We start from the raw sequence: 144,179 nt of genomic DNA, 5'->3' as shown, positions 1-144,179 counted from the left end.
AAAAAGACAGCCAAGAGGAATGGGAGACTATGTGGTCTGGTAAACCAGAAGCAATAGTTGTATTTATTTCAACTTTTTTTCACTTCCTCCTCCCTCAGCTGTTTGATTTCCTCCATGCTAAAGGTGTGGCCACCCTAAGCCTTTTCCAAAGACCCCAAAAGGAACCTAGTTTGTGTAAGCAGAACAGAAAATAATTAACATCCCACTCCCTACAGCATGACTTACAACAGGAGATATTTTCCTTTTCAGAAGCCTCACTACTGCTCATACCAAACAGACTAATACACCTTAAGAAGAAATTAGGTAAATTCTCTCATGTCATGCTACAGCATGAAGCGTTAATAAGGGCAAGGGAAGGGTAAGTCTGCCAACAGCTTCCTAGCAGTCTTCTACTGCAGGCATTCGCAGACTCACCTGGCTGGGCACCACCATTGCAGACAGATAGCTGTGCTGCAGACCTGTTAGAAACAGTAGTCACAGGTGCCACCAGTGGTGAGTTGTCATTTCTTTCCTTTTTTTTGTGACATCTAGCTTTGAAATAGTTAGTGGCTTACTAGTGTGACGCTCAGTGGTAGCAGGCTTAAGAAATCCTTGTTCTCTACAGATCCCCTGCCTTAACACTGTGGCTAGGGGAGATGTCGTGGTTTAAACCCTGTCAGCAAGTCAGCCACGCAGTTTCTACTCACACACACCCCCCCGCCCCTGGAGGGATGGGGAGGAGAATCAAAAGAATGTGACTCCCAGGGGTTGAGATAAGAACAGTTCAATAACTAAGGTATAACACAAATCACTACTGCTACCACCAATAATAATAATGATAAAGGAAATAACAAGGGAAGAGAATACAATACCACCTGCCGAAACGAGCCCAACCGAGCAGAGAGTGCCCTTCCGGGTAACTCTCAGTTACATCCTGGGCATGACGTGCTGTGGTATGGAATACCTCTTTGGCTAGATTGGGTCAGGTGTCCTGTCTCTGCTTCCTCCCGGCTTCCCCTCCTCCCTGGCAGAGCATGAGGCTCAGAAAGTCCTTGGTCAGACTAAACATTCTGACCAGCAACTAAAAACATTGGTTTTATCAGCGCTGTTCCGATGCCGAAAGTCAAAAACACAGCGCTGCATCAGCTACTAAGAAGGAGAAAAAATGACTGCTACTGCTGAACCCAGGACAGGGAGATTTGGTCACTCGTTTTCTCCAGGCGAGGGAGGATAGTTTCTTATCCTAAAGAGCATCTTGTGGTATGTCTGAAGTACTGCCATCTCCAAGAAAAATCACATAAGGAACCAGATTCCAGTCCTGGCAAGCAGGAACACAATTCTCCAAAGCCACTGTGCATGAAATCCACAAACTCTTCTTCTGTGTGTAACTTTGAGGAGGAATTAGGAAGTGCTGACCTGGGGAGACAGTTCTGCCCCCACTGCTACCAGGACAATGAGCTGATATTTATCAGCTCCACAGGGAACAGCATGTCCTCCACTGCCTGCACATGTGCAGCTGCCAAACCAAGAGAGACTGCCAGCTGGAGAAGGGCAGTCTCCTCCACGAGTCCACAAAAAGTACAGAGCATCAAGAAGATCAGAAGGGTTGGTAGCCAAAAATCCTCAGTGACTGCACAATTTCCATTACTTTAAAAATCAATTAGTTCTGTGGAGTATACAGCAATGCATCCAAATTGTTCTGAAATGCACAAGGCAAAGTAATATTTAAGTATTAGCATTTTGGTCATATGCCTAGAATTAGTAAATACTTTTTAATTTGTTTTGAGCAATCTTCTCTATTTGAGTTATCCAGATATTTTTTTGATTTTTTTTTTTTTTTTTTTCTGGAAAGGAGACTATTTTGTCTCTTTTCCTTCCTGTTCCAAAACAATTAATTAATAAATTAAATAATGGGTATACTGTAGACCTTCGAGGTACTTGTTTACAGTGTTAATCCTTTGCACTGAAAGAAATGACTGTTTAGTTCTATTCTCAATCTATTCTCAATTAGATCCTGATTGTTATTATATTTAACTTCTAATTCTGAATTATGCTATGTTTTTCTTAAATATTATTAAAGTGAGCCACATTAAAGTTTTACTTTGTGAAAGTCTAAATCCATTGTGTAGCAGTTTTTCTTTCATCCACTTTTGATACACTGGAAGAAACACTGTAGATTAGAAGAGTGTGATTTTTCTTTAATTAAATGCTCATGTGAGCATTTTATCAGTGTATTATTTTTAACCTGATAAAAGAGTTGCTTCTCTCCAGTCTGTTTCTTAGGTTTGACATGATGTTCAATTTTTTCTTAGTGGGGATCAGATAGTCTGAATCTTAACCCTTGTCATTCAAATCAGCACAATTTCTCCAATGATCAGGCTAAAATGGTGTCTAAAGTTGCAACCTGTTTTCTGTTTCAAAGTTGTTCTTCCCTTTCTGTACTCACACAGACATTTTTGCTTCTTTCTGAGTGTACTCCACTATGCAGCCTGTTGTACTGTGCTGTTTTGTGTGGGGAGTGCTGAGACTGAGGATTCATTCCCTCCCAGATACACCCCATCCTTGTTAAGGAAGCCTTTTAAGTAGCCCTGCTGGAAGCATCTCCTTTCCTGTTCAAAATCCTTCACCCAAGAATGGGGTGGGATGGGAAGTCCTGTTACAATCTCTGTCCCACATCAGTTCATAGGTAAAGCAAGCAAAACTAGATTCTTAACGCCTAGTAATCATGGCTGCAAGTGTATGCATAACAAAGTAGAAGATTAACGTATGTCACATTTTATTTTTTATTTTTTTTTTTAATAATAACTCATTTTAGTCTACTTTTAGGTATTTGTTTTCCTTTAGAAAATAAATATATACAGCAAGATGATTGCATAGCCTGCCAAAAGTAATAGCCTCATTTTTTCTAGTGTATATTGTATATAGTAAACTCAGGGACCTGCTATATTTGTCCAGATTTTTCCTCTTTTTTGTTAGCTTTGTCTTCGAATGAGGTCAAGAGGAAAAAAAAATCATTAATATCTGTCAACTTCCTTTATAACCTTAAGGAAAAATCTTTCTATGATATCACACAGACAGATTTTCAATTTCCTTGTGTAATAAACAGATGCTTTAGGATTTGGATGTAATTTAAAGGTTTAAAATATCACATTGAGATTGATGAATAAATCAGTTGTGAAGACAAAAACATTGATGCCTGTTGAAAATACCTCTCCAGACAGGCAGGAAATGAAATTAGTTCCCAGTAAAGTGTGGAGATGAGGATCACTGTTTAGTTCTGCTGCAGGCTTTTTAGGACTTGCTACAGTGGCACAACGAAACTGCTAGGGCTACAGAAATCTAATTAAAAAGCAAATGTCCCTCCTGACATCGAATTAATCTTTATCAAGTTCCCTATTTTTATTTCAATCTGGAACAAGAAAATGAAGTTTAAAATTCTAGGCATGTTGCAAAACAGTTGGTGATTTTCTCTTGGGCATTACGATGCAAAAACATTCAGCATTGTTTAATTAGACCTCGAAGCACTCATTTTCTGAGCACTTTTTATTTCATCATTGTTTGTTAAGGGCTTACATAAATAATACACAAATATTTACTACAAGCCTGGTACAAGGCTGTCTCCCTCTGTTGTAGCTATCTCTACTTCCAGAGCTCTTCTGTTGGTGAAAATGCTGAAGTAATTATTGCTTACATCTCAAACATCACCATGCTTTATCAGTCCTTCATATTGAGTTTGGGTTTCATAAATTACTTTGCCTTAGAAGTACACTTCCCAGCACCCACACTGCTTGGTTGAGGTAGCCCTCAACCCCAGAGGGACCGCTGAACTCAGCTGCTTCAGAGCTGCAGCCTGGCTCAGATACCTCTGCACCACATTAAAATCTAGTGTATGAGCATGTCCTAAGAAACAGGCTCCAATCCCAGACAGTTGTAAACTAAACAGACTTGCCAGGTGCAAGATGAAAGTGTTGTTACCCCTTAATTTGCAGATAGGAGAATTAAGTTTGGATCTGTGGTCCCAACTTTAATATGAGAGGCATCAATTCAGTCCAAGCGTATGTGCATGCATGCTTCGCTGGAGGACAGCCAAAGCAATTTGTCTGTGGTCATACAGAAAATCTGAAAAAATATAAGTCCCCACCCAGTTCGAAGCTGGCATTTAAACTACAGGACCATCCTCCAGCATCTAAGCTATTCATTTATTTAATTTAAGACAAGAGGGAATGGCTTTAAACTGAAAGAAGGTAGATTTAGATTAGACATGAGGAAGAAATTCTTTACTGTGAGGGTGGTGAGACACTGGAACAGGTTGCCCAGAGAATTTGTGGATGATCCATCCCTGGAAGTGTTCAAGGACAGACTAAATGGAATTTTGAGCAACCTGGTCTAGTGCAAGGTGTCCCTGCCCATGGCAGGGGACGTGGAACTAGATGATCTTTAAGGTCCTTTCCAACCCAAACCATTCTGTGTTTCTATGATTCTATTATTTGCTGTAAGTCCAGAAGAAATTAAATGGATATTGCATTGATGGTCTCTTCCTCTAATTTGAGGGAACTGTCTCTTCTTGCTGCATGCTCACTTGCATGCTTTGCTACAGCACTGCTGGAGCTGCTGGTCCCATATAGTGCTTTTCTCATATATAATTGTTTCATGAAGACTGATAAGAGATAGCTCAAGGGCATTTCTACCAAAGGTAGACCTGATTGCCTGAGGGTAGGATGTGCTTCTGCGGTTAGTTTACTCTTACAGCAAAATTAGGAAGTCCTTATGGATGATGTTTTGTATAAAAATGATGATGGTGATCTACAAAACCAATTTTTCTGCCTTCTAATTACATGAACCTCCAATTAAAGTCATTGGGAAATTTGCTCAATTACAGTTTCCTTTGGATCCGTTGCAGGCATGGGGGTTGTTTAGCAGCCTGATGTGCAGCTTTGGAGCCTGGTGAAAAAGCAGTGTACAGTCACCACGGGTGGGTTTTATTGTACTTTATTAGCTGGGCAGTGTATAATTTACATGACAACTAGATGCAGAATTCAGCTGTGGACTTGCCTGCTACTGTTTCTTGGAGTAATCAAAGACAAAGTGAGGCTTCAAAGAGCTGAAATGCGTACTGAAGTGTGACTTGGAATATACTCCATATGGGAGATAATATGGAAGAAAATGGCACTCATTTATGGCCACAATCCAAGATCAGGATGAGTGGAGTGGGTTGACGGTATACACTAGAGACGTGGCAGGGCAGAACACCCTCAGGACCTCTGGGAAAGAGCCGGAGTATAATGCACCAAGAAAGAGAGATTTGAAGAAGGAACTGATATGCTATACTTGAAGGAAGTTCATTTCTGTGGATGGAGGGGCCAGGCAAAAACTGAGAATACTCATTTATATTGATTAAAGATAGTGTGGCTGACTTGTTAAACCTGGAGAAAAAAAAACACAGCTCTCCACAAAATTCCTGTCCCAGTGAAAGCTGTGTGCAAGAAGTGATCACAGATATGATGACATAATCACATAATAAGCTACAATTTAAAACTAAAAGCTGTGAGCTTCAATTCAGTCTATTCTTTACATGGACTTTGGCCAGACAGAAGGGGTTTTCAAACTAGGTATCTCGATTCAGGTTCAGTTTCTGATTTAGCAGCTACATATCCGCATAACTTGAGTGGGAATTGTATGCCCTTCCCCAGGAAGAAGTTTGGTCTGGGTTTTTTTCAGCAGTCGTTGATTGCTTTCATACAGCACTCCCATACTTTTACCCAGCGTAGTTCTTCTAACTCTACAGGAATATGATATACATTTACACAGGGTGAACCAGATACATCAGCCTTGAAATTTCAGTAGTTCTCCTGGTTTTGAAACACAATATTTAAACATCCTCATATATCAAAAGAGCTAAAAATTATTATAACTTCACATGACAGAGGTTTCAGGGAGCAGGTTAGATGTCTCTTTGTAACTTCCACTTTTTTTCTCAGCTTCTTAGTTTCAAAAAGCAAATTATTCTGTGCTACTTTCGCTACATTAGTCCAACAACTGTTAAAAGGCTTTGGTTGAATTTCTGTTTAGTTGAGAGAGAAGTACAAATAAAAGAAGCAGCAGATGGTCCCTTTGTGACTGAATGAAGAAAAAGGGTTTTGAGAACAATATGTGAATAGGTGTAGTCTAATAAAACAGTCAGCCACCTGCTGCCTCCATCCTTCAAAAAGATTCTGTTGCATATTCTGGGAATTAACAACTAGTGTGTATCCTTACATTTAATCTAAATGGATCTAAGGAGCAAACAGGGTTTTTTGCCCCGGTGCTGATTGAGTTGTTCTCTTGGTTTTGAATTGTTTCTGCACTGTCCCTTTTAGTTTCTTCCTGTGACCCTAGTAGATAACAATTTGGCAGTGTTTCATTTCTCAAATCAAACAACAATTTAAAAACTTAGAAAGCACCAACATGTTTTTTCCTATTTGAATTTTGATGACCTAAAGTACACCTGGAAAAGGAAGTATTCTACAATTTCACAGTATGCATATTTTGGGGTTTTTTTATTGTATCCGAACTCTTGCTTGGTTTCCATACATCATAATGTACTTGCTTTCTCCTCTAGGGATTTACTCTTCAGCCTGATTATCAGAATATCATCAATCCAACATCAACAGCTGCACAAGTTGTTACCCAAGCAATGGAGTATGTTCGTTCAGGGTGCAGAAATCCTCCAGCACAGACTGTGGACTGGAATAATGACTACTGCAGTAATGGGTAAGCAGCCAGTGAATGCCACCTTGTGTTGACCAATATTCATGACACAAGTGTCTGATAAAACTTGGAAACTTTGTTGCCTGTTTCCCTATAGGATTTCAGAAGTGCATCTGTGAATGTACTGTATTTATTCAGGAGTTAGACTGTTGTGGGACAAGAAGTTTTCAATACATGCATTTATTAGGTATTGTTGTCACTTTATCACAGCACATACACTTTGATCTTAGAGAACTTCTGTTTGTTAGAAAATCAGGACTGAAATCTTGAGGGAGAAGGTACAGGAAAGAAGTTTTAAGATGACTATGTCCTATCTGAGAGGCAAATGGCATGAACTATTTTCTCCAAATACTCCATTGCTGAGAAGAGCTTGCTGCCAGTGAAAACAACTAGTTTGGGTCATGAAAACCAAACAGTGAGATGCAGGGGTGATGTATGTGATACAAGATACAGGGAAGGGAATTGGCATGAGGATCACATGACTGTAACCAGAAACAAAACACCATGCCTGTAAGAGCTCTACCATAAGGTCAGTAGCCCCTTCAAACCCCCAGCTCTTCTGCAACATGGGTTTTCTGGAGCCATATTGCTGTCCACAGAACTGCATGGAAACATTTAAGACTCTGAACAGAAGGTATCTTTTGAGTTTTAAATGATAGATGTTGTGCCTTGTGAACATGCTGACCAGCCTGACCTCTCCTTGACCTTGGCATGAATCACCAAGGCAAAGGCAGATAAAAGCTCTTAGTTGCTACCAAATCATCAAATTAGCGCAGAGAAATGAACACAAACACATGCCTACCCAAAGCGTTTTGGCTGTCTGTATGAGGGAATAAAATAGGCCAGAGATATCAGCATCTGGCACCTATGTGCATGTAACTAAGGTTTCCTGACCTCTAAGGAAAGTGGCCACATCATATTAGGGTGCTTATGGAATATTGTTCCAAGACCTGTGCTGAACCCTCAGCTGTACCTGTCTATGCAGTACATGAAAGAGGGACCATCAGTGCTACCAATCTGCTAAAGTAGGTGATGTCAAACCAGAGCTTAAACCCATGTCCCAGGCCTGTGTAGTTTAGAGCCAGATGTGGTCTTCAGGTTGCTACATGCCACTATGGCACTAGGATTTTTCTTACTATTACCATGGTCATGAAGCCATACTTCAGTGATATGCTTGGAATTAATGACCTGTGGTAGAGATATGGGGTTTTTTTTGAAGAACAGGACTAAAATATCGGAAAAAGAAATGTAAAATCGCATTTGTTCTTTTTTCTTTTTGAACAGGGGCATGCAGAGGGACAAAGCACTCTACCTTACCTGAAAATCTGAAACACCTTTCCTTTCCACTGAGGAATGCAGGGAAGTCTTTTCATCATGGATTGCTTTATGCAGTCAAGGCAGTTCTGCATTTTATTAGGAAATACAAGTTGCTAAGCACTTAGGACTATTTGAGCTTGTGGGTCACCCACTCCGGAAAAAATAGTCTTGCTTCTTCCTTTTTCTTTTTTTTTCTCTTTTTTTTTTTTACCCATTTTTTTCTCTTTCTTTCTCCTTTCCATCCCTACCCTGAGATCCTTTAACGGACATTGCTTTTCTTCTTCCCTGAAGGAAACTTGGACCATTCAGATTTTATGTTGGTTTTTGCTGTGAAGTGCTGCGATAGTAACTGCCTTAGCAACTGTAGATGTCTCAGATAAAAGTCCTGGATTTTCCATTGGTTTTTCATAATGGGTGTTTATATGAAACTACTAAAGACTTTTTAAATGGCTTGATGTAGCAGTCATAGCAAGTTTGTAAATAGCATCTATGTTACACTCTCCTAGAGTATAAAATGTGAATGTTTTTGTAGCTAATTGTAATTGAAACTGGCTCATTCCAGTTTATTGATTTCACAATAAGGGTTAAATTGGCAAACATTCATATTTTTACTTCATTTTTAAACAACTGACTAATAGTTCTATATTTTCAAAGTGTCTGGAGAAAAAAAAAAAAAAGTAAAATATTCCCAAATTATATTAATTTAAAATATTGGCTTTGTCTGATGAAATAAACACAAAAAAAAAAAAAAAAAAATAAAGGACAGAAACTAATGTTGATAAAGAGCAAACACATTTATTTTGTACTGCCTAAAAAAAGCTTCTTTTTTTTAAAAAAAGAAAATCACTTTATGTGTCCTTTCGTGTATAAAACTGCCAAATGCTTACCTGATATTTTATTAGATGCGGAAACAGATTGGAGACAGCTAAATTATAACCTTTACATATGGCTATGTATTATTGTTTCTTCATACTGTGTCTGTATTTAATCTTTTTTATGGAACCTGTTGCGCCTATTTATGAAATAATAAATATAGGTGTTTGTAAGTAAATTTGTTAGCATTTTAAAGAGGTTTCTTTGACGCTTTAACGTTTGCTGGCACAAATTGTTCACAACTGATGTGAATACTTTATTTAGTTTTTACAGTGACATATACAACACCAAACCTGCTTTACTGGCAGAAAATGAAGGTAACCAATACTTATTTCTCTATTTCTTTCATTGTTAAGGAAAAAGTAAAAAGATTTTAAGTAATTCCCTTTTTAAAGCATTGTAACAGGAAGTTGCCCAAAACTAAGGCTTGAACCAACAAAACTAACTGAATAAAGCTGCATAATGCTGCTTCTTGGAACTTCATCAGTTTTGGTTAATTAGTCAAGAGGAATAAAAGTATTGCCAACAGAAATATTACCAAATATGCTTCAGCCATTTTATTATACATGCAAAAGGTCCTACAGAGTTGTAGGGACTGTAGCACAAATAAAGTGAAAGGTAAGTTCAGCAGCCACAGGGAAAGGGTTAAAAAAATCCAAAAGAAGGTATTTTTGTCGAAGTTTTGGATCAGGGATAGCTCTGAAAATATATTTCAGAAGGATTTCATCCCAGATGCCTGTCCAGTTAATGGGGAGTACCATGGATTTGTATTTTCTGTGTGAAATAAAGAAAGCAACTTGGATAAAATACACATTATGCAATGCCATTGAGTTTTCTTTAAAAACAAAACAGAAACAAAGGCATGCTTGTTTTTGAATGATTTCAGGCAATGTACAATTGGAATCACTTGGCATGTAATAACTAATAAATAATGCAGATCAGATGTGATTACTGAAATGACTGTAGCTGAGAGCTCTAATTTTCCTGTCTTGAAACTGTATGAGAACTCATGATTAAATTCACAGTTTATTGTTTGTCTGTTTAGTACTTTAGAAATATATCAGCACTACTAATTACCCAATGTCTTCTATTTATTATATTATAGTAAACTACATTTTCCACTCATATTAATTTTAAAGCAAGAAGATAATTACTGAGGATGAGAAAAATCAGCTTTGATTTTGAAAGGCAGTTTTCCTTTTTCTGTTATGGAAAAGAACTGTGTTATCTTCATTTCTTTTAGAGCAGGTGCACAGTCACATAAAGTTGTTAATTTCAGTATCCAATCAGAGTTCAAAATACAAGAAAACTTTAATGTAAATAAAAAAATACATCATGAATAAAATACTTATTCTGTATGAACATCTGGCTAGTTGGTGTCCCTCAGTCTGTAAGAAGGGAAACCTTTGGTGTGTTTACCATGCAGCACCATACCCATCCACTGCTTTGAGTGTGGTTCTGTATCTGGGCTCTGTTGGGACAGGACAGCTATGCTGAAAGAACAGCTTTTTTGGCCAGGGTTATACTGAAGCCACTTTGTTCCAAAGGAAAGATCCAACTTCAGTGCATAAACATCAGTTCTTCTTATCTGACCTTGGGAAAAAGCAATGGTTGCCCGCTACTTCGGTTTCAGCTGTGCATTGACATACACAGGTTGTCAATAGATGTAGCCTAGAAAGCTGAGATCTTTTTGTAAGCAGGTGAAACTCCACTGGAGTTCATGAGGATATTCCGCATCCTTCGCTAAAGCTCTGTGGCTTAGGCCACCCTAACACGTACACCAAAGTCACTGATTGTAAGTCGCCATCTGTCATAATGATGATAGAAAGCACACAGGAACAAAACAACCTACACTTTGAAGCAACACAGTACAGCAAGTAAATAAGATAAAGACATCTGTCAAAGTGATAGAAACAAAGGGAAATAATGTCTTCCATCAACTGAATTTTTAATTGTTTTTTTTTTTTTTAAAGTGGTAGGCAAAATGCAAGGTTAGCAACACACGCACTCTGCAAGATGTAAACCCCATTTGCTTTCACCAAGGTAAGCAGAGGTTTTGAAAAGGAAAGGGTGTTCAAATTTAATGCTGCTCTCAGTGTGCCACATTCTGGCAACGTGAGTCCATGTCTATCACCAAATTCACAGAGGTTAGCGCAGAAATCCCACCCTGCTGCTGCCTCTGGCCCAAAGCAGTTCTGTAAAGGGACCCACTATAGGATTCCCTCACACACACCATTCATCCACAGGCAATAAGTGATGTATTCATGGAAGGTCCCAGCCATTCACAATGAAATGTAATGTATTCATGCCCACTTCTCTCTCTTTTACCAAGTACCAGTTCCTGATTCCAATGGTGTCTCTGCCAAATATTCCCTGCGAGGCTCCTCTGTAAACAGGAAACCTGACAATAAAAGAGCTTATTACTGGAAGGTAAAACATGCTCTTACCACTTTCCTCAACCTTCTGAGACTTTATCTCAACATGAACTAACATCTCCAAGACTATATCTGCTTATTTCTTAGCCGATCCTGTAAACATGGCAGACCGACAGAGATCTCTTTCTGTGCTCTGGGGACATGGAGGAGGTAAAAATCCTTCTTTTGCGCACTATGTGAGAAGCAGCTGAAGAGCTGTATGTAACCCATACAGAAGTTACTCCATAGAGCTCTCATTAAGAGGGAGGCATATACAGATTAGAAGTAGAGGCAGAGGCAGAGGTAGAGGTAGAGGTAGAGGTAGAGGTAGAGGTAGAGGTAGAGGTAGAGGTAGAGGCAGAGGTAGAGGTAGGGCTAGAGACAGAGGCAGAGACAAACAGACAGATACATAACCATTGCCCTGTTTGTTATTTGTCTGGTGTCTTCAAGTTGTTTTTCATTTGAATGAAATACTCTAGTGAGTACCGCAGTGTGCTGGCAGTGCTGCAGGAGGTGCTCAGCACCTCAGAGAACATGAGGTGCTTTGTGTCAGGTCTCGCAGACGGCATTTGGTTTCCTTTGCAAAGTCATGTATTTTAGTATTACCCAGCAGCACATTAAATCACAACTCAAATGTAGTCCTTATTCCACCGACAAGAGGACAAGTGAGAACAATGACTTGTAACATTTCAGAGCCTGTCACAGTTACTGCCTAATTAGAGAAACCAACTAGCAAATGTGCATCTGCATGGATCCTGCCACTGTCATAATTTCACATTCTATTAAGGGCTTGCTGCAATAGACACTTTACAAAGAAATTTTGTTCAGGCTAATACCAAGCTGGCAAACACATAATTGGCTAGAAAATAAAACAGGAGAGGGAAAAAAGAAAGAAAGAGAGGAAGGGGGAAAAGAAACATTCCTATTTGGAAAACAAGCTGTGTGCAAAAATCCACAGAATACTGCCGAGAAGATCCTTACCCTCTGACAATTGTGTGTTTACAACGAGTCTGAGCATAATTGCTCTGATGGGCTGTCAAGGAAAAGATTAATTTGGCAAAGATTAGTATTGACTTGCTGTTTATTAAGGCTTTTAAACAGCTGTATCTGGCAACATTCCTGTAAGTGCCTGTCATGTCTGAAAATCAGGCTCACACCCGGGTGCTTGCCAGCTGTTGCTAAACAATCTTACCACTTTGAGTATCTTTCTCCAGGCCAAACAGCAAGAGCAAAGTATTGCCAAATGAGTCTCTCTCGTCCTGTCACTTTTCAGATCTGAGAGCTCAAATATCAGTTGATGGCTTGATGGCTGAGCTGATAGCAGCTGCTGGGAGCCCGCACGGTGGTTAGAGAGGTGCTCCACCAGCCTGTCCCCCCGTGCCAAGGGGAGGACACTGCTGTTGGTCACCTCACCGACACCGAAAACCACAGCTTTCAACTGCTGCAATGCAAAAGGAGGTTTAAACCCTTTAGTGCTGCCAATCAAAGTTTCTTAGGAGGCACTCCAGAGTGAGAGGTTCAGCTCCGCCGGGCTCTGATGGATGAAGACAACAGGCTAGGAGGGTGTGTGAAAGTACAGTAGACACCATTAATCTCTAGAAAATGAGCCAACGTTTTCTTCTATGATTCTTTCCCCCAGACTGCTGATAAACACAAGTCATAAAAGTCATGCATGCAAAATACCCTGGTTCAATGGAAACCTGTAAAAGCAAAGATGTCAGCTGTTGTATTTGTTACATTACTTAAAACATTTCAGCTTGCATTGTAGGCTTCAGTAGTGAGCTCAGAAACAAATAATACCAATGGAAAGAAGGATATACGGCTGCAGCTAAATGCCAATACAAATAGCCATGTGTTACAATTAAAGTTGATTTGGCCTTTCAAATAGAAGTCTGATTTTCTGGGATTAATCTCGACCTTTTCAAGTTGCATCAGGCTGAAGTAAGTTGTCAGAACAGATGTGAATTTTGTTTGCAGAGAACAATTGCAATCCGGTAACCCTTACAACATCAGCATTTTCCAGACCGCCAGCCAGTTGACCGGTAAGGATGCGGACAGTGGATACAGAGAGCACGCAGCAGGCAGAACCAGAGGACTCATAGCCATGTCCAGAGGCTGGAAGTTTAGGTCAGAAAATCTCAAACTGGAACTGAAGTAGTTTTAACTCTGAATTTACCAAGCATTACCGTGGACGCACAACCACTTGGGAAAAAAAAAAGAAGTTAGATAAGGATGGATACCTTTGTAAAGCACATGTTCTTTAGCTAAATCAAACATTTAAGTAGGTGATGCTCCATGTGTTTCACAGAAGGCTGGGAACACATTTTGTAACACAGAAGTCTCTGAAGGCTCCAAGGATCACACATTTCAGATGCTGCTCTAAACTGGCTTTCTAAGAAGTTTTGGCTTACAATCTGCATAGCTCCAGTACTTAAGAAAAAAAAAGGGGGGGGGAGAATGAAAAAGGGGAAAAATAAAACCTCTAGTGAATATTCAGACTTCTCATATTTTGATACATAGAGTCAGTAACTTCCCAGCTCTATGCACAGCATGTATGCTGTCCTCGAGGGTCCCAAAGAGCCAAGTTCCAGTGGAAGTAAAAGACTCAAAGGCCTTTCCAACACAGGCTGAGGGTGGGGAGCAGAGGAGCTAGTTCCCTTACTGTGCTAGCACAGCAACTGTGGTTATGCAAGCCCTCTGCAGGGACAAAGCCTCCAGGTGGCTTTTGTGATACCGCCTTTCTTCACAATGGAACACTTGAATCTGTGTTTATGCCATCAGTGCAGTCACATTGTTAAATATTGAAGATGCAAGAAAGATTCTTCCTGCTGTCTATATAGCACGGCTTAGATAGCAACTAGAAGTTCCAAAGTTCATTCAAAAGCATGTCATTGCTTGAATAAAAAAGGCTGATGCCCTGTTTAGTAGAGAAAGCCTTCATGTTTTGATATCTACTTCTGCTCAGAGTTCTTAAATAATGAGCTGAGCATCTCCTTTTCTCTGCCATAGAAGCATGTGTTACGTAGTTTTGTAAGAGATAAATATAAAAGGAGGTAAGTGATGTGCCTGGGAACACAGAGCAATTTAGACTGGCTGAGATCTGAGAGTTTTGAAAAACAGACTTCTGCTTTACTCAGAACTAAAGTTCAAAAACTGTGAAGCAGCACTCAGATCCATGAGGACAGCTTTAACTTAGGTGAGAGATTTTACAAATCATATGTAACAGGAGGTGCCCAAGTTTTATTTGTTTTCAGCAGTTTTCCATTTTTAAGCCATATATGTACAGATGAGTGCAATTTTCAAACATAAACGTACACTTTAAGACGATTGAAATGAGAGATGTCTGAGTAATCTCTTGTCTCGTGTTGCTGTAATTTTTATCAAAATTTCAGGTTATGAGACTGGAATTTTTACCATACACAAACTTCTTTATTTGTCTTTCTCTTTTTGCAGAGTATCTGCTCCACTGCGCACCTCCATGGGCTGCAGTGGGACAGCCTGCCTCATCACAGGCTGCAAGAAAATCTCTGCTCTGATGCCTGGAGCTTCTCCTGCCCTGCTTCTGCACTGGCCTTGGTGTCTGCGGGGCTGTTTCACATATTCTCACCCCTCTCTCCAACTGCAGTTTCTCCTTCACGGTAACTTTACCGCCTTCTTAACTATGTTATCTCAGAGGCACTACCACCGTCACTGATGGGCTTGCCCATCACAAGAGGCAGGTCCATCTTTGAGCCATCTGGCATTGGCTCTGTTGGACACAGGGGAAGCTTCTAGTAGCTTATCACAGAAGACACCACTGTAGCTCCCCCCGCTACCAAAACCTTGCCATACAAACACAATACACTGAGTATTTCTAAACTCTTAAAAGACAATTTTTTGAGAACAGTTTGATCAAAAGCCAGAAATAGGATGTCCTGCCTTCTTGTGCTGTTGTCACCTTTGGACTAGGAAGGAACTAGAGCCCAGAGGTGGGAGCTTTTCCAAAAGTGACCCCAGTACAAGGAAAATATTGTCCTGCTGGAGAGAATCCAGTGGAGGTCACCACAATGGACAGGGGCTGGAGCACAGGGCATAGGTGGAGAGGCTGAGAGTGCTGGGTCTGGTTAGTCCCAAGGAGAGGGCTCCATGGTAAGCCCCCATAGCAGTCTGCAACTGCCTGGTGGGTCTTTATAAGCAAAGACAGAGCCCAAATCTTTCTGGAGGCAAACATGAAGGACAAGAGACAAGACACAAGATGTAATAAAGAAAGTTCTGATTATATATTAGGAAAAAGAATCACAAGGGGGAAGTTGAAAACACTGAGACAGGAGCCCAGAGAAGCTGTGGGCTCTCCCTCCTTGGAGAGTGCCATCTAAGTTGCACCAGATTTGGCTATGGGGGTAGGGGAGACCAGAAAACCTCTAAAGATCCCTTCCAATCTAGGCTAGTCTGTGACTGTTTCACACAAAATTCCCTGCACGTGGGATAGAAAGAAAGCCCAGCAGATCAAGGTTGTGTGGCCTCAAATTGCAAAAGGGAGCGAGAAAGTCTTTGTTGGTTACTTCCTGTTACACACCTCTTGTGCTACAGTAAATGGTGCTATTTTAAACTGAGGTTTCACAGTCTGGTTCTACATGTACAGAAAAAGCAAAAGTGAATGTCATTTGTATCTGAGTTTCCTGTAGAGGTTTATTTAAGGGAAAAAAAATCCCTCCCAGGCAAATCATAAACCCTAACCTACTGATCACTTTCTCGAAATGAATTTAGTTTGCATTATTGGGGGCACAACTTTTATGCAAAGACAAGCAGGAGGGTATTGGTTGCCAAAGCAAAGCTGACTGGTTAAAGCCTGGACTCTGGGGAGTGAGGCCTCAGATAAATGAAGGAAATATACAGAGTTTTTATGTATATATATATATTTTTTTTTTTTTCTATAGCACTCCCAAGAAGTCTCTGGGGCCTTCTGTACGTGACTTTACATTTTAATGCTTTTCCTCCACCAGATGGTTTAGATAAAAACTTATTAGTTTCATTCGTGCAAATGGTTTCATGCAAAAAAGTCTATTTTTAACATTTTTTTCCTCAAGGCTTGGATTTAACTTATTTTTTTCTTGCAGAAGTGGAGAAGTTTTCACTAGTGTCTAATATTTTAATCATCATCATTCTTACCATCAAATGAGATTCATACCAGACTGTGGTTGATGAACCCTCTAAAAGAATTTATGTCCAGAAAGTGCATTAAAATTACTTCATAAATTTGATTTATGCATCTTTTCATGCAACCTTTATGTGTTTGCAATTTTCCATGAGCTTAGTTATGATTATTTCAATCTCTGCAAAAGTAGTGTATATGTTCTGTCAAACATAATGATGCAGACCCTTTATCTTCCCTTTTTGTCTTGATGTCATTACTTTGGAGAATACATTCAGTGTGTGAAAACTGGAGAGGGTTCACTCCTGGAAACCCTAATTGCTATTACAGTCAAATCCACTCCCATTTCTGGAAGTAAGAAATTCCCCCTAGCAGTGAAATTACTGTGGTCCTGCTATACACATTCTGACGGGATGTTAGGAGGGCATCCCATATGAGTAATTTCAATTCCATGAGTTCCTTTATGATTCAAAGAGCTCATTTGGAACCAAGTGGAGCAGGACATGGGAAACACCAGAATCTCCTCATTAAGAGAGTCATAAAGGTTGATCCAGAGTAGACTCTACCTGTGTTTTTCTCTCATTTCAGCAGAGCTCTCCAGGTGCCGTGGGGTGCCCAGCACCCAGCACATTGTCATGCACAGCAATAACACCTAACTCTGTCACTTGATGGAGGTACCCTGTGAGGAACCTGATTGCACTGGCCTCCCTCTGCAGTCAGAGGCCCCTCTGCAGTCAGAGAAGAAGGATCAGCACCTTCAAAGTCCATATTATGTAGGAAAAACTCTTCTCTCCTTTACTGACTTCTCTATAGCACTTGGAGAGCCTAAAAACCTATGTCTGCACTACAGTAGGAAGTAATTCCACCTATTAGGAGTTGATCAGTTGGTTGAAGAAGTGCAGGGGACCAAAGATCTTACAGTTGCACTGCATGAAGTTCAGGGGTTTCACTTAGGACAGAATTTGCTTTCTGCACTGCACCTCATCACCAGTAAATCAGAAATTCACACACCAGAAGTTAGGTGGCTGAATTCGTACACAAACTTGAGCAAGTATCTAGCAAGTTAGATGCATTAACTGTTAACACAGAGACTTAAAATGAACAAATAAACCTTCTATGTGTTTTCCTAGATTAGGTACTTAGCTACTGTGCCAGAAAAAAACACTGGCAAATAGCTGTGGGAAGAAAGAAGGTAAGGGAGTCAAAAGCAAGAAAAGAAGGGGGAAGAGAAAGTAAATAACATCCCCATGTGTCTTCAGGCTGTGGGTTTGTGCAGTATTGCATTCTGTTGGACATTCCGGGAACCTGAGCATATGTAAATAGAAACCACTCCAAAGGACAAAACTCGCCGTGCAATAAAGGGATTTCCAATCATGAGTATATTGCTTGGAGGGCTTACACCACAGGGGCAATACATTGACAGACCGTGACTTCATATATATATCACTGTATTATTATAGCTGTTAGGATGTTCTGAAGGTTGTAATTAGTGAGCATCAGGGTGTGTAAGCCCCCCGCATGGTGCTGCCAAGGCTAATCCATGTCATTGCCTACAGGCAATGGTGGAAAATAAAACATTTCAGTGAACAGCACCAGGAAAATCTAAGCCAGGCCAAGACAGACACAAGGACCTGTGATATGAAATAAAAGCAAACATAATCTATGGGTTAGAAATAACTGCTGATCCAAGCCTTATTTTCTGGCATACCTCCTGCATCAAGAGCAAAATCTGGATAGGAAAATGACAGATATGAGTGTTGTGTTGTACGAGGTTTTTGTCCCAAAATAATCCAAACATATATCAGCACATCACTTACAGCCATGGGTGGTAGCTGGACACAGGCGTTCATATCTGTGGTGCTGAGGGCTGGATGAGAGATCTCACCCCCCAGAGTGGGTGTTACAGCAGAAGTGATAACTGTCCCATCTGATGCTTCTCAATGGACTTAAGATGTAGATCCATTTGCCCAGGTCCAAAGTTAGGCATCTCATTTTGTCAGTGATGACACACTTGGCTTTGACAGCATCTAAGTTACACTTTATTTCCTTTTAGGTCAAAGCCTGTCCCTTCCTTGGCAGCCCTGCTCCACTATAATGCCTTGGTCCCATTGCCTGCCCTCCCCGAGACCAGCCTCAGGAGCACAGCAGACATCTACACTCTGGGGGATACTTCTCACAGGCTGGTAAGGAGTCTAATAATTGCCTTTGGGGGTTTTCCACACCCAAAAAGCTGCATCAGCACACCAACACAGCAGCAGGAAGATGGCCAAAGCTACTGAGCTACCTCTTCATTTATCATTCTCCCCAGCATTTTTCTGGTCTTACCTCCACTCCCCTTTCTGTGCTCTGAAATCAGCTGGGGTCATCAGCCTTTGAAGCTGGGTCATCAGCTATTGCCAATTATTTCAATCACATCTGGAAAACTGACCATTGCATGAAATGTAAATCACCTGAGATGGAGTAAGAACCCTCTCCATGGCTTAGATTGCATGGAATTTTATTCCAATTGCATGGAAGTTTTTCAGCACATTGCTTTGGGTGAGCAGACATTCTCTTCCCCCATCCTCTAAGGAAAGGAACTATCATCTTGGCAGCAAATAATCATTACCATGATTTTGTCATAATGAACATTTGTACCACAGAAACATATTCTAAAAGAACACTGTGCTTCCAGTCCGGGAAAATGGACCCAAACCATGACCTGCATGGCCTGAAAGGAGCTATGACTTGAATTACAGTGAACCATTCATGAGTAAGCTGCCTATCAAGAAACAGCTAGTTTCTCTAAACATCAGAGTTATGATGCATATTAGCAAACAGAAATGTAATTCATCATATGAATAATCCGTTGCAATTGATTTGCCTGCATTGGTTACTTTCCAAATGGTTCCTTTTATCTTGTTTGGGAAAAGAAATTTATCTCAAGATTATCATGCCTTTTTCGAAAGATCAGAAAATTTCCCTTGGTAGACACATGCAAGTCAGGAAGCTTAAGAAAGTGTTCCTCCAGTAAGACCCTATTCTCTATCATTAACACTAACAGGACTTTTGCCATTGTTTTGAATAAAATTGAATTTAAAAAAATAGAAAAACAATACAGACTGCAGAACGAGTGAAGCCAAGCACAGAACGGTGTTGAATGAATGCCTTGATTCCATGCTATGCTTTTTTTCAAAACAGAAAACAGATAAACTAGGTAAAGGCACAAAAGCAAACACTTAAAATGAATTAAGCTGTGTTTCAAGAGAGGGCTGAAATTCCCCTTTGTCCTCAAAACAGAGTCTTCTTTCCTTGTCCTCAGACAAGCCAGAGATTTAATTTGCCTCACACAAAGGAAGTGTTCCCAAAGGAATAAGCATCCAATTTGCAATATGACATGTGAATGCTCCACCTGCTTTGGGCCATGCAGAGAACCCGCCTTTCTACTGAGGACACTGCTGCAGCACAGTCTCCATGGGGAATTAAAAAATTACAGCCTGTGATGACTTCTGGATATGAGCAAATTTGGCCTGATCAGTGGTAAAAAAACCCTACAACACAGGAATATAAACTGTACTCCCCTTCAGCACATCTTTGGGATTTAAAGAGTGCATCAGTACTGTCAAATAACTTAGTTCACCAGTTCACTCTTGGGCCTCAATATCTTTCCTGTTTAAGTGGCAGCTCATTCCTGTGTTCTCTCTTGGAGTGAAAGTCCTCTTCATTTCAGGCCTGTGTGTGGTTTTAAGCCCATTTCCCTATGGAAACCCCTGAGTTTTCTCCTTGAGAATTGACAAGATGGCACCCACCACTATCCCTGCATGGCCATCACCCTTAAGGTGCCCACTCCCATGCTCACACACAGCCTCTATTTCCTTCTGTGTGCTCCAAGGGGCCACAAAATCATCATGGATTTGAGGAAAAAAACCCAAAATCTTTACACAAACTTATCTGTGCATTGCAGCTCCAGGGTACCATGGGATCTCTGGGGTCCCTGGGCTGAGGGTTGTGCAACAGGGATGCTACCTTGCCCAAGGGGTGGTTGGCCCTTGGGTGGGGAGGGTGGATCACACTAAACTGCTTGGTCTAGGGGCCCAGCATGGCTCCTTGTGGTGTGTGCCTTCAGCCACAGTATAGCTAAAGAGATCCATCCACACTTGGACCTTTTCCGTGCCTCACACAAGGGATCACTGGAATGAAATGGCCCTGCGAACACACTGGACAGCCCTGTGAGCAAGGCGTCAGCCATACAGCAGTGCTGGTCTCTGCATACTACACAAGAAAGGCTACTGAAATTGTTCCTGCTCATCCATTTATGCTCAGGTCCCTGTCTATTCTGAAGTTGTAGGTACATGTGAGAGGAAAGGAGTTTTGTAAGCTATCTCCCTGAGAGAGTAAAAAGCATTTTGCAAATGCAATAGCATTTGTTTAATGTAGCTTATGCCAAACATATTGTACAAGCTAAAGCAAACTCTAGATGGAATAAAATAAAACAGCTAATGGAAGACTATAATAGACAGTGAGGCTAAACATCTGGCAATTTCCCACTGCTGAGTATGATTATCAGTATCACTATACTCAGCCATGTGTATTATCATCACGAGTCACGTTTCATCTTATAATATGAAATGGCCACATTTGAAAACTCTGATCAACACAAATGGTGCAGCTTATAAATAATTTCTAATTTATGTTTTGCTTCATTTTGTGACACATGTCTATAGTGATATCTCGATCCAAATCTCTGAAGAGTCTGTTCCATGCCAACCAGGAATGCAGAAATTCTTGTAAACACCAAATGGAGTTAGGCAGGCAGGGAGCACACTCCAGCACCCTGCTGTGCTGTCTCATGTCACAGGACATGGAGCTGGAGCTGACTGAGGTGAAGAGGCTTGTACAAAGTCATAATCTTGTCATTATTAATAGATGTTTGAATACAAGCAGAAGAGTTCATACTCTGGATATGGAGCATGTTATCTGGACACTAGACAGGCATAGATGGAGTTATCTAAGATGACCCCTTGGGAGCAGTGACCATTGTTCACTTTGGGGTGAAACCAGTGGTTTAGGACTTGCTCTCAGCTGAGCATCACAGCATACATGCCTGAGTGATAGTCTCCTGATGGTGGGTTTCTTTCAGCCTCTGTACTTAAGACAAATGGCACTACCACAGGACTTTTCTACCTTCAAGCAATGGAGACTTAGGCCAAAGCTGAAAAGTAGTCTTTTCCAACACAGAATGAGCCAGAGAAGCAGCTGCAGAGTGACCTACTGTCACAGAACAAGCCACTACCATAATAGCAACCAGATGGTCAAGCTTTGCCTTTATTATTGGAATTCTTATTCATATCACAGGAGTGCTGAGATTCTCCAGCCAAAATTGGCACTAGATAGAAACATCCTTTGCCTACAAAGGTTCCCGTTTAAATGTCACAACAAGTAAAAAGGAAAGAAAAAACAGGTACGCAGACAAGTCAGTTGTTGACCAGTGTCTGTACAGTCTGTCTCTGCAGTAGAGCAGTGTCAGAGCAAGAGAGCAGGCGAGTGTTAGCCTCGTGCCATGCTGCTCTCCCAGCCACACCAACCACCCTGCAGCTGCAAGGGCTCACAGCTATCCAGCCAGCTTGAGACCTGCACAGGTCCCAGCAGAAAAGGTCCCAGTTTCTGTGCAGGCAGTTCTGCTGTGCAATAGTAAATACTAGTGTAGTAATACCAGGGGGAAAATTGAAGCTTCAACGTGTTAAAACAGATAGCGGCTGGAAACCATCCTATCCCAGCCACCCCTGGATCAAATATGATGACAAACAACTTCACCAGCATCTCCTTGACATATTACTGATACAAACTTGTTGATTTTATCTTTGCCCACTCCCTTTAAGGAAAAAATATCTCAGTAGTTAGTAAGAGTGTAGAGAAAGATCCACCACCAGATAGCATGTGTGCACTGGCTTTGTTTATTGTAAACCCACAAGGAGTAACATGCCATTTTGGTTTTAATTTTGCCAAGATTTGAAAAATCAGTTTAACAGAAACAACAAGAACTTATCCACAAGGGTAAAAGCCCTAGGGCAAGAGATAAACATATGGGATATTTTCAAGGTAGGTCACATTTTTCTCTAAATTTGAGTAAACTCCTAGAATTGATAAAATCTTGCAGCCAGACTTCATTTGATATGAGAAAGCATTTGTGGGAGGGAAGCATCTGTTCATTATCGCTCATGGGCTTAATTGTATGTTTCTTATCACCCAGTGGTGTTTTCATACTTACCACATGCACTACCGTATGTCCAACTTCAAAGAGAGAAAATAATATTGCAGTGCTGAGTGATTTGTTTCAATAAGGAAGATAGTTTCAAATAACCTGTGTTTCTTCTGAGAAAAGAGGCAAAATCCGGGGAGTGGTGTCTCCTAGAGGAGTTAAACTGACACCTTGGAGACTAGCAGGCTGTTTTGAAAGACCATGTGGCTCCAGTGAGTTAGGTATCACCCTGCCTAGTGCTCACAGGAGCTAGTGTGATTCATTTTTTCCTGGAGAGGAAGACTTACCCTCTTGCCTCACTTAAAAATAAAATAAGTAAGCAAAACAAACCAAAATACTTTATATTTCTCTTGTAAAAGCATATCAGAGCTCAGAAACAAGCATGAATTAAGGGTGAGAGGCAAAAAAGCAGTAAGAATACAGAAAAGAAAAAAGAAAGGAGAACAAATTGATATGAGGGGTGATGATACTTAAGAGTGCCCATTCTTTCTTGCAGTACTGCCCTCCCCTCCATGCCTGTCACCTCTCACCTCATGCTCTGCTCCCAGTCTCAGGTCTGTGGTTTGAGTTCTGGTTTCTACTCAAAACCTTCAACATCAGAAAATGAAAAGAAAGTTCACCAAATTCTTTTCAAATTGCTTTTCCTAATTTTCCATAGAAAAAAAAAAGAAGCAAAAGAGAAATAATCATTGCAGGGCTGAAGTAGTCCTCTCGGTGTGAGTTTAATTAATTGAAGCAAGAGAGTCCCCAGGAACCCTGTCATCTTTCCCATCAAAAACACTGTAGTAAGTAACCCGATAGCTATAGAAGAGAGATTTTTTTCATTACTGTTTCAATCTCAACCCTTCAGAAATCCTTTTTGTATTTCAGCCGTGACTCAGCTGATTTAGTTACTTTAATTCCTTTTTTCTTCCTTCCTGCTTTCCATATTGTTTTGTATTTCCTAACAATACAGACATGAAATTCATGCTGTGAAAGATGAGAAGTAATCTCTGATAGCTACTTGAAAGCTCAAGTTAAAAATAATCTTCTGGCACAAAAGGCTGCTTTTTCTTGTTGTCTAGATTCATACTCTATACTGGTCACACGCCAAGGAGTTTACTAAGGTGTTTATTTCCCCGCATTTTACAGTCCCAGTGTGCTAGTCTCCTGAAGTACACTCAGAACTAGCCATTCACTGCACCTCCAGGACATATTGCTCTAAAAACCATAAGAGGACACATGGCAGTGGCAGCTGAGGATTTCGTCTCCCTACTGCTTTAAGAAGCTTAAGTTCCAAAACCTGTTTGTTTATCCAAAACCTCATTATCACAGACACTGAGAATTAGGTGGTTCGGTCTCTCTCCTTTTTTCTTTTTATTTATTTTTAGTTGGAAACCCCTAGATTTGGCTGACTGTTGTCAAGGCAGTAAGATGGAGAGTTTTCAACGTTCATCCAATTTTGGCTTGCCCATCTCCGGCACCTTTCCTGTGCTCACATTCCCACGGCTCTCGTCTGCTCCCAGAAGTACTTTGTTTTGCTCTCCTGCAGGAAGGCAATATCTCTGGCTCCCCTTCTCCCTTTCAGCCCCTGACACAGGCAGCGAGCTGGGCAGAGTACACACAAGTTGGTCTGGAAAGCTTCTTTCTCCTCTTTCCTTTCCCGGACTAGTCTACCCCCAAGCTCACCTTGTTGATCAACTTCTAGCTGCCCTGACTGATGTTATTGCAAATCCATTAGATTTTGGATCCAAGAAAGAGAATTTTTAAAGTCTACTGGAGTATCCACCATACTCAACACCTTCTTGTTGAGATAGTACCTTCATTTTCTTCTTTCCTCTGTCCTCTGAGTACAACAGGGCAGTGTTCTGCATATACTAACACTGGTCCAGCATAAAGCCCTGTGAGCCCAGCTATGCCCCCTCATCTTCCGCACCCTACTCCCACCAACCATCATTTCTTGCTGCTGGAACTATCACAGTTGAGTATCCTTTAGGGCAGAGCAAACCCTTCATTCACATGGTGGCCCAGGCTCCAGTGATACTTTTAAACTCACAATTAAGCTAAGCTCCACAAACAAGGATTTCATGATCCCATGCTCCCCCACTTATTCATGTTTCTTTTGTCTGTAAACTAGACCAGCATCACCTTCAGAGCTTTTCTGACACACACTTGATTCTGCATCATTTCAGATCTTTATTAAATCCAAGCAGCTGTAGTAATATTATGGTATGTTTCTACAATTCAAATTACAAAATAAAATAATCAGGAAATATAAAAATGAAGCTTCAATAGTAGCTTTTAGTTGGCTGCTATTTAGTTGAAGTATGTTTTCCCATAGCTGTTGACCACACAAAACCAATACACAATATCAAAACACTCATTTAACCAGAAAAAGAGACACAGAAAAGTTTGCAAATATCCCATGCAGCAAATGAACTGTTCCTGTTGGACTTTTAATTTTTGTTTCTTTTGAATCTTTAATTTTTTCCCCTATGCAGATTTTGTGAGTGTGAATTTCATTTCCTGATTCAGGTTCTAATTTCTTTTTTTTTTTAATAATAATAATAAATAAATAAATGTGGTGTTATTTGATTTGAGAAAGTTATTGATTCTTTGGACATGAACTCCTAAGTTAAGGGGCATTTTTATGAAGCCCATTTTCCTTACCTCATCTAAACATTGCCCTTAGCTACTATCAGCAAAATAGAAAATATTTTCTTCAAAGCTTTTCATGTGTGGTCTGCCACTTTCTTTCATAACCTTGGAATTTAAACTTAGAAAATGCTTTTCAGAGTGCTTTTTCTACCTTCAACAGTTCGTTGAAGAGTATTTATGTGGTCTCCTGCTAACAGTTCTTAGTTCCCAAGGAAAAAGGGCAAAAGTTTTGCTCAGGAAACTTTCCCTCTATTTCCCATCAAAGTGCAAAATCCAATTGTCACCAACTGATCGTCATCCAAATGATGGATCTCATTTATTTTAGGGACGATCCACTCCATCTGAAAACATTCCTCCTGGCAGAATAAAGAAGCCTTTTACTCCTCATTGTTCCTGCTTCAACAGGGGATAAATCCCCACATCTACCACACAAATCTCTTTTTTTATGCTTTTCTAAAATGTAATACAAGTGAGCAGTCCCAATGACAGCTACTTATAAGTACAAACTGGAAGCACAGAGCATCAGTTCTCCTACTGACATTTAAAGCCACTTTCAGCATTGCGAAAGCACAGTAGGGGGGGTAGCAGTTGACACCACTCATGCAGTCAAGGTACCAATGCCCCCACCAAGGGTATTAATAATTGTATTCTTCTGTATTAAAATAACAGTTAAAACTACCAAATCAAACAATTAAGGTAAACACAGAGCTAATCAGGAAGGAGATTTAGGAGTTACAGTATAATTCCCCCAAACCCCCTGCCTAATTAGTGAAGAAGATAAACTGGTTGACAGATTGCACAGCTAGAAAAACATAAAGCAAAGAAGGTTATAATATTTATTATTACCGTATAAGACAGTGATTAGACCCCCAACCTATGTACAGATCTAATCACCATCCCCTGGAAAGCATAATAGCCAGCCCTGTAAGCCTAGTTTGACAAATTAATCCAAGCCTGATCCAAATAAAGAGATTTGTAGTTTTCAATGGGAAATTAACTCCCTGGCCATGCAGTGGGGAGATCATCACAGGCACTAATGGCACTGTTATCAAGAAACAGTGTTGCACCATGTCTGTGTTCAAGGATCTCTCAATCATGCTTTGATGCTGCAGCAAGGGCAAAAATTTAAGGTAGCAATTGGTGTATTTGTGGAGCATAAAACCTAATCCCAGCCTGGAGACGGCAGTCTACAAAGGGTGGGTTGATGAAGCATCTAATCCTGGCCTTCTTGAAGTATATCCATATATCTCAGAAAGGTTAAGGTGAGGAAATTGTTCTCTCTGAGTATCCCACAGCTTAGAAAAAATCACACAAACTGGATTTTAGTACATATTTGTACTATGGTATGGCATTCTGATAGCAACAGGAGAAAGAAGCAATGTGATTAGTAGGTGGGACATCCATATTTGTCCTTATTTTTAAGGAGTGTGTGGAGCTTAGGGAACTTGGGAAGCCTCAGGAAACTCCTGGAGCAAAAAGAAAAATTAAAGCAAAGGAAGTACCCAGCAAAACAGTGCAGAAAGGACAGGCCTGATTTTTTTTCCATGTAATGAATTAAGTTTGCTGGTCTGTGTTCTACAAGAGTTCTAAGGATTTTAAGCCCTTCCATATACTGGAGGAAATGTCATGGCCATTCACGCCAGGCCCATGGTCAGCACCACATTGCCTTACAGAATATTAGCAAATGTTGTCTATATTATAAGCTTTACTTTATTCACTTAAACAGTACAGAATCTACATCTTCATATATCAAGTAAGCCATATTTCTGCCACAGTGTTTTTAATGAGGTATAGAGGAAGAGTGAGGCTACAAAGCTCAGCAGTTTGTCAAAATAGGTTCCTACTTTCCATGTGTCTAGGCTCCTGAAGTGAAAACCTTCATGTGGGGTTAGGCAGGTAAGCACTCAGTGCAATTGCAGGGCAGGTTAGGTGTCTCAGAACAGCTTTCACAGCAATTAGCAACCTAAGAGAATTCGAGTAGGTACCAGGAGAAAGATCTGAAGTCCTGCCCATTTCCTGCCCTGCAGCATTTGGATCTGTGTTGTCAGGAGGCACTCACCAACTACCCTGCGCTTTCTCCAAACCACTTTCTAAAAGGAATCGTGAGGGAACAATTCCTCTTCTCAGATGACAGCAGCAGCAGCAATCTTCTGGCCAGAAAGTGTAAAACCTGCATTCATTTTCTGCCATTTCCAAAGAGGACACCAACCCATTGTCCCACCCCACAGCACAATGTCCCAACCACAGAACTAGAAGATTTCCCTCAATAGAAGTAGTAGAGACGATGCCCCTGATGAGAAGCTCTAGCTCTTAAGTAGTTTGTGTAAAATGTGCAAGTGTCCTTGGGATTAGACAGTATTATCACAATATTTGACTGCTGTGTTTATCTTGGAAATTAGGCTACACTGGGAATCTAATCCAAATTTCTACCTACATCTAATTTTCCCTTCCTAAATTGTGCAGAATTCAGTGTAGTCTTCCTTTTCAATATTCAGTCTGAACACTTTTATCAGTTTTGGCCAAAAAGCAGAACTTTTCAAGTGATCCTTTCCAACACTTCTAAGAATAAAACATTTACTAAAGCAATGTGGTATGCACCTGAGTGATTTAGAGAAGAAAGACTGTTATTGTCCAACTGTGCTTTGAACAGCTGGGCTTTATAATAGTAGAGATAAATAGCTGAAGAGAATACAGGCTTTTATAATACTATGAACACAATATTCAGAAAACAGAAATTACAAAAGAATCTTCTTTTATTCCAACAACTCGTGTTTAGCTGAAATTCATATTTGATGGGACTAGATAACTAGCATCAAGCCCTTAATGTAACTGCTGAAAACACTATTATGCTTTTGCTATCCAAAGATTGTATGTTGTGATAACCAGATACAGACACTGAGAAAGGAAAACAAATTCTTATAAAACACTTTCCTAAACTAGTAACTAAAGAAAAATACAACAGAAGTATAAAGATAAAAGTGAAGGAGATTTAAAGGTAGTTTTTTTCTCAGAAAGGGTCTGTGCACTGAATCTAAATCATCTCCCAAGCTATGGTTAACGAAAAGTTATTAGGAAAAATGTTGTCAGGGCACTAAGTCTGGTAAGGGCATCCAAGGCCCATTGGTGCATCCAGAGCACATGCTGATAAATATGAAGTAAGTGTTTGGTTGTGTGTAAAGTTTTTCTGCTCTTAGGCTGTCTGAATAAGGCTGCCTCTGGTGCTACTAACTGAATAGACCTTAGCGTGCCATCTACAGTCCTGCTGAAGAACAATACTAAGTAAAGTCACACAGTCTTGTTTAACTGGACTCAAAGATTCTGTAAAGAGAAGATACCACTGTGAACACTTAACTTGTTTTCCTGCCTGTATTGTACAAACCTACCTGATTTACACTCCAATGCAGGTGCAGGCACAGTCCTAAGTGATGAGCCATGAGCAGATGGCATAGGAGAGTTGACTCCAGAACTAATTGCTTATCCCAAGCAAATCTAACAGCTCCTGGCTCTGAGAGGCTGTCTGTGTGCAGAAGGTATCAAAATGGTGGCTTTTCATCTCCTGCCAGACAATGAAATAAATATGCTGGACTGGAAGGAAAAATGTTAAGGGGAGGATCTGACTCAGAGATCAGCATCTAGATATTGGCCATAAGGACTTCACTGTGTTGGTTCCTGCCTGTAACGAAAAAAACTTTAAAGAACATGTGATCTTAACTGAGATATTTCCAGATGACTTCACCACAGATTTCAGTAAACAATTCAAGTGTTTAACTACTATGGAATGTATGTATCCTTAATGCTGGATCTTTTTACATATTCACATCCAGGCTAAAGAACCCTCTATTCTGGCTGATCTTCCCCCTGCAGTCAGCTGTAGACTACGAGCAAAAGCATTCTCCTACCTGCTTCTTGTTGAGCTAAACAGACAGGGCCCCTGCATTCCCCCCCAAGGTATGTTTACTTGTCCTGTTGTATCCGTCATGACTGTTTCCTGAATCCTTTCCAAACTGCAAACATTTTCCTCAGGCTGCAGAGAAAACAGTAACACAGGATTGTGGTAACGGTCAGATTTGTGTCAAATGAAGAGAGAATACAAAATTTCAGCTCTTAAGATCACTCTGTTTACAGTCCAAGGATCACATCAGTACCACAGCCCACTGCCACACTATAAGCACTTGTACTTACCTGAGATACTTCTTCACAACTTGGTGACTCCCTTTGCACAAAGGGGGATAACTTGAATGAAATTATATGTGACTGTCTGAAAAAAATTGCTTACGCTGAGCAGCTCACCCATTCCTCTTCATCACTCACCTCTCCCACAGTCTCCATCACCTGAAAACCCAGTTGGCAATGATAGAGGTATGAAGCGACATTCAAGGCCAGGCTGGATGTGGTTCTGAGCAACCTGATCTAGTTCAAGATGTCCCTGCTCATTGCAGGGGGGTGGATTAGATGACCTTTGAAGGTCCCTTCCAACCCAGACTACTCTATGATTCTATAAAATGGTTCCAGATCTGCTTCCAGTGGGAAGAAATAACTGCCCAACGCATTCTCCACTTTTGTAAGGACTTAATAGTAAGTTTTCTATTAGTTATATGTGCCACACTTCTTTTTATCATTCTAGTTTTCACCCTGAAGGTTGTGCTGAACCCCGTCAAAAACTTCCAAAAGTCAAGCATCATTATGTTTATCACCCAGCTTCACTAAAAAAGAAACCTATCAGGTTGGTCAGATAGGACCTATTTTCCACCTGTGCATTGCCATTAACTAGATTAGTACTATATTAGCACTTAAAAGGAAGGAACTGTAGCACAGAACTATATTAGCACTTTGGTTTGCTTATTCTGTGTCAGCTGTTTATTATTTGAACAGGAAACCCCTGTTTTAGGTTGATAGGCCTGTAATTGCCTTGACTATTCCTCTTACCTATTATAATACAATGGTAACTTTTTTAAATGTCTAATGGAATTTTTTTGGTGCTCTGAGACTGACTAAATTTCAGTATTAATGTTCATGGAGTTCCTTTGCCAGCTCTTTCAAAACTCGTGGGTACAGGATGACCAGGTTGCTGATTTGAAAATATCTTCTTCCACAGCTGTTCTGTAACATATTCTTTAGTTACAACTGGAGAGTACATATTTGACATTGACATATTCTACCCTATAAGCTGTACATACATACATGCAAATAGAAACATTGCCCTTTGCTACACTACCACAGGACAATTTAACACTTTTTTCATTAATAAACTCCAGAAAGAATTTTATTATTCTTTAATTTGTGTTTGTTTAAAAAATTCACAGTTGTGATTAATATTTGTTACCAGCGATTTCTCTTTTCTCCCAATGAACAGAGGGACAATTTTAATCCTTTCTTTAAGCAAGTTTGAATGACTTAGGCTTTTCTATTTCACTTGGGAAGTGTAGTTTCTGGGCTATTTCACACAATATTCACAAGCATTTGGGATTAATAATTCATATCAATTATTTTTTACCACTTTTTTTTACAAATCTTTGTGATTACTTAGTTCCTTATTTCTGTCTTCCTCAAGCTTGTACATTTACACAGTTGTGCAATATAACAAAGAGTGTAATATGACAAATTATTGGGATTGGATAGGTTTATTGATGACCTTAAAATGACAAGGATTTGGAGGGAGTCATGAAGGCAAATAGAAGTATTTTATGTTCAAAGTAATAAAAAAAAGCAGAACTAGTGCAGCTATGCAAGAGGTGTGTATTTGAAATGCACAAGAAAGCAGTTTTATCACTCTGACTAGGTATTAGTTGATCAGATACAGCTTCAGCAAAAGGACTGAATGAAGCTGACTGCCTTTCAGAACTGAAAATGATCCTCAGTAAAACTCCACAAAATAACTCCCAACTCAGTACTGAGACTGCCTCTGGGAAGACATCATCTGGTCATTATGTGGTCCCACTTTTAGTGCAGAACATTTGCTCACTGTAAAGAAGGCATTATGGTTATCTCATCATCATTTGTCATGATCAACCCATGGGATACACGAATTTTAAAGGGATTGCAGTTTCTTTGTGCTGTAAAACTTGCTGGGCTGCTGACACCTGTTCCTAGATGCCATATGTTGGCCAAGAAAAGAAACCTCAGAAATTCTGTATTTTTCTGAGTCCTCAAAATGCCAATTTTTGATCACTGATTTTGTTCAGATTTACAGTTATACTTTAATTTTCAGTTATACTTTACCATTGTCCCCTGCTTTACTCAATCATCTTCATCAGCAATGATAGTTTCCAAGTTCTATTAGTAAATACATCAGAAAGTGTAGAAGAAGTAGGGGAATGAACAACCAGCAGTTTATATGCAACTGAAGTAGGTCTATTGATTTCAATTGAATGCATACTCCCACTTAGCTGGGGATCTGACCCATTGCTACAGCAAATGGTAGTACTTATACTACTATAACGATATTGTTCATCAATTATATGTTTTACAGTTCTTCTATAGCAAATTTGCTGACAACATCAAGCTGTGTGGTTGACAGACTGAAGGCAAAGGATGCCACCCAGAGGGACCTTGACAGGATTGAAAGGTGGGCCAACATGAACCTCATGAGGTTCAACAAGGCCAAGTGCAAGATCCTGCACCTGGGTTGGGACAAACTCAAGTATAAATACAGTCTGGGCAGGGAATGGATTGAGATCAGCCTTGAGGAGAAAGACTTGGGGGTGCTGGTTGACAAAAAGCTTAACATGAGTCAGCAATGTGTGCCTGCAGCCCAGAAAGGCAAACTTATACTGGGCTCCATCAAAAGGAGCTACTATGAGGGTGGTGAGACAGGTTGCCCAGAGAAAGTTGTGGATGTCCCATCCCTGGAAACGTTCAAGGCCAGTCTGGATGGGGCTTTGAGGAGCCCAGTCTAGCTTGGATTTATATTAATGGATGCTCCCATTAACTTTAGTAGTGCAGGGTTAGATGCTAGCGTGAGACAAGAAAATGAAGAGTACTGGAGTGCCTGTGAAACTAAATATATGCTTCGGTCTCTGCCTAACCAGCAAAGCCTTGCAGTACATGTGAGCATTGCTGACTTCATTCAAAGAGTGGTGGAATAAGAGTACGAACACTCCAAGTATGCCAAGGATCACATTTTGGCAAAGAGATCTGGTTCACACTGTGAAAGAGCTAAGAATGGAGTATGCCGAAGAATGAGGAGACAAGGAGCCTGTTTGCTGAACATACAAATGCTGGAAAGAGGAGGTGACAGCTAAGGTAGTCATTAAGAGTGTAGATCAGGAGCAGCACTCACTGGAAAAACATAGATCGCAGGACAGCAAGTAGTACTCCCTGCTCTGCTTGATGTAGGTGTGTTACCCTCTATATGGCTAATTAAATAAAACAGATCCCATAGAGGGCTTTGTTGTAAGAAAGAGTCAGATTTCTGAAATGAAAAATGGAATGATTTTAATGACCTGTGGGGATGGACTGGAATTAAGTGGTGACAGCAGCAGTGAGCCATGCTGGGGGAGGAAAGGCTGGTGTAAGTCCTGCACTCACCAGCATCAGCAGCAGCACCCTGCTACCTACAGTGATGCAAGAGGAGGACTATCTAGAATTGAGACATTAGAATTAAAGGATGAGTAAAAAAGCACTGATTATCCACCTGTGATTATGAAGCCTTTTAACTGGTCTGGAGTCTTGGAGTCTGTGAGGCTTGTCTGACAATCTCAGGCTATGCAGGACTTCTTTATAGTGCCTTTTGCAGAATGGGATTATCATACAATCCCAAAGTCTAGATTCATCTCATACATACTTTGACTTTGGATTCATCGCAGATCTGACATTTTTTGACTAGGACTGCTTGCATGAGGATTTAAGATAGTGGTTGTAATAGTGTTCATAAAGCTTGTTATTTTCTATGATTGTCATCAACTTATTAGGTTTTTATGTATTCTTTTATAGCTTTATCTTATAAAATGAGCACTGAAATGTAGTGATATTAATATAAACCTATGACAAGCACACAGTTTTTCATTATTCCAAAATATAAGAAGAGGTTATATGTGTAATTAATGGCAGTTAAATGAAGAACAAATTCAAGGAAATATTATTTCATGCAAAATATGGGATTTACAGCCCCAAGAGACCTTTTGAGTGAAATAGTGAGTTGAGCGATTGGATTTTAAAAAGAGCTTGATAATTATGTGACCATTAGCATTTATAATTACACTAAGATAATTAAGTATAATGAAACCTCATGCTTCTTGGTATAAACCGATTACTTACAGAAGTCAGGAAGGAATATGTTTTAGGAAATCAGCATTTCACAACTGGCCAGGTGTATTTTGGTTTTGTTATGCAGACTCTTCTTTTTTAAAACTTTTCCAATCAGACAACAAACACATCTGTATGCAGCATGAAAGGTTGAATGGGGTAGCCATCTATTTTACTCTAGAATACCCTATCTCCTTACCAGTTTAAGATAATAGTTTCACTGTCTATCTGTAAAACCCTTTATAAGTTTTTAAAATTGACTATTCAAAATAGCCACAGAGGAAATCCTATTTGGAGATATGTCAGTAACCTTATCTGCTACATCACCTTCTTGTTGCTCTTTCACAACCAGGAATTTCATTGATGGACACTGTAGTCTCAGAAGCCAGATGTGTTTTTCAAAGGAAATGCCACTGATCTAATAGAGGGCAAGCTTTTGACAGAAGACGAAAAGTTGCATGATGAATACTTTTAATCTAGACAAGATTTAAAAGGTTCTTCTTAATAAAAATAACTGTGAATCAGAGATATGTCACTGTTGTTTACAAAGTCAAAAATCTGTGTTAATGTATTGCACGGTCTGGTTCTTATTTATGCATTCATTTTAAATAAGACAGTTACAACATTTTGCTGGTGAATATTTTTGCCTACAAGTGGCGTGCCTGATTTATATAACCCTGTATGTTGCATAGATATTTAGAGTACTACAAAGTGAATACAGCTTGGCTGAAATGCCATTCTGTTTTGGCTGTGTTTGGCATTTGCTTTCACATCATGTGGTAACAAAGAACAAACCTGATATAGCCCAGGTATTTCTTGCCCATTTGGTCCGTTAGGTGATAAGCAGCACTATTTTCCACAGATTGAGATAGAAATATATAGCCATCTGTTGTTCTGCAAGAGACCGCATTTAACTACTGAAGTTTAAAAATTAACTGGAAGTTAACAGACATGGCATATATTCCTGGTTCAAAGAAAGACTTTCTTCGCTGGCAAGTTATGCAATACTTTAGTATGCTGCTTTCCGTGGCTGTAAAAAAATGATAGCAGCATTTATTTCAACCAATCTGGAACTGCAAAGATTTATAAAGATCCTTGAGAGTCATCTGCCAAATGTTTAAAGGATAATGTTTAGGCATTATACTATACACATAGTATGAACACCTGCAGATCCACACCTATTCATCTGCACGTTTACTAATGCAGGCATAGCCAAAGAGTTTTTCAGGTCAAAGGACAATCTGAGTTATTTCAAAAACTAATTATATGCAAGAACCTTTTGCATAAGCAAGGTACACAAAAGAAACACCTCATTATATCACTCACTAGCTGAAGTTTTTGGTTTGACTTTTTTCCAAGCTGAGGCTGACACAGGGCACAATGCTATATACGGCATACAAATGTATATATGTACATACATATGTATGGGCATACTGATCTGTTCTAAGAGCTGAAAGGAAAAGTTACATTCCCATAACAATGGACCACCACAGTAGTTTATTCCTGTAACTAGAGCTAAAGTATTGGTAACTGGACAGATTTCCTACTTCATTTGCAATGGCTATAGAAAACCACAGCTCAGATTTCACTTCCCTTGTGCCCTTCTGGAATTGCTTTTACCCAGTGAACATCCTGCAGCTCTGTTGGTTGAGCCTTATCCAAGCAATCACTTACCTAGTCCGCAGCCTGAGGAGAGGTTCATCTACACCAAATTGATGTCATATGCATACTGGCGGCATCAGCTTTTGAGGGTCTTGTTTAGGTCCTGAGAACATTCCTATATTTACCTGCCTGTATAACTATCTATCAGACTTCTACAATTCATATCACTGGAATACCTCTAACTTCATAACACCTGAGCAAACATCCAACTCTAATTTCTATGTACTCTTGAAGAAAAGGGGATCTGCAACCATTTTCATAGGTCCAATCATCAATGGTGTCAGAGCAGCTGATGGGCTAGCATCAGCTGAGATGGACTTCCCTTGTTCCTAAGGAAAAAATCTGTTACTCTGCAGCCATGAAATAGTATTTTCTATTTCTCATAAAGTTCCTTGGAAGTTTCAGAAAAGTAACATACGACTGAAGTATCAACGCACAGGATCTTTAAGGACTTATTTCTTGTTAAGCTGTCTCAGCTTCAGCCTACCAACCAAGCCAGCCCAGCTTGGGTTATATTTCACTCACTTTTCCAAAATCCACTACTGCTGAGTCCTGGATTATCCCTGTCTAAAAATTCAGTCCCACTGCATCTGAAGGTGAAATTTGGTTTAGCAGCAGGAAGGTGTTAACACAACTGCATTGTGGAGATTAACGTTACAGTAAATCCTCAAAAGAAGCAGAAATATCCAACACACTCAAGATATCTATTTTTGATGAAAGCTTCAAGAAAGTAATAAAAGAATAAGGTTTTATAGTAGGTCAGTTATTAATTTTTCTTGGAACACCAACAAGAGCTTGGCAAGAAGCAACATGTCTGCAATATAATTTTTTACTTTTTATTTCATAAGAAGCTCCTATACCATTTACTCTCTCTTACTCAAGCTCAGTATTTATTATTTCACCTGCTTTGAACTAGGAACTGTGATCTCATTAATAAAAGGTTAGAAATAGTGTTTAGTTTCATTGTAGTTCCCGTAAGTATCCCTGTATTAGCACTGAAAAAGGAGCATGTGATCCACAGCAGCAGCATTTGTGGTGATTCACAACTTATGCCTCTCCCACATCGAAAGATTTATAACTACTCATGAGTGAGAAAAGGTGGAGGGGCTCTCCTTTTCCTGACACAGCTGCTATCCTGGCACCTTTGAGCAGTTAAGATGTTCCTGGTTGTACTTGCTAACCTGAAAAGAGAGTAAGAGCACAGAAGGTGGTAGCATCTAAAATGCATCAGCTCTTCCAGCGTGACAGGATGGCAACATGACAGTATGATTAAATGACTAGCTTTACTCATATTAGCTTTAATGTAATGAAAGCTAAGGTAAAAAGAGCAGTGATACCTTATGAGGGTTTGCAATATGAGCAACTCGGCAAAGGAAGAGCTTATTTCAGACCAGAGTCTATGTCATATCTTATGAAGTGTGGTCTCCCTTTTCCTGCTAACACGTCCTGTGCTGCTACTCCACTACAGTGCTGTTTGCTCAGCTTCTTGGCAATATCTAGTTCTCATAAAGCATGCTTACTCCTTCACTATGCTAACAACAACATAAGCGGTTTTACTATATACTATTGTCTCTGGTGAGTTGGTGTGTGTAATGTCGCACTACACTAATGGTGAGTCTGGAAGCGTTTCAAGAGAGTCTGAAAATCTTTTAAAGAACCTGTGGCTCCATCATCTTTCCAGTCATTTGAAATAATCCCTTTTAAAATTCAGTTGCTTAAAACAAAACCACCAGAAAGAATATACTAGATGTAAATGGATTTATTGCTGGGAAAAATAGTGAGCAACTGATAGAAAATACATGATTTAATAAGAGATATGTTGTCTGTTGTATTAATCTTTGATCCATACGGTTAAAACGAAGCAAAACATTTGTATCTGTCAGCTACAGACTGTTTACCGCACACTGGCCACACTTAGAGAAGAGGTTCATGCTGTAGAATTATTACCTTTCCTGTTTAATCTGTCAGAGCTACACAAGGTAGATTGGAGAGGAAAAGATTGTGCATCAACTGCTAGACAGCAGCCCAAACAAATGGCTGTGCAAAGTGAAGCGGACTTGCTCACCTAAGGTTTCAGACACATATTTCACTGGTATCTAAACTTCATCAGTCTATGAATACATAGTCATCCAGTTTGAAAATTTTCCAATCTGAGCTTAAAGGTTTCACATTAATACTTCTGTTACTGCAAGAAATCAAAGCAGCAAAGAAATAAACCCCTGTTCCCTAAAGCCTCTCACAGAGCTATCTTTGCTGCTTCACACACAGCAACAAACCAAACTAAGATGTGTTTGGAACCACTGACTTAAAATCTGAAGTATGTGCACTCAAGTATGGGTGCTAGTCATGTATGTGCATAATCATGTTAAAACTGTGAACCCATGAGCCTAAGCTCAGACTCAAATCACAGTTCTCTGAAATAACTCGGACAACATAGGGAAGAGCTTTTCCTGATAGCTTCTAGCTCTTCTACATCTTATCCTCATATACTGTGTTGGGGGATGAAGAAGAGAAATATGATTAAGGTATTTCAAGCCTGACATGAATATTTTTCCAGTGGAGAGGGTTTTGATAATGTAGGCTTGTGGACTGAATTTGGAATTTGCTTTGCTTCTGTAATCGGGCTTCTAATGCCAGCGAAAGAATCAAGGCCTGAGACTCAAACTAAAAATACATTTCAAGGGAATGCACACATCTGTGGTACGGTAAAACTATTAGGTTACTGAATGCCTGTTTTGAATTACATCAAATCACCTGAAGACCATATGGCTAATAGAGATTTTTTAATCTAACTTTTAATGCCTTGTATAGTATCAGGAAAGTTTGTTTCATTATTTTAGCTAAACCTATATATGTAAACTCAAACGCTTTCAACTTTTTGTAATCAATAGCTGAAGGCCAAATGCAACCTGCTACAAATGTATAATCTGCAGAACAGCGAGCCGTCTTCTGCTGAAGAAGCATGTCTGCATTTTTAGAAGTGGGGTGAATAAAGAACCAGTCACCTAATCCTTAGACAGTATCACTGATTCTTCTCAGATTCACCAGGGGAACCAGGACTAAGAATCTTAGAAGTAGATGCTGAACTGAGGACTCAAGAACCTAACTTTAGGAGCCAATATTTGAAAACACTGACCTATATGTCTGTCCCTATGAGGAGAAAGCTCTAGCAAGCTTAATTTCCCTATGCACTTTCCCATGTACATACCACACAGTTTGAGGGTTGCAGATGGAGAGAGCAGATAGCAGTCCTAAAAACAGTTTTCTTGCAAAGTGGCGTAAGATCTTTGATAAAATGTCAAACAGAATTTTGTCATTTTCTAAGCACATTCCCACATATACATGCAGCAATTAGTGAAATTATTGCCCAAACCAGTTGTTTAACACAGCTAGTGAGTCTTTGCCTTTGCCCTTACCCTGGCAGAATATGACTTTTGCTTTGTATCAATGTCAACATCATCTAGTCAGACTAGCATTGTGGGGAGCAGTCCCATAGTCTCAGGTTGTTTCCTGATTCCTAAGAAAATCTGACCCTTTTAGACTAGGATGTCCATCATGATATAAACTAATTTAAAGTTTGCATTGTATCTTAGGCCATTCTGAATATATATTTCTCATTGCTAGGATGTTTTGTGTCTCTCCTGGCCCAGGATTTGTAATGTTTGTTCACCTATGCTTGAAGTGGGTTTTTCTGTAGTGAGTCTTGAGTAGTCTGTCTCAAGAATGTTTACTCTCAGTAACTGATCATGAATATATAAGTGTTGTAGTGCGCATCTCAACACTAAATACACATTTAAGGCAATAGGAATTGATGGAGATAGGTAAGTAATGGCTACCTGGACATACAATTGTACCTAATGTTTTCAAAAATAGCCATTTCTTACTTCCAAGATGCTTCTCCTCTTTCCTAACTTCTTTCTAACTTCCACAAAAGAGAAACAGCACTGGTCTCTCGGAGCTACCACTTAGTTTCTTATTCATATTCTTGTTTCATCCCAGTGAGAAAAGAGGAACCTCTCTACACGGAAAAGGTTGCATTATGCATTCTGTCTAATAAAACATGGGTGTTTATTACTATGTTCTGGTTTGTTAGGAGTAATACAGCATATCAATGAGTTGCACTTGTCTAAAATTGAGGACACTTTTTAAAGAGTTATTATTTAAAAGAATTACTGTAATGAAAAACACATGCCAGACAGATTTATACTTTGATATTTTAGTTTATTTCTATATCTTTACATTAATTTCCGTACCTAAAACATGCATGCATAGGATAAAGGCCTTTCCTATGCTTGCACCTGCTCTGTTTTCTGAAGTGGCCTTTCAGTTCACAGCAGTATGTTGCTTTCCAGCACAAACATTCATTATTTGAACCTGATGCTGCAGTTGCTGTGGCTATGGCTGTGGCTGTAGTGCTAAATAACACCTGTTCAGGGACCATCCTCTGGCCCTGAAGCAAAGATCTAGCCTGATGCTGTCTGCACTAGGTACCACCTGTCCTTCAGGTGTCCTTCAGGCCCAGCGTGGTATCCCTGAGATTCTAACGTATAATTATCATTATATGTATGTGCTCAGAATGTCCACAGCAATACATAAGTGCATCACAGCTTATCAAAACAGTGATTTTGTAGCATGGAAATAAAATTAGGGTTGCATGTTTTGGGTTTGAGGTACAAAATCTGCAAGTACAGTTTTGGAGAACTGAAAAGGGTAGAGGGAGCCAAGTCTTGTCATTCTTGTTCATACTGCCCTTTTGGGAATGGTCCTTAATGCTCCCAAACCCAAAATCTGAATCTGATCATTATGGCAGAGCATGCTAGTTGGCACAGAAGAAATCACGCCAGCAGGCTGAGTAATCTAGCAACGCAGATGATCAGAGTGTAAGTTTCCTCCACGATGCTTGTTACATATCCACGTTAAACTCTTCCATGACTTCCAATGGTTGAAGAGTGCAGGATTCAGGTGTGTATGTTTATCTGGGTACGTACATCTGCTGTTCAGTTTTCCACCTGAGACCATTAACTTTGATTTAATTATTCCTAATTTCCACTGCTGACTGAAAAGTCAAAACTCCCATTTTGTAATACTTAACCCATGATAATAGGAAAATCACCCTTTTCCAGCTCTGAGTTACGGGGCTGTGCATGGCCTCATAGACATGCCCAAACCTGCGATCCATAGCCTGGCAGGTCAATTCCTCTTACCTGTATTACATTTCCAGGGATATATTCTTTAGAGAGCCTTTGTGCCCGTCTACCCTCAGGCATGGTCTCTGCTGGGGCCCCACAGCCTCCAATAAGGCTGGTAGGTGGGGCTGCAGAGGAGGGGGTCCCTCAGTAGGCAGAGCAACTGCAAAGGTGGAGAGGATGGTTATCATCAAGGTTCTCTACCATCAACACACAAAACTGTAACTGCTCTTTGTTAAAGACTAGGTCTTTCCAAAATTACACACATTATTCAGGGCTGGAATTAAGAGATTAAAAGGAAAATGAACAGTTAGCAAAGACGGGAAGGGAAATCTTAGCTTCTGTTACCACACTTAGCTGCTGAGAGAAGACAGCTAAATTAAGTCTGACTTCCTGAGCAGATGATCATGCACACAGCTGTTAATCTGGGATGAAGGAATGCACTTTGCATGAACTCCAAAGCTGTCTTTATTTTAATTACTTTTTAGAAACTTTTTGATTAATTTTTTTTTAGAATTCACAACGTTTCTGTTTCTTTCAGAGAACAATATAGCACTTTTCAGTAGCCAAAACCAATATGTCTAAATTCCACTGGATTTTAACCAAAGACTGCACAGACCAATGGATAAAGTGTCTGCCTCGCATTTCAAACTACAGAGTTCAAATTTAGTAGGTACTTGTATTTTTAAATTTTAACTGGCCAGATTCTCAGTTTGGGTAAATCAGCAAAGCTCTACTGATGTTGAGGGAACTATGCCAAGCTGCATTAGCTTAGTATCTGGCTTCACAACTTTTTTACTCTTTGTATTGAATTCCATCTTCAGTAGTCATGCACTAATAATTCATTTGAAGCCTGTAACTAAGTGAGGTTTTTTTTCTTTTATTATAAGTAAAAATATAGTCTGTGAATTTGTGAAAATGAGTAGGATCTGTGAAGGGAAGGTTGTAGGCATAAAAAGATATTAAAGCTGGACTTCCCCAATTTAGACTTTTACTGAAGTCGGTGGGAACATTGATAGAGTAGAGAATGAGCAAAATCATATGGACAGAGTGTCTTTTGTCTCTGCAATGCAGAAGGGGATGCAATGATTTCCTTCCCTCGTTTACACTCAAACACAAGGCTGTTCAAAATTAGAAGGTGACAGCAACATGATTTTTGCCATCAATCTCAATGTCTACATCTTCCAAGACCACCCTGAGGCTACACCAGACTCCCTGATCTGCCTATTCCCTAACTGTTAACACCCACAAACTGCTTTCACTGCCAGTTCCTTTGCCATCCACTTCCTTAAATTTAATGTTAACTAAATTTTTGTGTTTAATTGTATGTAATGTTTGCATCTAATAAGCTGTGCAAAATCCTGTGTATTCTGTGGGAGCCACTGCTGGGGCCAGGTTTGCTGGATGGACGAGCTGCAAACTTGAGGCTGTCCCTCAAGAGCCAATATGAACCTATCCAGTGAGACCAAGATTTTATCTTTTTCTTCTATTACGAAACTTTGATGAGCACATCCTACAACTAGGAAGGCCTGTAACTAAAACTGTTTGCAATGAAGAGTTAGTTATGCATCTGTCAGATGTATAAAACTTATCATATATGAGTGTACATAATTCTAAGAGAGATGACAGAACTGAATACAGCAGAGCTGTGGGTCTGCCCTATTAGGTAGCTAATGGCTGTTCAGTGATAAAAGAGATAAGTAGTGGAGTGAGTGGACATGAGAGGTCTCCTTAGGAGTCTTCAGGAGTGTTTCTGGTGTCACAGCCATCCCTGCACCTTATTCCATTTTATTCAGGTGGAAATGCAGTGCAAATCTGTCTGAATATGGATCATGAGGTTCCATGAAGACACAGAGGGGCAAGGCAGGGTGCCCTTGGGCAAAAAGGCAGCCCTTAGCCAGGCAGACCCATTGAGTCTCCCTGTGTCCATCTTCCTGAAAGTCCCTCTCGTAGTCCTTTCAGCAAATGCTAGATTTTTTATTCAAATCTTTACAGAATGATTAATTTTGCAATGTTTTTAAAACCCTTTAGAAATTGATAAAAAAGAAATAACTCCATTTACACTGTGTAACCAAAAGACAATTTGGAAAATTATCACAGTCCAACAACATAAGGGTATTTTCTGAGCTAGATACAGACAACAATAATCAAACCTTCACATGTAATTGAAATTGTGACATTTTTTGCCAGGCTTATAAAAAATTAGGCCTTGTGTTACGTGATTACAGCACATGCATGGGAAGCATAAAAACCCTATCATATAATAACTGAAAACTTATATGACAGTGTGTGAGATTGAAAGGATGACCTCTTGAGCCTTTCCCCATTTCTTGTCTTTGTTTCTCTGGCAGTGAGTTTGCATGTCTGAATTTAGTCTTGAGATCCTACGCTTCTACTCATAATGTAAAAACTAGATCTGCATCTAAACCATAGACCTTCATCTATTATTTTTGAGATCTTCATACTCATTTCTATATTTCCATATAGTTTTCAAATACCATTTGACTGGTACTGCATAGATGAGTGTGATTTTTTCATATGGTTTAAATTAGCTTAGCTCACATTTATCCAACTTCATGAGCAGATTCAGTTTGTTGTAGTTGGATTAAATTTAGTATGTACATAATCAGATAGGCATGAAAACAAGGTATTTTTAAGCCAAGAAAGACAAATTTGTCCTCACTTACCTCCTGTGGAAAGCCATTAGTAGAAAGGAGGGCAGAAATCGGCTTTGTGTACTGTGGAAGTCACTGCAGTGCTTTGGCTAATCACTTTTCTCCAGCTTAGCATGGTTAAGGATACACAAGATGACAAGTCCATCCAAAATTTTGACAATGGATTCACTGGCTGGCAAGTTGCAAATCTTCCATTTAACTGAAGCCATTGCAAAGTCCACAAAACTCCCAGAAAGCACCATACTTCTCAGAAGTTGCAGAATCATCAAAGATAGGAAATTATGAGAATATAGGAAAGTGAAGTCCATCATGACCCTTTCTCTGCAGCAGTTAGAAAACGACAACATGTCAGGCTCACGGGAGACCTTATCGCACTTTACAACTACCTGAAAGGAGGTTGTAGCGAGGTAGATGTTGGTCTCTTCTGCCGAGTAACAGGTCATAGAACAAGAGGAAACGGCTTCAAGTTGCACCAGAGGAGGTTTAGATTGGATATTAGGAAAAATCTCTTCACCAAAAGGGTTGTCAATCATTGACAGGCTGCCAGGGAATGTGGTGGAGTCCCCATCCCAGGAGGTATTTAAAAGATGTGTAAATGTGGTAGTTGGGGACGTGGTTTAGTGGTGGCCATGGCAGTGTTAGGTTAGTTGGACTCGATCTTAAAGGTCTTTTCCAAACTAAATAATTCTGTGATTAAAAAAAAAAAAAAAAAAAGGCTTAAATTGTAAAAATTAACAGAAGTGCCTTAACATACAATGACCATGTTTCCTTCCCCATACGATGGGACAGGCGCATGTGATGTCATGGGGTTTCCCATACTCACCTCTATGAAAGTAAGTCCCTCTGTGCAAGCACTACTCCATCAGTCACCACAGCTCTTTCAGGAGCGCTGTGAGGAAAGGGGAGAGCAGCTGCAATCTGCAGCATCATTTCTAGAGCTGCCTGGGAATTTTGTGCCGCCAATTGTTGTGTTGACTGATTCAGTGAAATCTATTTATGGGAAAGGCTTGAATGTTATCCCTGTTTCAAAAAGAAAATCCCCTCCCAGCCTTTTCAACTTGATGAAATATCCTTTGTGGTTTGCCTTTGGAAGGTGTGAAAAATCTTTCAAAACTTTTGGGGGTTTTGAAGTCTAAGTAACTTCCTGTTGAAAAAGGAGCTAAAAACATCCAGAGAAAAGGCATTATTGGAATAAAAGACATTCTTTGAGCCAAAAAAAGCGTTTTGATTGCTGATTGATGAAAATTTTCAAAAAATCTTGGGTTTCCTCCTTTTGCAGGAGGGGAAAATATTTTGAAAGCTTGAAACTTCTGACAAATAAAAAAAATCTCCTTTAGTACTTGAATCACATCCTGAAAAGTTGTGGAAAAGGCTCCATTTAGCTGAGCATTTCTCAGTTCTCAGATTTCTAACTGCAAATAAATATAATATAGACATTTGATGGACAGCTCATGAGAAGGTGTCTCTATGGGGAGACACAGTGGACTGCAATCCCTTCTTCAGCCATCTATCACACCAGGAGCTTCCTATTACATGACTAGGACTATCCAAGCAAAACTCTCCCTGCCTCACCTCTGCATTCACACAATGAACCCAACATTTAGCCTTGAAATACTGGCAATTTCTCTGTAAATAAAGAGACACAGAAAAAGCCAAGCTGTCCACTTGCTCTGCCTCATGTAGGTGGCCACCTGACGGCCACACATTTTGGTGGAAATGCCACTTTCCAAAGTTTGCAGATATTTATCTGAGATTTGATACTGAAAGGCTTGGTTTGGTCTTTGGTGTGTTTTGTTTTGCTCAGAAATGCTATGTATTCCATTATACTGTGGTATTGTAGTATGTCATGAACTTTAACAAGACAGACAGAACACAGTCAGCCAGATTTCACAACTGCTTCTTGGCTTCATGTTTGTTTATTTTTAAATCTCTTTTATGTCTGAAATCTGCCCTTAACAAAACAAAGCACTTTCATCAGGCCAAGCCTTAAAAAAAAAAAACACTGGCACAGATATATTCTTATGCTATTTGTGATTAATATGTATATAGTGTTAGTTTAGTGCCATCAAGTGACCAAAAATATGAAAACGCACTTCTATTTGGGGTTTTTGGTTTCAGATATTTTTCAATCAAATGAAAGCTGACCTGTTATCCTTTTGATATAAGTACAGGGTGATAGCTTCACAGGCTTCTGATGGTCTAATTCTAGGGCATTTTTAGTAGGAATCTCAAGGTTATCTTCAAAATTTCTTGCATACATCGGTAAATCAAGGCCTCCTCTGTTTTGAAGAACTTCACTCACCTCTCTGGCTGAAATCCTTGCTGTATAGAATTCAAAATGAGGTCTCACTTGGGTGAAAACTCGTAACAATTTTTATTGTACGCTGATATCCCAAGGATCTGACAGAAGGGTTTGTAATGAGGGATATCATGAGCTGGGTGTATAAATCATTATTTTGTTTTCTGAAATGCAGAACCTAGCTCTGTCAGGAACAGACATCCTAAATGGATTGGAATGATATATCAAGGAAAAAGTTTAGGATTTCGTATGTCCACTTGTATGACAAAACACCATATGAACAAGAATAGGTAATGTAAATTTCTAAGACAACATTTCTACAAATTATTTTTCCAGATTTTACCTATCAAACCCATACTTAAATTAATTTTAAATACTCATTAGTGTAGTAGATAAACACATATTAAGTTTCTGATTTGTTAGGGTAGGACCAGTCTCAGAAGCGTTCTCTGAGGTGGAGGAAACGCGTTTTCTCTCGAGTCTGTTGTACTGATTTTCCACCAGCAGTCGGAGCTGTGTATCAGCCGCCAGGACAATGTAAACCGTACAACTGGCAGAAAAGCAATGCAAACACTTCATAAAACGCACTTGAAACCAAAGGGAGAACTCGGGAGAGCCGAGCATCAGCCTACAGGACACTAAATGCAAGCATTTTAAACATTGTAGGTCATGTCTTCAAGAATACTGGTCTGCCACGGCTTGCTATGGTAGCGAAGACAATATTACTACAAATAATATTTGTTACCTGGCAGTCCCAAAAAGCAGAAATAATACCATAGCTGCTTTTGTAAAAGACTTCTTGTGATACTTCACTTCATCTCCCCCTTTACAAAGTAATTCCTGTATTGTGTGTAGACAGTTAGCACTTGTGGTTATAGCTTCTGCTGAAATATAAGGAAGAACAAACCTTTGTGGTGTTGCTAATTCACAAGAGCGTATGGTTTACAGTTACATCTATTTTGTGAAAAGCCTGCAAGAAGTGAAAGCTCTGCACATACCCTTTAGCCTTTAAAGTGGTTTCATGTGCTGCCTGGGAGCATCCTAAGTGCACTGGGAGCTGTGTAATCAGTATTCATATATTTAGACACTATCTACAGTTCAAATGCATATTTAAATGTGTGATAACTTCCTGTATTTTCAGTGTATTTCCTCCCACTTCGTTTCTCACTTTCCTGTGAAGCTATAAAACTTTAGAATTAAAAAAAATATTTCCTTCTTAATAAAGTTTCTACATCTCTCTAGAAAAAGGTTGTGGAGAAAAAAAAGCTGTTATATATCTGGAGACATGTGACAGTGACAAGAGCACAGCTGACAGCAGAAACCAGCCAGAGAAACATCTGTACCAGTTGGCAAGAGATATGCATCTGATGGAAAAAACTGAAAAGCATGTTTGAAAAGACAAACTCACTTAAATAACACTCCTAAATGACAAGGTTTCAGATTCTTGAAGGATTTGGATACTGGTCTACTGAGTAGTAGTGGTCAGAGTAGAGGAAAACGTGAATGTCAACCAGTTTACAAGGCAGAATTTTACCTTTTCCATCATGACATTTCCTTTTGCTAACAGCATCTGCTTATAGTCTCATAACTTAATTTAGGCTTTTGGGGTCTTGCTGGTTTCCTTGACTTTCTTATGGTCCAGCTGCCATCATCATCAACAACTAATGTACCTCTACTGTTGTAATTGATTTAGTGTCATGGACCACAATATCCCATGGTGGATATTATATACATATTAATATAGGCGTATCTAAAAGATGCTCTTTCCCAAAAAATTACTGCTTACTTAGATAAAGAGGTAACAAATCCTTACAGTCAGAGGAAGAAAAACAACCAGAGTCAAAACCATCCAACTCACAGATACAACTGGCTAGAAAAACAGATCCCACTTGTTGGGCACAGAAGTTGTGATCCGTGTAGCAATGATAAACTGTACTGGGCTTTTTTGTTTTTGTCTTCTGCTCCCTTCTTCCCAAACCACCACAGCTCATTGCTTCAGTTGTCAGCCAAAGTGGTGCATCCTTTAATGCCTGACCATTAGACCAAAATCTTAGAAGCACAGGTGCCTTTTGCTTTTGACTGTTAAAAATTCTTAGTTACTTTAAGTATGCCATTGCAGCATAGGAGCTTTTTAAGCTTAACCACCCAAGAACGACAAGCCAAATACTGCTTCAGTGTCTAAACCATCTTTCCAACATCCTTTTGAAAGAAGTGATCAGGTACATTCAAGTTGAACAGCTTCTTCCATTAATGGTCTTTCCCTTTAGGAATTCCTTTTTACATGTTTAAATATTGGAAGGCATATAGCATGAGGAGCTTTCAATTTATTTTCTGCATATTGCTGACTGATGTATTCCTAAGTAGTTTCTCACACTCTATTCTGTTCCAGTTCTTTGAACAGAGGGCTATTGAAGTCCGGCTATTATAATGAGGCAGCAATATCAAATACTGAATTCTTTTCTTTCATATCATGTCAAGTAGGAACTCTGAATGTGATACTGTAAAAATTATCATATGCTTATGAGTACTGAGCAGAAGTGCTACCTTGGTTTAGGAAATTTTTCAGAGCACACAAGAACACAGAATTTTACTTCTGTTTCTCTTGAAATGCAAGACTGCTTCTCCTCACTCCTTCTACCAGTCAGGTGACAGTGGCTATGTTTTCACCACAATTAAAAGCACAATTTACACAGTGTGCTTTATGTCTGGTAAACCTTCCCTCCGCTATGTTGCCTGGTGGACAGCTTTCCCAAACATGCCTGATCACTTTGTCTCCCAAGATCAGCATAGCCACAGAGGTTTTGATACACTTAAAACATGCTGCAAGTTACTCCTGCATTTGCATTATATGGTAATTGGTGAGTTTAGGGCATTTTTGGGGTTGCTCTTAAAGAATAATGTAATACAAACAGCGACTTTTCTTTGAAATGCACCTCCTGCAGCATATGGCCCATTTTACCCAGCTGTAGTTACATTAAAATTGAATATCTAATTTAGGCAAACGTCTAGACTCTTTCCGCAGTGAACAGAGATCCTATAGGAAGCAATTCATTCTCCTTAGGTGTGATGTCTAAAGCAAGAACCACATCTCTCCATGATGTACAGTAGAAACATAGAAGACTACCTCAGTCTAGAAGCTTAACTTACATGTTTGGTTAAATTTAGCTGAGAAGAATCCACCCTTAGTGCCTTAGTGTCCTGAAGAAATTAAATTCTAAATAATTGCTCTGAAGAGCTATTTGCGTTCATTTGTCACTTCTCCATCTGCTCTGAAACAAAATATAACCATTGACTGGTTACAGAGGAGGCAGCATTTTCCAGTTCAGAAAAAATCTGTTCTTGCTTTCAGAAATATATTCACAGGACATCTGTATTACACATCATACAAAACACGCCAAGTTTTCTAGATGGGAATGAAGAAGGAAGGGCTTTAACACATTTGTTGTGTGTTCTTCAATATAGAGAAAGCAGTCTAATTTGTTTATTCAGGCTTTGGCTGAGCTGATCTTGTATCTCCCCAGTTCACCACACAATATTAGCTTTTACAGAACTTATCATAGGTTTGCTCTTTCTCTTTGCCAAACTGGATTATGATTTATGGAAAGCAAGATGCAGTCAACTAATAGTTTAGAATACATATCAAAGAAATATTACATGCTGGCATGTATGTCTGAAAATTAATTTAAATTACGCATTTGCTCTACTGAACTAAAATGGATGCATGGATATTATTCTGTCACAGCTCTTCTTTGTAGACAAATGCTATTGGATACAGAGTAGAAGTAGTTAATAAATAAATGGCCTAACATACCTGGGCCAATTACCTATGGAAAAAATATAGGCATTTAAAAATATTCTTAGCTGAAACATTTTAAAAGTTTTAAAAGCAATCTACCTAAGCAAATGAAACAGTTTAGTCTTGCATCTCAGTTCATCATTCAAGCAAACCACTGCCTGCCAGGGAAGGTACTTCCTAGCAGAAGTTGAGCAAAAAAAGAGATAGTTGTGATTTTAGCATTTATAGAATGGGATTTAAACTTCCTTTTGACACAGAGATGTACACACATATGATCTTAAACGTGCAGTCATGTGCACTTGCTCTCAAGGAAAGAAACAGAACAGTATTAATCTGCAAATTAATGTTCTGCAACACATTTGCAGTACATACTTATTAGTTATACAGCAGAGCAGAGTGACTTTTATGCATCTCAAGACATGAAGTAAGTATGGGTGTTGGAGGGGAACCAAGCTTCACAGAGTAGCTGGGACACTGAAGGTGTGAGAAGAGATCTTACTTGATGAACATACTCAGCTGTTTTTTCCAGTATAGTTTGTATGTGTTCTAAGCCTGTTTTAATAAAGATATTCTTTTCTGTTAAAAATTTTGTCTCTGATCTTTAAATCTTACATGCCTTTAAAGAGACTAAGTTAATAGCATTGCATTTCTCAGCACTGCGGACATATAGAAGTGTACCAGATTATTTTTGGATTACCATATACTCTGCACTATTTCACATGTCTTCTTCAGGACACTTCCAAATGGAGTGCAGGGATCTGGCTGAGGAGGGTATACCAAACCAGAAGCTGAGAATCCAGCCCTCAAATTCTATATGACTTAAGCTATGAAAAAAGCTATTAATATGTCAGTGAAGGAATAGAGAGACATAAAGTTGTACTAGCTACCTAATCCTCCAATGAGTACTAAAATCAAAACAATTTATAGAATCATAGAATAGTTAGGGTAGGAAAAGACCTTAAGGTCATCTAGTTCCAACCCCCCTGCAGGTGACACCTCACACTACAACCCTCCAGCAGGGACACCTCACACTACACCATATCGCCCAAGGCTCTGTCCAACCTGGCCTTGAACACTGTCAGGGATGGAGCATTTACCATTTTTTTGGCAACCTGTTCCAGCGCCTCAGCACCCTCACAGTAAAGACCTTCTTCCTTATATCCAACCTGTACTTCCCGTTTTAGTTTGAACCCATTACTCCCTTGTCCTATCACGACATTCCCTGATAAAGAGTCCTTCTCTAGCATCCTTATAGACCCCCTTCAGATTTTGGAACACAGCCTTTTCTGTGAGGTCACCACACAGCTTCTCTTCTCCAGGCTAAACAGTCCCAACTTTCTCAGACTGTATTCATACAGGAGGTGCTCCAGCCTGCTGATCATTCTCGTGGCCCTCCTCTGGACTTGCTTCAACAGCTTCATGTCCTTCTTATGTTGAGGGCACCAGAACTGCACAAAGTACTCCAACTGGGGTCTCATGAGAGCAGAGTAGAGCGGCAGGATCACCTCCTTCGACCTGTCAAGTAATCCACTTAATCATGAGTATAGTTCATGGGTGTAGGGATTTCACTAGAAACATTAATTTTACATAAAACTGTCAATTTAAATTGCTGTGTAAAATAATGGCATAAAATTCTCTCTTCCTTGCCTTCATGGTTTTACCTACAGAACAGCTTTAAACGCTACCACTGCAAATCTGCCTCTAAGATTGTTTTGCTCCAGGTGAAATGGTAAATTACTCATTTGTTTATTGACAAAAATTGGTTTAATTAAAATTGATTTAAAATTAAACACTTACAAATTTCTTTGTGTACACATATAAATTGATTTACAACTAGCTCAAAAAAAACTTAGCAGAATTTAGTACATAAAAGCTGATTGCAAAGTAGTTTAAATGCTTTCACACCGCAGTTTGCAATGGTACGACTGGGGTAAATTTTTTACAACTCTTTTTAAATTAGTGGAATTTCTGCGTGCACATCCAAGTCATCATCCAGATCACAACAGGTAAGCCATGCCACATCTAATTGAAGGCACAACATTAAAAGGGACTTTGTTGTTGCTGATGTTGTTCCATTGTTGTTACTGAGGTAGAAGCAGTGAAGGATCTCTTTTTCTAGCCTTTGAGTGCACACACAATGAAAAGATAGCATATGCCACACAGAACTCAGAGCTAGCATCTGCTTTGCAAAATTTAACTTGCCCTAATTTTTTTCTGAAGGAAAAACTTTTCATTTGTATCTTTAAAAAATGCTAACTTAAAACTGCAAACTTGAATAGTTAAAATTTCACTGAAAAACAGTGAGAAGTGACTACGCTATTTTCCATGATTAAAATGTGCTTCCATTTTCTGACTACCTCTAATAACAATAAGCTAAAGTATTTTTCACCAGCTTTGCTTTTAGTTAATGTGTCATGGGCTGGCCATTGACATACCTTGAAGAGCAAATATATTATTGGATGATTCCTTGAAATAGACCCAGGAGTCTTTTATGCTCCCAACAATTCTGTGGGAACTTCACCACCAACTTCAACAGTCGAGGTTAAGCCTATTCTGAACAAGCTTAAAATTCCCAGTACAATAAAATGGATTGACATGGAACATTTGAGCACTGTACTTCACAAGGCTTTTTAGGTATCTGGTATCTTTACCAGATAAATACCCTGAAGAATATCTGCCAGAAACCCACTATGGTAAAAACATTCCCTAATAAAACTTTGGCACAGTAAGTATAGTACTACACCTAAGACATATATCTTGTATTCACAATGATATTAATGTATATATTCATATACATTCATATGTACTCCCACATTCCTGAAAGAAAAATCTATGTGCATTTTTAAGCTTGTGCTGATATGTGGGTGTTGTCTGAATTGAACCCTTTATTTATTTAAGGTGGCACTACCAGTGTGAAAATATAATGGTTCTAGGTCTTGTCATTCTGATTCTTTCAATTATTTTGCTTTCCAACAGTTTCTTCAGGAAAGGGAACATGAAAAGGGGTACTTACCTGGAAAATACAAGCAAAGACAAGGACATCATTAGCACAACACTGGCACAAATGTAGAATGGAGGAAACTAGGCAGATTGACATTCTTTACAACGGCACTTTGACAGAAGAAAGACTAACAACTCTATGGGAAGGATTGGGTTCTGACTGCTCCATGACAAGCACTGGGGTTTATGTTCCAGTTTTGGGAACGGTTTGGCAGGGAGTCTGAACTACTTGACCAGAGGATGTTGTTCCATAATATTATTGGAGAGAAATTATGTCTGTTCAGCAAGGACAGGAAAAAGCATTTGAGGACATGGGGAGGTGACCTTTTAACAACATTAGAAAGGGACCTTGAAAGAGGCCAGCTACAAAGAGCTAGAAATAAGGAATCTTAAGAGAGGGAGAGAGAATAAAGAACTAGACATTCAGAGAGAAAAGAAAATAATAAAAACCATTTTAGGATACTTGAAGTCAAATGACAGGGATCTAGTTGTATCTACAGGGGGAAAAATGTGGGATTTGTATCATCCCAGAGATATCGTGACACACACCAGTGACAGCAGAATATAAGAATGCTAATGAAAATGGGCAGAGAAAATCAGGGGAGGATGATTCATACTGTATCGAATCCAGGAAGAGACAAGAGATACTGTTCTTGGTGAAAACTAACAGGAGGAAGCAAAAGTATGCCATGATTGGGGTCTATTTTATGTAACAGACTATAGCTGTACTCAAAAGGAAGAAGTCAATTTTTCTGACTTATTCTGAGCATAAAGGTATTCATATTCAAAAATCTTGCCCATAAGACAATAGTGAATTTCAATTACTTAAGTACCAGTTAGAAAAATGATATGGCAGGACGTAAAAGGTCCATCAAATACTTGTAGTATTTTAAGGATGATCTTTTGCTTCACAGAACAGAGGAAGTTACCAGAGGCATTACCAAGTTGAATTGTATGATGAGTAGGGAGGAGCTCATTTTGATTTTTAAAGGCAGAAGGTAAACTGGGTGAAAGTGATCATGACACGTTTTACCAAAATAGGCTTCTCTACTCTAAGAAAAAGAGGAAGAAAAAGCATGCCTGCACTGCCAACTATGGAATGCATTGTCATGTAGAAATAGTTAAGCTAGCTTTAATGAAGCTAGTCTAGGTACTAAAAGCAGGCTTATCGTAACAGCACGCCATTCTGTACGAGTTAATTAACCTCCTTTCTGGTTTAGGCCTGAGCTCATTTAAAGCTAACCTAGGTTTTCTGCAGAGAACAACAGACTCATTTTTAATTAAATGTACAATACCAAGCTATATAGATGTGAACAAAAGGAAGTATGGGAAGCGTAAGTAGACTGTGCTAACATCACGTTAAGAGCTCTTCAAGGATTTGCAAAAAAGAGTCACAATAAGGGGACATAACTGAAAAGTAACAAAAGAATATGCATAAAAGAATAAAATCATAAAGCCTACAGTACAAAATCAGTGATAGGTAAAAAAGGGCATAAAGGTCAACATGAAAATGTTCTGGAAATAGATTAGAAGTGCCTAAATACTTAGTTAAATTTATCTTACCACAGAATTTACAGAAGGAATGAGTTAAAAGCTATTTAAATTGTATGTATTCAGATTAATAGGCCCTGAAGAAATTTACTTAATAATATGGTAAAAATTATCTCTGAGTTGCTAAAGGACTCATATGGGTTCAAGGAGACTAGGAAAGGACAAATTGTGTCTAAGGAAAGCAGATCCAAAGCTACAGATTAATTTTTATCTCGATGGATATTCTAGAAGAAATTCCATGATGAAGAAGATAGTGTAAGTTTGCCCAGAACAGATGCTCTCACACTAGGCTAATTCCCTTTTTTACAATCAATTTTAGTGATTCAGCAGAAAAAGAGAAACGATAAGTATCATAGATCTTGAGTTTAGTATAACTTACACACTGTCTCATGACAATTCCGTTAAAACAAAAAGCATGGAAACGTAGTTTTCATTAAACTACTAACAATAGCATGTTGCTTGCAGAAATCAAACCTGGAGTTCATTTGCAGTGAGAACCCATAAGCTTCTGTTAGTCATTTCAGTTCTATTCACTATTTCAATTAATCATCTGTAAGAGGCAACAGAATATTGATATATGTATATATAAAAAAAAATATCTGGTTTTCACCAACCTGGGAGCTAGAAGACATAATCAGATTTCAAAACCAGTTTCATAACTTGGATAAATGTCTAAACTTGGGATGAAATCATCAAGGCTAAGGCAAAAATATTATACCTGAGAACTTACACATACGACATAAATTGTGGAGAACTAGGTGGCAGTATGTTAAAAAAAGTTCTGAGAAGGAGTTTCTGTCATAGGAAGAAAAGCAAGTTATTTCTGGGATGTATTTATAGATGTTCCTCTCATGTGCAATACATGGGACATAACTACTGCACTCTAGTTGGTGCAGTAATTATGGACTACTATAAGGGGCCTTGAGATAAAACAAAAGTCATACTGAAAAGAAGCCAGAGTAAAGCTGTTAGAATAAATCATTTATTACGGTGCAGTCTATGAGGAAAGTGAACAGAATTGCTTAGTTTAGAAGACGATGTGCACATCTGCGCATATAAATAATTGTCTAAATAAATATATATATATTTACACACACATTTATTAAAACATATGTGAACAACTTAACAAATAGGGTCAATTTCCACTGAGAGTATGACAACAAGGAACACAGCAAACAAAATTTAGGTTGGATACTGGACACGTACATATTCATAAATGCTGTTAGACATTTGTACAAGCTGCATGCAAGTGTTGCAGATTTCTTTCAAATCAGTGCTTTTACAAATCAACTAGACAAATAGCTCTTGAGGATGATATCACTGTTTTCCAAACTGATCTCTCGCCTCCTTAGATTCTGTGAACTACTTCTAAGAGGTCCCTGGAAGACAATCAGCAAAAGCAAAACTCTTGTCAGTACATACAACACTTCTCAAATTCACGTTTATGGATCCACAAATTCAAGTGTTCAGAGTTACACCGATCAACACACAGTCAACTCAGCCTTAGCACAGAGATTAGATTAGGCAATCACTTGAGGCCTACAAGCCCATATTTCTTTTTATTCCTATGTGAAAAATCACACCTTCTCTGTGAATATTTTTTTTTTACTTCTAAAAATGCAAACAGCAGTATTTTTCTACCTCACAAGAAAATACAACCAGTAAACGCATTATAAATTGTTCAAATACAAAGGCAGCGATACAAAACTAATGGATTTTACTTCAGCCTCCCACAGAGGTTTTAATCACCTGGCAGAACTTCACCTCTGTCACACACATTATGGGCTGAGGGAATCTCACTGCAATGGCATTATATATTTACAAGTTTTATTCAAACGCAATAAAAGCAATAAATTGAGTCTTCCGCGATGCAGCGAAGAGTGCGCTTCCACCCGTGAGCACACGAGACCGACTCTCGGCCCGGGCATTACTCTCCGAGCCCCCAGGAGGGCCGCATTTCCATACTCAGCCCCCATGAGCCGCGGACACGGCTGGCATCTCCGTGCCAGCCACAGTAAAAATAAACCGGCAGAAGCCTTAAGGAAAGGGACGGATGGAGGGAGGGTGGCTGGGCAGCTGCGTTCCCGTGGGAGGTGGGTCCCCCCGCCAAGACTCGCTGAGGCACCTCGGCAGCCCCGGCCCGGCCCTGGCCTCTCCCGAAGGCCCCGACCTCTCCCGAAGGCCCCGAAGGGCCGCAGAGACGCCACAGCCCGGGCGAGGGCGCAGAGCCCTCGGTGCCGACTGGTTTCCCTTCCTCAGCAGCTTCTGCCACCTTCCCCCGCCTCGTATAAACGGGGCGGGCGTCCCCGGCAGGGCCCGCCAGACCGGCTGTCTGCCTGCGGTCGCGGGCCGCCCGATCTCCCCGCCTCCCTGAGGCGAGGCGAGGCCCGGCCCGGCCTGGCTCGGCCTGGCCTGGCCTACTGTGGCGGCGGTACCTCGGCCGGGCGGCTCCATGGCTTTCATCCGCAAGCGGCGGCTGGAGCGGGAGCTCTACTCCAAGGAGAGGTGAGCTGCCTTGTCCCCCACTCGCCCTTGGCCGCGCGACAGGGTCAAGGGGTGGGGACGCCACCGTCTACCTCACCGGCGAGGGAGACCTGGGGGGCGGGGGCCCAGCGGAGCGCTGCGGGCGGCGAGGCGACCACCAGAGGGTCTGCTGGCCCCGGCGCAGCGGCTGCACGGGGTGTTGCTCACGGTGGTACTGTTTGAACCGGCTGGCTGATGATTCCCGGGAGTTAAGGCTCGGAAAGCCGTAGAATAGACCTGGGGAAATACGAATGCTGATCGCCTTTTATAAATCGCGTGAAAATAGCGTTTGTAGGTTTCTGTTTATTTGTTTTTTGTCAGTTGTGTTCGTGGCATGGAGTTAGAGCTCTGCTTTACTATGGATGCAGTTTATTTTTTTTGTTTGGTTGGTTTTTTTGTTTGTTTTGGTTTCTTTTTTTTTTTTTTGGTTTTGGTTTTTTCTGTTTGTTTGTTTGTTTGGTTTTTTTTGGTTTTTTTTGCCCGGAACATTATAATCAGCATATCGTTAGCCCTTAAATTACAGACTCTGTGCTGGCTCTTTAAAGTGTTAAATTCAATAGTCCATTCCTGCTTTCTGACTCTAATCTGTATTTTACGTTCCTGTGGCTAGCTGAACATACAAGAAAGGCTTCTCACACGTGCCCTAGTATACCCTGAATCGACTCTCTTATTTTTAGGTAGTGTCCAGCTTTCTTTGGTGTGGCTTATCTATATCTGGCTTGTCATGAAGTTTCAAACCCCTTTGCTATGATAGTATTGCCATGTTGTGAAATCTTTGAGGTGAGAGTGATAGGTCAGCCTGGGTCAGGCAGTGGAGGTACACGGGTGTCCTTTCTGGAGGGACCAAGACTTCCCAGCTGGCTCCCATTGCAGGTACCAGAAAGCCAACAGGCACAGGACAAGAGAGACTTGTTCCTGTACAAGCCCTGTGCAAATTCCTGCTGCAGGTTCGCTGGTCACACACAGTGCTGTTCATTGTTGTTGAGCAAAGCACATGACAAAGAGCTTGGCTCACTTTGTCAATATAATTTCTGATTCATAGCTATTCAGCCTGTGAAACTACTGTAACTCTTGAAGTATTTTTGGAGTACAGACATTGAGGGGCTGCTGTGATTTCAGTTGTGTATGAGGGGCTGCATGGAGAATAGTCAAACTTCCTGTGCGGAAAGAAAAGAGAACAGTTTTAATTTTGAAATACAACATATTAAGTATATAAAAAGTGAGAATGACTATATTAGCTGTGTTAAGGATTTAATGTAAATAGTCTCCTTTTTTATTGAGAAGCTGAGAAAAAGCCAAAACTCATCAGACTTGTCACAAAGAACTCAAGTGGGAACTAAGTCTCTTCTAAAAAGCCCTGAAAACAATCCCAACATATCAATGTGTGTCAGCATTACAGATATGCAGTTGTTGAAAGTCTCTAATGAGAAATGTTTTTCTTTGCTCATAGTTGGATCATTTTAGGATAAACTTATTTGAGTTTGTAATATGAATACTTCCTGAAAGTCTTGTTCTCATTTGCACTGGTAGATTTTCTATCTAAATATCTGCAATGTCATTTCTATTTCTTCCACTTGCCAAACAATATCTGTGTATCAAAAAAAAAATATCTGTAATATCAAAGTAATTTTCTATATATTTTGTACCTTATATTAGGTATTTCACTGTCCTTCTCTTCCTATGTTTTTCTGAATTGGGTTATCTTGAAACAATTAAGTGATTTAAAAGATTTTGGGCTCTGAAGTAGCAAATGCAAAGTATCAAATTTTGTCTGCTGTTTTCCTTATAGTTCTGCTTAAAACAACAGCAAAAAAAAAAAAAAAAAAAAAAAAACCCAAACCAAAAAAAAACCAAAACAAACCAACCAGCTCTTTATCACTTAATTGGAGGGGTAGCTTCAGAGAGCTTTTCTTTTTGCTTACTGGGTAACTGTTACAGAGACCAAATCCTGCTTCATAGCTTCTCATGATTTATGTAACCTTGGTGTAGGTGCTTCCCAGTGAGATGACAAGGACTTTTTGAAACTTTGTGGCAACTGCATTTCAGGTGTGGTTGGTTGGTTGGTTTGTTGCTGCTACTACAAAAAATATAAGCTATAAAAGTTCTGGTTAAGAGTACCATGAAAATTAGTAGGCAAAAGGTTAATCATCTTATGCAGTTCCTTTAGGGGGGAAGCAAGATCAGATTGGTTTTAAGTGATCTGAAAAAATTACTTCCTCTTAACTAATTAGTTGAATTGCATTAATACCTGGTTACATAAACCTGCTTTTCTGACTGTGTGCAGTTTTCTAGAAGAAAACAAGAAACTACTGAAATGTCCTGTGTGTGCACACTGAGAACAAGGAGCAGGTTTTACTTTACATTTGATTAAATAAATCCATGTTTCTACTGTGCAGGGTTTATTCTGGCAGGAATTTTCCCTTCAAATTCATCCATATTGTGTATCTATTTCATCTGTGTTTATTGCTGTTTTTACTTTGCTTAGGTGTTCGGAGTAAAGAAAGCTAAGATATTATGTGCCTTTTTGTAAGTGTTGTGTACACACTTACCCTATTTATTTAACACCTAAAATATTTAGCATTCATTAACATGAATCCTTTTTTACAAACAATTGTAGTTACAAAACTTCAAATCGAATGGTGTGGTGTTTGGCTCAGGAGATTGTTGCTCTCTTTATAACTGAGTTCTCAGTTCTGTTGGTGGTTTGCCCAAACAAGGCATTGATACAGAGACTCTGTATAACAGTTCTGCTGTTTTGTCTTGCATGTTGCATGGCTTCCTGTTTGAGGGGTTTATCTCTTCTGCTGGGAACATCACTCACACGAAGCAACTGGCAGCACATGTAGACACTTGGATGGATCTTTTACATGATCGGCATTTGGGTATTTTTCAGGAAATCTGTGGCCTTATCTTAATCTTGGGACAAAATATGCATAATGAAGGCTTTTATTCAAATGTCAGCAAATGAGGCCTACAGCTCGTCTGTAGATACTTTGCTTTCATTAGGAAGATGTTTAATTTTTATATGGCTGTGGGCTACTGCTGAATTGAGGTAGCATGCTTTTCATCCTTGGCAATGTCCTTCCATTATCAGGATTGTACTTCCCATATCATGTCAAGTGATTGTGCAAGGTGTGTTGGATCAGTCACTTGACATCTTGTGTCCAAATACATTTCCAGCATGCACTTTCCTGAAGTGATGGAAATGGTAAGAATTCAAAGCAGGATCTGTGGGGTACCTTCTCTGGGTGGTATAAACAGGATTTTATCAAGACACCAGTTCATGCACATTCATTCCTGTATCCAATTTGAACAAGTCCAGTGATTCAGTTGCTGAGTGACGTTGGTATATAAAATGTGGGTTTCTTGGGGTTTTTAGTTTGTTGTTTTATGTGTCGTCATCCTCCCCCATGTTGTTGGATCTTAGATGAGATCTTTTCAAACTGGAGTATAGAGGGACAGGCACATCAAGCAAAGTAACAGTAAAATTCTCAAGTAGACTAAACCTGATGCAACACACTCTTTATTTGGAGGATATTTTTATGGCATCTTGGCAGGACTTGTAAACGCCAGGGTGCAGTTTGTAAAGTGTGATTCTCTTTGTTGCATACTCTGAACGATGCTAGGAATGTTTGAGTACCATCTGGATTCGCAGACCTTGTGTGTAGGGGATGACATCATAAGAGGTGAAGTTTTGAGATGTTTTTCTGCTACTTAGTGTTGTGCCTAGTTTTCCTGAGTGTCTTGGGTGTGTTCTTGACTCATATTCATCAGCTCTTTTCTAAGTGGCAATTATATGGGAGCTTTTTGAAAAAGGCAAAAAACAAACAATATTCAATTTTGTATTTAGAAGAGAGCAACCAGAGTTCTTCAGTGCTTTGTTCATTTACCAGCCTTTCCCCCTGTCACTCTTATCTTTCTGCTGCTGTATATTAAGTTCTCTTTTTTTCTTGGCAAGGTACGTCACTTCTTTTTTTTTGTCTTCCCCTGAAACTGCTTCTCAAACCAATACCAATTCACTTCACAAGAAAATACCTTCCATACCACTTCCATATAAATTTTTCAGATCTCCTTAGTATAATTTTTCTGGGACAATACATACAGGAATCTGAAATTAGTCTTTAAGCAAAAATATATTAGCATGCTTTAATTTAGCTCTCCCCTTAAGTGTAGGTGCTTGCTTACCTGTTGAGCTCAAACAGCTCTGTCATACACTATTATAGGATTAATTAACTGTACTCTGCCAGGTTCTGTATACTTCTAACACTGGGTGGGAATTGAAGATGTTTCAACATGAAATCTGTTAAAGCCTTCATTAAAATTATCTGGAGGAGGACGTGGAGGTCTGTGTGACAATATTATACTGATTATCCACTGCCTTCCCTCCTGCCCCCCCCCCCCCCCAGCATACATCCCTAGACAGACAGACACAACAGTGACTGAACAGTCTTCCTTACTTTTCAGGCTTGGGAAGCTCCTATGTTCTTTAAAGTTATTTGCTGTGTGAATTGTTATAATAGAAAATGTTCCCTTACCTAGCATGTTGAATTGTATTGGTGGGAGCAAGGAAGGATTTACTGTGAAGGTGGCGAGGCACTGGAACAGGTTGCCCAAGGAAGTTGTGAATGCTCCATTCCTGGCAGTGTCCAAGGCCTGGACACTCTGGATGGAGTCTTGGGTGACGTGGTGTAGTGTGTGGTGACCCTGCCTGTGGCAGGGGCGTTGGAACGAGATGATTTTAAGGTCTTTTCCAACCCTAACTATTCTGTGATTCTGTGTTGTTCTTCCCCCCCACCCTGAAGCTGCTGCTGCTGCTGTTGGTTTTGAATACAGGGTTTGAATAACACCTGAGATGTAACATCCTAAGTTCCCTTCCACCCACTGTAAAGCTCAAGGTTTTGCCCTGGTGGCAGTGGTTGCTACCGATTCATTTCATCCTGGAAAGTGAAACTGCCTCTTTCTCAGTGTCTCTGACAGTAGAGCTGCTGTGCAGGCTTTCTGCCTTCCAAAGGGTAAGGTCTCATTCCTGGCCACCTTATTCTTGTCCCTGACCCCTTCATGTTATACTGTCTCTGGTACTTCATGTACCCTTCCATGGCCTGATTGAGGTTACTAAATCTGTGCAGAACTGTCCTGGGGGGAACTCCAAAGCTCTGAAAAGAAGCTTGTGTTCTGATCTGTTTGCTAATGGGGTAGGTTTTCCAGTCAGAAGTGAATGGGCTCCTCAAGTGTAAGTAGTTTTTTGAGGTATTACTACGATTTGGTGAGCTAGGTTGGGCCAATGAGGCTACCCTTTCCACCCCACACTCCCCCCCCCAGCAGTCCCTTAAATTCCAATTTTCAAATTCACATGTCTAAGAAGATTGTATTTTCTTAATACATTTTCTGAAAGCTTGTTTGCTATTGGAGAGACTTTGAGGATAAGGACCAGACTGTTAAGAAGCTATATTATAAGGCATTAAGCATCTTTCAGACTCTTGCCTTTTATAGGTACTTTCATGCAGTTTGAGCTTTCTTTGAAAATCTTGTCTAATTTGTCTTTTATTTTCATTATCAAAACAGTATTTTTTAAAATAGTCTAAAATTTCAAGCTCAATATACAAGAAAAAATGGTAAATGATCCCTGAAGACATGATGTGGCTTACTAACTTCAGTCTGTTATGAGCCATTAAGACCACAAAGTTTGTGAACATAAACCTGTGAAATATGTCTTTATTAGGAGACCAGCATAAATATATCCTGTAATACACATTAAAGTGTGAGCTTTATTGCTTATTTTAAGGATTTTGTGTCAACAGATACTTGAATTGCTTTCCAAAAGAAGATATAGCATGATCCTTTTCTAAGTAGATTTTTAATAAACACTGATTAAATTATTTATACTTGGGAATTTTCAAGTATGTTGGGTTATACATTTTGAAAATAAATTAAAACAAATCACTTGCTGATGATAAGAAAAATATCTCAAACTCAATCTTTTATATTTGCCTGAAACAATAGTTTCTGATATTTGGTATCAGAATTGACAAAATTATATTTGTGTTGTAGGAATACGAAGTTTCAGAACAACAGGCAAATGTAGAAGACCCTTTGATTTTTCTTAAACCCACAACTGTTTGTGTTAATATCTGAAAAAAAAAAAACCAAAAAAACCAAATCAAACAACAAAACAACCAGTTCTGTTTCTAGTTCTTGCTTATAATTTAAAAGGACAAAAAACCAAAGCAAAACAAAACTTTTTCATTTTAGATATGATAGTATTTTTTTATATTTCCCAGTTAATACTTATGGTTTGCTTTTATATATAGATAGATATAGATATATAGATATAGATAGGGTTTATTTGGGGAAGGGAGAGAAGGGGCCAGTTGCATTATTATTGAAGTTGTCCAGTCATTCTCACTGGAAGACCAGTTTATCTGACTAATTGCTGAGGTTAAGAGAGGGTTGGGGGCTATGTCCTGGGGTCAGACTTAAAGGCAAGAGAGGGTAGTCTGGGAACAGACTTGCTTGGTCTTACTTGATTTGACATTGGCTTTCTGATCTAGGCTGTTTTTCCAGGGCAGTGTGCAAGTCACAGGTTGACAATATGTGCTGTTAGTTACTCAGCACAGAGAACACTGCAGCTCTTCAGTGGCTGAAAAACAAAATACAGTTCTCAACTGTTACAGATTTAATCAGTTTCTTGTAGAGGGTATCATGCATTCTCCTCCTACTGTTAATATGTTGATTTTTCTGGTTTGTTTTGATTTTGTGGGTTTTTTCTCTTCTGTCATCTGCGTAAGAATTCAATTACTCTTTTAGATCCACACTAAGTGTGCATACAGATTCCTGTTGTAGAACTACATAGCAGTTGATAGTATATAATTTTTTTATGTCAGTCATCTTGATATCACAAGTGTCTTTGGAATACCTTGTCTAAGCTTTTTGGAACAATCAGCCTGAAGTCCAACTGCTTAGTTGCATGTTGAAGATCCCCACTGCTTTAATTGTATAGTTATTGTGATTGATTTCCTAGTTTTTCAGACCTTCACAACAGTGTTTGCCTGCTCATGCAACATACTGGAGACTGATCTGTTCTCTTGCTATCTGTAAACACTTGTTAAACCTCCTGGCAAGCCTGAAGTATCATCCTGTGTAGTGATGGTTCTCAAGAGGGACCCTGTTGATACAATAGCTATCAGTGGCTGTATTTATTTACATGGAAGAAGTCTGTTCTGTGAAGATAAGAAGCTCTGTCTGTATTCTAGTAACATCTGATGAAACTCTACTTTTCCTTTTTTTAACAACTCTGTGGATCATTAACACAGACAAATGAAATTTAAATACTTAAGCAGTAAGTACTGAGATGAATTGAGAGATTCTAGAAGGTTATTCCATAGATCATGCTTCATAATCTCCAAAGTTCATAATTAGCAGTGACTTGAACTTGTCTTATGTTTGCTAGCCAGTAGTTGAGATGCAAGTCTGAAAATTATTGTTCCACTTCTGGTATCATAACTCGAACTTGAAAACATATTTGTAGAAGTGAAGGTAAGAGGGACTATTCTCATGAGCTCCCAAAGAGAACAGCAAGAGAAAAGGAGATGTGAAAAGCTCCAGGGAACTGGAACAGACTGGCAGTATCATGAAAAAGAGTTAAAGGTAGACTTGGTATGTGTATGTCAACAGTTGGACTCCAGGAAAAAGTACAGCAACAGTTCTCCTAAACTAATGATATTTTTGATCAGACATTCTTTTGTCCTGGTGAAGAAGCAGACATTTCAAATCATGTGGTTTGAGGGGTGCAATACTTAATGGCCAAGAAAGGTGGATTTTTGAAAAGTGAAGTTTTTGTGACAGGATCTTTGGACAGGCTGTAATTTCATCCCAGTTGCAATGGGTGATTGAGAAGAGTAGAGATAGGTGATTGTACTTGTGAAGATTTGATATCTGGCTCTGCCTGCAGAAGTGGCTCATCAGCCTGAAAATATAGGAAAATCTGGTTAGAGTAAACGGACTTGCAAGTAGGAGAGTAGCAATAAGCACAGAAATGCTTGTAAGAGGCTGCAGGACCACCTGGAACGCTCTGCGGAGAACGTGGCGGGGTGAAGATAAAACGTGGAAAATGTACTTGACCTATATGACATACAGTGTTTGGAGAAAGTGCTTTAACAGCTGCCAGCAATACAACCCTTTCTCAAGATGGCAAAGCAGAGAGCAGAAGGTGATCGTGAGATTAGGGCACAGGAGGTCGCTGGTCTCCAGCAAGGAGCTTTAACTGGATACTGTAGTAGTCATATGGGAGAGACACAGTCTAGTAGCAAAAGGGTTAACTGGATGCTGCTGCTAAATACTGTATTTAAAAGGGAAGAAACCTGTAATTTCCCACAATATCTAGTTAGCCTATGTGAAGAGCTTATCTTGAGTTTTTGTGTGTAAGCTTGTGTTGTCTTTTTCATGAAAGCATCTGATTCAGCAGGAGTGAGGAGTATGCCAGGTAAAGTGTACCTCAAATCCTTCCCAGTAGCCCACAGCTTCTGCTTTTGGGAAGGTGAATTGGTGGATAATGTGTTGAATATAAAGATACGGTAGTTTCTGGGGGTTGGTTATCCTGCAAAGTTTGAAAAAGAGCTCTAGCTTTAGGTATTTTGGCTTGTGTAAGCATGTTGTAGTTACTGTGAATAACAGAGACAATGGTTTGATCTAAACACTTGACTTATCTTGAATAGATGGATTCTGACATTTACCAAACGCTTAAAAGGGAAGTCTATTAACTACCAGTGCTACCAACTTGTGGATTTGGAAAGAATATAAAAATGTAGGGAGTTTGTCAAAAGAATGGGTGGAGACAAAGGAAAGAGATCAAGAATGAAGAACTTCTGAAATTAGTTCTGTTGACCAGGCATTACCTTGGAAGTTACCAGTTTCCTTGTGTCGTGGTTTAAGCCCAGGCTGTAAATCAGAACCACGCAGTCCACTTCCCGCCCCCCCTTTCTTCCCTCCGCTTCTGGAAGGACGGGGAGGAGAATCAAAAGAATGCAACTCCCATGGGTTGAGATAAGAACAGTTTAATAACTAAGGTATAACACAAATCACTACTGCTACCACCAATAGTAATAATGATAAAGGAAATAACAAGGAAAAGAATACAACCGCTCACCGACCCACCTCACCCCCACCCCACAGCGTTCCAGCCCTTCCGGGCCACTCTCAGTTCTACATCCTGGGCATGACGTGCTGTGGTATGGAATATCTCTTTGGCTAGTTTGGGTCAGGTGTCCTGTCCCTGCTTCCTCCCAGCTTCTCCTCCTCCCTGGCAGAGCATGAGACTCACAAAGTCCTTGGTCAGTCTAAACATCGGTGTTATCAGCTTTGTTCCCAGGCTGAAAGTCAAAAACACAGTGCTGCAACAGCTACTAAGAAGGAGAAAAACTGACTGCTACTGCTGAACCCAGGACACGTTGGAAGAAAAATTGTGTGCCCATGAAAGTCATTGCTGTGAAGCTGATTGTTCCCTGTGTCAATAGTGTCTGTTCCCTAATAAAAGAGAGTAGAAGAATACATATATTTTTATATATATTTCATATATATTTATATATGTGTAAATATACCATAGTGTATAGTATTTACACTCTACACTACATATATAAAAATATACATACATTTCAAATAAATTTAGATATTACCTTTGTTCCTAACCTTTTTTTATTTAAATATTTTGGCTTGTGGCTAATAAGCTGATTGTATATACTTATACTAGAAAGAAGAACATTCTGATGGTGTTTTGCTCTTTATATATCCTAACATAGCTTTATTAAATAGCTTTAAATCAAAATGTGATAGTATTTGCTGGGTCCGAGTTTGCAAAATCCCAAAAATTTTAAGTTTATCCCAGATGATTTCAACTGTGTGATGTGTTGAAAAATGGGATTTTATGGTGACTGTGTGGAACATGCTATGGTTTCACACTCCTCTTCCCCCTTAGTTTGTAGACTGTTTCTACCTCCTGTTTTAGCTTCCTGAAGGTGAGTGAGCAAAATAAATATGAAAAGAACAATTTGGCCCCTTCAAAAGCTCCAAGGCCTCAGAAACTTAGAAATTAGTTTACACCTGTTTATAAGACATGCTTTCATAGGTGGCAGGAATTTCGAAGAGCAGACTCTGGTGAGAAATAGAAGGCAACTGAAGTTAAGTCCTTTGAGAAAGGATATGTGAAGGCATAGTCCCTATAACCCCACTGGAAACTGGATATACTCAGGAACCTTACAGTAACAGCAACTGAGGTAGAGGCTGAAGAGACTGAGATTCGTGGTGAATTTTCTGAAGGAGTTTTGTATGGCATATGTTGTTCTAACTCATATGTTTTGTAACATTATAACATCATTTGTTTCTTAATGGCATTGTAAAATGCCTGTTTTCAAGAAAGAAGAGGTAAAGACAATTTTGAAAAAGCAGCAGAGCTTTAGTACAGAGTGTCTTGGACACACAATCAGTTTTGAGTATATTGATCCACTGTTACTTGTATTTGCAGTAAACCTTTATTGTTGTGTTCTGTTTAATATAACAGTCACAGCACAAATCTTGGTTGAACAAGATGAATTTTCCAATAACTCTGGTTTTTTTTCTATTATGAAATATGCTTTTTTAACGAGCAGGCTATTAAGTGCATTCAGTTCATTTTGTGAACTCTTGACATCTTTACTGCTGTTTGACTACAGCTCTGGGGACATTTGATGTTTATTAGCATTGTCACAGGCATTTCTTGTGGAGCACATCATGAACTCATGTTGTATGTATAAAAAAACTCATATAGTATAAAAAAATATAAATATATATAAAAAATAAAAAGTATAAAAAACTCAAAGAGTGGATGTGAGTAAATGCTAAGAACTTCTGCTGATAGTGCCACCGCTGCACACAAACAAGCTGGTGCGCTTCCAACTGAAGTGATAGATGTTTCTGGTCCTCCTTCTGTGCCGATACACACTGCACTCCCCACAGCTGAAAACATAGGTGACCCTGTGTTCACCCTGTTAGTATTGTTGGTGTGTTTTAATCACTTGCAGCAGTTTTTTAAGTCAAGTCTTTAGAGAACACAGTTTCATGTTGTATCTAATCTAGTCTATTTGCATTTACCTCCTACCATGCATTTACCTCCTCCTTACTATGATCCTGCAGTTAAATACATTAGAAGATTTCAGGGGTTTCATTGTTATTATTTGTTGTTGTTGAAGTTTCTTATCTATTGGATTAGTCCATAAACTTAATCTTCCTGTGGGGTTGAAGAGGCACTGGTACACAGGAAGTGCAGAAATGTGGTTACAGAGAAAGGTAATGTTTCCTCGGAGGGTATCCATTGAGTGGCTCAGCCAATGTAATTTGGCTTTGCTTCAGAAAGATCTGATCTCCCCCATTCCAAGCAGTTAGTTCCTGCCTCTGCTTTTGTGTTATTGTGTATTTTGACAAGCATATGCTGACTGGGGCTAAACTAATGTTTAACGGGTGGAAAGCCTGGCCGTGTTAGGGCAGTTCCCACCTAAGACATATGAACAGAATTAAATACCTGACTTTATATTTGTTGGAAGAGCATCAGTCAATCTTCTGCATGCATATACAAATTTTCCATATGGGTTTGTTCTTTCAAAAAGTTAATTTAATTCATTTTTGGGGGGATGTGGCACAGCACAGAAATTGGTGAAAACTTCCCTAACACTTTATAGAATTTCTTAAGAACTGTAACTGTTACAGTGTTTTCTTTTTGAGTAAATATTTTTTATTTATTTGTAGGTTTTCACTGCTGCTTCTTAACCTGGAAGAATATTACTTTGAACAGCACACAGCTAATCATATTAAAAATAAAGGTTGCAGAGATGAAAGGTACAAAACTCTTAATACATTCATTTACTAGAGTTGTTTTAGTCTCGTGGATCTCTAACACATACATGACTACTTCCTTTTTTATTATTCCTTTTAGAAAATTCAGAGGGTCCCTAAAAATCTGTTCAAAGTCAATAATTTTTGAACCTGATGACAATATCCAACCTATTATAAAGGTAAGCAGCATGAACTTATAATTTCTTGGTAATTTAAGATTCTCTTTATAAAGCTTTTAAGAGGTATGTATTTTTATAACTTGCTGCAGATACCCCTGAGAGACTGCATTAGTATAAAAGCCCCAGAAGATAATGAAGCAAAGAACCCTTTCACACAGTACGTGAATTTGAGTTACATATTTAACTCCTTTTAAAGCTGAAATGGCCATCACTTCAATTATCTTATTTACATTTTAGGGATACATCTGGAGGGATTTCCGTTGTATGTAATCAGGTAAGACCTGCATATAACAGATTCTTGATGTATAAATGAGCAAGGTTATGTTCTTTAATGGTGTCTTTCTCAAAGCTGGTGTCTTTCTCAAAGCTGGAGTCTTAAGGTGGGGGGTTAACTGGAAACAAAACTAATTAGTGTCAAAAACTTAGCATTAATGTGAAGCTGTTGATGCTGGAAATATTAAACTGTTAATGACTTCATTAAGTCATTAATTTGATAAATTACAAACACTGTGCATTTTATAATGGAGCTTAGGGCAATTTTAGAATTGAATGAAAATAGAGAATAGACTGAAATAAAACTGGTTATTAGTCATCTTTGGTATTGCTATATTGCTTTCTTCTACTTCATGCAGCATGTAGTGGTAATGGCAAGGCCATCTTGATCCTTGCATTTCAGTATCTAAAATTGATAGCTTTGCTTAGTTAAGTAGTGCTGCAGTCAAAAATGAACTCAAGCATTATCTATGCTGGAGAAGTTTGTGGACCATGTTAAAGTATTCAGTATATTTAATTTCATCTTGAAACTGCTTCTGTGAAGGGTATTATGTAGTCAAGGTTTCTTGTGTTGACATTTTTTTGTGTATTGAGTATATTTAGAAAAGGTATTTCCCGTATGAAGACACGCTAAGAAACTTAGGGCTGTTCAGCCTGGAGAATAGAAGGCTGCGTGAAGACCTCATAGCAGCCTTCCAGTATCTGAAAGGGGCCTACAAGGATACTGGAGAGGGGCTCTTCATCAGGAACTGTAGTGACAGGACAAGGAGTAATGTGTTTAAAGTATTACAGGGGCAGTTCAGGTTAGATGCAAGGAAGCAGTTCTTCACTGTGAGGGTGGTGAGGCACTGGAACAGGTTGGCCAGAGAAGTGGTAAATGCTCAGTCCCTGGCAGCTTTCAAGGCTAGGCTGAACAGAGCCTTGGGTGTAACATTGTCTAGTGTGAGGTGTCCCTGCTCATAGCAGAGGGATTGGAACTAGATGATCTTAATGTGCTTTCCAACCCTAAGCATTCTATGATTCTATGTAAGTAAGCCTCAACTAAATTGGACACTTGCCCCCTTTGCAGTTAACTGCCATAAACTAGATGATAATAACTAGATGATCATAAAACTAGATGGTCATAGCTAGATGATCTTAAGGTCCTTTCCAACCCTAATTATTCTATGATTCTATAAAAGGTCATTGTTTTTCTGCAGTTTCTTTGGGGTAGCTAAAGCAAGATATTGAAACCCAGTGTTTGCTTGCTTAAGCAGCATTCCTAGCTTTGCATTTGTCAGTACTTCTGAATTTATTATTTTTTAAGGACTGAAACTGTAACCTTTCTTACTCTTCCAGGTTTTTCTCATTAAAGAAAGAAACATCATTGCACCCTATAAAACAGTAAGAGTGAGTATATATTTTTTTTCCTATTCTTATCAAACTAATGTTTTGCAAGAATTTATGTTCTCATTTCTAAAAGAGTAAGATAATTATAATTTGAGGAATATAACAATAAAGCTTTTAAAAAAGGTAATTGTGCATATTGATAAAACAAGTGTCTGAGTTCTTTAATGGGTTTGTGATATTTCTTGGAGGACATACTGCAGACTTTACACTTGCTATTTGCCTTGATGTGCAGCTCTGGGCTCAACAGTCAGAGCTGGCTGGTAGTATTCAGTGGACACTGCATCCTGGATAAATGGCGGCTTCTCAGTTTTGCTTACACCTGAGATGAGAGATTTCCCAGCTGGGTGCTTCACAGTTGAAAGAAATGGCAGATGAGGCTGCTCACAGCAGAAATCAGAGCTTGCATTCTGCTGATGGGGTGGCTCTGCTCTGATTCTGAGCCTGGATGCTGTAAGGCATAGAAGTAAGGGTTTTTCAGCTGGCATGTATGATGTCTTAACACACAAACACAAAATGAAAATGCAGGGTCATTAAACACCATATTTATCCAAGAATTGAAACACACAGAATTGTTTCTCTCTTACTTGTTCAAGTAAAAAATATCAAGGGTGATGGAATATATAAATTTGCACTACTGTAATGAACAACAAAGAGGCAATGAATGATCTCTCTTCTTTCAGCAACTGCTTTAGTTTGGTTTTGTGACTAGATCTGTCTCTAAATTAGGATTTTTAAATGTTTTTGTTTCTTTGCTTGCTTTATGCCATTAATTCTTCATGTTTTGAACATATTTTCTCTTCTAGTCCTTCTATTTTCTGTTTTGCCTCCATGTGCAAGATTTATTAAGTATACAAATATCATGGTGCCAACACAGTGAAAAAGAAAAGAGTCAAGAGGGCTGTTTTGAAGACTTTTCACATTATTTTTCTCTAAGTCAGATTCAGGCATACCTAAAACATTCCTGACAGTAAACCATTACAATTTACTTCACAAAAGTTCACGAAAGCTTGCCTTCAGTAATTTCAGATTTATTTTTTTTTCTGTTACTGATAAATAATTTCTGTTTGAATTGTTGCCAGTTCCAGATACGTCACTGAGTGCTGAGATTTGGTAGTACATTTTATCTTCCATGTCTTGCAGTTGTTTAGGGTCAATTACAAAATACTGAGCTATTGTCTTTGCATATGACTGGAGAGCTACAGAGAACCACTCACAAAAGCTTTTACATTGTTGGCTGTAAGCAATCCTTGTAGACCATCCACTGGGCTTTCTGAGAGTCATGCTTTCCATGATGACAGAAAATGATGCTCTGAGTGAAATGTTAAAAGGCTTTTATCTAGGTTGCTACTGAATTTCATGTCTCCCGTTACTCCATCTCTATTTGCTTCCTGAAGCATGCTTTCCTCTTGGATTTCTGTCAGTTCAGCTAGATCATACATTATATTGAAGATCATCTAGATTTTCATGTCTTCTTTCCTTCAATTTTAAATTAATCCCATCATATCCACTGATCAATGTCTTGATGTAGTCTTACTTATACATTTTATTTATATATATAATTTTTTAATTTTTTTTAGTTTAGCCTGAGAAATTACAAAACCCTCCAGAAATGTGTTGATGCAGTCTTATACTACATTCAGAGGTCACCAAGGGATCTCACCACCTTTGCTAAATATGAGTTATGTGTAAGAAATCAATTGATCCATTGATCAATGCACATACTTTTAATATATTACAGTCAAAACCAGAAGTATGAGTTATGAAACGACATTTAAGAAAGCTGGAAAAACTTTGTAGGGGAAAAATGAGTATGCCACATATACTGGGTGATGTGTTAGTGAGGTTTTTATTAGTGACTAGTCACAACAGGTTGTAATTGGGTTTGGGATCTTTCCAGCTCAAAACTATTTATGTAGAGGAGAATGATAACTTTTATAGCCTAGTCTTTAAAGATTTGATGGCCTAGTATCTTTTGTCTAAAAGATACACAGTAGCTGGCTTAATGTAACATGTTTACTAGTTCTATATTTACATGTGTTTACCTGATATTAAAATAGAGCAGATACTAGTTCTACATTTACTGATGTTTATGGTACATTTATTTGTTCACTTCAAAGCTATTATGTTGTATTGTACTAAATAACAGACTAAATACCGCACAAAGAGCTTATCACAGGGGAGATATATTTGTAAAGAAAAAAATCAGGTTTAACATCTGTCTTTGGAATGTTTCAGGTATAGTGCAACCTTAGATAGCATACTTTGGCCAGGTTTTAGAGTCGCTTGATTTTAGTTTTAATTTTTTTTTTTTTATTCCTGAGCTTTATTTTAAACTTGTTTGTGGTAAATGTACTTTTGGTTTTAGGGTAGAACAGAACACTTATTCCAACTGGATGTTGCTGGGAAGCTAGGAGATGTTGTGCAAACTCTGCATCAGGTATGTGGTTATTTGATATCACTACACACTTTATTACAGTTTTTTTTTTTTGTCTTTTAATGGAGAGCTTTCTTTATTCTCAAGGTGAGAACCTTGGTGAATCTATTTTCAAAATGTAGCAGTTGCACATAGCTTCTAGTTTTGACAGCTGTTGTAAGCTACTTGTATTAGCTTTTACTATGCAGGATGGTAGTATACAGACAAAGTAATAACATGACAGTAGCAATGAACAAGCATGTCCTACTTTAAAAAGAAATAATAATAGCTCTTTTAGTACTCTGACACCAAGAATGCTTAAAGCCCCCCTGGTTTCTATTGGCTTCTGAGCTGTGTAGGACCTCTCTGTGCTGTTTCACTTACAGCTCATTTTTCTTCAGCTTTACAGGGCTTCTTGTCTAGATAAAATGGGAGATCAAGCTGCCATGGTAAGTATCTGATTATTCCTGATATCACTGTTTAATAATGAAATTCTGAGTGCATTTGAATCTTAGACCTTTTTTTTTTTTTTTTCCCTCCACGTTAGATAACTGCTATATTGCAATCGCGCTTGGCTAGAACTTCATTTGATAAAAACAGGTATCTTTCTAATTACTTTGTACTGGGAAATTATTCCTCTTGTTGGTTGATTAGTCTGCTGCATCAGTACTTAGTATCTTCTTGTTTGGGGCAGCATAAGCTCTCTAATTCAGAGAGTTACGTTCTCTTGTATTCTGAACTCTCTGGAACAGAGAATGGGAAATTCTGCGTTGCAAAGATGAATGTATTACTTTGTCTCCATACCATTCTGTTTATGAATTTGTTGCAAATCAGGCATCAGTAAACGCCAAATAAAGCTCTGTATAAAACAATCAACTGGTTTGCTACTCTGAGGCTGGTGGAGAACGTAGCAACTTTCTGGAGTACCTCTTAAAGTAGAGGTCTCGATAAAGAACTTTCTTTGTGTCTAAAATAGGCTTAGCGAAGTCCCTTTTCTGATGTCCTAAGGTTATAAGCTAACCTAAAATCTTTCTAAAGAATTTAAGGGTAGCTATACCTAAGTAAGAACTGGAGGTAAACTTACTCCTTTTCTTCACTTGTAGATTTCAAAGCATTTCTGAAACGCTGCATATGGAATGTAAAGCAGAAATGGTGACACCACTGGTGACTAATCCAGGGCATGTGTGTGTTACTGATGCTAACTTGTACTTCCAGCCTCTTAATGGATATCCTGTAAGTGCCTCATAGATGGTCTTGCATATGATATGAGCACACTGCCCCTCTAGTGGACAGTTTTTGTTTTCTGTATTATTCCTTTTAAATGCACATGGAACACATCTCCAAGACTCAGCTTTCATTTATAATCAAGCTCCTTGATCTCTACTGCTGTGTTGCATTCAAGCATATTTCTGATTCTGAGGCTTTATTCTGTGTCAACTTTAGTTGACCTCCTCCTGACAAAGCACAAAATGTGCTTTGCTCGTTCCCTATTGATATGTTTAAAGATCACTTTTTGTAACACTTCATTTAAGATAAATTTCTTAGTTTCACTCTGTGATGTAATTCCCACCTAGTAAGAGCTTTATATAAATTTATTTTATATTGGAAGATCTTAGCTAGGTTTTTTATTAAACTAATATTTTTTTTTTATTAAACTAATATTTTTTTTTCTCTAGAGGAGAACTGAGTGCATGTTGCAGACATTAGTGCTTTGGAACCTTCTCACAGAAAAAGCAGCTTTAGTCTTAGCAGGCCACTGATATTTGTGCCCACACAAAGAAAAATGTATTTCACAGCTGATGACAAAATGCCATTCAATTTCTGTCCACCAGGTGACACCATTGGCAAACAGTTTGCCCAGCAGCTCAGTGGCTTCTTTATTCTTAACAGGGTTTATTGTGTTCTGCTCCTTTCTCTTGCATGATTATTATAACTGGTGACAGACTCGGCTGATAATACATTGCTCGTTCTCTGTTCTTAAACTGCTTTGCTACTCATACAAGAATCAACAGCAAAGACAAGCTTTCTCTTTTTAATATAACTGCTTAGCACCGCTGTTCCACTGCTAAAATGACATGGCTGGATATTGTTTTCGTATTTCTAGTATCTCTGTTCAAGAGAAACTTCATATTGACTGGAGAGGCTAACGTAGAAGAACATAAACCTTCTAGAATATCTCCATCTTTTCTTCCCCCTCCCTTGTTCCCCACAGAAACCAGTAGTACAAATAACACTGCAAAATGTGCGTCGCATCTATAAAAGAAGGCATGGGCTAATGCCAGTGGTAAGCTCAAATATTATTTTCATTTTAATATCTTGCTGTATATATTGTTTCTGAAAATGACCAGCTGAAACTATGTGCATCATTAGTTAAAAGCTGTGCATTTTTAAAAACTCTGGATTAAATAGTGAACAGCACTCAGAAGATCCTTTCTGGCTTTTAAGTGTTTTAGTTCCCTGTGTTGTTAAAAAGTTGAAAGCAGAAAAAGTGAACACTGTCAAGGATGAAAAATGTTTTTCATAAGCAGGCAGTGTAGGGGAAGGTAGAAGGGAGTATCTCCAGGGAGTGATTCATTCCATTTATCTCAAACACCTACCTTCAAATAGAATGAGTTGCTCTCATGGTGTATTTTCTCTCCGGGTTGATTCGTGGAGGGAGTTTGATCGCCGGTTTAGATGAGACTAATGTGGAGTGATGAGTCTCCCTGTACATGACTGAGGAATAATGAGAGTGCTGCAGTGCAACCTCAGTTGTATGCTTTCAGTGTTTGTACTTTCAGTCTTAAACAAAATTTTTGTCTCAAAACACAGTTAAGCTAAATAGACATTTTACTCTGTCTCACTCCATTCACTTACGATATTACCTGTGCTTAATCAATCCAGACAGAGCCAATCTATGGACAGCTATAAAGCTATTTGCTCAACTGGCTGTAAACTGACTGCTTTTATGATTGGAAATAGGAAAGATCAAAATGTGATCAAAAGATCAAAACTTTGTGAGCAAAATTGTTATGCAATTTAGAGACTTAAGCTTTAGATGCTAGCTACTGGAATATTCTGTTGAAAAAAAAAAAAAAAAAGAAAGAATATTACAGCTTGTCAGTAATTGCTCTCATTTACTTTTTCCCTCCCTTTAACTTCTAAGGGACTTGAAGTATTTTGCACAGAAAATGATCTGTGTTCTGACATCTACTTGAAATTCTACAACTATCAAGATCGAGATGAGCTCTATTTCCTTATTGCAACATATATAGGTTTGCAGTATTTATTTATTAATGTAGTTTGTAGTACCTTGTGTGGGGAAATTTGTCTCAGCTTTGCTCTGTTATGTGGGAAGAATGAGAAGAACAAACAGATGTATTAGCCCTGAGCATTTTTTAGAAGAAGCAGCAAAGTTCAGAATACATATTGTCAAGTTGCATATATCCTGTTTGTGTTTGAAGAGCCGAGTATGAAAGGTAAGACAGCATTCTTAAAGTAAAACTAATTCTTTTGATTTGTAAATTGATATGCACTGTCATTGAACACCTCCCCCTAACTCCACTCCACCATCACCACCAGCTTCCGTATCGCCCTCACCCCCCAAAAAAAACCAGCACAAAACACTTTATCTTCAAAGCAAGGGGTAAATAAGATCCACTCAGCTAAATTGTGTTTTGCTGAAAGAGTGTAGACTGCCTTTTGGATGGATACCCAGCACCTGCTTAAGTCCAAGTAAAAATCCTGTTAAGTTCTTGTAATGGCTGGATTCCCAGTGCACGCATTAATATCTGAACTTTCCTCAGTCTTAGAAGTGGTTGATGAAAATTACCATTCTGAACCAGTTAATTTCTCATTTTTATTAAATCTTGTATATGTTAATTCCAAGAAAGTGATGTATATGTTTTGCAGATCATGAACAGAAGCTAACAGGCTTGCATGGTTCCTAGAAAAACAGGAGAAAATGCAATCTGACTAGAACTAAACATTGCAACGCACATTTACTGCCAATATTGAAAGTGTTTAAATTTTGTACTATTTTGTTGTTGTATCAGAACTCCAGTTCTGTTTTATTGAATTTGCGTAAATATCCGTTGACATTTTCCCCACTTCACAAAGCAAAGTGGAAAGTCCACAAAGAAATGATTGCTTCCTCTGAGAATCATTTTAATCTTTTAAATTTTTCTTTCAAAAGGAAATAGATTCTGACATGATTTTTGTTTGTTTGTTTGTTATTGAATTAACTGCATGCTGTTACCCTGCTTCATTTTCTGGATAACTTTCAGAGGTGAAATTTCAAGCTGCAGGTGAAGATGGTGATGATGATGATGTAGCTTAGTTCTGTTCAAATAGATCTTAAAAAAATGTATTAAGTATGGTAGTTTTTGAAACGTGAAGTTACCATTTAATTCTGACTTGTTCTTTTAAGCACCTCTGACCTTAATTATTTCATATTGCATAATACTAATCATGGTATAATTTGGGGATGGAACTCCAAACCTCAAAACTCTTAATGTTTTCTTTTGTTTTAGAAAATCACATTACAGAGCATACAGCTGAAAGTTATATGTTGCAATGGCAACGAGGACATATATCAAATTACCAGTATCTTCTTCATCTCAACAACCTGGCTGATAGAAGCTGCAATGATCTCTCTCAGTATCCTGTATTTCCCTGGATAATAGCAGACTACTCTAGTTCAGTATTAGGTATGTGTATACAAAAAGGCATGTTAGCGTATCCTGTCCAGCCTGAAATGTTTCAGGGAGGAGGGTGTTTACACTGCATAAAGTTCATGTTACATCAGAATGAACTTGGCATTAGTGATCTTGGATGTTGTGCAGTAAAATGGCTTTTTGTGGAACAACTTGGATGCATTGAAATGTATAGAATCTAGGTGTTCTTTTACAATTCTTAGCATTATATGTTGAAAGGAAGAGGCTAACAAGGCTTGTGCCTAAATTAGGCTCCTTGATTAAGGGTCTTAGTGCAATTTGTGTTGGAAGCTTGTCCTTTTGAGAATTGCATCCATATACATGGAGTAGAGTAGGCGAATCTCATGCTGTTCATCAGCACCCGCTCAAACGCTTCAATCTCATAATTTGGTGAGACTTAACTGTATCCTGACAGAATAGTGAGCAAGTGCGAAGAAGACAATGCCAGCTGGTTTTGTGTCTCAGCTAGTGGGACCTGTATTGACTAGGTGATGCTAGTTGCAATAGCTGTCACGTACATGTAGCTACTTGTTCTTAAGCAAGAGGTATGAGATTATATTTACCTGTAAGAAGAAATGGAATAGCCATTTACAGTAAGACGATTCTTTTGCAATAATGAAGCAGAGAAGATTATTGGAGAGGTTTTGCATTGGTTTTTCGTTTGGGTTTTGTTTTTTTCTTTTGTTTTAAATATTGATTATATTCCTGTCTAGTAGAATACATAGAGTCTAACTGGGTTTTTTTAGATCTGACAAAACCTGAAACATTCCGTGACCTTAGTAAGCCAATTGGTGCCCTGAATAAGGAAAGGCTGGACAGACTATTGGTATGTATATCTTTGCTTTTATGTGCTGCACTTTTTTTTGCCTTATACATGTTGTTAATAAAAGGACCTTTATCAAGCAAGGGAATTATGTAGATATCTAACACTAACTATAAACCTTATCTGAGCAAGCTTACTTATAAACATACCACATTTATTTTTCAGCTTAGTTTCATCAATACTGATTTTATCAATATTAATTTAAAATTATTTTAATCTGTTTTCTCTCTCTTCCTACTGTTTCATATGTATATGCTTTTAAACGCTTTTACCTCACTTTTAAAATAAAATCCCTAAATCTGTTTAATTATTATGTTTGCATTTGTATGGCAGGCACTGAGGTGCTGCAAAAATATAGGATCATAGAATAGTTAGGGTTGGAAAGGACCTTAAGATCATCTAGTTCTGATCCCCCTGCCTGCTCCAACAGTTCCATGTCCTTATGTTGAGGACACCAGAACTGCACACAATACTCCAAGTGGGGTCTCAGAAGAGCAGAGTAGAGGGGCAGGATCACCTCCTTCGACCTGCTGGTCACGCTGCTTTTGACGCAGCCCAGCACGCAGTTGGTTTCTGGGCTGTGAGCACACGCGGAAGCTGGCTCATGTTCAGTTTCTCACTGACCAGCACCCCCAAGGAAAAATAAAACCTCAAGACAAACAGATTTAAATGTGTAATGTAAAATATGTATTTGAATTAAACAAGACAAAGTAACAGAAATCTTAAGTACTTCCATTTTAGAAAAATGCTGAATTTGAGGAAGAGTACTTCAAATGGAGGAAATCTGGTTCCATGGAGATCAGAGCACCAACCTGAAATTTCCACATGCAGATAATAGTGCACAGTCTTTTTCCACTTCTCAAAATAGCCAGGCTTTCTTTTTATAAGTAGTTAAACAGATAGTTACAGACTTAGAAGGTCCTCAGTTTCTTGGCTTTTTATTCTTTGTATAAAATTGTCTCTTACCGCAAGTTAATTATTCCAAAATAATTTACAGAATGTAAGTTAATTATTTAGTAATTTATATTTAGTAATTATTCCACAATCATTTAAAGAACATAAATACGTTTAAAGTTTTAGAACCTTTATTAGTCCTTAGTGAAGCATTATGAAAAGATATTGCCAGACTAACTGCATTATATTGACAAAAAGGATTAAATGTTTCAAAATAATAGGGCTTCCTAAGATTGTAGAAGGAAAGAACATGATCAATGTTACGTTTTCAGTAATGGTAAACAACGTTTTCTTTCTAAGATATGACTGTTTCCTCAAGCTGTTAGCTGCCTCATGCTTACTGCAGTAAAAGTCACTTTGTTTAGATTATGACAGGTTTGGGGAATAATACATAGGAGCTTCAGATAGGAGGGAATCTTCCAGGCTGAATTAAGTCAGTACATTCTTCTGTTCTGTACTCTCATTACACTTCATGTGAAAGATAAAAAGGAAGCACTTGTTTGCACTCCTTTGAAGTTGAGTCACTGCAGTTACATATGAGAGAGCAAAAAAGATTAAAACCTGGTAATTCTGGATTCAGAGTTGTAAGGGCTTTTTTGCCTTATAGATTTACTGATCTGATTACAGCTGCATGCTTATTAGAACATTGTTTCATTGTTTAAAGAAGAAAAAGAGGGTGGTCCTAATCTCTGTCTTTAAAAAAAAGTGGTTTTATATTCAATATTGAAGGAAAGCAGGAATGCCAATTTTAAACAGACCTCTCTTTTTCTTCATCTGTTGCAGACACGTTATGAGGAAATGCCAGAGCCTAAGTTCATGTATGGGAGCCATTATTCATCCCCAGGATATGTTTTGTTTTACCTCGTTAGAGTTGGTAAGACAGTTTTTACGTTCTCTCTGAGCAGTTACCTCCAAAGTGGACGAGATTTGGAGCAAGCTGATGGCTTTTTCTTTGTCCTTAGCTCCAGAATATATGCTCTGTCTGCAGAATGGAAAATTTGATCATGCTGACAGAACGTTCAATAGGTTTGTTTACATTTTGTCTACAAGGAGCTTGGGTTTGTTTTCAAATATGCATCAAGGGAGTGCAAAGCTTTAAAAACTGTGGGGGTTTTTAACAAATGTGTGATTGTTATGTATTATGTAGCCTTGCAGAGACCTGGAAAAACTGTTTGGATGGTGCAACAGACTTCAAAGAGGTAATTGACTGGAAAATTGTTCTAGTCCTTCTTGATAATCTCTGCTAAGCTTTCTGTTCTTAGCGGTCTCCTGTTGATATAAGAGTTTTGGGTTGGGGATGAGGTATGTTTGGTTGGGTTTTTTTGTTTTGTTGTTTGTGGGGTTTAGGTGTGTGTGTGGTAAGGCAGTTGACTGCATTTTCTGAATCCTTTAACATTTTTAACTTCTTCCTTCTATTTAATTCCATAATTGCTTGTCTGTGTCTGCTTTCTGGCTTTTAATTTAACAGAACTGTCATTGTGAATGTTACTGGAATAAATTAGAATTACCAGAGTGGATTAAGGCTGAAAAAATGCAACTTTATGTATTGTCTGCTGGAATCCTGTAAGGATTTGGCTGTATTACAACAGTACATCTGGAAAGGTTAAACTGTAGAAGTTTTTGGATTTTCAGCCTTATAGAGACTATAGCTTGTATAATATGTTGAGAACGATTAACTGTCAGATAGCGGGTGCTGTTAAATAATGTTTCTTTGATAAAGGAGTTTAATATAGTGATTCTTTTTAAAAAAAAAGTCTATAGTTAATGTTAGCTATTGTGGTCTTTAAATTACTGGCTTAACCTCTGAAACTTTTGTCATTCTTGTTTTCTGTATTTTGGCTTGACTCTCAACTGATGGCTATGTAATGAGAGTTCTGAAGATACTCTTACATGTTATGGATTCATGTGTCACATATTACATGTTAAAAATATTTATGCCACTCGGAATTGAGCTCAGAAAATCACCTTGTAGGTAGTCAAGAAGCCTAAAAGTAGTTGGAAGGATAATGGGAGGAAGCTTCCAGTCCTGCTTTACTGACAGAGGATAAAGCCTGGAAAAATTGCTACCCAACTTTAGGGCTTGGCATATAAACCTTGGTAACTTTTAGTTTTTATTTAAGTTATTAGTTATTTTATTAAGTTATTTTATTTAAGTATTTAGGGGTTTTTTTAGTATTCTACTAAAGTGATGAAATCCCAGCTAATCTCAGAACTTCCTTTTATTTTTTTTTTTCTTTTTTCAGTTGATTCCAGAATTTTATGAAAATGATTCTAGTTTTCTAGTAAACAGTTTGAAGCTGGACTTGGGAAAAAGGCAGGGTGGAAAGATGGTTGATGATGTAGAGCTTCCTCCTTGGGCTTCAGGTAATAATTCATAATACAAGAAGTTTGAATATTAATTCAAGATGATCTGGATTCCTGGGATGTCAGTTCTTCTCTCAAAAATGCCTATTTTCTTCTGAAGGAATTTTTGCTTCAAAACATTGACATAATGAATAGTTGTTTTTAAAGCAAATTTGAGGTTTGGTGGGGGGTGTTGGGGTTTTTTTCAGTTGCTTGCTTTCTCAAGAAGGAAGAGGAACAGAGATGGATACCAGTACTGGATGGTATATCTTCTCCTTTAATTAACTTTTCTCTTTCTCTTGCCAGGTCCCGATGACTTTCTTCGAAAGAGTCGAGAGGCTTTAGAAAGTCAGTATGTATCAGAGCATCTTCATGAATGGATTGACATAATATTTGGCTATAAGCAGAAAGGAAGTGAAGCAGTTGCAGCTCACAATGGTAAATGGTATTTTTATAGAAAAAAATAAAAAGATGCTTTAATTAGGTAGGAATGGTAAATAACAGTATTTCTAGTGTCTGATTTATTTTGAGCATTCATAACTAACCTTTGAATGCTTGATCCTTAAAGGAAATGCAGTTCTTTGTTACTGAAATGATGTCTTATCTAGTAAAATCTATTGCTTTCATGGAGATTTGCATCTTTGAAGATGTACTTAAGGTGATGGCATACAACCCCTATGGCTGGGGGAGTTGGAACTAGATGATCTTAAGGTCCTTTTCCACCCTAACTTCTGTTCTGTTCTGTGGTAGGTAAGAAGGGTCTGCAGCATTGCTGTTATTTGCTCGCACTGCATGGTGTGGCAATGTAGTGTGGAATTGCTGTTTCCCAATTAAAAATGGGAGTCTGTAGGGTCTCCACATGAAGATGTATTTGACTTTCCTATACTGTAATTGCACTGTGAGAATTTCAGTGCAATTTTTCCTCTCCTCCTGAGAGAGAATTGGCAAGTGAAAGAAGGGGCCAATGGGCTAAAGCTCTTTAGGAGCAAGAATGTAAAAAAAATAAATCATGTAGGTGACTAAGTTTGTCCTTGCGTACATATATACAACTGCAGTAGTATACATAATTCTAACTGTACATGTTGAAAGTTTTACTGCTTGCAATCTTATTCTGGGCATTTATGTAGTCATTGTAAATGCTTACAAAAGGGGTGATTGCTACGTGGATGTATTAATTTATCTATACCTAACAGTAATAACAATGATTAAGTTATTTAGCAGTCTGATATTTAGCTATGTATGTTACTACCCAATAAGGAAATGTCCTCTTGGTAAAGGAAGATTAGTCAGATTTTTAGGGTATTTATTCCAGAAGCCTTGATGTTTTGATGGGATTGTAAGTAACAGACAATGTTGAGATAGTCTGCACTTTTGAAGATATGATAAGTTTGAAAGGAGAACTTCCCTGCAGCAGTGGGGAGAGAAAGAATAGGCAACTCTTCATTTCAGTAGTTAATGCTTTCTGCTTCCTGGGTAAGATAATGTGATTTGTTTCATGGTGGGTTTTTTGTTTGTTTGTTTTCTTGGGTTTGGTTTGTTGAGGATTTTTTAATATGCTTCCTGACGTGTTCTTAAACCATGATATTTTAGGCTTGCAGGGTTTGGCATCCACTCATTCTGTGACCATAAGTGTCAATTACAATATGCCAGAGGCTTTGAATATGGTAAATTAGCATTTAAATTATGGCACCTATATTTTTACCTCTCAAACGAGAGCCTGTTTTATGCACAGTGTGCTGCTTCTGCTGCAATATGGATTTTTATTAGCATAATAAATTGAGGACACTTGGGAATATCCAGTTAATGCAACTGTGCTTTTTTTTTTCTTTATTGGGTGGAGGATATTTAATGAAGCCTAAATAAGTAATTCTTCCTTTATGAAAGGACTGATTTATTCTGAAACTCTGAGTCTCTTAGAAATCCTAAACTTTCTTCAGGTAAGAAATCCAGGATTAAAGCACAAGATCTCAGATTCTGTAGCCTACTGAAATAACTTAGTTGCTTAAATATAACCAAGTTGAGTAAAATATACAGCTTTTTTTTTTATAGTATGTATGCAAGAAAATGTCCTTGTATATTTACATACTACAAATAAACTTTTTTTTCTCTCCAGTGTTTCACCCATTAACTTATGAAGGAGGAGTGGATTTAAACAGGTAATTAAAAAGAACATGAATGGTTTTGTTAAAGCAGTTAGCCGAATTTCTCAATATCCCTCCAGATTCTCCGGTGGCTGTAAAAGCGCTTTGGATGTGAATAGTGTAGCTCTTCCATTTCATACTCCCATATATGCAGAGAACCAGGATCGGGTTCTGGGTTTTATTATGCGTGAAAGACTGTTACTTGAAAATTTCTTCAGTCTGGCTTTTGTAAAATTGCTTTATATTTTTAGTTGATGAGCATGTTGTCATCGTACATTAGCAAAATTATGAAGCTGTCTTCTGACTGTTCTTCACATCTGTAGTAAATCAGTTTTGTAAGAACTGTGATGGCCTATACTGCTTAGTAACTGCACATGCAGGCCCATGCTTTCAGGGGAGGAAAGGAAGAAAAAGTACTTGCCTATTTGGCTTAATTAAGTATCTTGTTTTTGGAAAGTATTATGGACCCCAACGAAAAAGTAGCTCTGCTGACACAAATCTTGGAGTTTGGACAGACACCAAAACAGTTGTTCACAATTCCTCATCCTCGAAGGATAATGCCGAAGTTGAAAAGCTTGTCTCGAACATCTAGTCACAATGTTTCCATAACTGAGTCTCCAGGTAAATGTCTACAGATAAGCTGGCGATGTAATGGATTTGTAATTTTGACAAGTTCTGTATCTTTCTCCCACAGGATCTTGTTATGCAACTCTTGGACACTTTCCCAGGAAGCCAACTCAAAATAAATCCATGAACTAATTGTTAAACTGGCAAGGCCAATTTCATATTTGGAAATACAGGCGTTGTCCTGCCTTTTGCTTTCTGTCCCTGTGATCTCCTGTGGGACTGTTCAGCCTCTGCTTTTGAAGCCATGGGAGGGCTGTCACCCCTGGTTTTTTATAACATTTTAAAATCAAGCTGATATGACAACAGCTTCAATGACCATATCTGCAGGCATTCCAAATGATGTGAAGATTTGCTCAGTTTTTGAACAGGGGTGTCTTTAGGGTGATCGATTGGCTTGGCCTAAATAAACCCTAAGAACTTACATTAAGCACCTAAATTTTGTTCCTTTTCTATGACTTAAAATAAAATTGTAAAGAATTGAATTGATTGAATAACTTTCAGCTCGGCTGAAACCATGGCACTTTATTCAAGAAAAGGACATGGAATGCCACCACAGGCTTTTGTTCAATGCAGAACTTACTTACACCATTTCTCTGAAATGTAGCTGCTTTGGTCCTCTTCATAAATATAGTGGTCTAACTATAAATAGGGTAGGGTCTTCAGCCCAGGTATCCCATAGAAAGGTTTTTCTTGGTTGTCTTGAATTCACTTACCATTTGATGGCTTTCATTTTTAAGCAGAGAGGTGACAATGAGTGGTACTTAGAGTGGCAACCTGTAGCACGAAAATGGCAAGAGTGGTTTTGAAAGTTGTATATGGTGATAATAATGTTCATGTGTGTTAAACAGATACGGTGGTATGCTGCCTAAGTCATTAATTTACAGTTCAATGGTTCCTGTTAGGTTTGGCTTTTTTATAGTGAGTGAGATCTGATTGCCTCAATTTTGTTGCATTTTTTTATCCCCAGAGTGCAGCAAAATGAGGTTATGACATTCCTAATAGAATGCAATAGAATAATAAAAAAGAACCTACTGTATTGTAGCAGTAGATGGGTTTCCTGATATTTTTCCATTTTAAAAGCTCTTGACATCAGAATAGAACACCAGAACATCTCTGCAGAAAAGCCTATGGGTTTTTTGGTTTGGTATTTTTGTTTGGTGGGAGTTTTTTTGTTTGGTTTTAGGGTTGGTTGATTGGTTTGGGTTTATTTCCATTTTGGAAATGTATTCCCTCAACTCTCTAGTTCAAAAGCTCTGTTCTGGGAAAAAAAAAAATCCAACAAACAAACATATATTTGACTGTGTAAGCCTGTGCATTGAGGAAGAGATCTGAAAGAAAGCTGGTGAACTTGTCACTCTCTACTTCAGCTAAAAGTTCTTATTCCTCGAGCTCTCCATGATTTCTGTGCTTTCGTCTTTGTCTGCAACTTCAGCTATGTAATTATTTGAAATCAATCTTTTTATCTTTCTATTTGTGATGGAGCTTTATTGTGGCATTTTATTGCAGTTTCTCCAAATGAAGAATCATTTGAAGATTTGACAGAAGAAAGTATAACACTCGCTTGGAACAATATTGCCAAACTAAAATTAGATGAGCAATATAAAATTCACAAAGAGTAGGTACTATTCTTTTCACAGTTAAAATTGTTCCATTTAATTTTGGGGCGGGGGAAGTATCTGCATGTCAATCTGAATGATGGGTTAGGGCTTAAGGTAAATACATTTCTTTGTGAGACAGCTCATTGATTTGATTATACAAGATGATTCTATGTTGGATTATCAATCCAGAAAAGGTATTTGTCAGCTTGTGTTTCTTGTTGTTGTTCCTTATACAGATCTAGAGCTAAGTTCCATATCATTTTAGTAGCTGAAGCAGATACTGATTACCCTTCTCTAAAACTGTGATAGCAGCAGCCAAATAAATTTCATTGAATAATAGGATGGTTAGAGTTGGAAAGGACCTTCAGATCATCTAGTTTCAACCACCCTGCCTCCATTTATGTATTTATAACCCCAGGAGGACCTAACTTATTCATTCCATTTAATTTTTAAGGATAAACAAGTTCAAGTACTATACACCTTGAGCTGCTGCTGTATGAGCAGTTTGCAAAGTCTCCAGCTATAGGCTTTCAGTTAATCCAGGTATCAAACTACTATTGTGATGGTTTCCTTGGGAGTCTTGAGACAGCAGGGGCACTTCAGGTGAACTTTGAAAATACCTAACAATGAACAACAGCTATATTTTAAAGAAGATTTTCCTTTGGCCCCATCCCTTGTGCTGGTGGCTGAACTAGTAGGAGGATTTCTTACTGCTTTGAGTGCAACTACTTTCTTGGTGTCTCTAAACAATATAGAAAAGAAGCATTCTCTTGTCCAGAAAACAAGGTAGTATTTGTAGTGAGAAAGAGCCTCTGGTACCAGATTGTTAGGGTTAGGGAAATCCAGAGCCTGAAAACAGGCTGAATTTCAGTTTCCAATCCTTTGTTTGCTTGGTGGGGGCTTGTTTGTTTGTTTGTTTGTTTGTTTTACGGATTTTGTTGGATTTTGTTTTTAAGATTGCTGAGAAAAACTAGAAGTAGGTCTGCATAACAGAATTTTGGTTGTGCAGAATGCTCTGTGCTTCCTAACAACTAACTCCCTGATATAAGCTATATGTCTAAATTTCTAGACTACAGTGATTTTGCCACTGTCAAAGTTGAGGAGAAGGCAGGCAAGTTCTGATTCCTGACACTTGAGGCATTCAGTATCTGCTTGTAGGCAGGTTCCTGATGCTTTCTATAGCTAATCCCAAATTGGAAGGACTTAGTGTCAAGCTATTTGTCCTCTCATTGCGCATGTCCTTTCTGATGAGGATGAAGTTCTTGCAGAACAGTATGGGGAACTTGTAGTGATGTTTCACTTTTTATATCAAGATATATTTTGATCTCTAGTTATATAAAACACCACTGTAGTGCTTTTACTCTCCTTGAATATCTTAGCCCTTGCAAAGATCAAATAACAAATTTAAACCGTAGTCAATAATTTACAGTTAAGTTTTAAAACCTATGAAATCACCTATAAGCTTTGTTGTATTAAACAGGGCAATTACTGGAATAGCAGTCACTTGCAATGGGTCTTCTGTTTTCACTACATCCCAGGGTAAGTATTATTGCAAAGGTATTTACTAGACCCTGCAGTGTAAATGCAGGTTGATGTTTTGTGAATGAAATAACATGAAACTCTGCAATGTAGTTAAGATTGAATCCCGTTAATATCTTCACTGACAGCAAAGACAATGTCAAATGCGATATTTATGGAATCACTGGGGTTTTTACAGTCATAAAAAGAGCAGCCCTAATCTTCTGCCAAATGCATGATCTTTGTTTTCATTTCATATTCAATTCCTTCTTACTGTTTGAGGATATTCATATGCGAAGGCTAGTTCTGTTTGGCTTTTGGATTGTCGCTTTGAAAGTCTCCTATTATAAAAACTAAGTTAAAGGTATTTTTCCCATAATGGTTTAAGTACATGAACTTGTTAAGTTTTAGATCACTTTGACTCAAAGATCTTAATATCATCTATATTTAGGCTTGAGAAGGTGGTAATTTCTCCTTTTAGCTATGGGAGTTTCCTTACAGTTTGATGAGCATGGAGGAGTACACAGTCTAGCTGGTGTAGAACAGGAAGGTTCCAGGCTCCAGTCACAAGCTTTATAAAGAGTTTAAGACTAGAAACCTATGCATACTTTTCATAGTAAGATATTTGAATATTCAAATAGGAGCAAAATTACTATCTTCTATAATATAAAACAGTCTTTTTATCTTCTATTTTGTCCATTATCCCCAGATTCAACTTTGAAGATGTTTTCTAAGGAATCAAAAAAAGTCCAGAGAAGTGTGTCCTTTTCAAACATGGTAAGCTGCTGTCAAAATAAAAACAAGATCATTGGGAATCTTCTGAAAGCTACTCAGAGAAATGGCTCTTAGTACACATCAGTGCCTCTTTTCTTCTCCTGCCTACTCAATTGTATTTTGTGTGAATAATTTAGCAGAGTGAATTGAGACTGTCAGGCCTCCAGGGAGACAGAGTGCATTCTTGAAACATGGGAGCATTAAATGGTTGCAATTCTGTGCTAGCTCTGTTCTGAGTTGCCCTGCTATCCAGGAAAGGGCTTGCAGTAGACAAATAGTCTGGCATGAGCAGAGGAGTCTTTCTGAACAACCTTGAACTGCCACTGGGATCAGAATCACAAAGCTTAAATTCCACCGATGTGCTCACATCCAGCGTTGCTTGCTGCTTCCAAATGTTTGAAGGCTGTGAGTCAGCTAGCAGAGGAAAACCGACCACACAGTGGAATCTCTGCTGGGTGAATTTGAGCCATCTTTCCTCAATAAGCAGTGATCTCTGCAAGCTCTGAACAACTTTTTTTTTAATGTGCTTCTAAAACAGACCTTGGAAAGTGATTCTGTATTTGATTTTCTGTGCTTGAGCACTGTGGGCAGACCTGGGTCATAGGGATTCACTCCCAACTGTCACGTTCACAGCCTTTTATTGAGGCAAGATACTAAGATATAACAACCTTCTCCGTACCTTCATCTCTGGGGGGGGGACGGGGGGGACAACAAGGCAAAGGGGTTGCCTACGTAGAGCATGCTATGGCTTCTAACAGGTCCCCAGGTAAGGTGCAGAATCAAGACCCTGTGGCCTGCCATGGCACACACTAGGTGGTGAAGCTAGATACAGCAATTCCTAATGCTTTAGTCAAAGCAAAATTAGAATATATTGCTTCTTGGCACTGTAAAAGGGGAGCTCTTGGCTCCTAAGCCAAAAGTCATTTTTTCATGAGGAGGCCTTGTATACCTTTTCTTTCTTTATTCTCCTCTCTGTAGTCTTAGTGCTGATCTGTTGCAGCAATGCCAGAAGGAGGAGTCTTTTTACAATCCAGCATCTTACTGGCTTTTTTAAAACAGATGTAAAACATGACCAGTAATGATAGTAGTAGAAACACTGGGCTGATTTTACTATTTTTTTTCCCTTGCTGCTTCCATTGATGGTAATGTAACTGAGCATCTGTCTGTAAGGAATGTTCTTCTTGAGAAATGCAGGACTTAAGATAGTTACACTTGTTGTTTGAAAGAGCTGAGCTGATAAGTAGCTGTCACGGAGAACAAACATCAAAGGGAACCTTCATTTTTAGTTTCTGTTAGGTGATTGCATCTAGAATCGATAGTATCTTACAAGATTAAGAGCTGACCCATTTTCTCCTGAGTGAGGAATTACATAACCATGTCCCTGAGATACCAGCATTTTGAAAAAGGAGCTCCATCAGTTCTGTATGTATTTCTGAACTTCAGTGCCTCCTGTACATATACCAGGGGTTAAATATTCTTGCTGTTCAGTGTCCAGCCTATAAAGTTGGGTTTTCTTGTGTTCATATAACACCTGTATGTTGTGTGTATAGAAGATAAAGATGCTTCATGTTCTCCAGAAGCACTGCGGTAAGAGATTGAACACTACTTCCTTTTCTCTTTCTTACAGGCTTTGTCATCTTGTCTAATCTTACCAGGAGATACCACTGTCATAAGTTCTTCATGGGACAATCATATGTGTGTATTTACTACTTATTGACTTTATTGAATTACACTGAGTGCCTTGGTTGTTATGCTTATGGTTTTAGATAATGATACAAAAATTCATTGTTAAGATGCAGTGTCTGTATTTCTACTTGATTTTCAGTAGATTGGTTAGAAACTGTAGAAGCAAAGTTACTTTCATCTAGTTATAAAAAACCCCTAAAGTTTTCTGAAGACATAATGCTTTTATAACCTTCTTCGGCTAGATATTTTTATTCAATTGCATTTGGAAGACAGCAAGACATCTTAATGGGACATGATGATGCAGTCAGTAAGATCTGTTGGCGAGATGGGCGTTTGTATTCTGCATCTTGGGATTCCACTGTGAAGGTTTGTATATGGGTTTGTTGTACTTCAATAACTATTTATCCCTAGTGCTTTATAATATTCAGCCAGCAAAATACCTTGAAGTGGATGTACCTGTTGTGCTGGCATAATAACTTAGTGTCACAGTAAGTTTGTTTCTAGAATATCTATCTTCTTCATTTAGCTTTATCTCAACTGTTTCAAAGATGAAGCGTTACTTTAAATTTTATTTCTTCTAACTTACTCTAAATGTAGGGGTTTGGGAGGCAAACTGTATTTGTTAGAGAAACTAGAGTGTTCTATGACCTTGACTGGTGATTTTGTTTCCTGAGTAGAATAGGCTTCTGAAATGTTTCAGCTGTGTCATTTATGTTCATCAGGTAAGTGGACCAGGAACTTGCTAATCTAAAGAGCATGCCTACAGTTAGGTGGAAAGGTAATTTGGAAATTAGAGACAGGAAAGGATATATATGGCTTTTTGGTAAGTATACATTCAGTGCAGTGATGTACCTGTACTTAAGTAGGCTTCTGTAAGTTATCTGAAATCAGCATAGTCCTGTTCAGTATGTGGCTCTGCTTAGGGTAAATGAGTTCAGGTGCCATTTGCTGTTGCTGCATTCTGCCACGCAGGCAAGGTCCAGAGTTCACACAAGCAGCCCTCCTTGTAATGTGAGAATTCAGTACTGAAGAAATGTATCCAGGGTTATACTAGTGCTTGCTTGAGCAAACTGAAGTATCTGTGTTGCAGGTGTGGCACTGTGCTCATGGAGAGACCTTGAGCAGTAAAAAACACCACTTTGAACTGCTGGCAGAGCTAGAACATGAAGTTAGTGTAAGTATGTGTACAGAGGTATGGTATCTCAGAATATGAAAATTAATTGCTCATTAAAATCAAAGTCAAGATCTAGTACTAAAGCACAAGGATTGAGTTGGGGGCTCAGGGTGTGGTGTTGTTGGAAGTGTGTGTGTGGAGGAGGGGGCTAGTTTGGTTTTTGTGGGTTTTTTTGTCTGATGTGTCCTGCATCAGTGTCCCCTGCTTCCCTGGTTAAAGTCTATTCCTGGGGACTTTTTGTCTTGCTTAGCTTGTAAGCACAAAGTTCCAGGGGAGGAAAGGGAGGACTGGGGACTTTTTGTCTGCTGCTTTGTTTTCAGAAACAGACTCATGTTGTTCAGGTATTTGCATTGTTACAGCTTCTTCTTAATGTAGATTTGCCAAAGGCAAGCAAATGAAAAAGAATTCCTCCAAGTTCTTTACCATGCCCTAAAATACATTAGTGGTTTTCACTGTAACTATATTAAACACATTGTGTGAAGTGAATCATAAATGTGTAACTGCTAACTTTTATTTATAGTCTCTAATGTCATTCTAGTAGTGTATTTAGACTATACTGTGTTTTAAACCTTATTAAGGTTTAGTTTTTTTAACAGGTCACATAATAGGCAAATACTAAACCAGTTCTGATAACATTTAAGAACTGTACACAAGAGAACTGGAAACAACTGTCAGCTGGGATATATTTTTAAAGTAAAGAAGAATTTCACCCTTAAGGGCAAATTCTTGCATTTAGATGGGAAGGGCATGAGAACTGGAAACAGTCAAAAATGGTAATTTCTATTTATGATTCTGCAAAGAAAAATAATTTTAAAATAATATCAAAGAGACCTATCTTCTACTTTTTACAGGCAGGATTTGTAGTAATTAAGGATATTGCAGAATTAAATGTAAAAGCTTTTTGTAAATAAAATACCATCTTACAGATAATGGCCTTGTTTTATGTGTGCTTAAAACCTGTATCAAGATGGCTCATGTGAAAGAATAGAAAATCATGGGATGTTTAACTTCTTAGGTAAATACAATCAACCTTAATACTGCAAATACTATACTAGTGTCTGGAACCAAAGAAGGTACCATTAGTGTTTGGGATGTTACTACAGCAACAGCATTGCACCAGTTATCGTGTCATTCTGGAACTGTGTTTGATGCTGCTTTTAGTCCTGGTACGTTGATTCCAATTTTTAATACGCATCATTGGGAATGTCAAAGGGAATTTTGTTCCTCATATCATGTAATACACCCTTCTTGTTGGAATTGCTACTTTAAGGGGGATGGTGAGATGTTTTGGATTGCCACTCATCTCCATTATAAAGAATTTATTAATTGTAAACCAGGCCATACTGGGTTGTAAACCTGTGGTCTCAACACTTAAACCAACTTTGTTTATCATTGCTTGTTTAGATAACATATTAAAAATTAAGTCCCTATAAATAGGTCAGGCAATGCCTCATCCAACATGCTCTATCGCAGACTGCTTTGGTAACTAGGACCAAATGTCTAAACATGCTTTTTTATTGTTGTTTCTTTTGTTTGCTTTTGTACAGACAGCAGACATCTACTAAGCACAGGAGAGGACTGTTGTTTTAAAGTAATAGATGTACAGACTGGAATGGTTATATCTTCTGTAAACACTGATGAGCCACAGAGGTAATTCTGACAACATGTGGATTGTGAAGCTGCGTGGCCAGCTCTGGAGATGTTTGATGGTTGGTGATAGCAGAATGGAAAGGGCAGTAATACCGGCAACTTTGTTTTACTGAATTACTTTTCAAAGTGCAAAGGCTGACATTCTAGCATGTTGTGCGCATTAAGATCAAGCTTTCCAACCTGGGACAAAACCAGTCAAGTATCTAAGTAAATAACTCATGTTTTTTCTTAACAACAACTTTCACATCCATGAAAGATAATGGGTGCTGTAGCTAAGTTTGCAGCTTCCAAATCTCTAACAGAGACAGTTCTCTTGCTTGTTTCATCTGTCAATGATCTTTTTTAAATATTTTTTGCAATGCTTCCTTTTTGTTTCAATAATCTAAGAAAAGATTAACTATTATAAGAAGAGTGATCACTTTTTTTCACAAACCAGTTCTTTATGGTTTATCAGGTAAACAGATGGAATCCTTATTCAGTTACTGAAGTAAAAACATAGCAGCCATACATGGGGTACACTTGTTGGTTCCTTTTATGTGTGCATACATAGCTATATATGTATATGAATGTGTATATAAATCTTTTTTTCTTCAGTTATTTCCCCGAAAGTCCTCTTTGCATGAATGTTTCAGGAATATGAAGTGACACAAGTGAAAATGGTGGTCCATGAGAGCCCTTGGGTACCATAAACATGTACAGCTGATTGGGACCCCTTCTAATACAGGAATAAGTTTCATCCTTCTGCTAGGGAAAGGTGCAGTTTGGTCTAGGGTAGTCAAGAGAAGCAAGTTTGGGTCATGACTCTTTAAAATAATTTGGGGAATAACTTTTCCAGAAAGACTGTGTTAGACAGTAGAGTTTCCTTCAGTTTGGTACCTCATTTTCATTTCTTTTTAGCTTAGTCAGTTTGGAAATATTTGGCTCTCATTATACAAGAGCTTGAAGTGAATTAATTCCAGACTTGCTTGCAGGTGCTTCAAATGGGATGGAAATACCATCTTATCAGGAAGTCAATCTGGTGAATTACTGATTTGGGACCTTCTTGGAGGAAAAGTTACTGAAAGACTCAAAGGACATACCGGTATGCCTGAATTATTCCTATTCTCAGATTGCATGGAAGATTCCTATCTGCAAGCTCCCTTAGTATTGAAAAGTTTGAGAGTCATCTGCACAGTCAATGAGCTGTTCTCAATGTATCACAGTATCACAGTATGTTAGAGATTGGAAGGGACCTCAAAAGATCATCGAGTCCAATCCCCCAACTAGATCTGTTATCTAGAACACCAGAACTAAAAGTAGGTCCCCATGGGCCTCCTAGGAAATCTATTAACAATGCAGGAATATGACCTAGGATTTTTCTAATCCATACAACATTACAAAAATTATCAGTTTTCTATCTCATAGCCCTTAGCGTAGACTGCACTGTTGTATACTTTGTTGAAGTCCATCCAGACTGAGAGTCTAACAACAAATTAAGTTAACTAGCAAAATAGTTTGGGATGGAGATTTGTAGGCTTCTTAAATGTGTGTATAGTCCTCAGTACATTAGTAACCAGGCTGTGTAGAAGAGAACCTATCTGTTTTATTCAGTTTGGTTTTTAAGGCTGCCTTGATGAACAGTTACTTCAAACTTCCCTATTACAAGCTTGTACTCTGGAACTTGACCTGTATAGAGATTATTCTGTAGCTAGAGAAATCATTAGAATAGATTAGATTAGATGTGGGTTTCTAGGCATATTCTAGAAAATGTGAATATACTTCTAATAACAGAAGGCCAACTGTTGGAGAGAAAATAATCCCGCTTTCTAGAAAAACCTTCTCTCCTTGTCCCCATCAATATTTTTGCCAATGTGCCATCTTCATTCTGTATTGCAACTGACATTGTCCCTCTAAGTACTCAAAGCCAGCTGAGGCAATGTAGCACACGATCATTACGGTGAATAGAGGCAGCCACCTAGCAGCCAACTAACATTCTTCATAGCATATGTAGTCTGTAAGCCAAACTAATAATTAGATTATCTTAAACTCTTTCAAAAAGACCTGTTCTATCATCTTGAGTATTGCCTCTATTTGCATTTGGATTTACTTGTTTGGTTGGTTTTTATTCCCCAGGTGCCATAATGTCCATGTGGATGAATGAACAGTGCAACAGTGTTATTACAGGAGGGGAAGACAAACAAATCGTATTCTGGAAACTGCAATACTAAGTGTCTTTCTCTCCAGATATTTAAATGAACTCTTATTTTAAACAAAACCTTTTAAAGGAACTTAACTGTGTGCAACGATGGCTGCTGAAGGTCAACCAGATAGGAAGCTTTGTTCAACTACAACTTTCTATGTTATGGTGACTTCACTGAGAGCTCTTAACTTCTGTTGTGTATGCATTTGTTTTTCAGGGACTTATCATACTCAAAATGCTTGTCTAAAATGATATCTGAGATGAAATTAAAGACCTATTTTTCTGTAATTAAAGAGCTCTTCACTTGCAATCATTGTTTGATTTATATAGAATGCATCATAGCTAGCTGTTTGAACTAGTTTCAAAGAAACAGCATTTGCATTAAGAAGTCTTTAAGGATGCTTGCAGCTGAGGGCCACATCTCATGACACAATGTATGTACCTCCGGTGTAGTCAACCTTCCTTCCTAGTGAAGATGCATATGATGGTAAATACGATTTTGAACACTAAGGCAGCTGTTGCTGAGCAGTGGTGGGTCTAGTCTACTGTCTAGTCTTCAAATGTGTGTATTTGCAAAGGCATAGAGGAGAATAAGAATATATTTCACACTGCTTTTTCCTCTTATATTAGCCTGAAAAGAAGACAAGCATAAAATTGATCCCCTAACAGAGAACAGTTACATATACATGTAACATGTAAATCTTTCCTCATAATGGGCATGAAGCTAGTCTTAAGCTGAATTACTACTGCCTTCCATCACTTCTATTACTATCCTTAATAGTCTTTGGCATCTTCATGCTGTGTTTGGTGTTCACAACCTCTTTCAACTCAAATGATCTTTGAGATGGAACTTAAAGACAACAGTGTTTAAATAGAGCTGTAGCTTGTGGGTTTATCCTCTCTGTTTAATCCAGTGATAAAGCAGTGTTGGACTGGGCTTACTTCCTCTGTAGAACTGCAGGATATGACTCCCTGCAAAGAGCTGTTCTGAAGTTAAAGACTTGAAATAGGCTTTTAATGGCTGATTACAGCACCGAACAGCTGCAGTTGACATTGCCCAAGATCAATATTTATTTCTCTGTAAGCTACATTCAGTCAGTCGTTTGGCTGTAGATATCCTCCTGCCTTGGGGTTGACACCTAATATCAATGTGGCTTTAGCACTGTAGAACGATTGTTTCATGGTTAAGGGATGTTTTTTCATTCCCTCAACTTTTAATTAGGCTGGAGTTTTATTTTTAATAACATAATGCCATGATGTTAAAGCAAACTGATATTCCAGCTGCATTACTGAGTTGGTTTAGCAAATACTTGAATCTTTATGTAATCAATGAGTGCAGTGAAGGCACATGTGGCAAAAGATTAACCCATATGAGCACGCCTGCTGTTACCAGTCTTAATCATGCAGCACAATGTTTGGTGTCTGCCCTGTTTCTTCACCTTTTATTATATTTATTTCCTAAGTATAACTGTGTATAGGCAAAGAGAAAGAAAAATATCATATTCTACCCTTGCCTGCAAAAGTCTTGGGTGATTTTGGGGACAGCTGTGCTCCTTTGTCATGAGGGGGCCTCCTATTGACCTAAACCAGAGGAACACAAGCCTGTCTTGAATTACCTCAGACAGAAAATACCCTTAACTTTCTTTTCGTTAATTATGGATGCCAATTCCTGCATCCGAGGTTTGCTTTCTGCTGTAAAGCATGCTCACACAAGCTACCTTAGCTTTATAAGGGAGGGTGAAATATCAAGTTAACCTTGTTACTGGTCACATTATCAGTAGGCATCAGTACTATATTGTTTTGGGCTCTGGGGATTTCATAGCAAAGCAAACTAGCTTGTCGAGGAACTTAAGGGTGACTGCCGCAGGCCTGTGCCCATAACTCTGAACCACACCAACACTACATGAAGCCACCAATTACTGCCAGTAAGCACTTGCCACAGTGGTTCCAGAGACATATAATTTAGTAACCAAACAACCCAATTAAAATGGCTCCCAAGATAAATCCAATCCCCACTGCAGCCTGAGGTAGTGTAATGGGTTTCTCTCAGTTACAGTACTGCCAGGAAGAAGAGTACACTGCAGCTCAGATCAACAACTGGAGTTCCCAGCCTTACCCCCATTGCTACTTTTCCTACAAACTGGAAAAGGTACAGCTAGCTACACATGCTAGCAGGGGCACATGAGATGTATTTATTACTAAGTAAATGCCAAACACTTTGCATTTTGGTGCAAATAAATGATTACGATAAGACCAACTTCAGACCAATTCTGGATTCAAATTAGTTTCAGAAGAGCAGATGAACCGATTCCTCATATCCATGTTACAACAAATACCTATACTAAGCTGAAGTTACTTGCTTTGACTTTAGGCTACTACCCAAAGGAAGACTGAAATTCAATAACCCTGCAACAGAAGAAAAAAAAAATAGAAGCACTCAGTAAAACTGGTATTTAACTTGAGACCACTTTAGAGTCTCACCTGAACATGCCTGTGATCCACTGCAGGTCAAACCTAACTACCTGCTGAGCCCCCACAGAGTTTCTCACTCAACCCACAGCAGGATCAGTGGCAGAATCAGAAGGGCAAAAGCTGGGAAAATTTGCAGCTTGCAATATAGTTTATAGCCAAGGGGGAGAAAGAAAGAAAATGTGATGCACAGTCACTCACCACCTCCCACCAGCAGACTGATGCCAGCCAGTCTCCAAGCAGCAACTGCTTTGGAAAGACTTCCCGCAATTTATTGCTGAGCAGGATGATTCTATGAGCCTATGATGTCACAGTGTGGAATTTTTGCCTTGGTCAGTCTGGGTCAGCAGTCGCAACTGTGTTCCCCCTCAGCCTCTTTGCCACCCCATCCTACTCACTGGGGCAGGGGACAGAGCAAGAAGCAGAGAAGGCCTTGACATCCTTCAAGCACTGCTCAGCAATAGGAAAAACATGAGTGCACTATTAACAGTTAGTCACAAGCTCTCAAACACAGCACCATACCAGCTGCTGTAAAGAAAGTTAACTCCATCCCAACCAGACCCACTATACCCAGCAAGCTGCAAACAATTCAAAATGAAAATTGCAACTATACAATTTGTACATGTTGTAGAACAGCCAAGCTGCTATTCCAGGTATTAAACTGAAAGGAGGGGGTTAAGCATCTTGTCTAAAGTATCCTAGATCTACCATTTCAACACTGTAGCAGTAAGATCATTTAGAACGCAATTTTAAGCTATGCCCTATCTTGTCTTTGTAGTTGGATGAAACTGACCTCAACAAAACAAGCCGATCTTAGCTCATCTTAAGTACACACACAGAGTACCTAAAGTTTCAGTCATTTATTTGGTTATTTCTGAATCCTTAAGAACACAGTTAAGGCGAGAGATAAGCATATTAGTTACAGTTTGTATAACAAGGAATAGAGTAGCTGTACACTACTTTTATTTAATACGCTTACTTACTGAATGATGCCTTTAGCTATATTCAGCTTAGCTGGCATTCTCGTGTAAACAGTACTTACTAGAACAAAAAGATTAACTAGTACCAGCCATACTTCTAAAAAGCTATTTCAAATCTACTCTTGCAAACAGAAAGCAGTAAAAATACTCATTTGTCTTAGACATACAAAGCACAGCATTGTCTTAGATAACAAGAAGTAACTTTGCCAAGTGACATCTGGTTCCTTTAGTTGCAATGGCTTATAATAGTACTAAACTAAATAAAAGACCTACAAAAAGAAGTCATAACAATTGGAATTTCACATTTGTCAAGCATATAAGGCTACAAGTTTTACAGTTTGTGAATATAAAACGATATGTTGAACTGTAACATTCCCAGCCATTAGATGCAAGTGCTCGATGCAGCATATCTTCTCTTAGCCTCCAGAAAGGCTCATGTGCAGAAGAAAGAAATCACTGAGTATAGTAGCCCAAGTTTAGTGGAATCATCATTATGTATATGTACACGCAAACATACATGATGTAAGTTTAGACTTCAGGAACAGAGTGATCCATCAGGCTTTTCATAATGCTAGTTGCCATCCTAAAGAAAAGGGAAAGGCATTCAGTTTTAAGAGAAAACTGTGAAAGACCACTAAAGCTTCTGATCACTATCTTTTAAATTGTATTAAAGGGCTGGGAATGATGAGGTTGCCCTTTTGCTCCACTATTTCTGAAAGTATGTTGCTACCGAAAGTTGCAACACGCTGCACCCACAGAAGAGGTCATAGAAGAAAATCCCATGAAACAAAATGGGTTTATTACTAACAGAGGTGCGTCACCAGCATCTTTCAGGATGTGGGCATGTGTGCAAGGCAGAGTAGTACCACAAACACAAGGGAAGGACGGCAGGAGCAAAGGTGGCTGTTAGACCAAACTCCCTACCTAGGGGGTAGGGAGAATGGAGACAAAAAACACACCCCTAAATTATACATGAAGCATTATTAATCTCTAGCAACTTCAAAAACATTTTTGCAGGAGAGACTTAGTTGTAGAAAGCCTCTGCTGCCAGCGGATTAGAAAGAATTACTATGGGAATTACTATTATTCCCAAGAATAATGTTCACCAGAATTTGTTGCACTCAAAACAACATTTTAGTTTCAAGGTAACCAATACTTGTGTTGTGTTATCCATGTACTGTACAGTTCTTCAAAATTTAAGTATAGTCAGATTACCTTTAGAAAAGGATTTTTGAAGAGAAGGAAAGGCAAAGGAGCATCACTAATGTATGAATAGTTTGAAAACAAAACCAAAACGCAGTGGTTTGACTAAAACATCAGATAAGTGCTCCCCTACCCCTCTCAAGCCTTCACGGTAAGTTTGTAATTAGGTCTTATCACAAGTACAAAAATCAGTCACTGTCAACTTCATTCTAACACCACCATAGCTACATTGTTTATTACCTACCTCTTTATTATATACTCATAAATACTGGAAGGCATGACGGTAATGGTCACTACATTTCCAGCTGTTGCCAAGATGTCTGCAATCTGGGGGTCCTGTTATGAAACAAGAAGTCATATGAGCAACATTACCCAAGCTGACTAACAAAGCAGCAGTTCAAGAGCTTTTTCTATACACATTTCATGCAGCTTAAGAGACCCACAACTTCTTGGTTGGAGTATTTATCTTTCAGGGCACATCACCCAACCTGCAATACCATTTCTGGATGTTTGGTTATCAGTATCTTGCATGAACTGACTGGAGAAAGGATACAGACATTATACACAGAATTCCTACTAGAGTTTGATACAGGCTAGCAGGAAGAAGCTTAAGTTTTTTGCTAGCTAAGTTAGACTAAAGGTAAAATCCAAGTGCTGGACAGAAAGAGGCAGAGGAAGGGAATGACCTACCCTGCCTACAGCTACAAAACTGCAGAGAAGCCACAAAACATTTATGTCTCTTCAATCAAGTGAAATTATCTCTCATGGCTTACTTATTTTTATGACCATTAAACAACATATTACAATCCTCTCCAAACACAATTACTATACGTACACAAAAGGCTCACAGCTATCCACACCCACAGCATATTATTTATTTTACCTTCAATCCAATTACATTCTGGCCATTAATTTCACAGATGTTGTGCTCTGTAAGAAGTCCGTTTCTTGCAGCAGAACTGTCCTTCACTATTGAAGTTATTTTTCCATTCTTGAATATGAAACCAACATGCCCTGTGCTGTCCTTATGCATAGTAATAATCCGTTCAAAAGGCCTACAAGATGTTTAAAATGCAAACCCATGTTTTAAGTCTCCTAAGCCACAGAAAGAAACACACACACTATTTCAGCATCTTTGACTTACAAAAAGATCTAAGAGACTCATAACATTACCTACAATGAAAAGTAGCTGGGTTTAACTTAATTTTGTTGATTTTGTTATATTAATATATACTTGTTTATAAACATTACATGTCTTCCCTGTTTTACAGGGAAATCCACCATCTGGATTAATAATAATAATAATAATACAGAAAACCCATACAACATCCACCCACCCACAATCACCAACCAAAACCACAAATGTCCATTAAAAACTAAGTTTTCTCTACAAACACTATAAGGTAGATAAAATAGAACAGGCAATTCGAACTGCTGTAGGTAGGCCACAAGATTCTGGAGTATGAGGCTTCCCCAACAATATTTCTACTGTTCTATAGACAAACTTTAAAATTGTGTCTTAGAAAGCTAGTGAATCATTACTTAATATAATTAAAAATCTGTATTGATTCATCAAGCACACTTTTTAGTGAAACTGGCTTTAATTCATATATAAGCAAGAGTTCAGAAGAAAACTATCCCAGTAAAAAATGCAGATGTATTCACTAATACAGCAAATATTTTGGCACCATCTTTTACTGCTTTTTCAATTAGTAAAAGCAAAAGTCCAGAAAGCATGTAACTCTTGAATTCAGAGTTTAAATCTGATTTGTTCTATGGCTCCTTAGTTTACCTTGAAAAATTTTATGCCCCATCAAGCATACCCATGCAAGCATGCATGGGAAGTTTATGAGTTGACAACTACTTGGTCTGTTCCTCACAAAAGGGAACATCTCTGAGGATCTTCACTATTGAAGTACACGGACAAACAGATTTTGTTACGGCTGCAGTCCTGCTCAAGCAAGGGGAGACCCAAACCCCACAGAATTACTCTGAGACAGATGATGACAATCCGTATCTGCAGCTAGCTTTACCTGTCCCGAATGATCATTGAAATTCTTTCTCCAGAAGCCTGTTTCAGAACTTTATGTGCTTTGTCAGAACTCCATCCTGCACAGTTTTCACTATTGATCTGCAGAACTTGGTCCCCAAACCGCAGACCAGCGAGGGATGCTGGAGAGTTTGCCTGAACTAACTGGACAAATATACCCTATAAAAGGGGAAAAAAATTAAAATAAATAAAACACAGAAGTTCTTCCTTAAGGCTGAAGACCAGCGACAGAACACACAGTCCTGTGACATTTCCCATTCTCTGGGTAATACCAGACAGAAACACTTGGTAACTACCTCTCTTTAAGTGGTAGCTTTTGAAATGTCCGTTTGTTTCTAGATGGTTTTAAGAGACTGACAGATAATTAATGCTAGAATGAAGTTCAGAAATGGGCAAATCTGTTCTGTCTAGATCTCTAGACATTAAAGAAACAAGCATAACATTAAAGCCTTAGTTGAAGGGGTAAATACTGTTCTAAGAAGAAATCTGAACAACTGGATCAAGACAGACTACTGGTAAATTTGCATATCTCCTTATGCATTTAACTAATAATTCTTTTACCAGACTTCAGAGTCTACATATAGCTGAAGAAACAGATTAGCAATGCTAGGAACTCTATAGCAGATTTTCCTTTTTTCACAACCACATTAGTTTTCAACTTTTTATCAATTTTGATTTGTTAGCACCTCACATAAGAAAACAAGGCACTAAGAAGTTATTTCTAGACAAATTACCCCTAAAAACCAGGTTAAGTATAGCCAGGAAAACTGCAGACAATGCTGGGGGAAGAACAGAGTAATGTCTCCCATGTTGAGAATCAAAAAGTGCTGAAACAGAGAAGCTCCAGAGCAGGTTTAAGGATCTTCTTTCAGTTATGTTCACATCACGGGAAACAATCCTACTTCGTAATTACTACTTACAGCAACCTGCTGCAAGAATTGATAAAAGAGGACCTACTTCTAAGCCATGGGCAGTTCTCTGCATACTGCTGAACTTTAAGCACTGCCCAGTGTTTCTATAAAGCTACAGATAAGAAGTCTTGAACTGCTAACAAGTATCACAGCTGCTCTGAAGAACAGTATCATACTCTGACGTAAAAAAATAAAATTACAAGTAGAAGAGGATTTTGTGACCATACACTAACTTTGCTACTAATTTAATCCTGCAGTAAGATCTTTATAAGCAAAAAGCAAGCTTCTATACTTACATTGTCAACTGACTTCAGGCGAAGTCCGATTTTGCCATCTTGATCTTTACATAAGATGACTTCACGGATGCCTTGCTTAATTTCTGCTCTGCGAATTCCAATATCATTTCCAGTCACTGGAGCTACCATGTAATTAGTAGAAGGTCGTGTTACCAGTTGCTGATTAAAACAAAATAGCCAGACAACTTAGTTTCAGCTTCCTAAAATATTTATACATCAATTTATATGCAGTCATATTAAAAAAAAGGAAAAAAAAAAAAAACAACAAAACAAAGTTAGTCACAACACCAGCTCTTTGCCCTTGTCCCCCCCCGCCACCCCCCCACTGGAAATTTACTGCTTAGTTTTAAGACCAGATTAAAATAGGCACTATTACTTAAAACAATTCATTTATCAGTCATGTATGTTACTTAAGACAAATAGTCTGGTCTCTAGAACACTAACTATGCATATAGCCTTTATACTTTTGCTTTCTAAAACATGCTTCACTGGTACCTACACCCTGTGGCTGAGCAGCTGCTGCCACTGGGAAGTTTCTCTGCACCTCTTCCTCACTGAGGCTCAGACCCATATACTGAGAAAGTTCTGGATACAATCTAGGGTACAAGCCTATAGAAGGAAAACAGAACAAAACAAAAGTCAGTACAACTGTTGGTTTAACAGAACAAGCAGTTACAACTTTCACATGTACAATTACAATAGCACGAGACTTGAAATAACATTTAATTTGAAAATAAAGATGGCAGACCCACTTCAATAACAACTGTTATTCTAGCCCAGTTTAGAAAAGTCACATGGCTTAAAATATCCAGCAGGAGATTTCTCTACACCAGAGAGGAGTGGGGTGCAGGGAGTGGGAGGGAAGGATGTTAAACCAACAGACCTCTCAGACCTTGAGTAGAAGCATTCTGGAAATAAGCTTTATATTGCTCTTAACATTCCACAGGTGATTAACTGGTACCATTTAGCAAGAGGCAGTTCGGAGGAATCTTAAGAGCCCACTTTCTGTTCTCACAGAACTGCTGGGGACAGAAAAGGCTGCTTGGGAAGCTAGGTGGTGAAAGGGACAGCCCTGGAAGCAAGCAGGCTCCACAGTTCACAAAGCTTCAGTTTCTACTGTTCATTTATGGGCACATGCATAAAACTTTAAGAATCCACATTTGACCAGAAATGGAAAGTAACTTTTCTGGGAAGGAACAAATGTCATTGCAAGGTGAATTCCAGTATAAATGAGACTTTTTTCACTCCTTCATACTTTCAGTGATCATGTTTCACACTGCTTCATAAGACTTGTTTGATCTCATTTCCAGATTATCAGATTATAGTTTCACCAATATTGATTAATAAGATTTTAATTAACATTTCTTCTACTTTTGCTTGTGTTTTCAAGCACCTAAAATTATATACAACTAATGATGCACAACACTTCTGCAGCTACTTGATCTCTTGTTCGTCATCAAAGACCACAATACAGGATGCGTCTTCGCTTGCTGTATTACGTTCTCATTAAAAAACAGTGACCGCCAAATAGCAGAACACATCCAAAAGCTCTTGATGTTGAATATTCTCCTGCCTCTGCTAGCACAGAGGGATTCCCAGCAGATTTGGCACATCCTTAGGTGGAGTAGGCCTCCCTTTTTTGGGATATATTGAGCAATTAATCACTCTTCTGGCACACACAACTCCTGAGCAATCTATGCAAAGCTGCCATCAAGATGATGGCATTTTGCCAGCACGCACAGAAACTGGAGAATTAAAATTCTGGACAGCAGGAAGAACACTGCCAAGAAGGGAACTGAAGCTGACCCTTTACGGTTCCTCACCTCGTCTGAACCTCCAGAAGGTTGCTGAAGTGAACTCAGATCTGGTGAAGTTAGGCCAACCAAGTATCTAGTCCCAAAAGCAACTACAACAGGCAGCTCTCTGACAAGCTATACAAACTCCTGCCTTAAAGTCACCAGCATCCAGAGGGTAATGGGAGACAAAGTTATATCTACCAAGCTTTGATATCCTATTCACGAGTATTCCTGGCAGCTGATCCAGCACTGCTGCTGGTCATGCTGGTTAGAGACTTTAGACTTTTCAGACCAAGTGTAACTTACTAACCCAGAGCTCTGACTTAAAACATACTTGTCCACTTTTGTGGAAGTATATGGGAGAAAAGGAGGAGAAAGGGGTACAAGTCATTCAGCTTTAGGTCTCATGGATTTCCCACCAGACATTTGATCTGAAAATCTGCTGGAAGCTAATGCTGACAGCATGACAAGATTAACTTCCAGCTTCCTTGGCCCTTCACTGCTGACATAGATTAGTGCCTGTCTGCTCCTTATTAAGATTATATGAAGAGGAAAGGCAGCAGCATGCTGCCCCATAAAGCTTACAGATATACATGTGATAAGTAACAACAATTAAGTGTCTGAGGCAAGAGTTAAAACTAGCTCAAATGGTACCAACAGCAAATCTGGTTACATCAGGCTCACTTTGAAAAGACTTCAAAAAGCTGAGAGAAGAGTTAGTGTTGGCCAAAACTTCCTTTTATAAGCAAACACTGTTTTTGACTCCTGTAGCACCCTACAAAGGTGGATATTGGCATTTGCAAGAGGCATGGTCTCACCCTTTATAAACAGGACTACATATTGGTAGGCATTTTTGACTGTTCTGTTAACTTTGGGATTTCATAGCAACTATCTGCAACATTAGGATACTAGAGTACATGAGCTTACCTCCATCATGAGGAATAGGAGCAGAAGCTTCAGACAAGATTGCTGGATTGGCTGGATTTGAAGAAAAGGCAGTCTGAGCCTAAAAGCAAAGAAACTCACATTATCTTGTACGGGGTGGGGGGAATAACCTATGAAATCTTTATTATGCAGACAGGAGATTAAGTTATTTCTTTTTCCTCATGCATGCTCATTCTTATTCATCTTGAAATTCTGAAGTAAATCTTTCTTTGAAACAAAGAACTTCAATACAATATGCTGTAGTAGCATCAAACTACTTTGGTAGATCTGAGATATCTTCCTCAGAGACAAGGCTACTAGATAATACAGAAAAGCTTTACTGTCAAGCTGTTCCATTTTTGTCATTAAGCAAGTTAAAGAGCCTTAAAAGACACATGAAATTTGGCTGACAAAGCTTTATAACTAAATTTTAAGGTACGACCTTTGACAATGTTTTGCAATTACTTTTTTTAGCTGGATAGCAGTGGCTTTATCACTTTACCATATACAAACATTATTCATGACTTCTGCCATAGTCCCTTACAGGCTGCAAATTCCATGCAATCCAATGCTACTACTTTAATACCTTCTGAAAGAAATGGACCTTCTAAGATGACTTTTTTTTTATTTTCTACAGAAGTTGCCACTACAGTAAACACACTAAGCCTGATTTCTGTATTGTTTACTGACTCACAAACAGAGAAGGCCACACAAGGCAAGCCAATTTCCTTCCTTCTCAATACCTCAGCTACTACTTTTTTGGCCTTGTGCAATCATGTCCAGTGAAAAACGCTCCCCATTAAGCGTGATGGAAATAGCTATCCCAATAGCTTTCCTGAGGTTGAACGTCAAAGGTGGGAGGGAAATTACTAAATACACAGTGAAACATTATGCTGAACAGGACACATAAATCATCTAACATAACATGACGGTCAAATTACTTAATGTTTTTAAGGAAATCTTGCTTAAAAATAGAAGACTGCATAGTCCTGCACTCTCCAGGAAGTTGTTTTTAGAAAAATGTTTCAGAGCAAGAATGACTCATTATTTAGGAATATCAAATGTATTTAGAAGAATAGCCTCCAACTGAAATGCTGGACAAAAAGAACAAGCTAGAATATTTAATGTACCAAGCCTGTTTTAACCAGCAGTCATTTTAATCTCACTCACTTTTTGTGGATACAGACTTTGCCTTTTAGTACCTGAAAAAAGCCTATAAAGATGATGGGCAGGGACTCTTCATTAGGGTCTGTACTGGTAGGACAAGGGGTAATGGGTTAAAACTTAAACAGGGGAAGTTTAGACTGGATATAAGGAAGAAGCTCTTTACTGTGAGGGTGGTGAGGCACTGGAATGGGCTGCCCAAGGAAGCTGTGAATGCTCCATCCCTGGCAGTGTTCAAGGCCAGGCTGGACAGAGTCTGGGCGACACGAGTTAGTGTGAGGTGCCCCTGCTTGTGGCAGGGGGGTTGGAACTAGATGATCTTAAGGTCCTTTCCAACTCTTAACTATTCTATTCTGCCTCCTTTTCTCCTACAGTGCTCTCAAACGTATTAAAAGAGGCATTTTTATAAAGCACTTTTGGGGAGAGGTAAATAATTCAGCTTTTGCTACCTGCTGTGGCCAACAGGTCAAGGTAGGTGATTCTCCCCTTTTATTCCCATCAGACCCCACCTGCAGTACTGTTCAGCTCTAGGGCACCAAACACAGGAGGGAACAAGTCCAGATAACGCCACAAAGACTATTAGAGGGTTACAGCACCTCTCCTATGAGGACAGCTTGAGAGAGCTGTAACTGTTCAGCCTGGAGAAGGCATTGGGGAGACCTTAGAGCAGCCTTCCAGTACCTAAAAAGGGCTTATAAGAAAGATGGGGACAAACTTTTTAGCAGGGCCTAATGTGATTGGACAAAGTATAATGGCTTTAAACTACAAAAGAGTAGATTCAGATGGGATACAAGGAAGGAAATTTTTGAGTGGTGAAACACTGGAACAAGTTGTCCAGAATGGCGTCCCTGGAAACATTTAAAGCCAGGCTGGATGTGGTTCTGGGCAACCCGATCTAATTCAAGATGTCCCTGCTCATTGCAGGTGTGATGGACCAGATAACCTTTAAGGGTCCCTTCCAACTCAAATTATTGTATAACACCAGGAAAAATATCAGTGTAACTGTAATGGCTTAATTATTACATTTACCACAATTTTAAACTGCAATCTATAAACTCTAGCAGTTGGTCAGCAAAAGGCTGAAGGCGCACATTCATGGCTCCAGGGTACTTTTTTTTTTTTTCTTACCCCCTCTACTTCAGCATTACCTGACTGTAGATAAAGGACTTTTGTAAGATAAGAAGAATGGTGTGGGCAGATACAACAAGGAGAAATCCCAACACAGCAGAACTTCAAAAGTCCCACCCCACACATACAAACACAGGTCAGACTGAGGCAATCCACTCTGGGACAGCACAGGAGAGTTAGTAAGCTCTTCTATGCAGCTTGCTTGATTGCTTCCCCGGGAGAAGGACAAGGACAGAAGTAGCAGTCACCTTAAAATCCAGTATAACTCCCCGCTGATGTTTAAACTGGGAGGGAATCCAGTTTAAGTTTAGGAAAGAAAAATGGAAGTTAAGTACAATGCTGAAGAAAGCAGACCCCTCATAAAATATATTCATGTGGAATTTCTTATGGAGCTTTTATTCATTAAGATGCTTTTCATTATTCTGTTTCACAGATGTTCCCATCCTCATCCTAATAAAGCCACCAATATTCTTATACATAAAGTGTTTCATATAGACACAATAATCCTGGAAGTATTGTAAGCACTGGTCACTACCATGCAATAGCCAGAGGACGAGTCTGATTCCAGATAATGTTAAGAGAATCACTGCTCTTTTTTTGTGCCCAACTGACCATGAAGACTTTCTGCCACAGGTTTGGACACCAAGAGTAAGACACAGTAGGTTTATTAATTCCGTCAACACAAATTCATCACATCAGAGCCGAAGTGCAAGAAGAAGCTATGTCTACTTAAGACCAAGTATTTATACTTTGAAAAAAAAAAAAACCCCACCCAAACATATCAACACATTTAAAGCAAATGACTATAAATGAATATACAAAACAAAATAAATATACCAAACAGCAGTAAAGTAAGCATTAATCATATTATATCAAGCTATAAAGTAAACAGTTTGTCTTTTCCCTTTTAAAGTGTGATGGTAAAACAAACTCTCACTTACAAAAAAAATCTCCCCTTCCCTGGATTAAATATCAGTTATATCACTGTCATCAAAACTCATCTTATGAAAGCCCATCATACCTGAATAACTTTGTCCACCTTTAGATCTTCCAGGGAAGGATAGAGAGACATTCTGATGCAGTCTCACTGGATAGCCGGAAGGCAGAAACAAAAAAAGGGGAAGCAAACAAACAACAGGGTTAGCCCTCAGAGATATTTACTGAGCATTACAACTTCAGGAAGAAAATAAGAAAAAGCAGACAGTGATGAACAAGTGATCTGTGACCTGCAAGTCTTAGCACTACAGATCCCTGGCGCTGCAGATAAATTCCATTAAGACTACCCATTTAATCTATTATCAATAACAACCTTTGCTTAGTAGGCTTTGTTTACTATACTTAGTGTTGTCATAGGTCTCAGTGATGAGAATGCCTATATACAGAAAACCATTTCACATGATGTACTGCAAGGACACACTTTAGAAAGCCATGAGGCAGTGATGATGAGGGTTGAGAGGAAAAAAATCTGATCACCCTCCTCCTACTCCTCCTCCCAACTAGGCCACTATTTTTATACAACTGCGGAAGCTATCACTCTGTTATTCAAAGTATCTAAACTTTTTCATCAGTTCTGATACTCCAGTGTACTGGTTTCAACTCAGATACAGTTAATTTGCTTCCTAGTAGCTGGTATAGTGCTGTGTTTTGAACTCAGTATGAGAATAATGTTGATCTCACACTGATGTTTTTAATTGTTGTTAAGTAGTGTTTACATTAAGTAAAGGATTTTCAGCATCACATGCCCTGCCAGCGAGAAGGCTGGAAGGGCACAAGAAGTTGTGAGGAAGCACAGCTGACCTGAACTGGCCAAAGGGATATTCTATACAATATCATGCTTAGTATATAAACTGGGAGAACAACCAGCCAGGGGGTGCTGCTTGGGAACTGGCAGGGCATCAGCTGGCAAGTGGTGAGCAACTGCTCTGTTCACCACTGATTTTGTATATTCTAATTCTTTTATTATCATTATTATTTTCTTCCTTTTCTGTCCCATTAAACTGTCTTTATCTCAATCCATAAGTTTTCTCAATTTTACTCTTCTGATTCTCTCCCCCATCCCACAGGGGTGGGTGGAATGATGAGTGAGCAGCTATGTGGTGCTTAGTTGCCAGCTGGGGTTAAACCATGACATCCAGTAAGAAACCACTCAAGAGAACTGGCTTCCCATGTCCATTTGCAATACATTAATTATAGCAGGAGACCATAAACCAGCAAGATTCAGTCAGTGGTGAGTTACAAAACACACAGAGCTTCAGGGTGGCTCTTATGTGATATTGGGAAAGCCCTGTGACAACTTATCAGGAAGTAATCCAACAAAAAAAAAGTCAAGGGGGGAGAAGAGGTGGAGAGAGGATTGCAGGGTGCAAAAAGACAAGCAACCCACTTCACATGATCTTCTAAGGCGCCACACCGACATCCAGCTCTGCTGGAGCCAGGTACCTGAGGCTTCAGGAAATCAGTTTTACAGTGCTCCTTCATGCACAGTCTAACTGAGGTCAGCTGAACTTCTCAAAACCATAATAAAACATTTCACATCAACATATGGGAACATTTTAATGGGGAAGGGCGGATGGGTGGCTAGGGTGAGGGAAGACAGAAACAGTTTAAACAGTAGACAACAAAATTTGATACAGTTTTGCAAGTTATAGAAAGCACTGAGAACACAGTTAATGAGACAGTTCTATTAAAATCTTTAAGTTCGGGGATTTGTTTTCCCATCCAAACAAGAGGTCCTTATTCATGCAGCAATTTAGCACTCCCTCCAGAAGTGAGCACTGCATAAATCCTTCTACTACTGATTCTCTAAGTGCAGATATTAACTTGATTGAAAGAAAAAAAACTACACACACTCATGCCTAACGTAATACTACAGTAAGACAACAGTAATCTCTTCATATTACACTAAGCTCATCAACAGCTTTTCTACTTGTTCAGCAGAGTGCCTAACAGCTTCAGTATCATGTCAAACTACAACTAAAACTTCTAAAAAACATGCCCTAGATGTGACAGGTATCCGAACTGTGAGTGCATGGCCAGTTATGTTGTAATACTTAATTACCACTGACATTTTTCACTAATCATCACAACTAAACCAAGCACACTTGAAGCCTGGAAGTTTCATAAGTTAAGCATACACATGTAAAACTAGTTTAAAGTTCTACTTCCTGCAGGCATAAAAAGAGGGCAGGCCAAGGACTGTGCGCTCTCAAAGAAGTCACCTTGTTGCAGGGTGATGAGGAGCACAAGAACAGCAGTTTGCAGATGCTGATCTCAGACACAGGCACAACCATGCAGCACAGCACAAGATCTGCTGGGTCCCTCATCCCAGCAACCAACTTCCATGCCACAAACCCCAGCACATTTAAAAACTCAGCCAGCTTTAGTTCTCCTCCACAGACCAGTCTCACTCTGCACACGATTACATTTGTCACAAATGGGAAACCTCAACTTTCCTCTAGTGTACAAAGAGGAACATGGTGCTTTCTGTAGAAAAGTATTAGCAAAGCTAAACAAATATTAGTTCTCAGATCATGTAAGACGACACTCCAACAGCTTATTTTGCCACCTTACAACCTTCCTAGCCACCTCTCCTCCCCAGCCGAGGGCTCACAAACACAGGTGTTTGTCATAGAATGGTTTGGGTTGGGAGGGATCTTAAAGATTATCTAGTTCTAACCATGGGCAGGGACACCTCCCACTAGACCAGGTTGCTCAAAGCCCCATCCAACCTGGCCTTGAGCACTGTCAGGAATGGGGCAGCCACAGCTTCTCTGGGCAACCTGTGCCCGTGCCTCATCACCCTCACAGTGAAGAATCTACCCTCTGTCAGTCCTGTCACTACATGCCCTTGTAAAAAGTTCCTCTCCAGATTTCTTGTAGGCCCCCCTTTAGGTAAAGGCTGGCTGCAATAAGGTCTCCCCATAGCCTTCTCCAGGCTGAACAGCCCCAGCCCTCTCGGCCAGTCTTCAGGGGAGACATGCTCCAGCCATCCAGTCACCTTTGTGCCCTGCTCTGGACTTGCTCTAACAGCTCCATGGCCTTCTTATGTTGGGGATCCTAGAGCTGAATGGAGTACTTCAGGTGGGGTCTCATGAAGAACAGTAGAGGGGGATAATCACCTTCCTCAGCTTGCTACCAAGCTACCAAGGAGGTGCTGGGCTAGATCCTCATCTTAAACTCACCAGTCACTGGTTTGGTTTTCCTAACTAAATAGCCAGAACAACTGTCACCACTGTAACCACATCCAGTGAGCTCATAACTTTTGCATATGGTATTTTCAATTTCTGCACAGGCAGTTGTAACACAAATACCCCTCATTAGGTAATGCAAGATACACAAAAAAACAGTATGTAGTTTGAAATAACAACTGCCACTGCCAGGGATCGCCAGAATTGCAGGAAGAAATTGTCCATGACTTCTGTGCAACATTATTCACAGTATAAACAAGAGTTGCAGCAGGCACTCTAATGGCTTTAGAAACTTGGCAGTGGCTACCATGAAACATGAGTCACTATAACCTCCTTTTCTTTTCAAGACCTATGCTGACATCAGAACAGTTTTCCTTGATCATTTCCATATCCCCACTTCTTTTGAGGAACACAAATGTTTAGGAAAGCAAAAGTGAAAGCCACAGGAAGAGCATGGGGCAGGAGGGACAGCCATAACTCAGCTGGTGACCTGCACAAAACAACCCAGTAGTAAAGACCTCTCTTCATCTCTCAGTGCCCTTGGCTGGAAAGTCTTGACTGCCAGTGCCCATCAGCACGTCCCGCTAAGCAGATCCTGTTTGCTAAAGGGAAGTGCCGTGTTGCTGATCAGAGACCCATGGAAAGGCAGCACTCGTGACACCCTGAGGCTGCCAGGAGGAAGTCTTACGGGTAGGAGTAATCCCAAACTGCCCTCAGTGGCGTGGCTGGGAAGAGGCAGGCTTCCAAACAGGCTCTCCAGGTTGGAAAGCATGGAGCTGAACCCAGCACGGGATACAACTGAACCCCAGCTCTGGCCAGCCCATAGCGATTACTGTTTCCCAGCGTACCAGCAGCCAATACTGAGGGAGGGAAGAAAAAAAAGCCCAAACCAAACAATGGCACCCACAAGTAATTTCTGCCTGTGCCCACAGAAAGATTACGGCAAGCCACAAACCCAGTCCTACACTTAACCTTATGAGCTTGTGATCCCCAAAATTCATTTTTAGAGCAGATCTAGAACAAAGCAACCTGGCGGTCACACTAAGATATCAGGAACTGAACAACTGTTTTGCAAGATGAATTCTCCACTAACACCTCAGCGTTTCCTTTCTGAAACATTCCTAATTAGCCTCTGAGCAACTGCTCTAATTACACACTCAGCTCTGAAATCTGCTGCCTCCATTTCAGACCTGAAGCAGGGCTCGCTTGCCCGAGAACGCACATCATTTAGCAACACTTAACCCTTATTTTTAGAGTCAGAAGTTGTTAGAGGCGCCCGAGCCTCCTTACGGGAACCAGCCGAGAAGTACGGCCCTGACGCAATGACCGCGGAGCCTGACCGACAGATCAGGGGACACCTCAAAGCTCACCGCCAAGACGGCGGGGGAAAGCGGACACAGGCACGCACTTCGGCTATTTTCTCTGGCCGTCGACGGAGGAGCCCCTCGCGGAGGCAGCGCCCCTAACCCGGCACCGTACTCCCTCCACCCCTAATTTTCTCCCGACCGGCTCCGGGGAGCGGTCGCCCCGCAGGAGCACAACACGGCTCCCGGTGGGAGCGGGGACAACGCTGCACCCGCAAGAAGCCGGCTCGGCAGCGGCCCACCCTCCCTCACCTTCCCGCTCCGCCATGCCCGGACGCCGTACTCACAGCCCTCCCCCCCGTCCTCGTCCCCTCCCGCCGCTGAGGACGGGCCGCGGAGGAGGAAACCCTCACAGCAGGCCCCGGCCACTCCTTTACCTCCGGCCCAAGCAGCTATGGCTGTTCCTCAGGACCCTCAGCGCGGAGACTTGCGGCAGCGGCTCCCCCAAGTCCCGGCAGCGCCACTATGAGGGGAGCTGGGGTGGTGGCGGAACTGGCCCAGCCCCGCGCATGCTCGGGCGGCGGTGGCTGGAGGGGGCCGGCGGGGCGGGGAAGGGGCTGGAGGTTGTGAGGTGGCGAATCGGGAAGCCGGGTGGTGCAGGCTCAGCTGCCTTGGAAATTGCTTGCGCTGTCGCCTGCGGTCGGCAACGTTTTCTTCTGGCCGCTTGTTTTATTTACCCGATGGCTCCCCACTGGCGTTCTTCAGTTTTACCCTGTACGTCACTCATTTGCCTTTATGGGTTCACAGCTGTTATCTTCATGAAGGAAAAGTATATGTTTTAATTCATTTTCCAGTCTATCACCCCTTCCCTCTCCTGTAATAAATCACGCTTTGCTAAGTTGTGGCCGCCCCACTTCTGTTCAAGGGCAGGTTGGATAGGGCTTTGAGCAATCTGGTGTAGTGGCAGATGTCTCTGCCCGTGGCAGAGGGGTTGGAACCGGATGAGCATTAAGGTTCCTTCCAACCAAAACCATTCTGTGATTTATGATTCTATGAACTACCCTGTATCAGCTTTGCTTCCCGTGTTTGCTGGCCAGGTATCGGTGAGTTGCCACACTCCAGAGCTGAACTGACTATGTCAGCTGGCCCATGACCCAGTGCCTGTGTGGGCCTTCTGCCACTGGAACGCCTCTGAAGCTGAGCACATCTGGAGAAGCTCCCCTGGAGAAACCATGATGTAGATCTGCCAGCGACAGGAAAATCCCAGAACAAGCTTGGAAAGAGGCTTTCAGTACTCAATTATCATAATTATTCCATTTTCCATTTGCCTTATTTATAGCATGAAGTTCTCTAGCTTCAATTTTCAATCTTTAAAATCCTTCTTCACTAGGATTCTTTGCTTGCTTCTTTGACTGTTATCAAATCTAGTCCATAATATAGGTAATTAAATGTGTTGAGCACCCTGAAGCTTGTCCATAATATAGGTAATTAAATGTGTTGAGCACCCTGAAGCATCTCTTCAGCTAAGAAACCAGTATTCTGTGGAGGACTTTTATCAGTTTGCCAGCACTGATAAACACAGGCTAGAGGTCTGCTCCCACGTCTAGTCTCTTTCTCCTGTCCTCAGCCAGTCTCAGCAGTTGCCAGGCTCTTATGTGGCACAGCTTAACTCACTGCTCCAGCAGAAATCAAATCCACAAAAAAACCCCATGTTTGTCTGCTGGGTTAGAGAACCAAACCAGCAATAAAAGGATCTTGCAAGCACCAGCACCACCCAGAGCAAGGGAAGGGAGGATGTGGCTGAAACAGGGGAAAGAAGGGAGACGCAGGAGAGTGGGAAGGGTAATTCCCTTCCTACTGCTGCTAAGAAGCTGTTTCACCATTTGAGCTGCTTGCACAGTCATAATCTTGGTCAAGCTAAACAGAGATTTTGTTCGAATTTATATTTTCCAGACCTTACCTCTTGATCTTCTCCAGTTCCCAGCATCTTTAGTGACCACGACAGGGGTGCAGAGGATTGGGGTAGCAGCCAACAGCAGTGCTGAATACCAAAAGAACAGCCTCTATCTAGCTGCTCAGATGGCTCCTGTTTCTATATCCAACCATCAGCTAAGCCTGACACCTTCCTGCACACCAGCACCTGAACCATCGGCTACTGAGTCATGCAATTACAGATCATTAAATATATATGACGGGCAATTTTGGGCTGAGGGTATGGGTTCGAAGAAATCCTGTATTAGGTGCCTTCTGGGTGAGGAGGGAGGGAGGGAATCTAGCTCTGGTTTAATAATGACAGGTGGTTACTGCATTTGAAGTGCTAAATTTTCTGCATGGCCAACACTGATTTTGACATAAGTGGGGGCAAAGGTTTGAAACTTTGTGTGCTCAGTAACTTCATCCTGCAGTGAGGTCAGTGCAGTGAAGACCTGTACCCACCCTAGAGAATCAAGGAAACTGAAGCTTGGAAGGGGGTGGCACATGCCTCAATCACTCTGTGATGTGAACTGAGGACCCAGGGTCAAAGGAGATACTTCTGAGCCTCAGAGTTTGAAGGGACATTGGGAGGGCCAAGCTGTATCTTTCTAAGAACTCCACCAATAATGGGGATCTCCAAGGAGTCAGAGGTGAATTGTCTGAACAAGTGGCTCTTGATTAGTTTCTGAGGTATTTGCAGAAAGATTATGTATTGTTTAAGAAGTGGAACGAATGGCGAAATTACCAGATTTTGATGTTGAAATTAGAACACCCATGGGCGATAGTGTGGTATTTTTCCATTGTCAATATACTGTTTGTGGGTTTTTTACTAGTCTTGCGCCAACTTTCAAACAATAATAGAAACTACCTACTGATAGGTATCAGTCTCAGCTGTTGCAAAAATCATCATAAAATAATACATGCTTGTTACCCAAAAATGCACATTTCTCCTTTGAAGCTGGAAACAAGTTATGCTTTTGTTTGTTAGGAAGCTCTCCACCCCTTCAAAAATAAGACATTATCAATGGTCACTCAAAACATGTACAAACTGTGCAAGATAGCACCCTGTCAGTACTGGAAATGGAATATTTGTATTAAAGCAGTTCTGCACCTGGCATAGTTATGAGGGAGTTAACAGGTCCTGCTCTAACCCAGGTACAAGGAGTGTCCTGATGTAGACCTACTGTTTGCATTGCTAGAACAAACCCGCCCCAAACCAACTTCAGTTACTGCTGCATTGCATTGAACTGTGTCACTAAACCTATGGGCTTCCCAAATAAGAATTTTTTGAGTTTGCCTATAGAAACAAGAATTTCAGCATAAACCTCCATCACACAGAATCAATTACAGTACAGGAGCTTTGCCCCAATAGGGCACTTAACACGAAAAACTGCTGGAATTAAAATTGCCTGGGTCACTTTGTTTCCAACTTCCTGTTCATATAGGTTTGACCCTGTCTTTTAAGGTCAATATAACATATTACTTTCATTGCCCCCTCCTCAGCCCACAGGGTAGATGGTGGTCAGTGAGTGTGTAATTTTCCACTGTTCAGTTGGCAGTTTCATGCCTGATTTCCTGTCTGGTATTCAAACTCTGCTCTAAAGATGGAAATACTGATGTTGTCACCACCTTTTCTAAGTAACACTCTAGTGGCTGAGTGCTGTGCAAACAATCACTCATTTTTCTATCATGATTCCCAGGATACAGACAGGGAATTCAGGCACTGAAGTTGAATATGCTCATAATACATTATTCTGAGCTCTCAGTTCTACAAAATTGTGTCTCATGTTTGTGAGAAAACAGATTTTTTTGGTAAATCATCACCTTTCTGATTTCACTTATGGTTGCATGTGCCCAACACTTCTTCTGCAAATTAGACTCTAGGGCCTCTGTGGGGCAACTGGAAAATGAGGAAAACACAGAGACCACTTGTGGAGAGCCTGGCAAGAGAACTTGTTTGTCACTGCAGGAGAACTCTGCAGCGGAGGTGGGAACAGTATCTGCTTTGCAGCCTTCCCATTCAGGGCATGAGCACAAAGATGTTCCTCTCTCCTCATTCATTAGATACCTTCCAACCATTAGAGCAGATGAAGCAGAGGTCCTGCAGACAACAGGCTCCTTCATGCGCAACCCTGGGTGAGTCCTAGGAGAGAGGAGGCAGGAAAGAGAGCCAACAAAGGGGTGGATTTGAGCAGGCAGGTGGGAGGGATGACTGTGCTCTTCCTGTGCCTAATCCACAACTGGGACTTCACTGGAAAGGACTTAAATAGCCAAACAGCCTTTTTTTCTATCTTTGACATACATGTTTCTGTATTTTAAAATCTGTATTCTTTGTTTTTATGTGGTAAAGCCTAGGTAGGCATAGTAGAAATGAGGCCTGTATTTCACAATAACAGTATTTTTTTTTTTTGTTTAACTGCTTCCCCAGGGATTCAATGTTTTTTTCCTTTCTCCCATTGTCTTTAAATCAACATTTTATTCATTCATGTTACATATGGTCTGGTTCAAGCCAAGGTTATGGTGTCTGATTTAGGTGACATTCTATGGTGCAGATGAAGCATGAAGCCAGGCTAGAAAACAGGTCCCTCTGCCCTCAAAATGCATAAATAAAATAGCCTGTCTGAGCATATTTCTGTGTTCTGCTTTAACTGAGTCACAGTCATACACTGGAGTCAGCTGAATGTGAAAATGCAGGAGGAATTTAGGTGGGCTTGAATATCACTGCCCAAGAAGCTCCATTGAGATCACTCAAGCAAACATGGTGGCTGCTGGTAGGCCTGGGAAGGACACACTAGCCACCTCTCCTCCACACTTTGCAAACACTTTGCAAGCACAAGTGTTTGTGCCAAGCACAAGGTAAGGAACATGAGGATACATGAGCTCTGATGCCTCAGTGGAGCCTGGCACTTGGTCTTAAAATGCCACTGAGGGTAAACTTGAGTAGACACTGGCCTCGGGGCTGAGGTGGTGGGATGGAGGTGGGCACTTCTTTCACGCTGCTCTGGTTGCCAGGGAGGTAACCTCTGTCAGAAGAGAAGAGAGCTGGGGCAGATAGCAGTGCATCTGCTGGAGAATTTTTATGGTACCATACACATGTGGAGCTTAAATAAAAAAGAAAAAAATTAATGAACAATGCATTGGGTAGAATCTTACTGCAGTATGCAGTTGTACATGGAATTTGCAAAGATGTGTCTCAAGCAGGTTCCTTATTTACAATTGCACCAGCACCAATCCCAAGAGTGGTGGCATGGAGCACCTCAGCCTGGCCAAGGGTCCATCCCACAGCCCAGCTCTGCTGCCCAAAGGTGACTCGTGAGCTTGAATCCCTGAGTGCTCCCAATCCAGTGTGGCTACAAGACAATGCTGAGGCTGTTTCTTATCACTGAGGGAAACATCACTCCCCTTGCAAGTAGTCTGTTCTGTCTCTGGCTTTTCTGCTTCTAGCCTGTTTAACCTCTTCTTGCAATTGAGTCTCCATGCCGTATCATTCCTTTGTCACAAATTACCACTGCAGTTATAATTAGAATTTCCCTTTTACATCTGTCACCACTGGAAGTCTTTGGACCAGCCCAAAAATTCTCGAGGAGACTGTTGTGGGAGTTTGCATTGCCGTGAGCTATCAAAAGGTGGCTTCTCCAAAGGCATGTGTTGGTGTTGGCAGAGTGCCCTCACTCTTCTGGAGAGCTGTCTCCACACTGACTCAGCAAGTCAAATGCTTTTTGTAGCTCAGGAGTGGTTTTTGGAAGGCTGCCACTACATTTCTGACCACACCAAACCTGTTTAACTTATTAGATCAATCTGGAGCCATATGGCTACTGGAACACTGATGTTTGTCAGTTTGTTAAGAAAAGCAGTAATTTGTTACCCTTTTTAAACTTTCCAGCTATTTCACTGCTTCTGTCTTTTACCTTGCTTTCGTTTATCTTCGTCAGCTCCTGTTCTCTGCAACACCTACCTGTCTTCCCTTATTCATCAGGCTTTTCTTCCTATGTTGCCATGTTCTTTTTGTGCATTTCTTTATTCATTTTTGTCTTTCTGCTTGTGGTTTAAGTCTTTTCATCTGAAAAATAAAGCCATATTAGGTAAATCTCTTGTCTTTTCCTGTTTAAGTTAAAAATAATATAAAAGCATATAGAAAGAAATATGTAAAATGCAATATTACAGCAATTCTGGTACTGGCAAATCGGAATTACTTGTTAAGAGTTAACACAGTTTTTTGGGTTAGCCATCTGCATTCAGTCGCAATTCCATTTCCCCAAGCCAGAAGGCCAATTCACATGCCAAGCTAGTGGGCTGTGCTTTGGGCAGCTTGTTTATGTAGTCCTATATTCATCATTTTTTAATCTAATCTGGACAGTTGAGCAGCACTTTGAAGTTGCTTTCATACTCCCATGTCTATTACAATACCAGGCCTTATTTTTGCTTCCTTCTGCACAGTGAGGACATTGTTCACTGCATAGTTCCCTTTAGCCAAAAAAAAAAAAAAAAAAAAAAAGAAAAAAAAAAAAAAAGAAAAGGAAAAAAGCTTTGGTGGTATAGAAAGATGATCATGAAGAGCAATATATCACAGAAAAGGATATGACTTTGGATTGGATGTGGTTGTCTGCTATAAGTGGCAGATTTCTGCTGCAACGTAGAGAGGAGCTCACTCTTCAATTCTTCACTCGTATCCTCCAATAAATGGTGTAATGTAAAAAGTAGCACATAGTCCTGGGGAAAATACAGCATTCCAGTTATTCTAGCAGTAGAAGGACACATTGTTTTCCTTTGGAAGAATAAAATGTGTATCAGTTGCATAGCTGTGTGCCCCATGCTTCATCCAGCTCTTCACATTTTGCACAGTCCAGTGAAGCTTTGATCTACATTAAACGACACATTTATGTATAGCTGTTCCAGGCAAAATTTCCAATACCTAGGCAACAGGCTAGGAGTGATCCACCAAGGATGTGCTCAGAGAACGATCCCTCTATTCATAGATAGATCAAAGGGAAAAGTGATAGAGGATCATGAAACAAGAGGGAAATTCCCTAAGGAAAACTGTGATGTAACATCTCTCTGCCCACCAGGCAGCCCTCAGTGTTTCCAGGCTGCAGATATTTTCTAGCTGGCATTGTCAATCCCACTCCTCAATTTCCCCACTTCTGGAGACTTCTTCAGTCCCAAAGTGGCCATAATAGCCACTGAAATCACCATCCGGGGGAACTTGCTGATGGTTTCCAGCTACTGATTCCTTGTTGGCCTCTGTCTCCCCTTTAGATCTGCAGTGGCCATAGCCTGAAGGAAGCATCCCCACTGTTGACTAGAGGTCAAAAAACCCAAGCTGTAGGATCAGAGGAATACCAGCACCCGCACAGAGAAGATGGAAATAGCTGTAAACAACAGAGTTCTGAAGATGCCGCCCTTCTCACTCAATAAGTACTGGTGTCAGTGGTTATTTTTAATATTAATATTTCCTTTACAAACTGGCCTGCCAACCTCTGTCTTCTGCTATTATGTTGCCAAAGCCTTTCAGTTATTTTCCAGTCTGTTAAAGATAAAACCAGATTGATTTCATCTAGATGGCTGCCTTGGAGTGAAGAACAGCAAAACAACCTTTCTCTCTTCCTGTCCTTTGGTCTCCATTTAAAGTGCCTGCTAAACCAAGAGCCAAAGTATCTGTGAAAGGATTTGGTACTTGCTTGTTGGTGGTTAAGCCTCTTTGCCACCTTGGAGCCTTTGTTTTGACTTGCTTTGATCAGCTTTTCTATTCTCCCTGACAATTGTGAGGTTTAGATGTCACTCAATACTATCTTACTTGGAGATGTAAGTAAAAAGGGGAACGGTCTTACATATGCTTGTAGAAATAAACTTGGGCATACATATTTTAGCATTTTAGTTTGGATCAGGAGTGCAAAGCAAACCTTTCAGATGTCCCCTCTTTCAATGCTTTGGTTTGCATTTGGTGAGGCAGGCTTGGACTTTACAAAGTGCATTTTTTAATTTTAGATGAATGTAAACCTTTGCAATACAGGAGGACATCTAGTCTGTTCTGCTGGTGGCTATTCAGTCCATTGCACCAGGGAGCTAGTGTGAAGAGAAGGAATAAACCTCCAAAATATGGATAGAGGGGACATCAGATCTTCGGCACCATTTCACTCTACAGATCCACTCTGGTTGTCTTACACCACTTGCTACTGCTGACATAAGCTTGGAAGTATAGAGACCTTCCAACATCTCAGTCTCTGTGGCTTCTAAATGGGGATGTAAAGTGAGTTGTGAGTATGATGAAGTAGGACACGTGAATTAAGAAGTACGCTTAATGGAAGGCTAACTCAGGCAGATGAATGCATGCAACAAGGTGCAAAAGAGCAACTAGTAACCTACAGTGGTATGTGGGAAACAAGATGGTGCACTTCTATTTTTTTTTTTTTTAAGTAAAATAAATTAAAGAAATAAAAAGAGGCAGCGTAAGGAAAGCAAAGGAAAGCAAAGAGGGGCAGAAAGTGCCGTTACACTCCCTGCTCCATCTACTGGGGCGGGCCAGAATAGCTTGTCATTTTCATCCAGGCAGTTACACTGTAGTAATCTGCTACTGGCTCGTTACCTGACCACCTTTCTCCAAACAATTATTTGGTAGTAGTGAGCTGCATAATTTCTGTAATCACATCTAACCTTTATTTCTCCCAGTTCAGTGTTTTGAGGTGTAATGGGATAATACAGAAGATGCTGTTTTGTTATCAAATCGTATGATTCAACTCTAGAGTTAAAAAAAAAAAAACAACGAAAAGCTTTAAGAAGATGCCATTTGCTGCACTGAGTGTTAATTACTCCTCATGGTTCATTTTGCATCCATTTCTTTTCTTTGCTAGGGTTCTCATCTCAGTTCTCTTTTGTCTCTACTTTCATAATTGCTCTCTTTCTTTACAGTTTCTTCTCTGCAATACCTAGAAAAAAGTAACTTAATTAAACCTTAATATTCTCAGTAGTTACTAGCAACTATAGGTCGAAGAGTTCTCTTTTCTACAGTTTTAAGGAAACCTGTCGTGCCAGAATGCAACTTATTATTAAAATACTCTCATGCAAATGAAGGGATGGTAGTTGCTAATGATATTTAGTTTATAATGCTTAAAGAAAATATAGTGGCATTGTAAGCTCCAGGTTTTGACAGAAAGATTTTGAAGTGACATTGCAAAAGAGCAGAGAAAATCCCAGAGAGAAAATGAACTGATACAGTGTAACCAAGCAAAGTTCATTATTTGATATATGAGCACATTCAGAGGATACTCTAAGATATAGACGTAAATACTAACTTAGTCGTTAGAGGAAACATCTGTACATATTATTTAAATGCTCAGGAGCAATTGTCCTGAAACAGGATGCAAATAACCCAGTTCCCAAACCTGTCCCACTAATTATAACCCACTAATGTTGATTTAGTGTGAGATGTCCCTGCCAATGGCAGGGGGGTTGGGACTAGATGATCTTAAGGTCCTTTCCAACCCTAACTATTCTATGATTCTATGATTATCCTAATGCAGATACAAGTCATTGTATATATGCAGAGTACTTCATGATAAAAAACATGACAGGATCAAAGATATCACAAAGATACCAGATTACAGAAAAGTTGTATCTCTACCATACTACATTCAATCAATCTACTGAAAAGCAAATAATAATTAAAACAAAAAAGAAGTCTGAGCACACTATTTTCCCGGAGAGAGATGACTCACAAATTTTGCAGAAGACTGAGTAAAAGGTAGATAAAATCTGCCCTTTGAACAACCACAACAGTTGCTAAAATAGAGCTGTAGAATGATTAGCATGTATTTACTTCACATTTACATTAGCAGCATGAATTTACTATCAATTGTGTAGATCATTAAATAATTAAACTGATTGACATTATTCTCTTCAGCATCTTTAATATTGTTTTACCCATACCCTTTTAGATACTCCATTCTTCTTTAGGTATACAAGACTTCCACCTTTTCCAGTTCCCCAAGAAAACCAAAGAAAAGGTGAATCCAGGTAGAGATCTGTTAGATTTTATTTTGGGATTACAGTCTTTCTGAGGAAGATACCACATTTCTGGCATGATCCCATGATAACAGCAGCTAGTTTATGCTCTTTTAACAAAGTTCTAAAGTGACAGAGAAAATAAGATGGGATCAGAAGTGGCAGTGATCTAGAGGTGCTGTAATTCCATTCCTAGTTGTAATTTTTCCTCAAGGGGAAGCACAGAAAAACCGGAATGCAATGAAGATGAGTCACTAATGTGGACTCATCAAATGAGGACTTAATGGCTTCTGTGCCATTAACCTCTCTCTGTGATGGCAGGTCTTTGCCAAAGCACAGCTGGAAATCGTGAATGCAGGCTGGGCAACGACACTACGTGGTGGGAGGGCAGGTCTGGTATTGCTGGTGGACACAGCAGACAGCGTGTCCACCTTTGTGCCAGGAGCATCGCTGATGCTTTCCAGTTTTTAAATGCACAGGGGCTGCCTCAAGTGAACAGTGATGCTGGTCAAGGACCTTCAGTTTCTGGACTGGCTCCTCAGTACAGGATCCTGTGTGATGACAGCCATCATTCCTCCCTAAAAATAGCTGTTTCTTATGGCTGGAGAAGAGCAAAACCCTAATCCAGTTGAAATCAACAGCAACATTCACAATGACCCCAGAAAAGTCAGGTTTTCAGCTCTGCCCTCAGGAACCTCAGCAGTCTTACCCAGCTTACCAGCACACAAAAAACAATCCACAGCCTTCAAAACACCCACACCCACACCCTGAACAAACCTAAGTTACCCTTCCCCAGAAACTAGGAGTATTTGAGCTTTCATAAAAGCTATTTACATGTATTTACATGTATGTAGATGCAAAGAAAAATACATATGCGCCTAAAATAAATACCATTTCTCTTTTATAGAAACAAGACAGAAACACTGACTAGCACAGTTCTATGACTGCTGTAAACACGCAAGTGCCATTCAAAAACGTTTACCAGTAGGTGGTGGCATGTAGTTATTTATTAGCAGTTTTCTGGCTGCAAAAGGTTCTGAGCTACAAGCAGCTATGCTGTGCAATTTCTTGTTTAAACTTTCGTATTGCTCCACCTTTCCAAGGTATCTTTTACATGTTTCATAGCTGCAGATATGATTCATAGCTGGAATTATGCCTCCTGGCTGTGGCACGTCAGGTTGTTCCTGCTCCGTTAACTGAAGGGCTGCCTCCACACTGCCAAGCTGGAGGTTTTTTTGTGTGGTTTTTGTCTGTTGATGAAATATATTGATATTAACACAGTTCTTGCAACACATGCAAAAGAAAAGGGTCAATAATTTATTTACAGGGTGTACCCCTTATTTACTTCCAGTGAATAAATGTTTTTTATAGTTAGCTGTGTGCAAGTTTGTTATTTACTGTCAAATATAATCAGCAGCCTCTCCTAACTCCATCACACCCTTCTGTGCCCCAGTGCTCCCAAATTATGAAGACTGGAAAAAAACTATTTGCCTCAGCTTGGCCTATCTATTATTGTCTGTTTAAATACCATGTACAGGTCATAACTGAAGAAAGCCATATAGCTACAACACAGGAGATGGAAGCTGGGGTTTGCATGGTTAGTGAGTTGCTTCTGTACAAAGCAAGCCAGAAGGCTTCTCCTAGGCTTCAGGAATGACATGGATGTGAGCTGGGCCTGTTTGCCTTATGGGAGCAGTTTTGGCTCCTCGAAGGCCGTAACCAAACATACTTCATGGGCTGCAGCAGATGTGACAGATAAGAGTGCTCCTGGAAGCCTCTGTCCATAGCTAGTGGGCATAGCTAGGTGAAAATGTCTTGGGGAAAGTGGTGCAATGTAACCAAGCATCAGTCTCGACACAAGTCATGGCCCTGAAGACACAAACAGAGCTGTATCTCTGCTGACCTTGCAGCTGGTGTGAGCAGCCAGGCTGAAGTGGAAGCAGGTACTAAACACATCATACTGGGTAAAATACCAGCACATTACCTTGTATGCATCCACATCCTCTGGAGTTGCAATTTTTGGACTAGTTCTAGTTCAGTATGCACTAGAGCTTAACCAAAAGGTCAAATGACAGTTGTTTAAAGGTTTTGTGTTTTCTCACTACCGTCCAGTGCATTGCCGAGTTTCTCTACTGTTCTGACGGGATGAACACCCATGTTCAAACCTTCAGTGGCAAAGGCTTGTACATTCAAAGATACGTGGTTCTTTATTTCTCCTGGTGTCATTGGCCTGAGGTGAGTCTTGATCCCAAGTATGTCAGTTCTTTGCACTAATATTATTCTTACCTTTTGTGCCAGGATTCTGCTTCACAAAGCCAGGGTAAAACAAGTCATTGTGTTGTTTCTGACTGCATCCGTAACTCTTGTGAGTTGCCCTTTATGGATGGGGCAAGAGAGTCAACCTCTTACACAACACATAACATGCTGCAGAAAATGTAATACGTGTCAATAAGTGCAAGAACATGGTGCTTTCAAGCCCTGCTGTACAGATTGGTGGCAACTACCTGGGCTTTGGCAGTGTGAAATGGGACCCAGTATCCAGCCAGATGTCATGTCTTTGTCTGAAACTGAAGAACAGTGAAATACCATATCCAGAACATCAGGGCACTCTACTGGTGCTGCTAAAAATCAGGAAAGCCTAATGCTCACTTGTATAAATGAAAGGGGATTCACACTTTTCACCTGCTGAATTTGTGTCAGTATCTGTGGCACACAACAACCCTGCTTACATTTATCACAAGGACATAGGCCACAGGCTGCAGCCCACTATGGTACTGTCTTTCTTTGGGATTGTAGATTGGCCTATTTAAGAAACTGGATGGGAGATGATCTAGAACTGGGAAGCACCTTAAACTATGCAAAAGCAACTCTGCTGACAATAGTAGTTTATCAAGGGTACTGCCACATAAGGGACATAAGGCTGAGACACATGCAATAAGAATTAGACACAAACGTAATAGAAGTAACATACTTGTTTAGGATGAGAAGATGATAGCATGTAGTCAAAGACAGCACCCAGAACTGAAATTTCCCATAATGGAAATAAGCAGGAAACTGCTTTTATAAAGCAGTTCTGTTATAACAAGCTAAATTCAGCTGATGAAAAACAGTTTTCCTAGGAAAACAGAAGAAACACCTGTGCTTAAGTGAAAATGGGGTGAGAGAATGGATTTTGAGCTGGCACACAAAAGGAGTTGGCATTCAGATCAAGTGAGGGCAAACCTCAGTGCTGTACAAAGAGTTTATTTTTTCAGTGTAGGAACTTAAAAATTGCATCAAATGTAATGGCATGTGCAACGAGTTACCCAGTGCCTCTCTGCCTTCATTGGTTTGAAGCCAGGACAATATTCCCATCTGCCAGATTTCCAGCTTGGAGCCTTCAGTGTAGTGTTCAATTTGGATGGCAAACAGGACCAAGTCTTTACTGTTTTATCACACATCTATAGGGATACCAGCAAATACTGATACAAAAGTAAGCCTACGAAAGTGAGCCTGAAAAAGTTACTAAACCCCTTGGAAAAATATTAGGCCTTGAATGACTAATGAGGGATCACTATCTGCTGCCTGAGCTAAAGGCAAGGCAGTGTTTGAACTCTCACTAGTCAGAAACAGAGAGGGAAAAAGATTTAATGGGAAAATAAAAAGTGACTCAAGGACGATGAAAAAAAAAACCAACCCAACAAACAAACCCACAAACAAAACCAAACCAAGCAAGCAAAACAAAATAAAAGAAATACAATTGTCTCGTCCTGCTTTCTTCTCTCTCACACTGAATTATATAAAGTCCATTTTGCCCATCTCCAAAGCCATTTCTTTGCCCACAGCTGAACCCCTGCCATTCCCTCTTGCAGTGGCATTCCAGAGACAGGGTAGTCAGCCCACGAGAAGGAGGGGATGAGAGGAGCAGGCTGGCAGATGAAGAGCAACCTGAGCCCAACCTTTTAGCCCAATCTGACTCCTCTGGACACCTGTCAGTAACCATTTCATGTATTGCTAAACTTGTACTATAAACTGCAATTGGTAAATCTGCAGAGCAAATCAAAACACACCTGACAGACCTTCAAATTATCAACTATTACAGCTGTTTGATTACTTTGGAACTGCTACTGATATGTGACATTAGCTCAAGGCCATGTCTGCAACTGTCTCCATCAATCCAGTGGAGCTCTCTGCAGAAAAATGTCAGAAGAGAGATGAAACAGGCTCTCTCCAGAAATGGTTAATCAATAGCTTGCTAGGTTGATTGAATGCCATTAGATACAGCAGTGCACCTACAGTATATAAATCATGGCCTGTCTTCTGTATCATTCTCAGTCACCACTCCTGCCATACTGGTAGTTACCAGTTTTCCACTTGGAAGTTTTTGGACATTACCAGAAATGTTCATAGCATCAGGGGTCTGGGGAACAGTGCTAATACTCTGCTGTGGGTTTTTGTTTCTTCTAGGGAGGAGGAGGAGGAGGTAAGAAATCTCTTTGTAAATGCATCTCAGTGTACCTGGCCTTTATTTCTGTTAGATATACTTTGTACACTTGTTTGGTCTTCTGGGAGATTTATGTTACAATAGGACTTTTGTGTATGGTCTTTTTAATAATAGTGAGTTAATGCCTAGACATAGCTGTAAATACAAATCTATGCATAAATGAGGTAATTAAAATATGAATATGCATGTCCCAATTTCCTAAAGTACTGGGCTATAGTTCTGCATACACTGTAATCATAGATAATATCCACTTATATCTGATTATAGTGTAATACCTACTTACCAACATTTTCATATCATCAGTCTATCATACCTGGTAACACAGTTTAATAAAGGTAATATTTATGTACCTTACTATGTCGAATATGTATCCCTTAAAAGCATTGATCCTGTTGGCACATTTGCATAAGGAGCAAGTAATTTGCTTAACTATTGTCTTTTCATACATTTCAGCAGTTATTTTCTTGTTTTACTTTAAAAAGTTTAATAAAAAAAGATGAAAATAGTTAAATGCCGATAATAAACAGTAAATTCAGATAACATATATAAGGAATTTACTGGTAAAGCTGAAGTATTATCTGAAAGTTATTTTAGCAGCTATGGTGTACTTATGCAGGAAAGTAGTTTTCTGAGTCTATAAACTATATCATTGGAGCATATGCTTCACTTTAAACATATGTTTCACTTAATGACACTTTGCCAGACGGACTAACCGTTATGCTTACTGAAGATCATGGCAAAATTCCCACTGTTTTCAGCAAGATCTGATCCAAATGGGATATGCCAATAACAACTTTTCTATACTACAAGGCTGTTACTTTTGGTATTCATATTGAATTGTGAATGCCATTGCCCAAAAATATATGAGACAATATTAGTGGGGTGCATTATTCATTTATGGAACAATTTCATAACTATGCATGTTAGCTAATGGCAACAATTCTGCATTTAAACAGGTGAAAAATATATTCCTGGTCTAGGGAAAAAAAAGATGACATATTCAAGCTGTGGTTTTTTATGTTTATTATAATAAAGGCTGTTAAGGTTATTCTCCCATAAAGTTCTTCTACCATAGACCTAACAAAAGGCTTGTCCTTGAAGGGGAGAAAAATTATTTGTCAGTATACTATTTGAGGAAAAGTGGGTGTAGCATTTTTTTTCACATTAAAAATTACCTCAGTATTTTGCTTACCTGGTAGTCCTGGAGAAGAGTTCTTATACATACTTTTACATTCAGCTTTGTTTGTCTTTTGTAGGCGACAAGGTGAGCCACCACTTGAAAATGGGCTCCTTCCATACCTGGGCTGTGCCTTGCAGTTTGGTGCCAATCCCCTTGAATTCCTCAGAGAAAAGCAGAAGAAGCATGGCCACATTTTCACTTGCCAAGTAGCAGGGAAATACATCCATTTCCTCACTGACCCATTTTCATACCATGCATTGATCCGCCAGGGAAAACACTTGGACTGGAAAAAGTTCCATTTTGCTACTTCTGCAAAGGTACCCCTTTAAAAATGTTTTTTATATCTAAAATGCAAAAGTATCTGTTGGCAGGACAGACATACCCAGTCAATCCTGATAGCATAACTGTGCCTTTGAAATAGAATCATTTTCACATTACTGCCCTTTTATTGTTTTAAAACATCGGGGTCTTTTTTTCCCTTTCCTTTCTGAAAATTAAATATGCAGTGATTTAGATTGTCCAAGAATGACATTGTTTAGACATGAAGTATCCCAAATGGTTAAAGCAGAAATACAATTAACACCATCTTCAAAACAATAATGTAGCTTGCTGAAGCTGATACTTTCCTCAGGGGGTTCTCACTACCATGGAAGAGTCAGACCTAAGGCCCTAAAAAATGATGCAACACAATAGCAGCTCAGTCAAACTCTTCCTGAAGTAAGCAGAAAGGCTCCTGTTGATGTCACTGGGATCTATTTGTAAGCATCTATTGAAATATGTTTTCATTTGCCTACCTCACTGCTTTCACTGAGAAAGTATCAGCTCTAGTATTAATAGCCCTTATTATGCTTCCCTCTAGTAAGCTATAATATGTCATCTTTCATTTCTGATAGACTTTATCATCAAGGTTATCACTGGCCTTATTTATCATGTATACAATTTCTTTTGTGACAGGCTTTTGGGCATGGTAGCATTGACCCAGAAGAAGGAAACACCACAGAAAATTTTCACCAGACTTTCATTAGAACCCTTCAAGGTAATGCCTTAGATGCCCTCATTGAAGCGATGATGGAAAACCTACAATACGCAATGCTGCAGTCAAGAACATCTAAACTTCAGTCTAATACCTGGGTGACAGAAGGACTTTATGCATTCTGTTGCCAGGTAATGTTCGAGTCTGGCTTTTTAACACTTTTTGGTAAAGAATTTAATTTAAATAATGACAAAAATCTATCATCAATGCAAGAAAATGAGAGAGCTCATATCCTAAATGCCCTCGAGAACTTCAAGGAATTTGATAGGATCTTTCCAGCCCTTGTGGCGGGGCTGCCTATCCACCTCTTCAAGAGTGCCTATAGCGCACGTGAGAAGCTGGGAGAGGCACTCCTCCATGAGAACCTCCTGAAGAGGGACAACCTCTCTGAGCTTGTCACCCTCCGCATGTTCCTGAATGACACTCTGTCAACTTTCAATGACATGGAAAAAGCGAAGACCCATGTGGCAGTGCTCTGGGCCTCTCAAGCGAACACCATTCCTGCCACATTTTGGAGTTTGTTCTATCTCCTTAAGTAAGTCTTCTGTAGAAATATTTAAAAAAAAACCAACAAACACTCCAGGGAAATGCTACACTTTGCCAAGAAAGCTTTGGAGTAAATCTATACGATATGATATTAAAAGTGCTGGTTGCAGTCAGAACATTAATTGTATGGAAGGCTCACAGTATAACTGGACAATTTTAGACCACCTCATTAGAGCTGGCAAAATGAGCTTTAGCTTCATTATTGTTTTCACAGATACTTAGTAGAAAATAGTTTCTACATTGATAGATGTTATTGATGTTGCAGTGTAGACTTGTTGAGCTTGTTACTCATGAAAGGATGCACAGTTCAGATACTACTATTAACGTCCGTTTTAGTAGTGGGAGTCTGTGCAGTACAATCCACCTCAGCATAACTAACTCTTAAGTATGTATCTAAATTGCTAATGTTATTATTTAGCCAATGGCTTGCACCCTTGTAGCAACCTGCCAGTGCTAATATCTGAGGTTCTCTAGTATTTTGCACTCCAAGAATCCACTGGATTTAAGTCTATCTGGCCTTGGAGTCTTTTAAAAGCCTGTTTTATTGTGCATTCATCAGGATTGTTAGTTCACCATAGCTCATATATTCTGTGTCTGTAAGAAACTCTGGACAATGAAGGATACTATGTGGACTTTTCTTATTAGGAAAATTCTTTTCAGCTAGACGGAATACTGCCATCATGTCCTGGACATCATCCAGGATAAGTGATGTTATAAAACTGATCTATTATCCTGTTCCTAAACTTTCTACCCACAGTGGGACTATTTCCTAATCTACAACTGATTGCTTTATTTCTTATGCTTGGCATTACTTTTTAGTGACATTACTGTTTATTACCTTTTGCGCACATCAGTTCTGTCCCACTTATCATTGGAGACAGAATCAAATACTTGAGGTTCTTTTCCTTTTTTTGAAGCTATCATACCTTTGCCAAGACATGAAAAGTGTAATTGCAGCATTTTGCTGCAATATTTTAATTTTAAAAGGTACTCGTCATCTGGCAAACTAAAGTTTAGTCATGAAAAAAGTTAATGGCAACACCCCCTTTTTAAAGCATCCTTAAGTGTAAAATTATGTTATATTTCTGCTGGTTTTGTCTTAGGAACCCAGAAGCCATGAGAGCTGCTACCAAAGAAGTGCAAAGTGTTTTGGAAAGTGATGGAGAGATCAGCTTCGATGGCAAACACATTTCCTTAACCCGAAAACAGCTGGATAATATGCCAGTACTAGGTATGATTATTTTATGAAGGAGTATCAGAAATGGCACCACAATTTTCAGAGTCTTCTATTTATTACCATATAAATGCTTGCTATGGAATTACCATGGAATTAGCTAGCAAACACTAGGAAAAAACCCTGTATGTACTTTAACAATAGCCAACAAAATCAGTCTTCCCAATATCCCAGGTGGTACTGACAGTATCAAAATTCATGTGAATAGCACTTTTTCTTGCTAATGGCATGTCTAAATACTGCTATACTGCTGCATAATACAGTATTGGAGACCCCTGGATAATTCAAAACCATGGGGGGTTTATAATGACTTTAGATCAAATAAAAGTGTGTTGCCAAATTTTATATCCCTGTTCTTACGATGTGAAGCAGAATCTTCCAATAACTTTTATTTCTTCTTAATGTATTTCAAATTATAGGCATATTTTTCAGAAGTGTCCAAGTTACAGAGGGTTTTGAAAATTTTGCCTTTTAACTACTGTTGCTTTAAAAAAATAATATTTTTTTATTACATTAAAAAAGAAACAAACCCCCCACAAGTTACTTTTTCTGAGCACTGGTTTCCATGCATCACCTCTTAAAGTTTCAGAAAATCCTGATCACTGCACTGTTTCTTTTTCTCATTACATTTCCAGTTTTGAGTGGCTTGTTCTTTATCTCAAGTAAAAATGTGTCTCACTTTCAAGTATTCTGTTACATCAACTCTAAGTTCTCGATGTTATCTGCAGAAGGAATAATAATGCTAAAAAGAAATGAGAAAGATACCTTCTTAGGCATTTAGAAAGTTATGGTTAAAATATTTCTTCTATTAAATGCAGGGTTTGATCATGGCTCTGAAATATTTCAAAATGCAGGACCTCCCCCAGGGACATACTTTGTCCACAGTAATCATTCCTTTTCTTCTCCCCACAGACAGCATCATCAAAGAGGCAATGAGGCTATCGAGTGCTTCCATGACATTCCGAGTTGCCAAGGAGGATTTCACTTTGCACTTAGAGAATGATTTTTACAACATTCGCAGGGATGATATTGTAGCTCTTTATCCTCAACTGTTGCATTTTGATCCAGAAATATATGCTGATCCCTTGGTAAGTATTTATCAAAGTGCAATAAGCTCTGAGCTCTAGCAGAAGCTAATATGCCTCTAACTAGAGCATTTGTCAGGGGTGCCCCATGTCTGGTTTGCTGTTGAACTCCAGTCTGTTCTTACACCTGGATATGTAATGATGGACAAGAAAGAGAATAAAATTGGTGCAAGCACTGTATGCAAAACATATTTTAGTGTAACCAGAATGTGTGCTGCCAGCCCCAGATAGCCTTGTACTTACTGCCTTCCTTGGTGAGGAAACATCACCATTGTGGGGAGCTGAGGGAGGACAAGGATAAAGGTAAGATTTTCCCAGAGGCACAGAATGAGAAATCTTTCAGTTCTGCTGCATGAACAAGAATGGAGGTTATAACTTTAAGACAGTCATAAAAGAAAAGGAGAGTTTCCAGCAAAGAACCTGGGATCATGTCCCACATACCAGAACTTCTCAGGGACTACCCTCTCCAAAACACCACCATGGGGCCAGGTGCTACTATAATATGCTTACTGCTAGAGGCTCTTCTTTCCCAGGCTGCATTTTGTGTCTGAATGGAATTATCTCTCTTTGAAGGTATTCAAATATCAACTAACTCTTTTGTGGGTTTAATTACAGACATTCAAGTATGATCGCTTTCTGAATGAGAATGGAAAAGAAAAGACTGACTTCTACCACAGTGGTCGCAAACTGAAGTATTACTATATGCCATTTGGGACAGGCACAGCAAAATGCCCTGGCAGGTTATTTGCTGTCCATGAAATTAAACAGTTTCTGGCTTTGATTTTTTCATATCTTGAGATAGAGCTTGCAGACAATGACGTGCAATGTCCTTCTTTAGATCAATCCCGTGCAGGACTGGGTATTTTGCAACCAGTCAATGACATTGACTTCAGGTATAGACTGAAATGCCTATGAATATATATATGATATTATATATGTAAACTATGTACTATATGTGCACTATATAACATATACTACATGTATATTTTATATATATATGCAAATGAAACATTGCAAGTCTTGGGGGAAAATCTGTATGAAGGTAATTCGCCTAATGGAAAATGCATAATATATACCATTATTGTACCAGCATGCAGGGGTTTTAATGCACTGTGTTGGTGCAAATGTCTCCCCTTTTACCAACCATTTTGAAATGCAAGTTAAGATTTGAATTGTGTGTGTGTACAGTAGTCCTTTTTTCTTTTTTTCTGTCAGCAAATACTTTCCCAGAGGTGGTGAGAATTTCATCAGGTAATTCAAAATCATTACCAAAATTCAACTACAGTTAAAACTTATTCTTTCTTATAATTGAAATGTTGGGGTGAATTGTTCTCCCTCCAGGTGAAATTAAGTTTTTTGTTGTATACAAAAGCAGATTCATAGTGGGAAGGGGAGAGTTTTCTGGGGAAGTGCCTTTATGGTTTTTTGAAAACCTAGAAAAAGACTTGAAGAAAACATACAAAATTGTTCACGTTCTAGTGAAACTGCAAACTTGTATTATATTCATTGTAATATACTCCTTTTCAGAAAGTTGTAACTGTATAAAATAAAAGATAGTGGCTGAACCAAATGCATCTCTAGACTGTTTGTCATTTTAATGTCTTAACATTATCAAAGATTTATGCACTCATCCAAAGCCCCCTAACTCAGCTTTAGACTAGTCAGCTGAAATGCCAATATGGGGATAAATAGTCACCACGGGTTTTGCACCATTATCTGACCTCCGTATTTCCATCAGCCTTCATTGGTCATACTCCTTATGTCTTTCTAGTCTAATTCCATTAGAGTTATCATGGGTAGTATGCCCACACATTTCATTTTTAGTGGTGGCATCTCCGTAAGAGCAATTGCTCTAGGGATGATATAATTTGGTTCTCTGTAACATCACTGTCCTTTTTTGCTCCAAATGAGGGATGGATGCCACAGAGGTTCATTCTTTAATGAAACATCTTCAGGCTAAAAGAGAGAGTTTTCTTCTCATCTGCCAATGGAAAGATCAAATGGACTTGAAATATTGTTGTTATCCTATTTTTGTTCCTAAGGACTTATGGTCCGACCTTTTGTCCTTGACTCAGAAGTAAGCCTCATCACAGAAGATGAGACACAGGACTATTAGATACTTTCAAATTTCACATTCTGGCTAGACATCCAGTCTAGCCGATAGAGCTTTTCTTAAACATGGAATTTTGGACTGAGTCCTAGAACTGCTTTGAATTATGTATCTGTGTCTCTTCTCACTATCCACTGTGCAAAGTACTCAAGGGTAAATAAAAAGATTCAGTAGTGTGCAATTATTTATTACCTGTGTTGTCTTTGTAATTATATTTAATCTTTTTTCATTTTCAAAGGAGAACAGAGAACACCAATTTGCTACTATTTGCCTTATGTATAATATTAAACTATTACACAAAATGCAGATGGGTTTGAATTATAATTTTGGTTCTCTTGGTGAGGGAAGTATCCACTGTTTAGGTACAGCTTATTTTGATACCTCTGTCAACTATATTTTGGTATTATTTATATGCATTTATAAATAGCACATTCAATGCAAGCTAGCACTGACTTAGAGAACACCTGAAAGCCATAATTACACGTCCCTTGGCACATATTATTAACATTAGAGTATCTACTCCCCCTTTCTTAAACAAATCCTGCTTAAAAGACCCATTTTGGAGGGTAGCAAAGCTATGCAACAATTTAAGCAAAATACCCTTCCTTGATGAAAAGGAATTCAACACAGAATTGAAATAGCATAAAACAAAAGACAAGAAGAATACTGCTAAACCAATTCTGGGTTCCCTCAAAATTTAAGACTTCTTTTACATCCTCTTGTCTCCTTCAAACTGACTGCTCCAGACTGTGGTTTAATGTCTTCTTTTGTCTCCCTTGGTCTATGAGAAATTCGAGTATTCAGTAGCTCCTAGAGCTGATCTGACTTTCAGCTATCCAAGTGTAAGAAAAACATGGAAGATTGCTGGCAATTCTCCATGGATGGCTGGACCCATAACCTGCAGATTGATATTGAGTGTATAAAACAACAGAGACAACCAGCTCTTTCTGCCCAGTTCTGAAATTGTTTACCAAGGGGGTATAGCAGTATGTCTTCAGGGAACTCTGCAGAGCAATGACAATTTTTAATGCTGACCTAGTGTTATGAAGCTGAAAAGATCCAGTATAACCCCCTGACTGCACTTCCAGTTCATGACAAAAGGCATACAGATGAACAGTTTGAACGGTTTTGGATAAGGATTTCTTCTTTTTTAAAATTGGGCTATATACAAGCATTTTGGTTTGCTGCCATGGCTGCTACCTCAGTTAAACTCCTGTTACCAGGGTCACGCAGATGCAAGTAAGGGGAGAAAAGAGTACAAGGTCCGTGACTGCTATGCCTCAGCTAATGTTATCAAATACTTCAGCAATCAATAGTCATCTGCCTTGCCAGGGTCATGGACAACCACAGGGTTGTAACAGGGCAGTTCTCTATAGTGTCTCTCCTAAGACCAATACTTTTTCTAAGACAGAAGACCAAAAAAAGTAAGACTAAAGACCGTAAGAGCAATTATAAAAATATTGGGCAGATGCAGGTTTTTGGGAAGGCAGGCTGTGCCATGGGTTGCGTGAGTATTTCACATTACATTCTTACTAGGTAGAATGTGTAAAGATATATGAGCAGAAGGGGGGCAAAGACCTCTACCCTCAGGTGAGAACCCTAACCATTAGGTTAGCTCAGGGATTCATGCCTTTTCTCAGGTATCTGTAGCCTTGAACAGAATCAACAGGACAATTTCCATGACTCCCTGATGGTACCCTTACAGCTAAAGTGCTCTCTTAGCTGAGAAAAGATTAACTTTTAATATGGGATTGGAGCCCCTGAGGTAGAGGAGGGTACTAAATCTAGTCCATCCTACACTGCAGGCAATGATTCTGACACTGTGGTTGTCCTATAAAGGGTGAGTAAGAGCAAGAGGTACCACCTGAGGAAGATTACAAGCACATTATAGATTAGGCACACCAAGGAGTTTAAGTACTCAAGCTTTTTTGGACTCACATGAGCTCTGCTTGGGGCTATCTAGGTGCCTCTGCAAAGTGATCTTGGGATTAAGAGCAAGACAAAGGCATCTGATTGAGAGCAGGTGGCTCATAACCCAGCAGAAGGAGGCATTTTGACTGAGCAGATGAGATCTAGGCAGTGTTAAGTGCTTTGCAGTTTTCTGGCTAGAAGAAATTTTACCTCATCATGGAGTTCTTGGAGGTAACATGATGACCTTGCTAATGAAACAAGACAGTTTATCAGAATACAGTTTTACATGTCTGAAACCACGCTGGCCATAGCTGTTGTTCACCAGCTGGGGTTCATCCACAGAGAAACTACCTCAAGAGAAGCTTTTGCTGGTTGTTAGGGGTCATGTAGAACTACCCCAGGCAGAGTCATCTGCCTCCATCAGGCTGCTCCATTCAACTGCTTGACAGGCTGAAGCTGAAACCATCCTACTCAAATGTTAAAAGGAAGTTGCCATTGCACTATGTGGGGACTTGCTTTGAGGAGCTACCCAATGGCAAAGGGAGAGGACCTCCTGGTCTGTGGATTCTGATAGGCTGAGGTCCAAAGCTGTGTGCAAAGCGTGGCTCTTCTCAGTCAAAACTGCAGCACTTCTGGGCTCCAACAGAAGAAAAACTGTAGGCACCTAGTAGCAGAGCTGCCACTAATTCAGGCAGTCACTCTTCAGCTTGTCATCAGCGGGTTTGGTGACTGCAGGTTTGAGAAGAGATTTTCAACCCCTACCTGAACTTCTTGAACAGTTCTTGTATTTTACTGTAGAAATATCAGGGTGAACTGGTGCAAGACCTTTCACACAAGTTTCTGAAGAGAAAAAAAGAAGTAAAGAGGAAGGAAAAAGAGGAAAAGTCATGGGATATCCTTTTCTGAAAGCATGAAATAAAATTTAGTGATAACCGTAGCTCAGTTGTCAATGGAGTGCTCCAAAAGATATTATTCATGGTCTTGGTGTAAATGGATAGCTGTAGCAGCATAAATAGGAATTTACCACTTATGAACTGCACAGAGTGCTACAGTCGCATGTCAGCAGCCTGAAGATAGGGCCAAAATCTGTTCTCATTTACACTACCATAAAGTCAACACAGTTAAACAGCACACAGAGGGGGCTTGATCATAACTGTGCCTACATTCTGTCCCTTGTCACCTACCTGCATACAGTAGATTTGGTGGTAAAAGCAATCATTGCCTTGTAATAACCTTAGAATTAAACAATAAAAAGGTTACATACTGCTAAATGGACTGCTGTCAATGTAAATACCCACCTTGCTAACTGTTGTTGACTTTGTTTTCTGCCAAGAAAAACAACACTGTGGGACACACTTCAAATGATCTTCAGTGGTCCATGTGTCATGAAAGGAGTGAGAGGTCACTTCAGAGCAATGCACTGAAGAGCCACAGATTTTAAAATTAAAAGTTCATTTTACATAACTCACCAATAATAAGATCCTGCAGACACTACTTATCTTGCTGAAGATGACAGTAACTTCTGAAAGCCACCTCATCAGATAGCAGCATTGCATAGAGGGTTTGCAAGATTAGAACACCTTGGCTGACTGTATCACTCCTGAGAGCTCTTTAGTATGAGGAGACATGAGATCATTTCTTAGTGACATTTGTGTAATAGTCAATTGGAAAGGGTTTAAATGTCTCACTGTCTCCAGTAACTGCAGACTTGAGACACAGAAACATCCACAAGGACATCATTAAAGACCATAGAATGGAGAAGGTCAGACAGAGGTCCACTTCACCCAGGAGTATGGCAAGAGGTCTGCTTTGTTCAGGAGTAAGGCAAGCATGAGTGGAGCTTCCTCGGGACTTCTGTAAGTCACCTGAGTAATGTGTGTGCCCTCAGAGGTGCTCAACCCATACATGCTCAGCGCTTTTCAAGAAACAACTGGTTTTCTGTCAGGTTCTTCAGGGCTTTGAGAGGCCCCTGTCCTCGCATTAGCTGCTGGTGAATACCCTGTGTGAAGCACTTGCTGGTAGGAGTGCAGGGCCCAATCCTTGCACCCTTGTGATGTGCCCGTGCCAGCTGGGCCACGGCCAGTCTCACCTTTTGCTCAGCCTATAGAGAGATCAGTGCCAGCTCCCCTGCTCATTCTCAGCCATGCTCTGTACGGACATCTGGCCTATATCACATGGAGCGCCTCAAAGGTAAATCAGAGCCTGCAAGAGGACTGTGGACAGATACAAACATTTGGTGCCTGTGAAAGCTCTGTCACTCCCACTATGAGCTTGCATGGCTGGCTTGAAGCACAGGATGAGGAACATTGGCCAAAGAGTCGCATCAGTGGGCAAGAGAACTGGGCCTTCCTGACCTATGGTGACCTCTGCTTTGCTCCCTTTAATGATAATTGCTCCTTACACTGAGGGAAAGACTTCCTATCTATCTGCTTTGTGTGACATTTAATCTCGACTGCTCTGTCCAAGAAAGTGAAGCCTCAGGAAAGGCAAAGAGTCAAGGGGGAGCTTTCTAAAAATAAATCTTCCACCTTGAATGGACTCATTTCATGCCTATTTTATTTCCTAGATATAAGAATTTGGAACAAGGAATAATGTCCTTATGAGGGTTAAAAGCTGATGTGAAAAAAATGACAGGGGAAACTGTTAATGGTGCAAGCAAGAGTAAATTATATGAGTTCTGTTAACTGTGCCTTAGACTTCTGGTACATTAGCTTCTTACAGATAACATTTAGACACAGCAAACCTGTGTAAACAGACCAAAACAAATGTCCATTGAAGTTGCATGTCTGGAATTAGAGAGATTCACCTGTGTCTGTAAAGAGCCTACAGTCAAAGGACTTTTCCTGAAATCTGGTGAAATGAGAAAGTATTAGGAATTCTGCAGAATCTGCAGAAACCATAGCCAGATGCCATGGGTGCAAATACAGATACACAGAGATATGCTACATTGCAGAGCTATCTGCATATGCTGACATTGGGTTCCTAGTGGAGGCATTGCAATGCCAGAAGGTAGACACCTGGTTACAATTCAGAAGACCCAAGCTAACTGCTGAGGCTCCTGCACAGGCAGAGGCAAGGGCTGACGGGCCAGCCTCATCTTGCCACACGAGTATTTTCTAGAGGAGGGCAAGTGTTGCCAGCACATGCTAGCTAGTGGTCTGAAGAGACCCACAGGTTGGTTAATGTCAAGTTTATCTCTGACACTAAAGCATTTCGATCTAGTCAGATCTAAAACATGAGAATTAGACAGTTAGTACCAGGTGACACTTACGTGAGGATTAAAGCTATGAAGCTCCTTGAAAGTGGAAAAAGAGCAGTTTGTCTTTGGTGCTATAAAGGATGCAGGAGAAGGCAAGGGAGGAGGAATCCCAGTATAGATAAACAACCTTTGCACCAAAAGTACTAATTGATGTAGCAGGACAGGACAGCACTGCAAAATTGCTAAAGTGCAAGAAGGGAGCATTTGGATGACTGTCTTGTCAGGAGAATGGCTAGGGAAGGAGTGACAGAGTGACTCTCAGGAGATATGATAGGATGGAGTCACAAGGACAGGAGGAGAGTCCAGTAAGAATGCTGGTTTAGTGGAAACCATGAACCTCAATTTCCAGAGTAAACCTCAGACAGACCATATTCCAAACAGTTACTGCTGTAAACAAAATACAGCAGACTGAATCCAAATGCATGTTCTTATGCAAATATTTGCTACCACTCTGATCAAAGCTATTAGGTGATAATGTTCAGCCTTGGAAAGTGGCCTTGAACAGCTCTTATTAAGGTGTTCCACTACTACAGCTATCGCTAAAGATCGGTACACCAAACTGCACCATCAAGCAGCCTTGAACCTTTGTGCAAAGGACTACCAGTAAACCACTGTCCTGGGTTCAGCTGTAACAGGTATTTTTCTCCCTCTTAGTAGCTGGTGCAGTGCTGTGTTTCAGCTTTAGTCTGAGAATAACACTGGTAACACACCGATGTTTTAGTTGTTGATAGGTAATGCTTATCCTGGTCAAGGACTTTTCAGTGTCTCATGCTCTGCCAGTGAGGAGGGGAACAAGAAGTTGCAAGGGAGTAGAGACAGGACACTTGACCCAAAGGGGTATTCTGTACCACAGCACGTCATGCCCAGTATACAAACTGCACCAGCATCATAGAACCATTATTACAACTTCCATAATGTCAAAAACACGCTGGGCAACAAGAAGTAACTGATGAAATACAGAATTTTCACTGCCTGCTATGCTTATCTAGGGGATAATTTTAATTTTTCTGAGGCAGGTGTTTTGCATAAGTTAACAGCCTTTACTTCAAGCCCCTAGCTTCAGGGTAATGAAGAGTTTTGTAATTAATATATGATAAGCATACAAGGAAGAGGCAAAAATTCGGTGTCACATACATAGATGAAAATAATTTATGTTATAGTATGAAAAATAAAATACTGAATTGTGCTACCAAAGGATAGAGAAAAATACAATAAAAAAATAGTGTAAAGTCCCATTTTGAGAATGATAGAGTGAGAGTCAGCTCACAGGTTAAGAAACCTATGTGTATCATGTCCATACATGAACTAGGTTTCCAAACTTCCCATATAGCCAGCAGAGATGTGATCAGTACATGCAGACAGCTGAACACAAGCAGCTGCCAAACTATGCCTGACTACTTTAGGGTAAACCAAATAAATCTCTAAACTGAAATGATGTCACTAACGAGAGGGTTGACCCATTTGTCCTCACACAGGTATCTAGAGCCATCTGAAATGCCCTGTGTTATCACATGTAATCCACCTTCATACATACATGTGAGTCCTGTAAGTCAAGTGTCAAATCTGTTGACTTCATGATGTCTTCAGGGACCAAAAGGCTTCCAGGATCTGACTGTGGGATAGCAGCCTGATCAAGCCCTAAACTTCCACCACATAGGATGGGAGTTGGGCACCTTGCTCATGTGCAAATGCATACAGGTATATACCTACATTTAAGTGTCTTAATATATGAACTCAACCCATTCAAAGACTTTCAAGGACTGTCAAAGAAATTCAGGCTTTGAATGCAGTTTTGGTCATCAGCTTTTAAAACAAATTTTGATTTCTACAGAACAATAGCTATGAATTATATAAAATAATAAACCTGTCCTGGAAACTTTTGCTCTCAATTACAGTCTGAAACAAGAGAGAGACAGTGTTCTTGGTTTAGGCATCATACCATGTAATTTATGCATAAGCTAAGAGAGTCAAGATTGCACAAATCTGGCAAAACACTCTGGCCAACAACTTTTGGGGAAAAAAATGCAAATTGTAGTAAATCAAAACAGTTTTATGGCGTGTGTATTTCCTGAATCACTGGGATTAGAAATAAGCAAATTAATTCTTTCCTTTTGTTGTACTCAAAATGACAGATTTTTGTTTCCTTCCCATTTAAAAAGTTCTTTAATTTTAAAATTGTTTCAAGTTAAAGGATTAAAAGATGGAAAGCATAGCACTTTGTTTCATCTGATCTGTACTGGCTATCACAATGTTTTGGTTTGTTGAAGATTCTGACACATTTTACTTAGGTCAGATCTGCTAAATGGCTATCATCCAACTCTTCTGGAATTTAATGACTTTCATAGCTTCCCTAGTAACTAAAACTTCTGCTTTTTCCATTTTAACTATAGACTTGTTAACTTTCTCCTACCATGCATTCATATATTGAAATCTATGTAGACTCAGATAGCATTTTATTTTGAAAACATTTATGAGCCACTTCTTTGGAGTTCTTACACAGCGAACATTCCCCAAGACACTTGGCATTGGTTTGCTTTGAGTCTCACCAACATCAGCAGGAACTTAATCTAAAACTTCCACCACAGTAAGAGAAACCAGCATGTACTGCTCTTGAAAGCCTCCTCTATAACTTTTGTTATAAGGGCAGGAAGTGCCTTTGTCTATTTCTATTAACTTGAAGTCACAGAAGAGATGTAGTGGGGCAGAGACTTAGAATGAGTTTCTATCCATTGCTATATGTGCAACTATGGATCCATCAAAAGAAATGCTCCCGTCTGCTGACGCTAAATTTTGTTATGCAGTGTCTCATGACTATCACAGCCATAATGTTCAAACCAGTGGGTGAGATGCATGTTGCACAACCCTTCTACAGTAAAAGTTCAGGTGCAAAGCTGCATCTTATTTGTTTAAGATATAACAGAGAAGGCATATCCAAGTTTGTAATCATAAATGAAAGACACTGACTTTCATTTTATAATACTATTCGTTTTGTTTGCTGTTTATTCTGATAAGCTGCTCCATATTTATGTTTGATGCTGCAGATGTTTCGTATAAACATGAAAATATTATTAATTAGCTTGCTTAATATAAAGCAATAGAGAACAATCTTTACTTACAGAAGGAAAAAAGAGCCTGTCTCACTGGGCACATTGGTGCAAGTAAAATCTGCCTCCATCATCACTCTCTTCCCAAAACCTCAGAAAGTAATTACATTCATCATTCAAAGGAAGAACTTTAAAGAAACCTGAAGACACCTGGAAAGATCTTCTCGGTAGAGATTACATTCTACCCTAAATGACAACCTCAGTAATATAAATCTGAATCTTAAACAGGCACTAGGTTGGTTAGGCAGGACTTGCCCTTGGTGAAGCTTAATTCATTAGCTCATATTCCATATTTCACACCTGAAACTCCACAGATATCCTGTACTATCATGAGTTTTAATGCAAACAGGTTTGTTTGTCCCTTAGTAAGTCTGGAGAGTAGGGTGAAAGAACCCTAGGGTACAGATGAACAAGGGTTTGCTTTCAACCTAGATTATTCCATGATTCATGCCTCCTCTTTTACCCCAGTCTTGGTGCTGCAGCAGGGTAGGAAAAGCTTCAAGGGACTGATGCATCGCTCACAGGAGGAGGTTCATAAGCAGAATCACGTCTTGCTACTGGAGCTTTTTTTGTTGTTTTCCTTTTAAATTCCTCATCTAGAAAACCCCATTAGCTCACAGGAAAAGGAACAAAGTCTTGCTGACTTCTGCAGCAATCCAGTCTGGCTGTTATGCTTTAGGAAGCAGAGAAACAAGAGAAAAAAAGAGAAGAAAGATATAAAGGGGAAGTTCTCCCACAGCTAGGTTGCAGTATCTGCAGCCTTTGTCATGTCATGGGTTGACAGATCAGATGCAATGACAGCTATCATCCCATTACTGGGATGAAACCATGGGAGCTGGCAATACTGCCAAAGTGCTCTCAACTTAGGTTAAAGGTGATAATCATTCACATAGTCAAAAATGGCGAGGAAAGAGAGAGGAAAGTTCTAGCATGCAAAAGACAGAAAAGCAATGGGGAAAAATGAAGTCCATAATAATATATTGCTGTGAGAATGAGCCGCCACCCCTCTCATGCTAACCAAGGTCCTCTGTGGTTACCATTCACTTCTTACGTCCACTATGGTACCTCACTATAAAGATCCCCTGTGCTCACAGTATTTTAACTCACTGAGTAAGGGAATAGGCTCATGCTTCCAGTGCAAATCTTACCTACATACAGATTAAAAGCTTTTATTGTGACTAGACTAGGGCTGAGAAACATCCAGACATCAACACCTTCAGAGCAGTGACAATGGAGAAGCAACACAAAAGAAATTTAATATGAAAAATTTAGCTTAGCTGTGGCAAAAAAAAGGAAGTTCAGAAAGC

At 39.4% G+C, this 144,179-nt stretch overlaps 4 protein-coding genes across 7 annotated transcripts in view; 3 read left to right on the top strand and 1 right to left on the bottom strand.

The window, feature by feature from the left end:
* TOX (thymocyte selection associated high mobility group box) overlaps window positions 1-8,047 on the top strand; it is a gene marked incomplete at its 3' end in the record, with an annotated part of 227,982 nt that extends 219,935 nt beyond the window's left edge. The window contains exons 8-9 of the mRNA XM_080639674.1: window positions 6,578-6,729; window positions 8,011-8,047. Of these exons, the coding sequence (XP_080495800.1) occupies window positions 6,578-6,729; window positions 8,011-8,047 (189 nt within the window). The remainder of the gene's footprint in view (window positions 1-6,577; window positions 6,730-8,010) is intronic.
* A 46,709-nt stretch (window positions 8,048-54,756) lies between these two features.
* Window positions 54,757-94,852, top strand: NSMAF (neutral sphingomyelinase activation associated factor). 4 transcript variants are annotated; one of them, XM_080611962.1, is made up of 31 exons: window positions 54,771-56,254; window positions 68,042-68,131; window positions 68,229-68,307; window positions 68,397-68,464; window positions 68,545-68,581; window positions 69,919-69,969; window positions 72,335-72,406; window positions 72,784-72,831; window positions 72,930-72,982; window positions 73,486-73,615; window positions 74,595-74,666; window positions 75,528-75,636; window positions 76,894-77,070; window positions 77,823-77,902; window positions 79,637-79,727; window positions 79,816-79,879; window positions 80,001-80,052; window positions 81,097-81,217; window positions 81,503-81,634; window positions 83,310-83,352; window positions 83,795-83,958; window positions 85,471-85,579; window positions 87,043-87,101; window positions 87,790-87,857; window positions 89,482-89,549; window positions 89,783-89,906; window positions 90,631-90,714; window positions 91,730-91,880; window positions 92,262-92,364; window positions 93,336-93,445; window positions 94,477-94,852. In XM_080611962.1, the coding sequence occupies exons 1-31, from the start codon at window positions 56,202-56,204 to the stop codon at window positions 94,569-94,571; spliced, it is 2,757 nt and encodes a 918-aa protein (XP_080468088.1). In that variant the 5' UTR covers window positions 54,771-56,201; the 3' UTR covers window positions 94,572-94,852. The 4 variants fall into 4 exon arrangements, 3 of the variants coding, with proteins under 3 accessions (XP_080468090.1, XP_080468088.1, XP_080468089.1); XR_013956323.1 differs by lacking the exon at window positions 94,477-94,852 and having other exon boundaries at window positions 54,757-56,254; window positions 92,262-92,423; window positions 93,336-93,447; XM_080611964.1 differs by lacking the exons at window positions 83,795-83,958; window positions 85,471-85,579 and having other exon boundaries at window positions 54,770-56,254.
* Window positions 94,853-97,857: 3,005 nt separating this feature from the next.
* Window positions 97,858-113,530, bottom strand: SDCBP (syndecan binding protein). Its single transcript, XM_080610907.1, has 9 exons — window positions 113,393-113,530; window positions 108,486-108,551; window positions 105,176-105,254; window positions 102,952-103,061; window positions 102,453-102,611; window positions 101,229-101,404; window positions 100,079-100,250; window positions 99,440-99,531; window positions 97,858-98,575 (listed from the first exon to the last, which is right to left on the bottom strand). The coding sequence occupies exons 2-9, from the start codon at window positions 108,534-108,536 to the stop codon at window positions 98,521-98,523; spliced, it is 894 nt and encodes a 297-aa protein (XP_080467033.1). The 5' UTR covers window positions 108,537-108,551; window positions 113,393-113,530; the 3' UTR covers window positions 97,858-98,520.
* A 13,776-nt stretch (window positions 113,531-127,306) lies between these two features.
* On the top strand, window positions 127,307-133,403 carry CYP7A1 (cytochrome P450 family 7 subfamily A member 1; the record flags this gene model as incomplete). Its single annotated transcript, XM_080611465.1, has 6 exons — window positions 127,307-127,389; window positions 128,667-128,907; window positions 129,545-130,158; window positions 131,273-131,400; window positions 132,316-132,491; window positions 133,104-133,403. 6 exons carry the CDS (start codon window positions 127,307-127,309, stop codon window positions 133,401-133,403), a joined length of 1,542 nt encoding a protein of 513 aa, XP_080467591.1.
* Window positions 133,404-144,179: the final 10,776 nt, after the last annotated feature.

Source organism: Psittacula echo, assembly GCF_963264785.1.
Source record: "Psittacula echo genome assembly, chromosome: 2".
In the NCBI taxonomy this organism is placed as follows: Eukaryota; Metazoa; Chordata; class Aves; order Psittaciformes; family Psittacidae; genus Psittacula; species Psittacula echo.
This window is presented reverse-complemented; position numbering and strand designations above follow the sequence as displayed.

What these genes read in the sequence shown, in the direction of transcription:
- NSMAF (XM_080611962.1), top strand. Translation starts at nt 56,202, where the DNA reads ATGGCTTTCATCCGCAAGCGGCGGCTGGAGCGGGAGCTCTACTCCAAG. An exon ending in ACTTCATTTGATAAAAACAG is followed by an intron (nt 72,983 to 73,485) that starts GTATCTTTCTAA and finishes CTTCACTTGTAG; the next exon opens with ATTTCAAAGCATTTCTGAAA. An exon ending in CCTTATTGCAACATATATAG is followed by an intron (nt 75,637 to 76,893) that starts GTTTGCAGTATT and finishes CTTTTGTTTTAG; the next exon opens with AAAATCACATTACAGAGCAT.
- SDCBP (XM_080610907.1), bottom strand. Translation starts at nt 108,536, where the DNA reads ATGTCTCTCTATCCTTCCCTGGAAGATCTAAAGGTGGACAAAGTTATT. An exon ending in GCCTGAAGTCAGTTGACAAT is followed by an intron (nt 101,405 to 102,452) that starts GTAAGTATAGAA and finishes CCCCTTTTATAG; the next exon opens with GGTATATTTGTCCAGTTAGT. An exon ending in TCAATGATCATTCGGGACAG is followed by an intron (nt 100,251 to 101,228) that starts GTAAAGCTAGCT and finishes AACATCTTGTAG; the next exon opens with GCCTTTTGAACGGATTATTA.